Below are 138,387 nucleotides of genomic sequence, written 5' to 3' on the forward strand. Positions count from 1 at the left end.
TGGTTAACTTTGGGGGAGAGACAATTAGAAAATGTTCATGGAGAAACATCTGGCCTTTCTCTTCCTGCTCCATGTCGCCATTCAGAACTTTGAATGAAGAGTAATCCAAATGGGAAAGCATGAAACCTGCTTATGACAGATGCTAATGATTCCTTATGGCTGTCTCTGCAATGCAATCCACAGTTTCAAGAATAAATGGCACTGCTGTGATTCTGTAGCACCAACTCCACAAAACAACCCTACCAGGCAGGGAAACCAGCCACAGATGGGCTGATGCTTGTGATTTAAGGCGCTCAGCTCCAAATCCAGCCACTTATCACTCCTTCCAGAATCTGAGGTCCTCAGTAGCACAGCTCTTGTTGGGCTAGTGTTTACCAAGAGCTGGCTAATGGGTCCAAAATTGACTTTTGGGTTAAATTAAGGAAAAAAAAATGTGTAAAAAGAGAAAGGGAGTTTTGTTTGTGTAAAATGAGCAGAAGTCTGATCAGAATCTGACCCTGCATCTCTTGCTATGTGTGCATGGATGTATGGGTGCAGGGAGGCAGAGAAGTCATAAAAGCTCCTAAATAATGCCTCTAAAGTATTTCTGAGCCATTGCACAAGTAACAATATACAGAGACTTAAATTCAGACACAAGGGATCTGTCTTCTGTGGACAGAAGAATACTCATGTGGAATACGCTTACAAAGAAGCTTCTTTAGGCAAAACAAACAAACAAACACTAGAGTCATTTATCTCCTTGCCCTCTTTTTGTGCTGGAATACAGGAACTTCACAGTGTTACAGTCTAAAACCATGGCAGGGGCCTCCCGCTGTCCCTGCCGAGTTCATCTGCAGAATTCCACTTCAGCACATTCAGCTGGTCAGGAGTAGAGGGCCCATTTCATGGGAGGACAAGGTAGGGTCTATGGAAAAGCAGTCTGTGAGACCAGAATTTTTCCAAGCCAGTGGGAACTGCCAAAGCAGCAATCTCCAAGCCAAAACAGGAAGGAACACCGTAGATTTCAGTAACTATACTGGTAAAGCTTCTTCTCTAAATACTTTTCTTACAAAAAGGAACTACTCTGTGTTTGCCCAAGCGTAATTTCAGTATGAAATTGGTCTTTAAAAACTGGTTAAGTAACCCAAGAGCTAAAATCTTTCTCGATATCGCTGAACAGGACCCACAGCTTTTACCCTATATTCAACTTGGTAAGGTTGGATTAATTGAATGGGGAGATGCAGATTCAGCAGCAGAATTAACAGATTGTAACTCCCGGACAAGAAATGGAACCACAGCTTCTCGACACAGTGACTGCAGCCAGCACCTATCCGTGCCAGACATGCGTACGGTCTTTTCCTGTGCAGCCCTGACAGCATCGATCTCACACCAAGAGGGTCTTTGGCTTCTGCCAGAGAGGAAAGCAAATTGGACGCTGTCATCCTAAACCACAACTTGTTAGTGCCTACATCCACATGTAGAGGAAGGGTCCCCTTTACAAGCTGCTTGGAACGGCAGCTAGATGGCATTGGGATAAAGGAGAGATTTTCAGGTAGGTAAACCCCCAAATACTGCAGGAAGTTGAAATTACAATTAAAGTAGCTCCCACTACTACATGCATTAATAAAATCATTATTGGATTTTTTAGTCTTGGTAAAGGAAAGCAAAGACTTCAGACAAAGCTTCTATCTTTGCGCTAAGAACCTTGCTCATCATCACTACAAACTGCTCTTTATTTTTGCTTTTTCCAGAAGCAGTGAGGCAGTTATCAGGGATTCTCCTCTGCTCTGCGAAGGAGCTTTGCACAGAATAAAGTTATCATGACTGAATTCTTTGAAAACTGATCTTTCAAAAGAAGCCACCTTTGAGTTGTTAGAAAGAAAAACATCTAAGCAGTGTTGAGTTACTAAGAAATACATTCACGCTTAGATAACTGAAAAATTATTCTGTATTCTCAAATTTCCCATAAGTACTCACTTCTAGGCAGGGATCAATCAGAAGGATTTTTAGATCATTACATAGATTTGAGGAGTCATCTAAGAGTCTTCGAAAAATGTCTTCAGTCAGATGCGCGGCTCTGTTAGCATAATACTGTAACTCTCCACAATGGTGTTTTATCTCAACACCACTTGGAACAATACAATATTCATAAAAAGCCACTGCTGGAATATATTATCTCATCAGCACATGATGATAAGATTAAATTGTTTAGTGTTAGAAGTGATAAGGATTAACATATCAATGTTTAGCTTGTTGGAATTGTATTACTTAGTGCCATTGACAGTAATCACATCAAAATTTTGGATAATTTCAAATGATTCAGTAATAATTACCAGATTGCACTGTAGGCAAAGGGAAATGCTGGAATCTGCACAGTCAGTGCAGCATTTGTACAATGACTCAGTGTGATGGGATTTGTACCTTAAGAAAATGGACTGAGCTGATTTACCTTAATCTTCTCTTTGGGAAATGTACTGCTCCAAATTAGAGCAGCAAAAGAGAGATACAAGTAAAAAGAACTATTTTAAAAATTAGCCAGCTGCTCTACAGATCCTGCAACAAATTCTGGACCAGATTTGGGCTCTTTGAGGCAGGGAGTAGCCTACTGCCGTCTCTGTTTAGCTGCTGTTACTGCAGGCTCCTAGACATGGTGGCAATACAAATAAATAGCTAGTGATGACAGCGTTAGGTGTTTGCACATGCAGTGAGCACTTAAGCACAGAACATCTCAGTTTAGCTGAACGGATGCAGCTTTTACACACTGTGTTTAGGCAGTCACTTTCACAAAATTGGCCTAAGAGCTTAACTTTTATTTACCATTACTTGTTTACTATCTTCAGTGTGCTCAACCTACCAGACACACACACATATACACATAAATACAGTAACCTCAGAGAGAGCTTCTGCTTGATGGAAAGCCATAGAATAAATAAGTAGATACATAAACACTGAAAAGACAAGAGATGGTGAGAACAGACTTTCATATCCCTATTTTGACCCCAGTAATAACTAAAATTTGGATGGGAATATGTATGCTAAGGCAACACATAAGCGTTATTCTATGAAATGAGAACAGGATTACAGACAGGAAAGGAGCGGACCTGTTTCCACATGTATTACATGTGCATGTTCTTTCTCACTTTATTCCCTTCTGTGGAAATTGGTCTCCTGTTCTTACAAAACTATTATACAGCAAAGAATGATCTAAGATACGGAACTGGTGTCATGCACTGGAGCATCAACCTTTTTTGCCAGCTACCCAAGGTAGCCACATGATCATGGTGGCTTCCCTTGAACTCATTTATCTTTTGTCACTGCTCACTATGCTCTATCTAAATTTAGAAGGCAGCAATACAATCCTTGCATTGAATAATACTTGTTCTGAATAGTCCCCAAACCCACAAGCAGGAATTGTAGAATCACAGAAACACAGAGCTGGAAGAGACCTCAAGAGGTCACAAGTCCCTCCTCCTGCCCTCTGATCAGACCTTTCTGGGCCGACGCTCATCCAGCCACAGATCCCCCATGCTGGAGCTTTATCATTTCCCCATCAATCTATCCCACTATGCAATAATGTTTTCCTTAAAATGAAACGTTAAACGTCCCTGATTAAAATCAAGTCTATTGTCTTTTATTCTCTCTGCTTCAGACAAAGAAAGCAGATTATGACCCTTCATTTGTCTCTTCTTTAGACTAAAAAAAAAAAAGTCCCAATTCTTTAACTTTCCTTATTCATCTTCTCATTATTTTTGTTGACTTCCTCTAGATCTTCCCCAATAGTCTCGCTGATACCTTACCATGGCTGAGCTGAGCGGACAACTGCTGTCTGTCCCCAAGGCTACCCTTCTGTTCCTGCTCTCAGGCAGGGCACTTCCCTTTGCACAATACCATGGCACTCTTGACTCAGCTTGTGACATCCCAAATTATTTTCTGCTCTATCTGCTATATAGCAAGCTGTTCTCCATCTTGTCTTTCTGCAATTAATTTTTCCTGTCTAAATTTTTTATCTTGCATCAGTCCCAATTTCTCCTCATTTTCCCCTGGACTGTATTTCTAACTTTCAAGATAATTTTGAATTCTAAGCTTGTCCTCTAACATATCAGCAATTCTTACAAATATTATAGGGATGCTTTCCATTCCATCACCCAGGTAATTAATAAACATACTGGACCAAGCTTGGCTTGATTCTGTATCTCTTACATTAAGCAATATGGTCTGATAACTTTACATCTAAGGAATTATTCACCCAGATAAATACCAGTCAACTGGAGCCAAGACGGAGAAATTAGGTCCTTAGAGTATAGATGTATTAGTAGCACAGATTGTTGCAGGTACTTGTCCCAGCAGGAGAGTAATAAACAAGAATGTGCAGTTAAAGCCTATTTGGAAGGAGGGTTGGACAGCTACAGTAGTTTTCATGCCGCCAATTTTCTTTCCATCAGCCATGGCAGTTACATTCACCACAGGAAACCCACTATAATCTGTCACAATATATGCCTTACATTTTTGGATTTAGAACATTTTGAAATACTTTTTCAACATTTTTGAAAATCTTATGCACGGATATAAATATATAGATACATCTAATTTCCCTGGTTTCTTGTTTTAGCTCTTACTCAGCAAGACTCCGACATAAATGAAGCTGAAGACACATGAACATTTTACTGTTGGATACTTCAATGATCAAAGCAATTAGGATCTGTAGGCTCACAGAAAATCTGGGGGCTGTTTTTTTGAACTGGAATATAAAAACCATTATACCAGAGTTCAGACTAAGTCTGGTCAAGCACAACATCTAATACTGTGTAACACTGGATACTTTGGGAATCAGGGTAAGAAATAGATTAATAGGTGGGTGCTTCTTCCTCTAACACCCTCCCCTGGGCCTACCAATGGCTTAAGTATTTTCTGAGCTAGCTTTTTTGTTGTTGTTGTTGTTCAGCTACTATTATTTCAACTAATTTTGGTATTTCTTAAACTGAAATGGACAGTTTAAAACCCCTGGAATCTCAAATTGCATGCAGTGCCAAGGGTCTATTGATTTTCATCTCATAATGCCAATATGCACCCATCGGTGATTTGGCCTGAAACATTTCTGAAAGATTTGTCAGAAACTATCACATGACAACTAAAAGGACAGAAGAAATGACTGTCAAATTAAATTATTTACTTTTCCACAGGGACAATGGAAAAAAAGGACAGTCTTTAAAGGATTAGAATAAATCAGCTACTGCAATCAAATCCGCAAATGCTGCAAAATTGAAAGATGATTGCAAGTGCCGCTGAAGCCACGCAAGGTCAAAATTTTAATGAAGTTCCACTAAAAATGCATAAGTAGTAATTGCGTGAGAGAGCTGAAAAAAAAAAAAATCTGAGAAACGAGGTTAGACAAGAAATAAGATGGAAGTTACAGCTACAATTGCTGAAACATTAGCTCAAATATTCCTAAACTGCTCATCAGAGAAAAAGATAACACATTTTCCACATTGGGGCAGATTTTCTCAGCTCAGTTCCTGTATGCCTAAAGATAAAAGATATGCATATCAAGCAGTATGTATATGTATGGAGAGCAGGAAGGGACAATGCCCCACTTCTACCTCAAGAGTCCTTTTATCTCTCATGAATTTGTATGTGCTTGGCCTTTTTAAGTGTTCACCCTCCACAGTCCCACCACAAATATCCTGAGTGTGCAACACTGGGTTTATTTCCCTTCCTGCTCAGAGCATCTTCTACTCTGGAGCTTTGCATGTGCAGACTATCAGATGAGTTAAATTTCAAGCGCTGAGGCCACTTGTACATGTGTCTGTTGAAATGGAAAGAACAGAAAATACCACATAATTTGAAAATCACCATTCCATTTGTAAGTGTTCCCTTCAGCAGAGCGATTCCTCCCATGCCAGTTGTCTCATTTTCCTCAGAGGAACAAAAACGGATAAATAGACACCGACCCTTTTTATTGCACAGTGTGTTAAAGAAATTCTGTAAGTTAAGGAAAATATAGGTAACCTAATCAAAATTCAAAGGCACCCCAAAACACTCATGAGAAATTTATTTTTACAGATATGGAAAATACAGCCTCATAACTATACATTACTTATGGAGCTTGTAAAAAAATAAATTACATTCTATCCAGTATTTTGACCATTTTTTTGTACCACATGTATTGTACTTTATGCTGTAGAGAATCAATATAAACAATTTTGGTGATATTTTCTGATAGTTGTTGATGAAAAGATGGAAGAAGATGTGGATACAGAATAAGGAGTCAAGAAATCTGGGCTGGGTTTTTTTGCTGTGCTGCTTTGTTCATGACATAACTAGAGACTTTGACTTCAGTGACTCAGTTTTCTCATCTGTAAAAGGAGGATAACATCTGAATGTCTCTCAGTGGAATGGTGAAATTTAATTTCAGCATGTGTATAAAGCACATTGAGATTGCAAAGTGGCAAGGTATTATTACTACACATTATAAACACAAACTCAGGAAATTTGGCACAGAATGCTTCGGGGTTTTTTCCCCTTTAGCTGCCCTTTTCTTTTAAATAATAATAATAATTGGCATTCTATTAACACTGAGAGGAAACAACAGACAAAGGATTCTCTGTGCACACATGCTAAAGTAGGGAAAGCCAATATAACAAACAAAAAACAAAGAACAGGGCAAGCTTGTGGTCCGAATATTCAAGTTAAAAAGGGGCTCTGCTCTGAATTTTTTAAGGTTCCTTTTTTACTCTCTTGAAATACTACATGACCTTACTGCTACTTTTTCCGCATTCTTCCCATTTATGGGCTAATTCTGTGGCCCTCTGACAGGTAAACTTCCCATTTATGATTTCAAAGGGAGTTTTCTGCACAAGGCCCAAAGAACCTTCCCTTTAATATGGCCACAGGTGCTGTTTTATCCTCACTCTTCCCAGGTCATAAATGCAGAGGCAAAATGAGAAGAGACGATTCCAGAATTCATTGATAACCAAATAGGCAGCAAAATAACAACTAGGTGACAAATTTAAGCTAACATAGAAGAATGTCTGGGAATTCATTCAATGGGGTTTGGGCAATTTTTTTCCTGACTGGCAGGACGGCCTCATCCTTATCCCACTCTTGGAAACATGGACAAAAACAGTGGTGCTTCAAGCATGGGACTTAAACCCCAGCCCTGTCGCAAACCAGTGAGTGCTCAGTTGCACAGCAGGAATGACTCAACTCATACACTTGTGGCTGTTTTCCTTTGAATCCAGTGAACCTAAATTTCCATAGGACCGATCCCAGGACTTGCTTCACCTTTAGACCATGGGCCACTCAAGCCTAGCAAATGGTGTGTAGCACCCAGCAGCTACAACCCTCGTGAGCTTGTCCAGTTGTACGTATTTTCCATCGCTTCAGGCCAATGCTGCATTTGCTAGAGCAAGGTATCTCCAACTCTCATCCATCCAAGTCAAGACTAAAACTTGGTGCACCATCTGAAAATTTAGCCTGCTTCCTCTTTGCTTCAGCTTCTCTGTTGGGAAAGTGAGTTTACAGACAGACCGTTTATAATGGCTCATTATAATGACTCCGGACAGCTGGCTGAGAGGTTTCTCTTTCAGAGCTCCCTATCGCAATGCGATTTATCATCATTAATGGCGGGATAACATTTGTGGGGCTATAAATTACCGCCCACACGCTGGCCTGGGGGTAGCTGAGAGCTGGCACTGCCCACCGCGGGTGCAGGCCACGTCCCGCTCTGAGGGGCCCTGGGGTGCTGGGCCCCCCTTCAGGACCAAGCCCACGAGCGACCATGACGGCTCCCGTGGACAGACCGTTCCCAACAGCTTCGGCGCCCCTTATCGGCGGCGTTCACCATCCGCCGCCCCAGGTGGGCTCCGGGCGGGATGGAGCAATGGGAAGGAAAACGCCTTTCGTGCCACCGCTGCCCGAGGTCCGCGACGCTGCAGAAGCCGGAGGCAGCCCCGGGGTTCGCAACGCCCCGGCGCGGCAGGCCCCGCCCGCCACCGCCCTGCCCGGCCCCGGCGAGCAGCCGGGCAGATCGGGCGCTGTGAGGGGCCGGCGCCGGGCGGTCGGCGCGGCGCGGCGCTGCCCTGCCCTGCCCTCCCCCGCGGCGGCGCTGCCGGGCGGTGCGGAGCCTGCGCACTGCGCTCCCGCGTCCCCCTTCTGCCCGGCTCGCAGTCGCGCGTCCCGGCGCTGAAGATGGCGGAGGGCGGCGCGGCCCCCCCCTCCTGCTCTTCCTCCTCCTCTTCCTCCTTGAAGGGGCTGCGGGAGCAGATGGGTGAGAGCGGGCAGCGCGGCCCCGAGCCGGGAGGGGAAGGAAAGGGGAGTGGGAGTGGGGGCGGGGGGGGGGGCGTCTGTCCCGGCGGGGGCGGCGCGGGGACCCCCGCGCTGCGGCGGCCCAAGGGCACGGCCCGCTGTTGGAGCCGGGTGTCCGCCCCCCCCACCCGGTCGCCTTCCGCCCCACAGTACGCCCGGCCTCCTTCCCGGGACGGGGGAAGGGGCACCGGGAGCGGGATGAGGGGGCCGCTGCAGGCCGCCGGGCTTTGTGTCCGGCTGGCGGCGGGCTGAGGGAGAGGCGCTCCGCCCGCCTCCCGCCGCCGGGGCTGCCCAGCCCCAGCCCCTCTCCCCGCCCGCCGGCCCGGACGGGTCTGTGAGGCTGCGGAGCGTCTTTTCCCTCTCCTCGAGGCGTTAATTGCTGACTTGGGACCTCTCGCAGCGTGTAGGCAGCGGCAGAGGCGGCTGCAGGACTGCTTCGTTACATGAATCGCCCATTTTTCACCACTTCTTGACGGTCTGAATTCGGTTTTTCTGGTGGCTCAGACGTTCAGGCCGGCAGCTATTGCAGATGATTTGTCCCAGTGATGTGTCCGATGACTGCACCAAGCCCCAGATGCAGGAGGCGGGGGCAGTCTGTGGCATTGATTCCTAATCAAAGATTTGATAATGCCTTAATTTTTCTAATTTTTATTTTTACTTTTTTGAACTGGTGTCTTAAGAGGGCTAAAGAAATTCTGCTTTGGTTTTGTCCTCGGAAGTGTTTGTGTGCCTATTTATACTTAAAGTCCTTAATAATATACTCTGAAATGAGTATTGTGCATGCATGATGTATGTTCCAAGCATAATTTCATGGCATATCTCCACATGTTAGCTTTGTGGGCGAGCCATTAGAAAAGGTAAACATTTTCTTACCCCAGACTAAAAAAAAAAGGAAAGAGAATTGTGGTTTGATCTAAACTAACTAACCTGGACTGGGTACTAAAACTACTCTGGCTTGATTGTTTTCAGTGTACCTGTGTAATTACATAAAGAGGAGTGCTGGCAAAAGGTCCTGAATGCACAACACTCAGCTGGCAACCTTTCTTCTTCAGTGTGTTGTGTGTCAGAAATATTATTTAATTACTTCTTATTTCTCTTTCAAAATTAAGACAATCTAGTGCTCCAGAAAGATAATGATCTGCCCGAAAATAGCACTTTTCACCTGCACAGACCAGTCTGATCTTTATCCTTGCTGCTAGAACTGCTGAATTTTCTTTTGTGTGTTGGATGCACTTATACTGTGGCACCTAAGTTTTTCTAAGGATGGGCACCCACGTTTGCTGACAGCTGTCATGACCTAGATTTAGTCCCAAAACCAGAGGCAAAATGTTCCTTGAACCAGGCAGCTCCATCTCCCTTTAGATATGCACATGTTCTAATATGCACGTCATGTTAAAAAAAACCAAAACCCTTGCTAGATCCTGGAAAGGCTAGACTTTGAATTTTTTTTCCCTGAAGGGGTAGAAGTCACTGAGCCAGAATCCAAACTTCACTTTACATAGAATGCATTTCTAGCAGTTACGTGCTAGAAAATGAACTCACTGCTAACGTGAATTGAAGCAATACTGTCTGTGAGTGCACAGGCCACTGCAGTTCTGCTCCTGACTTCTTGTCAGTAGCCCTCCCTCACTCTCTGGGGAAAGCAAATGATGTTTAGAAATCATTCTTGCAATCCAGTGGTTAACAGTGGAATTTGCAAGATAATTGCCACTGTTAGGAGAAGTTGTGAGCAGCAACCAAGTCTGATACTGCAGCTGTTTGGAGATGTAGAAAAAATACAGCAGGAGGAACCTCCTTTGGTCCCATGCTGCTGTTAGGCGTATTCAGAGAGGTGTGGAGAGGGATGTCACTTTTTGCCTTTCTAAGCTCAGTTGGCTGCGTGGGGAGCTTCTCAGTTCCAAAATACCTGATAACTAGAATACTTGCATCCAGTTTCTGCTGGCCTGTGGGCAATTCTGTACTTCGCTGTCTTAATCTGGAGAAGAAACCTCTGTGCAAAACAAATATAGTGCAGTGCACCTTCAGTCATTTGCCAGTGATCTTCACGTTGGGAATCTCATGTTTAAAGACAATAAATATAAATTTGCAGTGTCTTGCTGAGAAACCACAACTCTTTCTGGTAGTTTGACTAGGCGGTGTACATGTACCTTTTGTGTAGGTACCTTTTGTGATCTTTTTTACAAGATACTGCTGGGTCCTTGTTTCCTGCTTCCACTCTCTGTTACCAGCCTCTTGATACTGTTTTGATCTGTGGCTTATTAGTGCTTGTTAATTATTATAGGCCTTGAAAGTGTAGAGTCCCATGGTACCACTTGTTACTAGCTTCCGTACCAACGTGGTAAGTTTAAAGAGAATCTTTTTCTTGCCAATTCGATCTAGTATTGAGGTAAGGAAAAGGTGTTTCTCTTTCTTTGAGTATCAACTGTAATTAAGATTTTGCAGGCCAAATCATGCCTGCTATGTCAGTTCTGTGATTCCTTGCAATAACTTTCTGCCCTTACACACTTGCCCAATCTTACTTACTTTAGGTGAGTGACAAAAAGCAGAATTTGCTGCTACAACTAGAAGCCAGTTAACATTTCTGTCGGTGATGCATGAACATCACTTAATATTAGAAATTAATTGTGATTGTACACTGTGAAACAGCAGTGCATAAATGGCACTTACTCCATGCTTGTGATCCATGCTGCTGTCATCCTTCAGGGGTGAAGAGGAATTTTTGCTCATAAATTAATACCATAAGCACTGCTGAGCTTGTTAAGATTTGAGAAGAGAGGAATAGTTGATTACTTGTGGTTTACCCAGTGAGATTTTTCTTGAGTGGTATGGATAATCAGAATAAAAATACATGTAACTTAATCTATTGTAGCCTAAATTTATTGTTTTATCTTCGTTTTCACTGAAATACTAAAATATCCTGTCTTTTGTAGTATCAGCGGTAGAGAATGTCTATTTGCTTTTGCCAGAGCTAGGCTTCACTGTTGCTAGGATTTCCACTAGTGCATTGAATCGGTGCTGTGAAGGTTGTTCAAAACAGTATATTAAAACGCTATACGTACATTTTCCTTTCCAAGATCTAGATGATCTTTTGGGAAACCTGCCACAAGACCTGGGACAAAAACGAAGTGCCTTTTTCAATAAATCTAGCTGCAGGCATAATTCCCGTTACCTGCATGGCCAAGCCCAATTTGGTAGGAAGTTGTCTAATAAAATAACATCTTCAGTCTGTCTGATCAGTTGTTTCTTCCTGTGTAAGTGACACTGTCTGGCTTTGTCTTGCCTGGAGCACAGTTCCTGGTTACTTCTTTACCAAGCATATATATACACAATTGGCGTGAAAAGAAGGCTGGATGGATAACTACTAGTGAAGCTTCATTGCTCAAGCAAGTAGTCAGGAACATGCGCAGATTTGTCTGGTCCCTAGGTAATAGTTATAAAATGTAACTTAAGAACACGAGTTCATACCAATACCTATGGAAGTACGCCTCGGCAGAGTCTTGGTGTCAGAGTCCAACAACAGAAGCTGGTGAGCACTGTCTGGAGAAAATTATTTGGGATCCAGAAGCATCTGTCAGTCAGACAACTGATGAATTGACCTCTTCATCAGAGCTGCTTGCTGGAAGAAAGAAAGAATTTACTTTTGAATTTGGATCCTTAAAAGCCTTTGGGTTTTACAGAGTGGTTTGAGTAGAGGTGGGCTTCAAAACTTGTCCGGGAAGCTGCAAGACAAGTAAACTTCCTTTGCCGGGTTTCTGGTAGCATGGGGGTGCTGCAGTAAAAGCATCTTCAGCATTCAGTTGTTGTCTGATGCGGTGGTGTTTGTACAAATGACTCGTATGTGTTCCATCTGCAGAGCAAAGGTGGCCCAGTGACTGGAGCATTGAACTGGTGTTCACTAGGTCTGGCTTCAGTTTCTTGTTGTCAACCTCCTAATAACATTGAAGAAGGTCTTTAAGGTTTTTCTGTGCTTCATCTTTTTTCTCCACACAAAGTAGTAGTTACACTGCTTTGCAGAGTGCCACGGTGCTGATGCAAAGAACTGCACAGAAATTGGGATTTCGCATAGATCCCAGTGGTGAGATAGAACATTCCAAGTCAGGCTGAGAAGTTAGTGTAATTGTAATGGCTATGAGCCTTAATTTCATTTTCTTCTTGTTCATGGAAATGTAATAGTACAAAGTAGGGATAATTTCACGCTGATTCATAAAGATGTATGCTATGTATTACGTGCTTAACGTTTTGAAGATTACTTCCAGTTGTAAGTGGTTTATAAAAAAGGTTTTATTCTAATTTAAAACTCAAAATTCTTGAGATTTCTCCACAGACATTCAAGACAGACATCCTCCTTGCTGTAAAGGAAACACAAAAAAATCTCAAAATCATATGCATATACAGCATATTTTTGGGAGTTTCTTATACAGAAAGTTCCATTCTTTACATATTTCTTCATGTGTTAAAATTACAAAAATAAATTTGGATTCCATGCCTCAATTCAGATGGAAGTATTAAATAATGACTTGCAAGGATCACAACTCTAATGGCGAGAGCCCAGAGATGCTGTGGCTTGTACTATCCCTAACTGTGCACAGCCTTAAAATGTGACTGGAATTAAGGACTGCTGCTTCTTTATACACTTGTGTTTTTCCAAAAGAAAACAGATAGGAATATTTAAAGTACTGATATGCTATTATTAATTTTCAGTTCTTTAAAAGTGGGTTACTATGAGATAAATGGAAGAAATAGTCTGAGTTAGTCATAATCATAGGGGTATCAAATGCTGCTGTCTGTCTCTCAACTTGATTAAATAATTGGAGATGCTTGCAGTCCTTTGGTGAAAGGATAGCCTGACAGATAAAATTCTGAGCATGCAATTTTATTGACTTCTGTGAACTTATCAGATGACTTGCGATATTTTAAAAGCAAACTGATGACTTCAAATTCCTGGTCTGCCACAAATAAATTAGCGCCATTTAGCTTCCAATAACACAGCTTACAACCAGGTAATTCTTAATTGATGATATGCTTTTGATGTGTTTGCATATGCCTGTCCTGTAATTAAAGTGGTTCTAGATGCTGATGATTAACTTGTTTGGAGCATGGGATTGAGGGGAGAAAAATCAAATGTTGCTCGATGTGTTTCCGTTTGAAAGAGAAGCCCCAGCTGCCCTGCATAATGCCTCAGCCATCCGCCCTGTATACCTCTGGTGTTCACAGCGTATGTAAATGGACACGGCGTTTGCTTTAAAGGAAGGCCGGCCTAGTTGCTTGACACTTCTTTTCTTCTAAATTATTGTTATTTTCCAGTCAGTTTGGAACTTCTGCTTTCTAGGTGAAGGATCCACAGCAGAAGGTGCCTTTGAAGAAAATAGTTACCACTAGCTGTGCTCAGAATACCTCTGTCTTTCCTCATAGTGGTTTTTGCCATCGTAATTCACAGGGAACTTTTAAAATACTGTTTCATGAGTATTTAACTGGCTGCTGATAGGACACTCTCTGCTGTTTCAGTGCACTGACCTGAATCTTGGAAGGGAGCAGAGATACTGTAGTGGCCCATGAATCGCCTTCTCTCGGCAAGTGTTTTGGAGCTTCCAAGTGTTCAAATTCCTTTCCCAAGTCTGGGAGGGATTAGCTACGAGAATATAGAAATCCTGTAGAGATCCTTATGCTTAAAGAACATAAATTTGTTCTATTAAATTGAAAGTTTATCCTCTGCTTAGTTTTGCCAAGAGAATTTCTTAAAGGAACATAATTTTGCAGTGCTGTGTAGGTCAATGATATATAAGTTGTGTTCTGGACATTCAAAACCGATGACAGTTGTCTCCAGACCAGATCAGCAAGTGTTACCTTACTCACTTTCACCTTTCTCTGAAAGACTTTCTGCCAATATGTAATGAATTAAGCAAAAACATTGTGTCTTTATTGGTCTCTTTTGCCCTTCTCTCCTTGGGTTTTTTTACGCTTACCCATTCTGTAAGCTTTGGGGCAGGGACTAATTTGTGATTACTTTCCTGAGGTCTTATGTTACTAGTTGTAGTGGAATGCCTCAGCTTTCTTTTTTTTTTAGGTTAAGCATACAGTTTTGAGAAAACTTGCATTTTAATTCCCTTTAAGTTTTGCACCACTGTGTTCTGCTTTAGAGAGTGGGTTTGCTGCATTGAACACGCTGTGGACCTGTCAGTGTCTTACAGCACTCACTGTTCTGGTGCACGGCTGTGTTGAGTGATTTGATTTGAGTCTGGAGGCTTGTTTCTTGGGGGTAAATGCCAACACAGTCCCTCTTCTTCTGAAGCAGACACAGTATTCGAATGAGCTGTAAAGTTAACATAAGAAATTCATCAAGTGTAAAAGGCAAAAGTAGTAGTTTTCACTGCTGTCATAGAAAGGAGCTATTATCCTTCCATCTAAAGAAAGCTCAAAATGCTGCTTTCACAGGGTTTGTCTCAAGTTAGTTGTGACTTGTAGTGCTAGGCTGTGTTCTTTGCTGGCATTGTGTGGGCTGGGTATATTAAACAATAGCCAGCCTGCAAACAAGAGGACAAAAACATTTACAAGAACATGCTTTGAGCAAGCAAAAGAAAGCAGACTGCTCAGGAAAGGGGGAAGTAACAGATAGAAATTAGCTGATTTCCAGTGTTAGGGATAGTGCAATATAAAAGAAATAAATAATATAATGGGGAAAACAGATGTGAAAGAGAAGAGAGCAGAAGTTTGTCTTGAAGTTACTTTTTGCAGTGGCTGGGCAGGAGCGTGAACAGAAATTAATTTAAGGCAGCCTCCGGAGTTGGAGGAGTAAAGCAGAGCTATCTCATTTGTGTCTGTCTAGGTTTTGCTGACTCTTGAGCTAGAACTACAGTGGGAACTAAACTGCTCTGCGCAGGTTAGAAGTGGGACTGCTCTGACATCTGTTAAGCCAGTCCAGCGTGAGGGGCGTTTTTTTTCTCTAATGTACTCCAGGAGCCTGAGGCATTGGAAAGTGTTAGTAAAGAAAGAAAATGATCTGTACAGCAGAGTGGGTACTAGTAATCTTCCACTGTGTGTCTAAAACTCCACCACTTTACCTTTTTTGTCCTATAGCTGTAAAACCTGTGTCTAATTCTGTCAGGTTTGGACCATTTAGTCTGTATACGCCTATATATAAGCATTTAAGTTACATCATGTAACTACTGTATTTCACAGTGAATCCACTTGAAATGATGTAAGGACATATTTATTATATAAACTGCTTTCATTTGAGTCCAGTGTATTTGGATATTTTGGAATTTCCACTATGCAGAAACAGGTAAATACTGATTTCTGTTACACTTGGGAAGGATCACTAGGGACTTTTAGTCATAGTTTATTGCATCAGCATTGCAATCAGTGTCTAATATATCTCTAAAAGAAACCACTCAAGGTAGGTGAAAGCAATTTCTGTTTGTTTTGCAGTTGGTGAGACGAGTTTGTAGTTGCCAACCCACAGAAACTTTGCACAGAAATAGTCTCTTTACATCTAAAATGCAGCCTTAATGTAGTCTAGTGGAGAATTTTAGAGAGTACAAATACCTTAGTGCCTTGCTCTTTCACTGAGAAACATAATGAGTGTTCCAGCCTTTCCAAACCTCTGGCTTCCCTGTGGCTGGCTCTGTCTTATTAAGACTGTGCTGCTAGTCAGCAAAGAAACAGCAGCAATGCGTGGCCATTTGCTAAGGAGCACAGTTGGGACAATAAAGCTTGTATCTCCTTTATGCAGGAAGCATCAGCCCTGGAGACAGGTCATTGTGCAGATAAGCTTGGTAAGCACAATGCAATAAACAGATTAATAACTAATGCCAGGTAGAGCGGGGTAATGATCTGACTTGCATTAAACCTTGCAGAGAATTGGCAATATGTGAATTGGAGAAGTGCCCCCTTCGGAGGGCCTTTTTGTACAAATCATGTTCTCATACCAAAAGAGATGGTAAAAGATTGTGTTCTTTAAAAAAAAAAAAAAAAAGTGACAAGTGGATCATGTAGAATGCAAAGCCTTTTCATGTTCCTTTGGGAAGGCGAGGAAGAACCAGGGGGGAAGAAGATAGTGGCAAAGGGGAAAGTGAAGGCAGCAGAAAGCCAGCAGTGAGTGAGAGTAGAGCATCTGCTGTGCTTCAGTTTACTTTCTTTTAGGTGGTAATAACTTACCTTACTAGTAAACAACCCAAATTGTGAAGCCGAGTGTCTTTTCCAGAGAACAGGGAGGATTTACCTTGTCAGCCCTTTATACACAGTACAGGCAGTGCTTTTTACCAACCTTATGATGGCTTCTGCAAGAGTTGGTGACATCTCTTCTTCTTCAAGCATTGTGCTGGCAGTTGCTTTTCCCATTAAGAAGAGAGAAGCATAATTCTTGGCTGAGCAGTGTGAGCAAGGTTAAAATAAGAGAATATAAGAAACAGCAGGAATCAGTGAGGCCTCCATAGGAGATACATTCACAGTACATATTGTTAGCGTTTGGGCTAAGGATGGTACTCACCTGATGTGGCTGTCAGACAATGGTGTAGCATCTCTGACTGTTGCAAGTTTTTGGAGGTGGCTGCCAGTTCTTTTAAGGACAAATTTTGATTCCTTGATCTGTGCTTGTATTACATTCAAGTTTGATTTAGATTGTGTGCTTCCCCTAGAGAAAAGTGTACAGAGATCAACTCACAAATTATCTAGCAACCTTCCTGGTGCCTCTCTGAGCGTGCCCTAGGCTGAACAAATACGGTAACATGTCCTTGAGAATGCTTCAGCCCTATCTTTGTAGGTTTCCTTACAAGAAATAAGTAGTGTTTTGTTAGTGATGTGAATTTATTAATTTTTTTTATGTTTCCAGCTCGTAATCTGAGTATGGATTTTTATGGATAAGTAAAAACTTAGATTATTGCAAATACGTCTCAGAACCAGGACAAATACTTGAGGAGCTGCTAATTCATATACTACAAAAGAATGCGGCAAGCATTTTTCCAGTGGGATCAATACTTGTGATGAATTGAAGAAATCATCGTAAACTGACTTGAACACTGGGAAGAAAACCAAATTGTTGAATTAGCTGCAGAAATGAACTTAAGGGGAGGAAAGCACACGAAGGTAATAAAATAGGTATCTCATGCAGGGAATAAATACAGAATGAAAGTTATGTAAATAGAACCTGGAATATGGATAAGACAACAGGAAGCTCTTTGGGCCTGCTGAAGCTGAGAGACAGTGCGCACTGCTTTCTGGAGATCTGTGTGCTTCCCATCTGGTGACTGCCCAGACAAAACAGGAGAACCATCTGCCTTCCAGCTGGTCCGTTAGAAGGTGCCTACTGGGAGGCTCACGTGTTTGGTTGTGGAGCCTGTCAGTCCTTGCAGCCCAAAGATGGGATGTGAGGATCGATGAGGAAAGACAGAAAGAAGGGAGGAAGCAGGGAAAAGAGAAATGCATACAGAGAGGGCTTTTCTGTTCATTAGAAACTTCTGTGTTGTCCGCCTGTTTGCGTGAGGATGATGTCCTTTAAACAAGGAGTAATGGTGTAAAACCAATACCTGATTTTCAAAGCATCTAACATGTGATCTTGCATCCATTTGTCTTAACCTGTGTTAATTAATGAGTGGCAATCAGCTTAAAAGACAGTGTGCAGAAATCTCAATGACTGTCTTGAATGCTGACTTCCCCTGGCTTTCCTGAAAGCATATATAAAAATTATTAAAAGAAAAAGGATCTTAACAGTGTTACTGAAAAGAATTACTATCTGCTAGACAAACAGTAGCTGCCTATAGAGGAGCAAGACAAAGATGGCATCTTGCAGATTTGGCACAGTTTGCTATAAAACCAGAGATATTTGGTGGGACGTTCAAATTTCTTTTGTTTTATGCATTGCTTGTTACCTGCTTTAAACTTATATGAAAACAGTTCATAACAATGTTTAAAATTCAGGAGACCTCCTAACTTTTGTTTCAAAGGCTTAGACTGGCATTTTTTTGTTTAGTTCCTTTGCATAGTGAATCATTAAATCATAAGAACCAGAAGGTTTTCTGTGAAAGTTGACACTGTCCACTCTTTTCTGGTTCGGCATGGGAAGGGCAGCGTCTGGCTGGTTCAAAAACAGCAGGAGAGACGATGGGATGGAAGCTCTGAACCTGGCGGGTAAAGGGAAGGCGCTGGTTCAGTCCCTAATGAGGTTTACTAAGAACAGCAACTGTGTGGGTCCTTTGACAGTCTTGGCAAGGGCCAAGGGTATTAACTCAGTGCAAGGATTGAAATAGAAATAAAGTTTTATTTTTAGCACCGGTCTCTTCAGGGCATATCAGAAACCTGATCAGCAAAGGGAAGTGCCGTCGTGCTTGGCGCAAGGGAGGCGCCACCATACCTGCGCAGTGAGCTTGATCGTGAGCTGGAAGGTGAAAAGGGAGGGTCTGCTTTATCTGGCACGTTGCCTCCTGTAGCGGCCGGCTCCTGGTTGCTCCCGTTGGTTTGGTTTATCCATGGTACGCTTGGCCAGACACATAGTGCTAAATGGTGATGAGGGTGCAGAAGGAAAACTGCTTCCCAAATCACCTAACCATTTTATGTTTCAAATAGCCCTATTTTATTATGTGTGAATGCAAATACTGTTATTGGCCACAAGTGTGGCCTGTACTTTTATCAATTTTAGCTAGAGTATTTAAAGGTAGACTACTGTAAAATAAGCACACACGTTGTGCTGATCACAAATTGTAGTTGTGAAAGCCTTTCCTGACTAGTGTGGGAGGGGAAGCTCAGGATAGAGATGAGATTTAATTTGCTTCTCAGAGAACTTTTCTTCTCCAGGAAGTTTGCTGAATATGTCCGTGAAGGCACCCCCCAGTAATGCAGCATGTGACACAGGTTATAGTGAAACGGTTGTTAACTGGGTTCCTGTTCTGGGTATCCCGATTAATTACAGAAGTATTAGGCTTATTTTACAGAGATAGTAAGATTTTGTGGAAAATTCTTTTCAGTGAAGCTTCGCTCCATAGCAGACTGCTACATTCATTGTTGAAAACTAGGCTAAAAAAGAATATTTAAATGTATTAAAAATTAAGGTTTCTTTTATCATATTAAAGCAAAATAAAATCTGTAGTTTTTTTAAAGGTTGCAGAGTACAACAGTATGCAATTCATTTTCTCTTACTGTAGCAGAATTTGGATTTTGAAAATCACAGTTTCTTATTGTAAATTTACCATAAAATTAACAAAGGCTGTAAAACCTGTCTGTTGACCTGAGACTTGGTGAAGTTAAGCTCGCACATCTTGGGGATACATCCAATGTGATGGCTTTTCCTCTTTTACTAATCTTTTGTTCAAATCCCCAGTCACTTTTAATTCTAACTTCTGTTAGTTGAATGGATTGCCTCTGTGTAACATGAAGGTGCACTCCTGGTGCCTTTAAATCTGCTACTCTCAAATTTGTAAGCACATTGTTTCTATGCAAATAATGAAGCATTGAAGCAGTGAACATAAAGATTTTCACTGACATACAAAAAATCCATGACATATAAAATCCTTTGGCTAAGTATTTCTAGACTTTTTTCACCTCTGTGTCCTTTGCAAGTTGTACTGTTTCCATAACCCACTTTCCTGTTCTGTTGAACCTCAAGTAATTTTTTGCAACTTTAATTAATTAAGATGAACTAATTGCTTTGCAGATATGACACATTTTTTATAATAGATGCCTTCTAATCATGAACATTATTCAAATGTTTGTTTATTATTTTAGATGAATAAATACATAATCCCCTACATCCATTATGACTGGTTTGTTCAGCAAGATTTCTAATTATAAAATACTTCTGCAATTAAAATAAGATTAAAATTGTACCTGTTTAAATTGCAGCATGCTTCTTATTATAACTTTGTTACAGAAATTTGGATGTTTAAAGCTTCTGAGCATTGAGGCAAAATTCCAGTGTTGCTGTTATCTAAACCTGCTGGTGCTAGGTGTAGGGTGAATTTGTTCTGTTGGGCTCATTTCCCAGCTGGACTGGGCTGAATTGGTTCACGCTGCCTGTATGCCTCCTGTCCTCTCCTCCCTTGCTGGTGGAGACTGAAGACAAGACACAACTGGGTTTCTGTATTTGTCTTAATTTTAAATCGTATTTGAAGCCGTTAGGGTCTTTCAGCCTTTGTGATCTACAAAGGTGTCATTGGATGTAAATGCCCTGACTGTACATTTTTGCTCTCAGAAAAAAGTGCAGTAGGCTGTTTTTCCTTAGACTGTTTCCACATCTAGTTGTGTTGAGACTATATAATTTTGTTGTACTCTGCTTTACAAATTTTTGAGCTAGAATCCCATCTGCATGACGTGCAACAGTGTACAAAATCAGCTTTTTGACTGACACTTGGTCTGCATAGTGAAGTTACAGTGAGCTCTTTTTTAACTGTTCTCTTCACCAATTGGTAATCTTACCGTGTCGCAGTATATCTGGTCTCTGACTTGTTTGAAAAGAGCCTCAGAGATGTATGGGATGGAACTGAGGAAGACTTTTGTTTGGTGCTGCAATGAAAAATTAATTCAAGACATGGCAACAGCTGCGGGTGACAATTTAGAGTTGCTGAATAAGTATTGTAATCTGCATTTATCACTGACATCACATGGGATTAAACACTTTGAGGTGATTGTTCTTGGGCACAGCCTTAGGGAGGGTTATTACCATGACACAACTAGTTGTCATGGCAATGCATGGAGAAGAGGGAGACTCTTCCTTCCTCCTTTGCATTCTGCACTACTCAGTTAAAGGGAAGCCTGAGATCATTGGCAAAGCTGTCGTCTTATTTTAAACGTAACACCAAATTCTACTATTCGTCCTTCACATTATGTTTGAAATCACGGCACATCATGCATTACTTTTGTGGATCACCTTTTCTGTTTAAAAGAGGCATCAACTTCTGCTTTCTCATGTTTGGTTTATTGTGTGGTGTGTTCTCTTGCTACCCCCGTAGTTGGACTTTTCTGTAAGAGCCAAGTTGATGTCCCTGTATCTGTCAGCCGAGGTGAGAACAAGGTGTCACTGCTGTAAGGACACTCCTGTTCCAAGCTATGCAGGAAAATGGGGTAATGCTGTCTTACAGGTCACCCTGTCTGCTTTCCCTGTAATGCTTCACCTTCCCATCCTAAAAGGTGATTAGTTAAATGCGAAAGTTGATACCAAAATAAAATCTATGGAAAGCGATACAGTAAATTAGTCTTCCTGACGACTTAATGGATTTCATTATTTAGCAAAATTAATATTGCTAGCGTTTCCTTTCTATATGATTAACTGGGAGTCGTAGCCCTGCAGTTCACTGTACTCACCTTGGCGAAACTCGAATAAGGTAAATGGGTCTCTGCACAAGTGCTCAAATTACTGTTTTGGAGTCTAATTTATAATTAAAATTTATTTTTGAAGATCCAGTTTTAGAAGTACATTGTAAGCATCCATTAATGGTTTACTTTATGCAGCTAATCCACTTTCTGTTTCATGTCATGAAATAATGAAAGGTCTTCATAAACCTTTCCCTGCTTGGGTCTCGTCAGAATATGATTCTACGAGTGCTAATTGACTACTGCATCTGTGTGTTCAGCCTGCAAACAGAGGTGCAGTAGGAAGGAGTTTTTATTATTAAGTGTAAGTCAGACTCATAACTTTGGTAAATACTGGTTTTGTTCTTAGAAAAGTTATTAAATAAGCTTTGGGGTTTTTTTGGAAACTACAGTCCTTTGCTACACATTTTATAATGCCAGGTTTTGTAACCGTTGTTTTCGGAAAGAAAAGCTATGCCAGGTCTGAAGTCTCATTTGACAAGTTTTTTCTTCTTAGAAGAAGAGCAATCCCAAGTTAGTTGTTTAATGTAAGGATCTGCAACCTCAGATAGATTTATTTTTTTTTTAATGTTTATTTTAGATATTTATTTCATGAGTTTTGGTTGTAGAGCTTTTCTTAACATGGAATGATTCTTTCTCACAGTTGCTGCAGCCCAAGCCATAGCAGAAGAAAGAAGAAGCCAAAGCGGCATTAGTCCTATTGCAGTCCAGACCTCAATAAATATAAAAACAGCAACTAAACCAGGTATAATTATTGGTCATTGTTCTTAATGAAGTAATGGGTTCACAAGGGAGAGTTAGTAGGGAATGAATAAAACATCTTTTAAAAAAGAAGTTTGATCAGAGCATAAAGCACCTGGTAGATGGTTTGTAGATTCATTGAAGGTCTGGTTTTGATGACAGACTTTTGCTCTTGATTCACTCAGAGTTCAGTTGCTGAAGTTGCCTATCTTTTCAGTGGGGCATAACAACAAAGATAAATGATTTTTTTTTGTGTGCTCTGGTGAGGTTACCAGCTCACTTCTTGCTGAAATTCAAGTTTTTATACCTGCAAAGATTTAAGGAGTCTTGGTTCTACTTAGCCTGCAAACACATTGTCCTATGGCACTTAGAATTTGTCATGACGGGTGAACTATCTGTTCTCTGATTAAGTTTACCTAGATTCCTGTAATTCTTGATCATAGGAATTAATATGTACAAGAATGAAAATCAGAGCTGAATTTGGAATAAGGGTATATTGTTACACATGTCTGACTTCTGCTCAGGGTTTCTTCTGACAGTATGCATTGGGCCTTTTAATATTCTGTCTGCTTTCTGCTGCACCTATTAAAAATAGTGGATTGGTTGTTGTGAGGGAATGGAAAGGGGAAAAGGAGGGTATTCAGATTCTTATAAATTTTTCAGATGACATTTTTAATCTCTATATAGTGTGTGCAGTGCTTTGTCCTATGTGTATTTCTCAGGAGGTTCCATTATTCTTTTGATAGTAAAGACTTTTGACTTTTTTATTTAAATTTGAATGTTCAAAATAACTGACAATTATGTGTCTTCAATTTTTCTTTTGACAGTGATAGATGGTTCCACACTAAGAACAGAAGAAAGACAAAGACTGGCCAGGGAGCGTAGAGAAGAACGGGAAAAGCAACATGGTATTTTGGTGTTTCATTTAAAATATAATTTCCTAAAATGTTTGTGATAAAGAATAACTTACTCTCTTACTCCGTGTTCAGTCACTTTTTTCAGCTTGCAGACCTTGTCTCTTGTCCCCAGCTCTTGGTCTTGCATCAGTGACCACCTGTGAACCTGAAAGGAGAAGTATTAGATTTGAGAGGAGAACACTCCAGAGATTTTTAGCTTCTTGAAGCTGTATGTCACTTCTCACCTTCCGTTTCTTAGTGACCACCAAGCAAATTTAGCCAATTTCTTATTGTAAACCTTAACAACAACACTTCTGAAAGTAAAACTTTTAGCTTAGAACTGCTTCCTGTAGCCCTGAAGACTGAGGTTTGGGGAATGCTGATTCAGAGAAAACAAAAAAAGATTTAGCTAGTTGAATGGCTCGATTGCCTTGAACACTGCTTCCCTTGTTTCCTAGCACACTGAAATGATTCCTGAATTGAAGTGTCAGCAGTATTTGCTTTATCTTAGCAAAGAATCAGAGACCTAGAGAAGAGCATAAAACTCTTGCCCAGCTTTATGCTGTTTGTGATGTGAATCAGTGCACGTATGTGCTGCAAGAGACGAAAGGCTTGCAGTACTTGCAGTATGCCCTGAAGTCCTGGTTCTTGGTCTCCCAGCTTGCAAGGAGTGGTGTGTCTCTGGCCAGTATGTTTGTTTCTTAACATAAAAACAAAGGCACACAGCGACGGGAATCATCGTGCTATCTTAATGTGGAGAGAGGATAGGACTAGGATGCATATATGTTCAGAAGTATTTTGGAGGCCTTGTATGTTGATACTGCCTGTGCATTGTTGGTGTAATTATCTGGTCTCTCAGTTCATTTCATCTGTCTAGCCACAGAAAATATTTCTGCTGTGTATTCAACCACTAGCTTTTTGTCACAGGACTTGAAGCTTCCTGTTAAACTGCACACAGCTGTTCCTAGGTGGAGGCAGCGGAGAATAGTGACATAACTATTTTGAATTCGGATGCAGTAACTCTGGGCTTTTCCCATCTTGTCACTCGGTGCTTTAAATCTTCTCATTATATCTTGTTCTAAAAAAAAAATTAAAATCACAACATAGAAAATGCCACCTTTTGATACTCAGCTTACTACTTACTTATTAAGACTTCACTGTTACGATGGCAAGAGAGGTATATGTTTAACATAGGGTATGTGCATATCCTGACATTCCTGTCTAGACAGTAAAGTCTAATGGCAGGAAAGGTTCTAATTTCTGGGGACAGAATTAAAGATGACTCTGTCATCATGTGCAGTGTCATCCCGCGCTGCAGGCTAATCTTGCTGTATGTTTGTCGTGGTTTAATCCCAGCTGGCAACTGAGCACCACCCAGCCGCTCGCTCACCCCCTGCCCTGCCCCGGTGGGGTGAGGGAGAGAATCAGAAGGGTAAAAGGGAGAAAACTCAGGGGTTGCGATAAGAACAGTTTAATAATTGAAATAAAATAAAGCATAATATAATAAATTGTAATTAAAAGGAAAATAACAAAAAGAGGAATAAAACCCAAGAAAAACAAGCAATGCAAATGAAAAACAATTGCTCACCACCTGCTGACCGATGCCCAGGCAGTCCCTGAGCAGCAGCCGCCCCCCTTTACTGCCCCCAGTTTATATGCTGAGCATGACATCATATGGTATGGAATATCCCTTTGGCCAGTTAGGGTCAGCTGTGCTGGCTGTGTGCCTCCCAGCTTCTTGTGCACCCCCAGCCTCCTTGCTGTCAGGGCAGTATTAGAAGCTGAAAAGTCCTTGACTTAGCGTAAACACTGCTCAGCAGCAATCAAAACATTAGTGTGTTATCAACATCATTCTCATCCTAAATCCAAAGCACAGCACTGTACCAGCCACTAGGAAGAAAATTAACTCTATCCCAGCTGAAACCAGGACACTGTTTTAGCTTTAAGTGATGATAATTTTGCTTGGTAGTCTCTTGCCTGTAAGTTGTGTTGTAGTATCAATGAATAGTTAAGTTTGATTTTAACTTTTTCTTAAAAATTTACAGCTGCCAAAGAGACACAAATCCTTGAAAAGGAGAGAAAAGCAAAACTCCAGTATGAAAAACAGTTAGAAGAAAGGCAGCGAAAGCTAAAAGAACAGAAGCAGAAGGAGGAACAACGGAGGGCAGCAGTAGAAGAAAAGAGAAAACAAAAAATAGAGGAGGAAAAGGTACTACGTGTCAAAGTTCTATAGTTTTAAAGAAACTCCTACATTGTTTTCCTACGTTACCGTGCTCTGGAGTGGAGTAAAATAAAAAGTTACAGAAACGGTGAATGTATTAGAACATAAAAATATTTTCCACATCTGTACAGTGGGGTATATAGACACATGTCCTCCTTCCCCATCCTAGCTTTAGCTATACCCAAGCCACTCAGGATTTCAGGAGCTGTGGATGCTGTTTGGCCACTGGTTATTTTTCACATGAGCAATAACCCCACCCCATATTCCTAGATTTCTAGATTCCTTTTGGTGCACTTTGTAGATTCTGTTTGTAAATGAGCGTGGGTGAGAGGTCTTAGACTTTTCTTAATTCTGTGTCTTGCTTCTTGGGAGCCCCACTGTGGCCCAGGAGGCTCACGTTCTTTCAGTTCTTCGAAGTTACAGTTTGTTACGATATGTTGAGCAGTTGATAATGTTATCTGTGTAGTTACCATTTGCTGCTTTGAACTGTATTTTGACTGTTCTTACTTGTCTCTTTGCCTTTGCTTTGACTGCACGTGGACCAGCAGAGCAGTAGTTGAGTTGCAGAACTTGTTGCAAATTGATAGAAGCCAAAAGTAGAAATACATGAAGTTATGCCATGCCTTTTGAAGAGTAGGTCTGCTAGTGCGTATTAAATGTGATGCAAGTTCTGAAAAGGCATGACGCGCGTGTGCTTTCATAAGGTAGTTGTGAGAACTTGCTGTGGATCATTGATGAAGAGCCTGCAGGCCTAGCTGGCTGTTCCCTTGGAGTACAGCCATTGTTACATTGTTCAAGTAATACATCTTTTTTTTTTTGACTGGCACTGTTCTACACTGATGTCTGGTTATCTGTAATTGGCTTCTGGGTGTGTTCAGATTGATATTCCATTTGAACTTCATGGAATAGTTTACATTGCTGGAGAACAAGCAGAAATGTTTGGGTGGGCCTTGACTGCAGTCCAGTGCAGTATCATGTCTTTAAACAACTACTTTACGCAAAAAGCATCCCTAGTGCTTCAAGAGGTTTTATGCCTAAGTACATTTATTCATATAATTTTGAGGATGGTGGATATGTTTTAAGTGGCCAGCAAGGTGAATAATCAAGGAAGACAAGGACTAGCCAATGAGTGATTGGTGTTAACCTTGTCTTTTACTTGTTCCCTGGAGGAAGATCACAGAATCACAGAATGGCAGGGGTTGGAAGGGGCCTCTGGAGATCATCCAGTCCAATCCTGCTGCTAAAGCAGGATCACCTGGAGCAGGTTGCACAGGACTGTGTCCAGGCAGATTTTAAATATCTCCAGAGAAGGAGATTCCACAACCTCCCTGGCCAGCCTGTTCCAGAGCTTTGTCACCCTCAAAGTGAGGACATTTTTCCTCATATTGAGATGGAACTTCCTGTGTTCCAGTTTGTGCCCATTGCCCCTTGTCCTGCCACTGGGCACCACTGAAGAGAGTCTGGCCTGATCCTCTTGACACCTGCCCTTTAGATATTTGTAAGTATTGATGAAATCCCCTCTCAGTCTTCTCTTCTCCAGGCTAAACAGACCCAGCTCTCTCAGCCTTTCCTCATAAGAGAGATGATACAGTCCCCTAATCATCTTCAGAGTTTGTACATGGAGAGTTATACATGAAGAATCTGGCAGGTGGGAAAACAGCATGCGCTTGAGCTGTAAACCTTGCTTTCCACCAGAAAGTAAAAACAGATCTTGACTTTGGTACTCTGACATTAGAAAATAATCACTTTTAAAGAAGCTAAGCTATCTTAAGGCAGTATTTGCCAGCAAGATACCATATACAATTGTAAATTTAGTAGATAGAAGTGCATCAAAAAATACATAGTCTCCAACATTCTTGTTTGGTACTTCAGCCAAGTCTCATTCAGTTCATAATCTTCTTTAAATAAAGTAGAAGCAGCAGCACAATAGCAAATACTGTGGAAAAAGAAGTGGTTCTCTGCCGAGGAGAGTCCTGAAGATAGCTTGCCATGGCTAGGGTTGAGATACCTGTCCTCTCACAGTTACTCAATTATTCTCTACAGCTATGCAGCTTACTGTGTTGATATCTTGAGCTGATAATTGATTTTCTGTTGTTTGTAAAGTGAATCCTATGTCTTTAACTATAACTTTGAAGAATTATCGTACTGCAGATACCTCCATTGAAATATCATCTACAGATTACATAATGTCTGGGTACTTTGACACCTTAGGTAAACTCTAGTTCAGATTTAACAGGGGAAACTAAGCTTTATATTTCAAACAAAAACTTCTAATTTTATCTTTTGTCAGTGAGTGGAATCCTTCCTCCCTTCCTTCCAAGTTTATTGTGTCTATTATACACTGCAACTTTTTTAGTTTGTGTTGTGAAATTGTGTTGAAAGAAGGTGAAAGTCTTGTGTCCTCATGAGGGAGAAATGGTTGGATAATGAGTCCCCTTGGCATCTTACTGCAATGTATCAGCGGTAAATACTGCTTCAAAAGATCACTTGGGATAAAACTATTTCAGAAGAGAAAGAAATCTGTTGTCAACACATGTATGGAAACCTGACTGAGAAGAAACAGTCTAGGATGGTTACAGTTCATCTTTATGCACAAAAGCTAAAGTTCCCACATTAGCAGTTACTAGTCAGAAGAGAAAGCTTCTTTCAGTCCTCTTTGTCTTGTCAGCAGTGGTTGTTGCTGAGGTCTGGAGTTGGTTAGTCGTTTTTTGCAGATTTGCCTTCATGTCTTGCTATTTCTGGTTTCATCATATCTCTATTAATGCCAGTATCTGTTAAGATTTGGGTCAGTGTTTGTGTAGTTCTCTGAAAATACAAATAACCTTATGCATGGTATTTTATAAAGGAGAATTTTTAGAAATAACTTCAGAATATAAATAGTTTAAAGGGTAAACAATTATTTTTGCTCGGTTTGGGGTTCACCCCTATTTGGAAAATAAGTAGCGCTGTTTACTGAATAGGAAATCTGGTGGCTATTTTAAGTAAAGAGTAGAATAGATTATCTGTGCTTTAGCTCAACCTAATCATGTTTGCAGTGCATTGAACCATTAATTGTCTTTAACATTCTTTGGATGATAGTTTTTGTAACAAAAGCTTGTTGTCAGGCAGTATAGGTAAAACACACTTTAAATCATGCTGGGGGAAAAAAATATATTGTCTTCTGTCATAGCTGTGCTTTATAGTTACATAACTTCATAGGGGTGTTGTTTGATGATAGGAGCGAAACGAAGCACTTATGCATCGTACCTTGGAACGGAATCAGCGTCTGGAAACACGACAGAAGAGATGGTCATGGGGAGGGTCTGTAACTCCAGATTCAGAGAGCAAAACCGGTAAGTGGCACCTTTCCTAGCATGGCTAAAATCACAGAATATTATGTGTGAGCACTGGCAGGTGCAGCACTGTTCACAGGGACCTGGGCATCCTTTCCTGTCTTGGATGTCCCAGCAGGATCTATGGGTAGCTCTTGGGAAAAGATTCCCATCTGTCCTTGCCCTGAAATGCTGCTCAGACTTAAAGCTATTTTTGACTTTGGGAAGAGCTAGAGAGAAGCCACATGGCAAATATACCACCTGGCAGCATTGCATTGCCAGCCCCCAACCGTCAGATAAGGGGAATTGTAATGTATAATTTTAAAATAATTCTGAGACCTTCAAATGCAGTGCATGTAATGGTGTGCTAAGACTAATGATAAACAGAAAAAAAGCCCCACAGTTGCACTGTAATATTACATCTAAAATGTTTTAAACACACCCTTAGAGTTATAGAATGCTAACTGATTCTTTGAAAGACCAGTAATGCGTAAGGAGATGCAGTGGGTAGTGTCCAAGCTCCTCAGATAATAGGTTCTGTTCTAGATTAGGTAATGCATTTTAACACTCTTTTTAATTTGAGCTCAGATGTTTTCCTATTTCACACAATTTCTGCTTGTAAACATTCTGAAATCAGACCAGCAAATCAGGATTGCAATGGAAGGGATTTTTTCACGCACTACCTAACTGGAAGACTCCACCAATAAATAAGTTATTGTCCAGGAATAAAATAAAAATTGCTTCAATGCAGCCTGTCTTTTGAATTGGTGGAATTGTACTGAGTGTGTTTTAGTAGTATCTTCTTTTATCAGCTTGAGCGTTGACTTTTCAGTGTTTATTTAGAACATGTTTGAAAGTGCTTTGATATAAATTATCTTTATGATACCCAGGTTCCCTATTTTTTTTGTTAACTTGCATTGTTTGCTATTTTACCTTGTGACTTAGCTTACAAACCTTCTTCTTCTACAGAACAACAGACTGCAGATGAAGGTGGAACTGGTGGTATTGATTTCTAAAATGTTCTTTTTCCATTGTTTCACACTCACTACTAACCTTTTAAACTTGAGGTTTTGTTTCTTTGAAACTGAGGAAAACCATCTTCTTGTAGAACTTTTCCTGGATCTTGGCCAGCTGTGCAACAAATGTGATCCCTAAGTAGAAAGCAGTTCCCTATGTTTTTAACTATCCCTCCCAGCTGATTAAACTACAGCTTAAGTCATGGAATCCTGAGGGAATTTTCAGGGAAAGGCTATGTGCGTTTGGGTTTTTAAAGATGACTGGATACAGCATGGGGGACGGAAAGAGAAATTCTTAGTAGCGTGTATTTGAATGTAAGTTCAGTAGTCTAAGCATTTTTTTTTTTTTTTTTAAGGGCAATTTTGAACCCTTTCATTGTTTCCTAATTTGCAAAAAGTACATGGTATGGTTAGGTTTGTTTTCTTTTTGCTTTGTTTTACCAGCAATTGAAGTAACATTCGCAAAATCAAATTATATTTTGCTGAAACTTTGTGAAAGGGAATGGGTCCTTTGTGCATTTTGATACTTTTATCCATGAAGGGTTGTGCAAAATCAGATCTGTCCAATTATCTAAACATAATTCTATATATTAAATGTTTTAATTGGAATTCTGGCACTTTCCAGTGCACAGCCAGCCATTCATAGACATGCTTTGGCTCACTGATACATTTGTCAAGGCTATATGTTTAATAAGCAAAATTATTTCTTGTAGCTAGTTTAAGATGATAGCTCTCAGCTGAGACCCAGCTAAATCTGAATTCTGAAAATCTGTGCATGCTCACAGCATTACTAATTCAATACAGCTGTCTCGTAATGCTGACAATATGAGACTTGAAAATGCAATGAAAGTCTGGCTGAGTGTGATTTAACTACTGTGGCTTATTCTGGCAACACACCAGAAGCATGTGTATTTTATTTAACTTCTCTCTTCCCTTTCTCTGCACAGTATGAATTCCTAATTTTCTCCAAAATTAGCCAGTTTGACTGGATTGTTTTACCTGTTTAACAAGTGTTCCTTGGATACATACATAAATCCAATTACTGTATTCCACATTACCAAATGTCATTTAACCTTGAAACTATGAAATCACATTCGCCTATAATGTTTAGGAAAGCACTATTATTTTTTTTTCTCCTCTATTCTTTTCTACCTTATCTAATTTTAAAGCTAAACTTTATAACAAACATAAAATAACGTCCTTTGCTCTCTCCTCGTTTATATGAGGAAAAAAATCTTGTCTGTCCTGGAGGAAGACTTGAACCACAGTTAAAAATAAAATGTCTTCCAATAAACATGCTCCTGATGTAAAAATAGGCATTTAAGCTGTACCTTATGAATCATAAAGTAACAACAGGAGGAGTAGATCGGTTCAGCTACTGTTGATCAATTAGAATAATCTGGCACCAATTTTGAAAAAAATGACTGTGGAGATAAACGGATAAGGCAGTGTTTGACTAAGACACTTGTGTATCCACGCTGTTTTAAATTTGTGTTCGTCTTTACGTTGAGGTTTCAAACATACAACTGTCTTACCTGGGCTGGATAATGTGGAATGATGATTGGATTCATGCTTCTCGTATTTATTCCCATTTCAGGATCATCCTTAGCTTTTTAACTTCCTGGAAGCTCCTTGCTTAATTGTTATTTAAAATCTACCCAGACCATGTAGGATGCCGAAGTCTAGACAGCTTTCTAAAAAAGTCTTTATTTGGTCCCTTTCACCTTATATTTGCATAATTGCTGGCAAGACAACAATTACATATGAGCTCTGCTACATTATGTGATTGTGGCCTAGTAGTGCACCTTCTCTAACAGCACGTTTAGAGCAAGTTTCAATACAATGTTATTTTTCTACCGTCGGTTTCTGTGGTGGATTTGGGATTAAAGGCTCCATTTCTTAAAATGAAAACCATTGGGGAAACAGATTTCAAATGGTCTTTACATTATTTTAGGACTAAAGGCTTTCTTTTCTGTTGTATTGCTGTGGGGAAAAAAAATCAGACACGTTCTTCCATGAACTGGCTGTGTCGACAGTAATATTTAGGAACATTGACTGGTAAAGCAGCATTTGTGGGTGATGAAGGTAGTGTGTGCTGGAAAGTAAACCCCGTGTAATTGAACATTTCACCAACCATCAGCCGTTCTGCATTGTGTACAGAATGTGATTCATTGAGACTACACCAAGTACCCTGCTGATGGCCTGAAATTTAAAAATTGATGAAAGCTCTGAGTCAAACGTTACAATAATGGCATTGCTGTCAGTACCAAGATGAAACATGCGGGGTGTGGGTCTGCCAAGTGAAATGCAAGGCTGTATGATAAAGCATCCTTGACAGTCCTTGTAAATGAGGGAGGTTTAGTTATGACTGCTGAGCAAAACTAGACGTTCAGGTGCATCTGTAGTGGAGACGTGCTATTAGAATAGAAATTGGGCTGCCAGAGTCTCTCCTTTCTAAATAAAGAGCTTCCTTGTCCTAGTAGAAATTCATAAGGAACCAAGAGACAGATAACCTTATTTTATTTAGCCTGATTTTATCCAGCCTCAGACAGGCAGTGCTCCAGCACCCTCTCTCAGTGAAACTCAGAAGCTAGGTTGAGAGCTGCTCTCTCTAATGATGATTTTCTTAAGATACTCTGTTTCCCAGCTCCTTACCCAATTGCAAGCCTTGCTGCGTGGCAGTCATATGCTTTATTTGGCTTTGCTGCTTCAGTTTGTTTTCCATTAAAAACAACACAGTCGTTTGGTGTTGTGTGGGACTATGCTACGTGTTTCTTCCATTTAGAATCCCTTAATGTAAGTAATTAACTTCCCCCCCAAAATACAAAAGAGTATAACTTACATATATAACCAGACTACCTTACTTGAGAATATCTTCTCTGTCTTTTAAAGCTTTTTTCCTAGTGAATTGTCCAAAGCTTTCAGGTTTGCAGAAGCTGTCTTATGGTTGAGGTAGGGAAAAAGTTGCAGCCGTCTAATCGTATATTTGCAAATGTATTGATCAAAAAAGCATTGCCTTCTTAAAATCTTAAGATTTTCTGGGAGGAAAGAAAACTCAACTATCTGTATGAAAAGCCTTCACCAATTGGATTTTTTCAGTCAAGGCATCAATTGGGTTATTAGCTCATGCCCTCACCACTGCTTTCTGTTTCCTTGTAAAATAGAAACTGATATTGGGGGTTTTTTTGTCTGAACAGTCATATATAGATTGTCATTTTTTCTTTTGAATCTTCTAGTAGAAGTTTCATCCCTTTTGTCTTTACTGAACTGCACAGCCCACCTCCAGAACTTGTAAACCTGCTGGAAAAGAATTGCTTTGCTCATTGTAGTTTTCCTCAAGGCAAGATTTAATTTTCTGCCTTCTGGGTCTTAGTGGGTGATAGACCAAATCTCAGATTTCGTGCAAGTGCTAATTTGAACCAAGAGAAATCTGTGTGGAGCACCTCCACGACGATTGAAGGCCTTTGACTTGCATGCTTGAGCTTCTGCAGGAGCCAGGCTTTCTTTTTAAGAGTAGACACTAGAGGGTAGTCTTTCCCTTTGAAAATGCCCAAATACATGAATAATGAGTTTCCTGATTTTCATGTATAAAACCTCTCAAGGCTGTTTTAGTTATCCCAGTACTCAGGCTTCATTCATAAAATGCTTTTTTGTTTTGTTCTGTGTTTTTTGTTATGTTGGGAAAGTATCCACTAAGCTCAGATCTTAATTTCTTACCTAGATTCAGTAGATTGCCCCTTTCTCCCTCTTACCCCATGGGGACCTTGCTCTTGTTCACGGTGACAAGAACTTTGCCTTTTCATAGCTTCAGCTCCAAAATCTGGTTTTGCGGGAGGCCCCTAGCTCAGGACGCCTGGGTTGGGTACATGCGTCAAAAGTATGATGCAGAGGCAGTCCATAGGAATGCTTGTGCCCTGGCTCTTGCTATAAGACACTGCTATAGCATGCTGGCCAAAGGGAAAAGATGCTGCTTCCTGGGTGAGTAGTGCTGCTTTTTCCTTTGGTACTTATGCACTAATGAGTTCACATTAATTATCTTTGCTGTCCAGTATGCCAGCAAAATTGATTACTTGTGTTTGATGTATACAATTTCTTGTGTTTATTATGCTAGTCTGCACTACTTTGTGTGCATTGCCGTTTTCTGCTTATTGAGTTTCCATAGCAACAGCCACATGCTTTTCCAAGGCTTTCACACTGTGGAATAGTGTTCATCCTGAAAGTACCTTATTTGAAATTAAAAACCAGGTATTTATCTGGCTTGTGGTAAACTTGAAATTAAGTGTGTATACGTGTGTGTGTGTGTGTATGTATACAAAAAAAAAATGCTTCTTGTGGCAGTTTTGTTCAGAAGAGATAGAAGACTGATAGGAAGCATGAATGTAAGGAATAGCTTTTTGAAAAAAATTGGAAATTTCTAAAATAGAGCAGTCCTTGGGAAGTAATTTGAAATAGGAATGCTTTCTTGCCTTTCCTCAGGACTTGCTTTTATCCCTCCAAAAGTATTTGTTTTGGTTTGGTTTTGTTAACTAGTGATTGAAAGCCTGTTTTGACATACCGGTGTGAAAGGAATGAAGAAAGAAATTACTGTTATTCACATTTCGTTGTTACTTTCTCTGTCTTGCCAGTCTGGTAGCAGCACACAACTTCAGTAGCTTTTGTCTTTACATGTTAGGAGCACAGGGTTTAAAAATCACCTGTTTGCATACATATGCCTAAAATTTTGGCATCGCTCCACTAAAACTAAATGCCTTTTCTGTGCAGGTTACAACTGGTGCTAATTGTATGAAGTCTGTTCAAAGGGGAAAAAAAAAAAAAAAGCTCTGTTTCTCATTAAGCAAAACTGGAAATAGCTTTCAGGATGTAACACTTCCAAAGTTAGCTCACAGCAGTGTGTGAAAAGTTCTTCCTCAGGTATGAAGATGAATTCTAAAGTAAGCACTTTTTTACACAGCCAGCAAGCGGTCCACCTCCACAGCAAACCTCAAACAGACAGAAACTGTCATGAATAAACGGTTGTCATCATCTGCAGCGCTTTTAAATGCTTCTGATCGAAGTAAGTGTTTGTGTGTCTGCTGGTAGCAGGTGTACTGCTTACCTGGTATTTGGGGAGGAGACAGGAGGTGGAATGATACTCCTCTTCCTCCCTTGCAGGGTAACTCACTTCATATTTTGATCTCAAATGCATTTCATGCAGTATTTTAATCCAGCTTGACTGTTCAGGGCTTTGACCCAGTTGATGTGATCTCTGTTAGAGGAGAAGAGTAACGGTAAAAATTGCTGGCTTTTTATTTTTTATTTCTGTAATTGTTTTACTAAAATCAGATCTTGGTGAATGATTGATTCACAAATCATTTCACATCATCTTTACGGGTTTGCATGTCTTAAATCACACCCTAAAATTTCAGCAAAATGGAAATAGCACAAAAATAAAGTTTGGCTTGTTCTGTTAGACAGCTTCAGTTGTTTGATTGCCTGTGGGAAGGAAAAAATCAACTTAGTTGTGACATCTCTCTGTTGTGCCAGTCCTGTACTCTATAGACACACACTTTCTTTTTAATATTAGAATTCTGCTTTAACCAAATAGAGAAGGATCCATGAAAAACTCCCCTTCTGGGAGTTTTTTGGGTGGGCCTGGAATTCTAGCATGATTGTAGTCATAGCGTGTGGCTCTGACACCATTTCCTAGCCCAATAAATTAGTGTAATCTTCATACTGATACTCAAATTATAAATTTCATAAACTGTTAGTGCACACCACTGCTTGCAAACATTCTGGGTTACTTACTGTGCCAATGACTCCTGAGGAACAGAAATGGCCTGGAAGCCAACTATTTCTTTAATTTTATTTTTTTAAGGGTTTCTGAATGTTTGCACTGTAGAGATTGTCTACCAATTTCTGTGGCTTCCAGTCTCATTTTGAATTGCATCTTTGGGGTGGATGAAGCTCCTGACTGCAGCATGTCACATTTAAAATGTGCACCATGCAACTAGTCTTAACAGGGATGTAGAGAATGAGATAGATCTCTGGTTTTCTCACTCTCTGGTAAACCTGTACACGTGAGACTCCTCTCTGCCTCCTCCCCTCTGCCCCATCCTGACACATTCTGTAAATCATGGCAATCTGCCTTCTCCAAATAAAAAAACCCAAATATTGAAACACAAGGAATTGTCCTAAGCTACTTGTTAAGAAAAATAAAAATTATTTGCATGAGCACATATCAACTTGTTTTAGCCTGAGATTTTCTTGTGGGGAATCTTCCCATTGTTTCATAAGAGCCTGCCTGTATTCCAAATGTTGATTTTTCCCAAAAATTATGAAAAGCATTAATAAGCTAAGAGCCGTTTTATATGCAAACAAGTTCAACTAGATCTATGCTGCATTGTTCTGTCGATCTGTAACCTTTGATCAAACAAGCTGTGCTAGAAGAATCCGTAACATGGACACAGCTAACAGTGATTTTGCTGGTTCATGTTGGAAGGTGATGCAGCAGGAAAACTTGTACACTGTATGCCTGGTAGGGGAATCAGTGAATATATCTATAGTGGCATAGCTGTAGGGGCTCTGAGTCATTGGAGACTGCTTGTGACTTAAAATTATATTTATATACAATGTGTCTGTAGGGTTCAGCTCTGAGGATGAGTCAGAAACAGGGCTGTAAAGTACAAATTAAGCCTCTAACAAAGGAAGTCACTAATTATCAACTAATTGGGATTGCTTTCAAACTTACTGTCATACCTTGAAATCCTTTGTGAATCCTTGTTCACTTGGGAGGAAAAATTATCAGGTGGCCTGAAATACAAGAAATTTGGACAGGACTCCAACTGATGCACACAGTCGGGATGCAGAGGTCGACTGACTGGTTTAGATTACCACAACAAGTCGGAGTGATTCTGTGCTCTTGATCTGGCACTCAAGAAGAAATGGCTGTTGGCTAAAAGATGGCTAAATTCAGATGACAGAAAATACAGTCGCAGAATTAACCAGATTGTTTCTGTTGTGCCTGGGAAGGTGGAGGTGCAGAATGTGAAAATGAGAGGAAGATGCTTGTCCCTGGATCAGTGAAGTATTTAATCATCTGTGTTCTGTGTTAATTCTCTTACTCATACAGAATGTGAGCAATGGCCTTTTTAAATTATTTGTTTATTTTAAAAGGCATACGAGGATGGCCTTGGCAGGTCAAACAAGAAGTCTGTTGAGACTGACATTCTGCTGCTATGATCAGTAACATACAGGAATATAAGAAATAATGCTTTTTATAGAGTAATTCTTCCCTGATCCAGTTTTCCTGCTTCTGAAGGATTCATCCTATAAAGTGACTTAATTACTCTTCTGTATCTTAGGGAAGTGGGGCAGGTGTTGGAGGGGACTTCTAGGCTTTTCAACGTAATTAATCCATGCGCTTTCACTTCCAGGTACCACAAAGAGAAGTGCCTCATTAAACAGACTGAATAACAAAGTTCCTCTACATTCTCAGCAGTCAGCACTCAAAGGTTCACAGGTGGAACAGAAAGGTGCTAGAAACCAGTTTGTTTTGAGAAGTGGGAGGCAGTAAATGGGATATTTGAAGTTGACTTTAAACCATGTCCCAGTTTCATTATAAATGTTTTTACTCAGGCTTTCGCTGCTGTGCATGTGGTCTATGCACTGTGGCATAAATATCATTATGCACATTGCAGTGCCAGATATTGGGTAACTGTGTCTGTAAACCAGCTTTATTCCTCTGAAAAGTGAAAGGGTGGGGGGAGAGTAGACAAATGGTAGCCCAAACCATTTAGCTCATGAGAAAATAGTGCTTCATAATGATAGATCGGTGGTTTTAGCAGATTGGCAAAAGCAAAGCATGGGAATGGCAATTTAGAAAATCATATATATAAAATCTTGTTAAAAATAATCTTCCTTACGCTTGGTCTCTAGGAGGAACAGAAAAGAAGAGGAGCACATCTTTGAATAGAATGAGTAGTAAACCCCAGTCCTCTCCAGAACTAGAAAAAGTGAAAAAGGAAGAAAAACCAGGTGGTTGTTTAATAAAGCTGAATATTTCTGTTTAGATAGGCTTACTTTCATGAGTTTCCTTGGTTCTTAAATTTTTAGGACTTTTTAATGGCTTTTTAGTTATCCAGTGGTAAAGATAAAATTGTAAATGGTAAAGGTTAAGTTTCTCCCTTTGGACAAAAAAGAAACACAGTAAGAAGGACTTTGTTAAGTGGCACTGTAAGTAGATAGCACAGTCTCTCTCTGCTTGAGATACATATTTGAAAGCTGGTAGCTTTAAACGTAAGATATAGTAAAAATGTCACTGATATGTTCACTTCTTAGTTAAATCTTTCCTTTGCTTTTTAAACTCTCTTTCATTATTCAATTTAAAAGTGATTTCTCTGTTCCTGCTGCTGGCCTAAACCTTGTGCATGCAAATGAAGAAAGAAACCTGTTCTCACTTCAGTCTCTTGTGGTCTGTGTATTCCCCACTTGGTTACAAATAACCTCTTTTCTAGGAACTCTTCCTAAAGCTGAAGACTAGCAACTTTTCTAGCATGTTTTTTCCTTTTGAGTTAACAATTCTGAAACTTTCCTTTTTAGGAGCTATTGCCAACAGTGGAAATTATCTTCTGCTTCAGAATCTTTCCTGTATGGGAGGATGATGGGTGCTGTCCATGTGAATTTGTATGTGCAAATGATGCCTGACGATAACCATTCGTTTTGACTTGGAAGTCTTCTGTTTATTATGTCAGAACAGCCTTTCCTACAATCTAGAGAACATAGCTCTGCAAGAGCTGGGTCAAAGACTTTTCATACTTTGCCTGACTTCAACATTCATCTCTGTTGTATGCGTGCCAGTCTTTGCACATTAAAATGATTAGTGTTAAGCAAGCTGAGGACAAGAAATGCAACATAAGAGATTGGAGCATTTAACCCTTATGTGCTTTTAGTTGGGATTTCCCTCTCCATGACTTCAGTATTTTTCTTCCAAAACTGTTATGATTTGCAACGATGCTCACAGTCTTCCTTTTCTTTGTACTGCTTGTCTTTTTCATTATATGGTTTCATGTTGGATCCTTTTTGATTTGTTCCCATCATTTAGCTCGTCGCTCCCAGCTCAGTCCTCTGGACAGTAGCGTAATCAGTCGCCTCCTCGCCCCCACACAGGCCTCCTTAGCTAGGAGTAAAAGTGCTGCTACATTATCGGCTGATGGACAAGATCCCTCAGGTAACAGGAGGGCAGCAAAGCCTGAAAGTTTTATGCAGTTGCTCTTCAAGCAAGAATTTACATGATAGTCACTAACTGTGCTACACTTCAGTATGAATCAGACAGTTAATATATGATTATGTATAATATTACTTATCCAGTATTGTTTTGGGTCAGTAGTAACCAATTCATATGCAGTGTTGCATGTTTACTTGACAAAACCATAGAATAATACTGGCTTTTAAACTCCAGTGCCAGTTTACTTGTTCTGCAGAGAAACAGATGCTGGTGTTCGTTTTGGATTTTGTGCTTTGTTGGTTTTTTTTTTAACTGACAGAGATCTGCATTTGGGTGTACCCTCAAATGAATCTGAGACTTACTGGTCAGAGAACAGTGCTAGGAAATGAAAGGGAAAATACCCAAACAAATATATAATTTCAAAGGAGGCTGAAAGGAATAAGTGCAAAGCCTAAATTTCTTTAGGGGGAGAAACTCTTGTAGGAACATGACAAAGGGGTTATCTTAATATTAAGTGCAGGGTGCCCTGAGCTGGCTTCCCTCAGGCTGATTGTAGAGAAGATATTGTAGAGAAACCCTGGCTGGCTCAAGCAAATTCATATTTGTCCAGACTGAGCTGATAAGCCCATGCTGTGGCCTAACTTAGTACTAGCACGGGAATCTGTATCATGGGCAAGCCCTAGCTGCTTCCCGCATGTCTTATAATTGTTACTGGTTATAAGAATGGCCCAGTAAATGCATATCTGGAACCAATGTGGAGTCCTTTCTCCTCTCTTACCTTACAACCTGCATTCCCAGTTTTGCTTGTTTCCTCTTAAGTATGTTCTTCCATCTTTTTTTTTTTTTTTTAATGCCACTTAACTTGGTCCTTGTTGGTAATGGTGACATTTCTACAGTTCTCCCCCTGTGTAATGATCAGTTTTTACTTTTTTGGTTTGTAGTCAGCAGTCATATTTTTGCACACCTATCTATGTGCCACTTTTATTTTACCATGAGTATTTCAGTTAATGTCATGTGGGGAAATACCATCTTTTTCACTGTCACTGACAGCATGTGACTTACTATTGCTGAAATAAAGGCAACTTTTACATTTTTATCAGTTTACTTATAGGTACTTGCTTCATTTCAGTAGAAACATTACCTGTGCTTTAGCACAAACTATGCACAAACAGAATGCAGTTCTCCTTGCACAAATGCTGTAAATATAAAAATAAAATGTATTTTCCATAAAGTTACAAAATTAAGTGCTGCCATCTGTCACAATTTATTCAGACTATAGAAAAATCCAATATCTAGTCTCAGAAGTAGATTTTTACATCTATGTATGCTTATCCATCTATTATTACGTTAGTGAAAAAAGTAATTAGAAGATACAATTTCTTTCTATCTTATATGTGAAGAGGATGACACTTCAGGTAGGAAAGGTATTTTAGTTTAACAGTTGACCTTTTTCTCTTGATGGGTTTCTTTTACACCACCTATTTTGCTTTGTTAATGTGGATAAAGGGCACACATAGATAGTAATAAAGGAGTCAGAGAGGGAAAGTAGAATAAAATAATGTTGCACAAGTGCTTATTTCACAAAAAAAATTTATAAAGTAATGCTCAGATTCCTAATGTAATGCTGCTTTATAACTACTCTTTAAAAAGAAGAAAGATTTCCTCCTTGAATATGGGGGAAACACACTTAAAATTTGAACCTGTCATGGAGAACTTGTAAAGAAAGATGCTAAGCCATTAAACCTGAAGTATTTGTGATTAGATGCAGCTTGACTAAAATTAAAGTAACACTGGTGTATTGGAAATTTAGATGTCATTTGGAAAAACATTTTATTTTTATCTATTCCAGACTGCTGCTTTCAAAATGGTTTTATTCTTGGTGCTGTTGCTTCCAAAGTACTAATCGTGTGGTGGTGGTGTCTGTGTCCGTGACCCATTGCAATGTGCACTGCCTGTGGTGTTTCTCTGTACGGTTTCTAACACACAACAATCTTTCTTTCTCTCCTTTCTCCCTCTTCTTTTTTTTTCCTATTCTTATGCTGTGCACTTGGTTCTCGTTTTGTCTTGTCAAATTCCTAACTTTTATAGACTCTCACCTCTGTCCTCGTTCAGCTTCAGCCAGTTCCATCAATTCCCCAGTCCCAACTCCTAAAGTGCCCGTGCGCAGTCGTAGCATCGACAGGTTGAAGTCCTCTGTATCTTCATCTGATGCAAGTTCACCAGATTCAACCCAGGTTTGTTGAAGATCCACAGGAGTTAGGTTTGTATTAATCGGGGGGGTTGGAACAGCTCGGGATAGGATCCTGTTTCAACAGTTCACTTGCTTATTGAAACGTTCAGTAGCATTTGCTTGAAAAACACAGCATTGAAATCAAATTGGGATTTTTATGGTCCTTGATCTCTCTGGTATCTTAAAGGCATGCTGTTTGCTGCTTATGGTTCCCAAAGTTTAATTTAGGTAACATACTGACTGGGTCTATATTTTGGAACATAAAGGAAATATAAATTACATCATATTCAGAAGTTGTACGTTTGTTGTGGTAGCAGCTCCTTTGTCTGTAAAGTATTCTAGAGAGTGAGCATTACTTTGTTTTTATGTATCTTAGAAGTTAGAAACAGAAAAACAGTCCCCAGGTTCCGGTTTAAGACGCCCTCCCTCGCCATCTGTGTCTGCCCGTAGAAGATCCCCTTCTCCTGCTAATTTGGTGAAGCGTCCTCCATCACCTTCTACCATTAGGTATGTGTCTAGGTTAAATACCTTCTTTTATTCAGAAGAAAATGAAGGCTGCTTCCAGCCTCAGACAACCGTGCTGTTAGCACATGGATGACCTACGCTATGCCATGTTGATACACATAAGCACTTCGCTTTTGATCCGATTTCTCTTTTCCACACTAGGGCTGCAGCCCTTACTTGAACCTTTATCTCTTTTGTGTAGACAAAATGCAACCTGGTTTTCTGTACAGTCTGTGCACTAAAACAGACAGGAAGCGTGCAAGCTTCTGAATAAGATGATCTGCCTGTATTTTCGTAGTTTCTTGGATTGGAATCACAGGGTTCATCCTTGATGTGGAGTAAATGGAGGTCTGGGCTAGCAGACCTGTTTTGATATTAGCCCACAAGTAGCAAGTCCAGGTGCCCAGGGTATTTTGGAATCATGTATTTGAGTTTTATGAGGAAGGCACCAGTAGTTTGTGTGTGGATTTATTTTTAAAAGTGAGGTACATAATGTAAACTAAACAAAGTAGACTGCTGTCCTCAGTTTTGCATGTTTGAGGGTTTTGGTGTTAGCCCTGAAAAATATTTTTTTTTATTTCAACAGACAAAAGACTCGTCCACCTTCGCCTAGTGTGTCAAAACAAAGACCACCATCTCCTACTCCAGTCTCTAAACCAGCACCCATCCAACGTCCACCTCTCACACCAGGTGTTATAAACATCACCAAAAAGAAAACTGAAGCAGAGAGCAAACCAAAGGATAAGAGCACAGAAGGAATAGGACAAGAACAAGGTGCTTCACCAGCCTTGGACAGGGATGCGGTAGCAGCTAGCACAAAGACCAAAGAAGGTGAGTATTTCTCAGTGGCTGACGCGCTCTTATTCAGGACATCTCCAGTGTGTGCTAGGACTGGTGAAATAATTCATCCGTGAGGCAGACCACTGGAGAGTAGGGCGCTGTGAAGCAGATGATGTTCATTGCTGATTATTTATACAAGAATTTTACGTTGTGTGACTTTTGGGTATGGATTTTAGTGCAGTAGTCCGTTTATTTGACTCGAAGGTTTAAGTCCAGAGCTTTCAATATTATTGTTTGTACTATAATTTTAGGAAAAGCAAAAATCCTGTTTGCCTTTTGGACTTCAGGCATGCTGGTTGAGATATCTACTAGTTTAGGTTTGCAAAGTCAATAGTTAAACTATGCAAAGGTCTTTCAGTCCAGCTGGTAGTTCTTAAAATCACTTGTGTAGGGACCTGCTTGGAGGAAGAAATCAGCTATTAGTGCATCACAGTCTGAGCACCAGCTTTCGCAAAGCTGGAAAGCTGCGTCAGTCTTGATTCCAGTGAATGTATAATCATTGCTGCCTCAGGAAAAAGCAGTCAGTTCACGGGTCACACTGAGACGTTACCTTGGTAGATTAAGGAGAGCCATATACCAGATAAGCAATTAGTCTTCCAGTCCTTTTCATCGTGCTAAGTAAGCACAGCCTCTGTCCCTCTTACTGGAAGAAAGCCATTTGCCATCTCCAGAACAGAATCTGGGAGAGCCTTCTGATGAGGTCTGGCAGGCGCTTCTCTGTGGAGAAGGACTTAGGAGAGACTTAACAGGGAAAGGAGGGATCTCTGGAGTTTAAACTGCAGCCAATGGGCAGTACTGAGGGTGAAAATCTTTCAGATGCAAGGTGAGTGGGATCATATGCTTGATGCCCGTTACTGCATGTACAGTTCCTGTTGTGCATTCCTCAGCTGGCTCAGTTGTCTGTGATTTCTGAGGCTCTTCCTGATCCTACCCAATGTTGGATGTGAAATAGTCGGCTGAAGAAGTCATTTATGGTACGGTTCTTTCGGCATATATTCCTGTAGAAGGAAATCTGGATGTTGTAGTCCAGTGTGGATGTCTCTATGAAGTTGCACGTCCATCTTCAGTGTCATGTCATTCGTCTTTGCAGTCAGAATGTGCATCCCTCGATGTGCTACATTACTGCAATAAATGCCTTGCATGCCTTAGAAGGGGCGTAATCAATTGTAATCAATGTCATCACTTGGTTGAAACCTCCATAACAACATGTCCTATTTCTGTATCTTCCAGTTGTTCTGGAACAAGAACACTTGTCCTTGTTCCTTGGATGCCCCACCTGTCTCCTCTCCACACTGACTTCTGGAACTGTATTAACCCAGTTTATCTGTTTCCATTTTAGTTTATTGCTAATGTCCAATCTAGTTGTCTTTGGAGCAGATCACAGTGGCTGCGGGTGAAGCTCCTTTTCTTTGACATGGACAAGATAAGGAAATAGTGGCCATGTTCTTCAGCCTAGAGATGGTCTTATTTATCTCTGTGAATGCTGTGGTACGCTGCAATATTGCCAAGGCAAAATCTTTGTTCTTAAAAAGTTGATTTCAGTTTTCAAGGCAACTTTGATTTTACACGTCTGTTCACCCTGTGGGTTGGGGCAGTGCTGTATTCCAGACAGCTTCTGAAGTCAAAGTGCACCAGTGAACGGCACGTGGCAAATCAGTCTCTAGGTCTTGTAGGTTCAACCTAATTTCGGCTTTGTGCACTTGCATCTTTATACCATCTCTTCTCCCTCAAACTAAACTTGATTGCCTGTTGCTGACAAACAGCAATCAAGTTTTTGTCTTGTTTTTTGTGTTTTCCTGCTAAAATATATTGTTCTGCAGTAAAACACTTTCTATTTTTCAGTGACTTGGAGCAGTTGTCATTTCTGGCAGCAGCATTTCGCAGCTTCTCTGAGAATTAAAAGGCTTGTTTCAACTTAAAGCATAAGAAGTGCTCCTTCATGAGCTCTCACCTTATGCATGATGATAGATGATGTCAACCAATTTTGATACGACTGAAATTCCAATCTGCTGCATTGTTCACTGTGCAAGTGCTTAATAGAAGATGGCCTCTGCTGTAAAAAGTGACTAGTCTAAACGGGCCAGACGCTCAAGTGGTAGAGGAGAAGAGAGGCATTTTGATTTTTTTCATGATTGTATACTGGCAACAGTGAATAAAACCTCCCGCCTTTTCTTTATAAAAAAATTGCAGAATATAGGAAAAAAAGCATTTCGTACATGCAAGTCTCAAGTAGGCGGATCCTGCTGATGGTTCTTACAACTGCAAAGGACTGATCTTTCCTGCTCAGGGAAGAGGAGGAGGAAGAGGAGAACCACTTTTGACTGAGTTCAAGTTTGGAAGTGTTGTGGCTGATTCTTGTATCACCATGACTGCATTTTTGCCTAAATCAGAAGCAGTGTGTGTCCTGGGGAGGTGCTGCTTTTTCAGCATTGGATATATCTAAGTTTTAGAAAGTTTTTCTGTGAGTGCACTCCATGTTTTTCCTGGGACTGCAAGAACAATTTCTATGCACAAAATGCTGCCATGATTCAGCTGCTATGGGTGTACTCTGTGTAATTATGCCCTACAGCTGCAGGTAGTGATTATGTGTCCATGGGGCTTAAGCAGCTTTTCAGGTATTAAAGTTCCTAATGACAGCTTTGTGTTTTGAATTAATTTGTCTTTAGGTCAGAAGCAAAATAACTGATGAAACCCTGATGTCATTGTTCATTAAAATTACCTTGGCTTGAAGGTTAATTTATAATAGTTAAGCAAACATATATGTGTTGATTTGTGAAATACTAAAAAGAAGAAAGGTCCTCACTTACATTAGGCTACTATTTGCTCTGCTGACACCAACAGCTAATTCTCTGAATATTCAGATGATCTCTAGCCACATTCAAACAGTAATATTTCTAGAGAGTGGGCATAACTGATAAAAATCAGAATTCTTTCAATATATATTGAGAGCAACTAGACAGCAAAGGTGTTTTTTCCCTAATGTTAATTCATAATTTATATAAATAATAATTTAAATATATATAAAATTGACAATATTTAATTTATAGTATCTCTGATCATAACACCAGGCAGGACGTGAAGAAACAAACTGCAAGACTCTACAAATATCCACTAACCTGGTGGCTGGAGCTGTTTCGATTGCCATGAAAATTGGGAAATTTATTTGTTGCTGAAATGTGTAGAAATATGGTATTACTGAAGTCATTAGTATGTGCCTTCAGGGCCAGATAACATGGTGATTATTTGCACCCTAAGATGCTCTATAAATATAAAGGCATGAATGTTAATGTTATGAAATAAGAGAAATAAAAAAAAATTACTGTTTCCTCGTTAGGGTCATGTGCATTCAGTTGTATCAGAAGGAAGTGAAGTGTATTTCCTAAAGCAGTATCTTTTTCAATTTTCTTTTAAATGTTTTTAAATGTTAAAGAATAAATGTGTCTTTTTAGAAATATGTTAAAGAATAAATGTGTCTTTTTAGAAATATGTTTTTAAGTACTATGGTAATTGGTGAATACCTTTAACTGTATCATCTGGAATATGGCTGGATCAGTGTAGTTTAAATGAGTTGTTACTACTTCGGTGTCAGTGAGATATCGTGATTCTGCATCTCTTTAGCACTCCCCTTTGGCTCTTGTGGGCCTTTAGATACAGGGTATACTTCCTGAGTGATGAAGCACTGATGAAAAGATAGTGGGTCAGTTGGCCTAAAGAAAAATCTCATCTCACAGTGATAATGTCTTTCTTAATTTTAGGTTACTGGGAGTTTTTAACAGCAATTTCTTTTAACCTTTGCAGAATCAGGTAGCAAAACAGTAGCAGGGACCACCACAGCTGAAGAAGCTGCTAAAATCTTGGCAGAGAAACGACGTCTAGCACGGGAGCAAAGAGAGCGTGAAGACCAAGAAAGAATTCAGAGACAGGAAGAGGAAAGGTAACAATTTGGGAGAAGGAAGGGATGCTTTCAGTGGTGGGGTGTGGTTATCGTGAAATAGTCAACTTCTGTATATTAAAATTCCCTTTGATGAACTCAGGCAGTGGTTTGATGGTACATTAGGTCTCACATTAGTGATCCTAAATCTGGATCAGAAATGTTGCAGCCAAGTAATTCAAAGTGATAAATCACTATACATTTGCTTCACTGCGTAGAAGTTGTTAAAAATAATTAACTTTGTGCTGACTAACTTTATTCCAGGTTAAGGCTCACTTGTCTGTGCCATCAGATTTGTTGTGTACGTCCACATGATTTGACAGCATACACCTCCAGAATACCTGGAAGTTGGACTATAGAAGAAATAGGCTTTTCGAAAATCCAACTAAATTTATGTTTGACAGTGACTGAAAGCTTCATTCATGTCATGGATGCAGGTGGCATTTATTAAATAGTTGTCACTTAATCCAGTTCTCAATCAAACATTCCACTATTGCAGCAACCTGCCTTGGCCTTGACTTAATCAGCAAAGAACATTTATGTACTCATAGATAGTTTCTTCCAAGTTACTCTGCTTTTTCCTTTGATGGGTCTGGATGGTGGCATTTGTAAATCCACACCAGAAATTAGCTTTAAGCAGTTATTCTGTGATTGGATAACTTTAGAATTTTCTTGCTTTCCTAGTCTGTCTTGTGCATGCACAGGTTTAAAGAAATAAATATTCAGTTGGTAATCTGTATCTTGGAAACACTAGAATCAGAGAAGAAGAAATGGCCAAGAGAGCAATTGAGGAAAAAGCACGACGGGAGGAGGAGCTCCGCAAACAGGAGGAAGAAAAGAGACTGGCTTATGAAGAACAACAACGACAAGCTGAAGAGGAGAGGATCCGCAGAGAACAGGAAGAGCAGGAAAAACTTGTAGAGCTTCAACACCAGGTCTGTTTATCTGTAGGCTCCAACTGTGTTTTTGAGGGGGTTGTCTTTGATTTTCTTTCACAGAACATTCCTGACAAATCAGGAATGAGGCAAAGCAGAGTTCATCCTATCTGAGATGGATTTGAGAATGTCTTGAAGTCCTTTCCTTGCCCTAGTCTATGTGGGAAATTTTTGTTTTGTTTTATTTTGGGTTGGTTTTTTTTTTTTCAGCATCTGATAAATTCAAGTGTGGGGCAGAAGCAGATTTTTTTTTTTTGAGCCACCTGGGATGCTATTGTGGATATGTAAAATACTTGTACTGAGCCCATTTTACCAGCTTACTGCTGTGGATTATAAGGAGGTGGTCTGTCTGGAAGGCCATCTGGCTTGCTCTGATTCCTTTAAAAGAAAGATTGGTCGTGGTTCCCAGTCTGCTTTTCCGGTTGCTAAATAGCCTTCCACAGCTAATACATGTACCTTTACAAAGGCATCCTTCTAACTGCAGGGAGCTGTTTTTCAGAAAGTGGACTTTCTTTAAATGAAATTAATTTTGAAAATTAAAGCAGTTTTACAATGAACTTCTTTGTGTTTGAAGAGCTGTATCTTACGGATAGCATTCACATGTCTGAGCGTTTCTTTTGAGGCTTGTTTATAACAATTATTCAGAGTGTTAACTATGCTTCTGTCTTCTTTCCAGTCATACTGGAAAAGATTTTCCAGTGTAGAAGGAACGGAAGATGCTCAGTACCAAGTATCTTGGTAGTAATACTTGACTGCCAAGATTTTTAAGTTAACCCTGCTGCATTTAGAATTTAATTGCTGTCTTGTTACTTTATAAATTATCCTTCCTAGACAAATCTTCAACCTGAAGTATAGTTTGAACCCTGAGCAGCTCAACAACATCCAGAACATTGGCATAATGACAATATAGCCGCAGACACAATTTTTCTTTTCAGATCAGTTTCTGAATGTCATAGTAATACATATTTCATGTCAGTAGCTGGGTAATTGGCATTTAGCTGCAATGTATGGTAATATTAAATAGTGACTGTCTAATGTTCCTGTCTGTGTTGTATCAGAATCTCTGTAACAGCTCTGCTTTTAACTCTGGGGAATGAGTTGTGCACTGGGTGCTCTCTACTTTCTTTGTTTTATTTTCAGAGAGAAGAAGCTGAAGCAAAAGCTCAAGAAGAGGCTGAAAGACAGCGACTGGAAAGAGAGAGAATTATGCAGCAAAATATGCAGGAAAGGCTTGAAAGAAAAAAGGTATGCTGTTTTGAAAGCAGAGAAGTTTCTCAGCCTAAAGTAGTGGTGGAGGTGTTAAACCGAATGGGCAAACTGTCTCGGATGTATTTAAATAGTACTGTGTTCTTTCAAAAAAGCCAACTCTGTCTTGTGAGCTTTAAAAATGGTGAAAAACGTAGTAAATGTATGAAATAAGAAAAATATATTATGATTGATTAAAATATAAAATAAAATTAAATAAAATGAAAATTTAAAGCTCTGTATGTCATTGCAAATATTTTCCCTGTTTTAACAGAGAATTGAGGAAATAATGAAAAGAACACGAAAATCGGATCAAAATGAATCCAAGGTACTTGTTTGGATCTGTGTAACAACAGAATAGGCCTTTCCCAGAGAAGGCTTTGCCTTGTATCTCCTCTTCTGTTACCCTTACACAAACTGGCTTCCACATGAAGTGCGAAGGTCTGGTGCACCAGAATAATTTTCAGTAGCTTCCCATTGCACACATTCTTCTGCTTTGCTTGTTCTGACCAGAAGTCTTTGATGCATTTTTGTTCAAGGCATATAGAAATAATGTGATCTGGTGTTATTGCTTGCAGATTGGTTAAAAAAACCCTGGTTAGTAATGGATTTTATTTTTTTTTTAACTACACATTCTGCTGGGGCTATTTTTCCACAGAAAACTTAAATTCCTGGCTTTATCTGTTTGCTTAAAGCAAATCTTGGATGCCTCTTGGATCACTACAGTAAACGGGATGTATTTTTCTTAATGTAGTGACCTAAAGTTTGTGGTAAATTATGCATATTATATTGAGGAGTAGTCTTTCTTCTCTGAACATCCAAAGACCCAAGTCTTCATATAGCTGAAAAATCAATCAGTATTTAGCACACACCTTGGAAAAATGAGGGGGAAGGAACTGCAGAATAGTTCATAGGAAGGAGATGGAAGTGGGTCCCCACATTCCTTTCCAGGCTCTGGCTCAGCAGAGCATGTGTTGCTGGGTGACCCAATTGTCTATTAGCCTCTGGACTAGTGTGGCCTTACCTGCTGGGCACAGAGTAGTCCCGCGTGGGAGCTGTGATTGAACAATTTGCAAAACGCTAGACAGTAGCAAGTTATTCTGAATAACACTCCAGCAATTCAGTTGCAGAATGAAGGGAAGTCTGTCTCCGAGGCTATCGAGGGAGAGGATATTGAAGAGGAGGAAGAGTTGGGTCTTGAGAAGACTGATCAGCCAGGTAAGGAAACTTGATGACTCAGGTCTAAGTGACAGTCAGTGTCTCAGTGAGGTTTAAGCATTGTTAAAAATGTTACTCACTTAACACTGGGATGGTGTGAGACACGATTCCAGAACGGCCAGGGAGGCTCCCTGCTTGAACAGAGTGGATCGTTGCCTGTTCCATACCGCAGGAGACAGGCATAATGATTAAATGCAAAAATTATTTGAGTGTGAAATGCAGGCAGCAGGCTTTCACTTTACAGGTGTATTTTTAAAGATGGAAAACAAATTTCATGTTGTTATAGGCAGCTTGTCTATTGAGAAATTATTCTATCAAAGCCAAGTGCCTTGAGTTTTGGCTAGGAAAGGTCATTTTGGCACTTGTATTTTATTCATTTAGAATAACAGTTCTGTTGCTGAAGCTCTCTTTCTTTCTTTTTTCCCCCCACATTCAGGAAAGCTAAATGGCATTGACTTACCCCAGGAAGTCAAGGCAGAGGGTTGTTTAGAGACTGCGCAGAGCTTGATCTCTGCAGAGTCTGAGGAACAAGATGTGTCAGCATTGAAGGCCAGTGAAGTATTTATGAATGGAGGCGATTTGAAAAGTAACGAGGGGTCTCTGCTTGTTACTGAATTAAAGGATTCCAGGTGAGTGTGTGTAGGTGGCTGCTTTACTGTCAGAGCAGTTATCCATCACAGGAGAAATCCCTCTCTGTGTTTAAATTAAATTTAGTGCTGTATGTAGCATTGCATCAAATTTTGCACCCCGCTAGCTTTGTGGTATTTCTCTGGCTTGCTCCAGGCATGTGGTGTGTGCATGCTGTCAGTTTACCGCTTCATGCAGAGGCAGTTAGTTCAGGATAATTGTTTGTTTAGATGGCACCATGTTAACAGTACTGGCTTTGCTAAGTGAGACACATAGCCAGCAACTAGTGTTACTCATAAAGAACAGCATGAGCTTGAAATCTTTTCTCTTGAAATGGCTAGTGGTTCTTTTCCTTAACAGAACATTAAACGAGGGAGGGGGACAACACTGAAAAGGAAGAATAACCTCCAGAAAGCTCTAGAACAGTTTCAGTTGCGCTGAAACACCAGATACAACACAAAAGCCTCTCTTAATGGGAATTTTTTTTTAGTATTTCAAATTTTATCTTTTTGAACATAAAGCATTTCCATCTACTACTGGAAAATCTGTCCTCTCATGCTTGTTCCATGTGCTCATCTAAATGCTAATGATTTAGATATGACATTGTGAACTCTTTTTTCAAAGTGATGATAAATTCTTCTCATTCTTCCAGTGATGGAATATAAAGACATTTTCATGATTTTCTTAAGAATGAATGAAGATTGATCAGTCTGATTTGGGTTTAGATTTTTGAATCTGTTTTAAATAGTGCTAGTCCTCTGTGGCTCAATTTTATGTTTTGAAAGTCTTAACTGGAAAGAAAAAAGGAAAAATGCACACTACTAGAATAAGATTTTAATCATAGAATCTTTAAGGTTGGAAAAGACCTCTAAGATCATCAAGTCCAACCACCAACCCAACACCACCATGTCTACTAAACCATGTCCCAAATTGCCATGTCTACATGTTTTTTGAACACTTCCAGGGATTGTGACTCCACCACCTCTCTGGGCAGCCTGTTCCAATGCCTAACCACTCTTTCGGTGAAGAAATGGTTCAGGCTTTAAACTTGTTGCTTTCTTATATCAAATCTCTGGAGCCAGACCTTACCTGAGAGCTGTTAGTGTGGTAAAAAGTTGGTATATGTTGGTGAGTCATTCTTCCCCATTGGCTCTTAGAGGGGAGATCCTGCGTGGCAGCTGGAGGGGCTTGTCTGGGAATGCCCTTCAGGATACTCAGTGCTTTGCAAAGTACCCAGACTGCTAATAGGCTCTCCTGTAATGAATCTAAAGGTTAAACATCCAGAAATTGTAATGCAAGTATCCATTCTTCTTTGTCTAGCCATCCTGCAAAAGAAATGGTTGTCGATGACTCGGTGAAGTTGGGTGTTAATGAAGCTGATCATACAATTGGACTTACTCAGAATCTTAATGGAAAATCTGATTCATGGACTTTAGAGGAGTTTATCGACATTGGAGTACATTCCAAGTCAACCAAACTGAGCTTAGACAGCATCTCTGCTGGTAACTGTAATCAAAACTTGAATGATGCTGCTACAATACCTTCTAGTCCCAAATTGGCTTTTGAGGAAGACGGTGCAGTGAATTCATTGACCAAACCTATAGACGCTTCGTCAGGTAATCCCAGCTGATTTCCCTATCTGTCTCTTCCTCTGGCTAGATAATTAACTTCCTTGCATTTTACTCTCCTTGCCTTAACTTCAGCTTCTTTCTTTGAAGGCACTTTTTCCAATGTGTAGATGAGAGGGAAAGCTTTCTTTATTGCTTGTAACTTGCGTTCTGTCAAAAGGACTCGCCAAGTGATGCCTTTGTAGGGACTTACTCTAGACAGCATCTAAGGCCCAACATTAAGGCTCTTCCAAAGACACAGCTGAGCCCCTGTGAAGCTCCTGTATCTCCTACCAGCACAGAATGCCATCCGTTGCATTTTTGGGCTTCTGAGATGTCTTAAATGCACATGTTACTTTTGAAGATACTAACAGTTTCAAAGGTGTCTGATGTAACTCTACAGACAAGACCTTTCCACTCCTAGGCATGTTCTGTAACTTTTTGATGCTGACCTGCATGGTCTTACAACGTCTCTTCAGGCTCTGGCAAGGTATTAGCTGCCCTCTCTACTTACTGTAGCATAGTCTTTCACTTCACTGAGGGGAGTAACACCAACCTTCATAGATGGTTGTGTTACATTTTGGGAGGAGTAATAAAGCTGCACACACAATATTCTGAATTTTCTGAAAGAAGCAGGGCTGCATCTGAACCCACGTGTACTTGAGAAGCCAAACGCTGATGCAGTACACATAGTGTGTCAGAGGGGCTTCAGTAAGCTAGTTTAGATTAAACTCAGACTAAACTTCTCTGATTTTGGAGCTAAACCCCAAATGGACATACTCATAGCAGGAGATCTCTTTCCATGAGATAAATGACTGCGTGAACAGTTGAAATGAATGGTAGTGGAAAAAACAAGACTTGCTCTCCACATTTTCTTTAAGAAGTGATGTGTAGCACTTTTTTTGATTAAAGTGTAGCACTTTTCTAGACTGAACTGTTTCCTAAGTCTCCTCTGTCACTCTGCGTCTTGTGAATTTTAGTCCCATGGACAAATAGCCTTACTGAGACCTTCCTTGAGGCCATGACTAAGTGAGCCATGGGAATAGAAGGATTCAATGTGATACTGCTAATCACATTTTGTTCTGATCAAAAGCATTAACTTTGCAGTGAATAAAGTGTTGCCTTTTACTTTTGAATTTGAAAATGGTTAAATATGCTTTAAGAATTACATATATAACTTTGAAAACTGATATTTGTGTATAAAAAAAGAAAAGCTACTGCGCTGATTTTGGACTGTAAGTAACCAAGTGGCTCTGTGCTCACTCCCTGGATGTAGACTCTGACAGTGGTGATAGACATACGTGGCCTGCACGCAGTTATGATGGTTAAATGTTTTCTTCTCTTTGCTCTTTGGACAGAACTGTGAACTCTAGAGACCTGGAAATAATCTGATTGCACTTCAGTAATCCAGTGTTTTATCAAGTACCGAAGGCCTTGTTTTGAAAAGCTGCTTGTTTACCTTTATCCATCTTCAAGTTTGCAAAAAAACACGAGGGGAGGGATGACAAACTTCTAGATTTGCACCTTGAAACGTTTCAGGGAAACTATTGTGCAGATGTTCCTTTTACATTCTTTTAGCTAATTGTTAGATAAGATTTCCTTGTTCAAATATCACTTGTTTCCGTTTTACAGACTTTACAGTAACCTATTTGAGTCTTTTTTTTTTTTAATTTTTTTTTTTTATTTTCACATCAGTATCTTGTACAGCAGTTTGCCACTGGAGGCTCACCAGTTAGCTACTGGACAGATTCTGCATATTCCTAAAATGGCACTTGATGACTTGAAAGACTCATTCAGTGTGTGTTAAAGCTGAACTCCCTTTGTAATGTTCTAGACAAATGCTGTTACTGTTGGTTCATGGGCTGTTTAAAAACGCAAAATTGAAATATCTTCGATTTTGAATGGAGAAGGAAAAATTCCTTGTTTTCTAACGTGAAAATATTGGCAGTTTCAAAATGCAGTGTTGTACCATCACTAATATGTTTTAATCTATTGGCAAACATCAAAACATTTTACAGCAAATGCACTAATATATTACAAAAATGTTGAGTACCTAGATATGTCTGATGTAGTGCAGTTTAACATGTCATGCTTTTAAAAATGTTTTCCTTTTGAATTACTTATTTATCTACACTCATGGAAGTATTATTTTATTGTGTACATAACAGTATTAGACCACTGAAGTCATGTTTTGTTCATGTTAATTATTCTAAGTGTTCCTGTTCTAGCTTTATAACAGTGGCTGCAAGCTGCATATATATATTTCCCTTCCCCTAAAACCTGCATTAAGTGATCTATTTAACCTAAACTCGCCTGCTTTTTACAGCATGAAAAGATTAACTAAGCATCTTCTGAAAATTGCTACTACAAGTAACAATGCAGTCTTGGTCTTACGTCTTCTGTAACAGATATACTGGATAAGTGAGTACTGTAAAGCATAGCTGTCTCAAATCCTGCTATAAACCATTGGCTGATACTTCAACTCAAGTGAATCACCCAAATGGCAGCTGCCTTTTCAGTGGTTAAATGCAAATGGTTTTGCTGGAACTAAATGTGTTCTTTCCTCGACATCGCAGCTACAATAGGAAACCCTCAGCCTTCTTTCTTACTCTCACTGTTTGCTGTTCAGACTACAGTAGAACTGTTTTAGACTTTAGAGCAGTGCCTTAGGTAAAAAGAAAAATGTATTTTTGTATGATAGCTGTTTAATTCTGGCACAGACAATCATTCTAACAAAAAAGATGCCGGTATTTTTTTTCTGTCCTGATATTATTTGTAGAATGCTCTGTTACAGCTCTCTGTAAATATGTGCGCACTGTTAAATAAACTTTGCAGTTGAACAATGCTTTATTTCTGTAATGCTAAACATTACCTTGCTAGGAGTTTGCAGCCCCTTGCCATGCTGACCTGCCTTGAGATGCGCTCTGGTACTGCTCTAACTTCTCCACACTGCAGATTCCCAAAACTAGCAGCCTCTTTGGCAATTTCAGTTGTGTGGTTGGGAGGTATTTGAACTAACACCTTTGGACCTTGCCGTGTTTGTACATGCCGATGATATGTTCCTAACTGTTGAATTCTTTAACTTGCTTTTCACTGTGGGCCTTTGCTTTTTACTTGTAGCACCAGCATCTTTCTGGTCTAACAGTGAGTGTGACAGTGTTCTGTGGCCGCAGTAGAATGGTGACTGTCAAGAACACAGCAGGACACTGCCTTTGTTTTTCTTGCGAGGTTTCTTTGTTTCTGGTAGGTGCTTGTGAACAAAAAGGAATGACCAGAGCAGTATGCAGGTGATAAATATTTCTGTATGGTATCGAACACTGCTGTGAAAAACAACTTTAAACTAGCATTCCGGTTGCTGAAGGGCAGTAGTAGGTCTGTACATGGACAGTGGCTATACACCTGTTCTCCAAAGGGCTTTTTCACACAGGCTGTTCTTGGCAGATGGTGCAGTGTCAGTTATATATTAAAAAAAATGAATTAGTTTATGGAAATTGTTGCTTTGGTCCTCAGATATTTAAGGGTGCAATGGCAGAACAGCTGGCTCTTGACTGTGCCAGTATCAATGTATCAGATGATTTCAGTAGCTGAGCCATAAAAGGTGTCAATCGTGTGAGATGGCAAAATGAAAAAAATAATTTTCGAGACTGTAGGACTCCAAGCCGGCACTAGGCTCACTTTTATTAAATCATAAAACATACACTGACATGATAGGAGAACTATTGTTGTCTGAGCTATTTTTAAGGCACTTCTAAAGGCATGTGCCTTTTTTGTTGTAGTTGAAAGATTTACTTCTTGTTAATGGATTAATAATTGTATATAGACAGTCTCATTTAAACAGTGATGTAAAAAAGCTGATGAGCAAAACTTTTGGGCAAACCATGCAGAAATCAAGACTAAAGTTTATGAAAGCTTAACTAAAGCTAAATCATACTGCTAAAACATTGTTATATGTAAGATGAAGCCATTCCATACAACGTGCTGCAGTTTGGTGTGGTAGGTACTTATTATTGAGCTGCTATTTATGGTGTGATGTATATAATGTACCTGTAGTTGTAAAAGCATAATAATGGATCTCTCTGATCCCGGGTGCAATCTTTGCATCTCTGTTTTGGAGGTGCATGCCTTGTCAAACCCACTTTATTTAAGTAAGTGCCAAGCTTAAATGTATACCAGACAAGTTTAAAACTAGCTTTGTTTTAGTTTAAGCCACACGCAGATTATGTAGTATGTGGATCTCTAATGCTAAGTCTAATGGCATTTCAGGCCTTTACACTAAGAGTTACTTGGAAGCAAAGTTAGATTTTTATTTTTTTTTTGCAACACTACGTGCTTTTTGTGCTGCAGGAGCTTCAAAAGTCAAACCCAGTATATTGAGGCTACTTTAGTTTTTATACTAAAATGGAAAAAGTTAAAGTTCTTAACATGCAAAAACCTGCTCCTTTACCAGGACTGTTTTGGAAAGCAAGGCTCTCAAATCCATTTTACAGCAGCTGCTGTCTGCTCCTTACAGTCGCTTGGGACACTCAGCACAGTAAATTTTTCCATTATGGCAAACAAAGCGCTTGTTGGCCAGACCACGGGCACACTTTGTGCATTTGAAACAATAATCGTGCCAGGATTCATCTTCGTAGTTAACCACACTGGTTCCTCTTCCAAATCCTGCTAGGAGAGAAAACAATTATAGGACGGCGATAGTAGCTTTTCCCTTGGCTGGGTTAGTCCACCAAACAGCAGATCCCATTCTTACTGCCTCCTGTGCTGCTGTAGTCCAGCAGAACAGCTTTGTACACCCATAATCCTAGCCCAAATTGCAACTGAACCACATTGCTGCTCAGGGTTACTGCTTGTAGAGAAGGAGGCAGCTTAGCATAAGGCTCATGTGGCTTGTCTCTGCAATAAGCTTTTTCCCTTGGGATCCTTTTTCCAGGAAACAGTCAAGCTGAAGGAAAGATCAAGATGTAGAGCAAGGAGAGCTTGGGCTAAATGCTCTCCCTGGTTGTTACAGGCTCGGATTCATGCTCTGAAGTGCAGAACAGAATGCAAGTTTCATGGGAGGGCAGGATAATGCCCATGGTTCTGGGCTGAACTTTGTGATCCAGTAACTGTCACATGTAAATACATCAGAAGTTCAAGCAAAATGTCACTTTGGGGCAATAAAACATTGGTCTTTTTAGACACAACGTTCCCAGACTAAGATATAGGTGGGAACAGTTCTAGTTGGGGAAGTTTTGAAGGAGGTAAATTTGAGGCCTGCAAAGGGGGAAGAGCTCAGGTACTAACTCTGACTCTGTCCAGCAAGAGCATGTGGCTTATAGTTGGATCACATGTAAATTGCTGGGATTGGGCTTGGGATACTAGGGACCTGCTTCTGGTGTTAGCAACCTCTGAGCTGCACGTCTTTGGGGATCGCTGTTCTGACCTTAAGCACCTGCTGCCCCCAAGCTGCATTTAATCCAACATACCTGTAATAGGATTCTTGCAGCCAGCACACTTCTTGGCAACGCACTCCTTGTAGCATTCAACGCAGTAAAATTGATCCTCTACAGCTGTGAAGCGCTTCCCACCCAGTTGCTTCTTGCAGTTGGAGCAAATGAAACACTCGGAATGCCAAGGCTGTTCCTGGTAAGTGAGGCCTCCAGAAGTGATGGGCTAGGAGGCAAAGAGCAGAGATGTGTTTCAGAATGGGTAGGGAGGAAAAGGGGTGATGCAGGCATGGGAAGATCTCTGGAAAGATCTTTCTTGTCATGGAGATGATCTCTGGGAAGTTTTCATTAAAACAGTGCAGCACTTGAGTTCCTCTAGCCTGAAATCCTGCAAGCCTGGAGCTTTCATAATAGCTTATTTTACCTGCGGTGACTCTGCCAGTCTGACTTTTGCAACTGATTAGTGTAAGAAAGACAGCTGTTGTGTTATAAAACATTGTGTTACTCCTTGAACACACAATACCTACTGGAGAGCTTAAACTATCCCCAAAGCAAGTGCAAAGCTGGTGCCCACTTGGTTTCAGCAGAGCTCAGGTAACCCTACAGCCCCTGCTCAGATATTGTAACGTGCCGGAACCATTAGCTCCCACATTATTATACCACCAGCTGCTTGCACCAGTATCTCAAGGAAGAAAAATAAGCATTGATACAGCTCCAGCACAATCTGTCAACTGGTTTACTCTCCCAGCTTCTGAAAGACATGTGATGGCCAGTTCTGGCAGCTGCCTTTGCAAAGTGGAAGGACTTACATTCTTGCATTTAGCACAGGTCTTGGCAAACTTATGCTCGTGGCAGGAGACGCAGTAGAAGTCATCGCCCTTGGGGAAGAAGCTCCCAGATCCAATCACTTGCTTGCACTGGCTGCAAGTGAAACAGTCCTTATGCCAGACCATCTTCTTGTACTCAACGTTTTGGTCTCCTACAACAGACAGAAATAACTCGTTATGGGGGATTTCAAGCTTGTGACAAACTCCCACCCTGTGCAGTGTAACATACCTGTAGGCAAGACTTGTCTATACTTATGGCCAGGATTCAATTGTAACATAGACAAGGGAAAAGCTGTTAATTTCTGTATTTGACCTTAGCCAGGGCCTTCTAGATTTTCTTAAAATATTTGTCAGACAGGTGCCCAAGTCTTTCTGAGAAGAGGACCTTGATATACAGAGCAAAGCTTTTGGTAGGAATGGTTTAGGACTAACTACTAGGGTGAACTATCCACATGAGGGTTGACTGCAAAGCAGCCTTTCAACACCTGCATAAAATGGACAGGCAAGAGCAACAGTCAAAACCTGCACCTTTTTCTGGTGCTCCAGCCTTCCACCCCTAACTGCTGCCTCCACAGTTTGCTAAACCCCCGCAGTTTCGCCCTAGAGCAGAACTTGGGAGTTGTAGCTGTATCACTGGCACCAGTACCTGCAATAATAGGCTTGAAGCAGCCCTTACACCTGGGCGCATCCTCAGTGGCAGTGCAGTTGCTACACCAAACCTTGTTGTTCTCCCGCAGCATGAAGGGCTCGTTGACCAAGGACGTATAGCACTTGAAGCAGCGGAAGCAGTTGTCATGCCAGTAACGGTTCTTGAAATGCAACTCCTGGAATGAACAGAAATGGAGTGAGCAATAAGCCCCTCTGTCTTGCTGAGCACCCTAAAACCCAGCTACTGTCTCATCAGCCTTGGCAGTAGAGTCCTTAGTTCCTAAGCCTGTCTGCATTCAGTGGTTGGAGGTGCAGCTCAGCTGCAAGCGGTTACGGGAAGGACATTTAACCAAACTCACTGACACAATCACATTCACTTTGGACTTTCAGGGTAGCAGAAGCTGCTTCAAACCAACAGCTTTGAGATTTGAAGTTCTGTAAGCGTGGGCTTCTCTGGCTGTCAAGTTCCCTCTAGTTCAGGTGTATGTTAACTGCCATAAACATGAAGCAATAAATGTTTGACAAACTGACAACAAGCCCTGTGCAGGCTGGAGCACCTGCAGTGCTCTCTGCAGGACAATTAAGCATTTGCAGCAGTTCATGTGGCTGAATCTATATCCTGAAAATAGCTCTTGTGCGAAAGCAGCCCATCATGACCAGCCCTTCTGCAGTCCCCAGGGCCTCTGGCTCTTTGCCCAAGGAGCACATGGCCCATCAGCCAGAGCACTCACAGGAGAACTTGTTTTCACACAAACTCCCAGACAGACCACAGCCAGGAAAACAAGTGGGAGGGTTATCAGCATCCACCTGTCTTCTCATCACCCATTTAACTGCTCAGCGCTCACCTTGGAGTCAGCTCCAATGGGTTTCTTGCACTCAGTGCAGGTGTTGGCACAGAACTTCTCGAAGCACTTGACGCAGCAGTGGCGGCCCTCCTTCTGCACGTACTTCTTCCCTTGCAGAGGGTCACGGCAGTAGTGGCAGTCAAAGCGTTCCGACATGGTGCCTACAGTGTAACTGCCAGGCCCTGCAAGAGGAAAGAGGGTGAAGTTACAGCACGGAAGCCCTGATAGCTGCTCCAGCTTCTTGGGGCTGTGCAAATGAGAAGTATCAGGAAGATGGCTCAGCGACGAGCATCTGGTGGCGTCACGCTCCTCGAGGGCTTGTTGGTGGAGAATGTGGCTTCAGTGCCAGCACTGTTGGGGCAATTTTTCTATCGGGCAGCTCAGTGGTCTATAAAACATGACAGCTCTCTACCAACTGCACTGGCATTTTCCAGGTGCCTCCAGTTTTGCCTTTAGAGTCTAGGTCAGGCTAACGAACCATCACCCTCAGGAGGCTGGGTGCAGTAGACAGCCTGGCTTTGGCTGCAGCAGTCACAACAGGCAGCTCAGATGTCCCCTTCCAGGTCAGGAATTGCTGTTTGCAGAGACAGAAATACCATGAAGTCTCAGAGAAGTGCTGGCCCCAGAGTAAGCCCATGTGGGCCATCTCCTGCCTGTGCTCTGGAGCTCAGCAAGGGCAGCGGCCGCCTCTGCTGGCCCCTGCTGTTAGCATAAGCAATGTGTTAGTAACAAATGTTTTCAGTTCCCTTAATAGCCTTCCAAGATACAAATGCTAGATTTCTGCCTACAGAGCAGCAGGACGGGCTCTGGCCAAACACAAGAACGCAGCTCTCACCTCCTGGGGTCCAGCGAGCACAGTTGCTGGTGAGGAGAGCAGAGTCCCGCACCAGGCTTTCCCCATCACCTTCTTACAAGGAAGGATACTAGACTGGTTCATTTCCATATGTCACATCAAGCAAGGATAACGATACCTGATCACTGAGAGGGGTGAACCTGCTTAGTTCATGATGGCCAGGCCCACTGCAGGCCTCAGCAAGGTCCTGGCTGCAGCACCACATAATTTGTGCACAGAAATCACCGCCAACCCCGAGCAGAGCAGAATAGTTTCCATGTTTCCAGGCTAAGCCCACAGCCAGCTGCAGCCCTCTGAGGTCTTTTGTGCTGGATAGTTGTGCAGCTTCCAGCTGCATCTTTTCACTGGGCTTTCAGATATAAAGCCATGAGGAAACCAGGAAAAGATCTCCCTACACATAAAGAAACTTCTTCGGTTCATGCCAGCAGGGCTCTGCCAAGGCATGATGTTCCACCATGGCCAGGGAGCCAGCACATCAGTGGGTGTGGGGGCTCTTGACCAGAGGATTTTCCACTTTGGCCGGAGGTGCACGCTCATGCTTTCTCCCCAGACACCCGCCCCCAGCCTGCACGCCCAGTCCCAGCCTCCCAGACCATTTCTACTAATGGCTCCCTCCATTTCCCTCCGCCCTTCCTCAGAGGAAGCCAGCAAACGCTCCTGCAAGGGCTGCAAAAGCTCCATCAGGGTTATGCAAGCCCGAGCAGTCCCAGAAACGCAGCTCCATCTCCGCTCATGCCCCCGCAGCCCCCAGCACCACGAAGCCCCGTCTCCCCTGCGTGGCCAACAACCCAGGACACAGCCTTGAACTTTCTGCACCATCAGCAACCTGGCGGGAGACACATCTGGCAATGGAGGACGCCAAGAGGAAATTTAATTATTTTTTTCCTGATAGAGCTGTAGTGCCAGCAGGAAAGGGAGAAGGATGCGGTCAGGCAATATAAATTACTGCTGCTTCCTGCTGCGAGGTTGGGGAGGCCGTTAGCACCTCCATTGCAAAGACTCACCTCAGACCACCCCCACCCCGTCCTGGAGTTTAGGGGCTGCTTTGCTGCCTGCTCCTGACGGAGCTCAGCAGCACAATGGCTGCTCCTTCCAGCCATGTTGCTCCAAGTCCCAGCACTGAACCTTTATAAACTGGAACAGGGCTTGGGAGTTTTGGGCTGTAGAGAGGGTACGTTGTTCCCAGCTGTGCCCTCGTGGCGAGGAAGGGTCAGTGGGACCCTGTGGGACTCACCCTTGGCCACAGGATGCCGTACAGGCAGGACTACCATGTTTACGGCCCGAGGACCTGTTTACACAGCTTTTTCTTGGACACTTGCCCACCCCAGTAATTTGAGATATACTGTCAACTGTGCGGCCCAAGCTGTCAGCATGAGAAATGCCCACGCTGGCAGGGGAGCCACCCGGGGCTGAGGGATCCTTGCTGCCACCCTTGTGAGGAGTGGGGCTTTGCAGCAGAGGCACCAGCACAAGTGCACCTCGCCAGACAAGCACACATCCAACCCGACAGGTCCTGACCAGGGCACAGCCCTGCCCGGCAAGCCCAGGCACTGCAGCAAGACGTGAGGGTGGCTGCTGCCTTCACCATCTCCCTTGCTGACCCAATTATTTTGTTTTTCTTTGAGAGTAACACGCTGTTGGCAGCACCCAATACAGCCAGGTGCAAAGCCTGGGGAGTTGCCTGCCTGCAAGTGAACATTTTGCCATTATTTCAGAAATCATTTTCTGCCTCATCTCTGGGCTCAGGAAGCTGCTGGACAGGCAGTGGAAGATGCTGGGGCAGAAGACAGGACCCACAGTGTTACTTCGCAGATTTTAAAATCCAAGAGTCATCTTACTGTCTCCTCTTTGTCACCCTTTCAGTAACGCCAGGCCAGAACAAGTTGGAGCATTTCTCTTCCAGAAAGCAGAACAGATAGTCCTGGAGAGGAGCATCACACAGGGAGGCTGCAGCAGAGGTGGGGACCGGCTTCACACCCTTCCTCTTCCCCTAAAACTTAGAGGAGCAGGCTGGAGGCTGGGCTGGCAGGAGCTGCACTCTATGGGGACCGAGGTCTGGAAACGCCGCCTTGCCAAGGTCAGGAGACGGCCATGTCCTGCTGACAACTACGCCAAGGGTTGCGTTTGTACCGGTTCAAGTAAATGAAACAAATAAACAGCTGGGAAATGTGGAAACTATGTGAGCCACGGCCAGCTCTGCAGAGCTTTATCAAGCAAGTGGGTTTTATTTAGAAGAAATGCAATTGCACAGGGTCCAGGGCAAATGGTATCGAAACGTTCTTGATCTCGGGTTTAGGGTTGCTTTCAACCAGAACACGTAATCGTGAACATATGGCTCAAGGAGTAACATAATCCTGTGTTCCCATGTAATGCATCATGCACTAACGTGAGACGCACATTTATCACAGCAGCTTTGGAGCTCCACAGACAAATTAACACTGTGCCAGGCAGCCCCGGGAGCTGGGCTGTGCAGGCAGACAGGCCAGCTTCTGCCTGCCTCATGCCATCTCAAGGACCAAAATGCCTCCCTCATACATAGGCTGGGCCATGAATTTTCTTCCAGCTCTTACAGGAGCTTTCTGCCCTTGGTGCTGTCATCCCTACTCTGATCTAGACCCCAGAAAGGCACCTCTATCCCCTTGCCTGCAGTGAGGATGCAAACACCAACCATGCTGTCCCAAACAGCATGCTGGCTGTTCACGATCTCTGCTCACCCGTGCCATGCCAAGAGCCCACGTCAGTCAGACCATCTCCTACAACCCTCACACGGGAGCAGCCCGCCCAGGGGCTGGCACACAACCGCCCCAAAAGCTGCTGCTCTGTGGCACAGCGGGGCCCCACACCGGTAGCAGCTGTGGTGGAACCACCAGATCATTTTCCCAGAGTGGATCAAATGTCCATGGAGACTTCAGAGCTCTGCTGCCCTGGGACAGAAGCATTTAGTATCCTACTGCTGCTCCCCTAAGTGGTCCTGTCCCCTCTCACGGAAGGCAGACAGAACAGATACTTGTTGTGCTTTGTAAAAAAAAAAAAAAAAAAAAAAGAGTAAATCTTCTAAAGCCAGGTTGGCAGCAGATCATGGCTTTGGAGATGGTTATCTCCTTAATAACCTGTTCACCCTCCAGCTGCACCACATCCCCACAGCTTCACTTTCCAGAGCTTCCAAGTATATCAACCATGACCTGTCTTTGCTGTCTGGAAAATAGGCACATCATGAAACTAAGGACACACTGGGTATATGGAAAAACCATGACTCCTCCTCACTCTTCCCTGGGGCCTTTATTTTTGTGCACGCTGCATAGCTTCCCCATGCAAGCTGTGCAACAGCTGTTGAGCGCTCAGTAGGGATTCACACCAGCTACCACCATGCTGCAGCAACACAAAACTCAGCGCTCAGGGTAAGCGCTCGTCAAACTAACCACTAAAACCCTAAGCGCTGTACCTTTGTGCTTCATTTCACAGTGGTGTGCTTAAAACGACAGCAGTACGCTCAGGTGTTTTAGCTTGGAAGTTATTTGAACAGTTTCTTTGGCTGTACCTTTACACCAGACTACAGCGTCTCTGAGCTGACAGCCTGGTCAAGTGTCTCCTGTTTAACCCCGGGAGAAGCACATACCCTGAGGACATGCACTGATCCAAACCCCATTTCAGCTTTACTCTGGGGCCACAGGAGGGGATTTAGGAAACAGAGAAAAAGGACAGACTGGAACTACTCTCTGGCCCAGGCTGATGTCCACGCACAGATGATGTTCTGCTGGAGAGAAGCACGTGAGAAGAGAGCATGCAGGCTACTGGGGAGAGGGGTAAGTGCAATATGTGCCCATCCTTAAATAGCCTAGAGGACCCTCAATAAAAATAAGAGGTCAAGGAAAATCCAGCAATACTTCCAGAAACTAATCCCCCTTTAAAGCAAGGTGTCCCTCTCCCACCAGCCCTGGCAGGGTGCTGTCTAAATGTAGCTCCCTGATGGATTTGGCTACAGCTCGAGGGCGGCTGGCCAGACCAGTGGCCTTCTCAAGTATCAGGGTGTTTGTCATGAAGACCCACTGGAATTCAACTCTAACATTTACCTGACCACAGAGGTGCCAGTTAGCCACTTGTCCCCCAAGACTATTTGCTGCTTTTCGAAAGCAGCCCCTCAGCCCTGGACAACCAGGCCTTCCACCTTTCAAATACAGATCTTAAATGCTTGGGCTCGGCCAGCTTCTGCACACCTCGAGTCATGCTGACACCATGTTGCAGAGCAGTCACAGGGCTGTCCCAGCTAGTGGTCACCATCAGGGCTGTGTCTGCACCCTGCAGCATGGCAAGCTTTAGGATGGAGAGGAGGGTACAGACCTAAGAAGTGCACCCCACAAAAGCTGTTGCATTAACACAACCCCATGGATCTCCCTCTCCCACAGCCCCTGGGCTAGTTCCTCCCAGTTCAGGTGACCACAACCCAGCGTCACAGTGGTGTGCACAACAAATGAAACCAAAGCGCTCTGCAAAGGGAGCTGAAGCATAGCTGATAAGCAAAGCACTTAGCACAGGATATGTGTTAATGTCTCTGGGGAATATGTTTAAATGTGATAAACCACCAACGAAGAATTTCAAGTGTGGTCTCTAAAAACAACCGGGAAAGCTGTACTTAAACCTTACAGACTATTCTGACACTTAGAAAAGAAGATGAGGCTGAAGGTGTTAACCCTCTGCCCTAAGCACAGCTGCATTCTCTCTGGCAATATAGAAGGAAAAGAGCAATTGCTTTTTGACTCCATCAGTTTTATTTTTCTCAGCAGACCGAGTACGCACAGCCCCTGTACTGCCAGGCATTGGCTACACCTGCCTATTTCGGCTCAGAACCTGGCATCCCCTGGTCTGTCACCTGAGTTACTATTCTCAGCATTTCTCAATGCAACGCCACGTGGTTTGCTATAAATACTAGGGAATACCCTTAAAAGAAGGGTCCCGTTAATCCAAAATGCGAAGCGATGCTCAGGACTGCACCTCAAGGTCACTGGCACGCTGCCCTGGACAACAAGGAAAGAAAAAAATCACTTGCAGGTCATATTTGCTGGGAGAGCTGGCAGGAACGAGCGGAGAGCTGTGCTCTCCCATTGCCAGGCTGGGGCACGTGCGAGTCTCATACTCTATAATTCAAAAATTAGTCTGTTGATAAAATGGAAGCTTCTTTATTTAGAACAAGAACGGCTCCAAGTTCCTCAGGCGGTTGCCAAAAAGATTCCCTGCGGTCCTATCGCCACCATGTCTGAGCACATCCTCATCATTATTAAATCTTCACAGTTCCCCAGGGAAGTAGAGACGTGCTATTAAAAAACACACTGCTCCAGCCCTGCAAACGCTCCCCCCAGGGCTTGCTTTTGCACTTAATACAGAGCTCGGCTAAGGCTAACAAGGGTCCCAGCGTGCATAGATAGCACCACTTTAGGCAAAGTCCAAACCTTGCAAAACAGCCCAAATCAGCTAAAGCAAAGAAGTCCTGCTCAGTAACTAACTCACTCTGTGGCTGCCTTAAGCTTTGACCTTTGAGAGTCTTCAGTTACGTTCCCAGCTACGCATGGATCTGCCCCCACCTCGGTGCCTGGACGCCCTTCTCATGCCCAGGTCCCCCCAAGAGATGAACCTGAACCTTTCTGCTGCTGCAGGGGAGTCACCTCCCGAGACAGGCACTACAGCACTCCCTGCACAGGGAAGTGCTCCCTACAAGGTGCAGGAACGGACACTGCGCTATAACTCGTTGGTGGCAGCACTCCAACTGCAGCATCTGCTCAGAAGACACTTCAGCATTTTGTATTACAGCACATCATCAAATCCGTGGGTCCTCTTGCCCTAGAGAACGCCCCCCTGAAGAATATGAGAAAGAAAAGAAAGATATAGCTGGGAGTATAATGAAAGGATGCTACAGCATCGGTCAGTCTTGTGGGCCGAAGTTACAAAATAAATGTCTTCTTACATTTTAATTGAATGGATTGCTCTTTTAAACACCTGAAAGGCATTTAAAAATGATACCACGGAAGTCAGATTTTTCTCAGAAAGGTACCTTGCATAATGTATATCTGCATCACACAAGCAAATCCTAAAGTAGTTACATGCCATGCAAGAAGCCTCATGGTTGTGCCCTGTCCTGGGAGACCGAGTGTGAAGCTGAACAGCCTGCAGTGACTTTCCTCCCCAGTTTTGAAGAGGCTTCATGTTCCCAACCAAGTCTCGTGAGCACCACTGTCCCCTGGATCCTGGCATGCAGCAGCTCAGTTTGATGCCCCTGGGAGCTGTGCCCCAAACTTAACACCCTCTCCCCAGGCACATCCACCCCTTGGGCTACATTTTGTCAAGAGATGCAATGGCACTGCCATTGTACGTTGTGATATAGAGCTGTAAATATGTGCTGGACACACACACAAATATGGTTAGCTTCTGAGAATCAGACAAGCTTTTAAAAATCCCAAAGAGCTTTCAATTGTAATTGGAGGGCTGGAGGAGTTTAGTCGCAGATGGGAAGACACAACACATCTGCATGCCACGGGGGGCGTGCAAAACATGCTCTGAAGATTCCTGTCAGTGTTAATGGGAAGGAAAAGTTAACATTTTCCTGTCACTGGTGAGAGTCAGCCAGTTTGATCTACAAGACAAACACAGAGAAGAGGGAGTAACCACAAGCTTCCCACCAGAGCAGAGCAAACCATCTGCGTTTAGATGCTGGGCTTCTGCATGCTCCCCTCTGCTACAGATTTCCCCTGCTCACGGCAACAACTGCCATAGCAAGCTTGCTGCAAGGAGGAGCATCACCCCCCATTTTCACCTACTCTTCTTCAAAGAACAGCCGAGTCCCAGCCTTTCCACAGCAGCGGATACGAAAGCGCTTTCCATCCAATGCATTTTACAAACTAGATGAGGCCGCCACCACTGCCACGCTCCCAGCGCCAGTCCCACGCACTGGTTATAAGCCCAGTTGCCATCATTAATTACAGCTGCAGATTGCTGAGGCTTAAGACTGCATTCAGAAGAGTTATTTTGCTGGTGCAGAAACCTGTTAGCAAAACCTTCCTCCCCATTTACCAGGCACTGCACACACAGGGTTTCTCCCATCACACCCGGCAGCACGTCCGCTTTACCTGTGTGCCTGTGGAAAGCCATGGTTAACAGCCCAAAGTCACCGGCAGCCCCTTAGGTAACAGAATTCACAGTGTCTTGGCCGATTAGGAGCTGCCCTGTTTGATAACATACATTTAAACGGAGGCTATTAATATGGACGGGACTCCTACCAGATGTCCACTCCCCTCCCCAGAGATCACAACCTTAATCCCCCTTGAAAATTCTTACCATTTTAGGTGATCCAAGGGAGAAGAATAGGATCCAGAGACCTCTAGGTCTCTGTAGGCAACATGTAAATACCTGCTCGGCTACTCAGCACCCAAATTAGTCCCAAAGGCAGAGTGTGCCTCAGGAACTTGACCCCATGCTAGTACTATTTCGCCTTGGCTTTAGAGCTAGATTGTGTCTCATAACAGTCCTGAGCTAAATTACAGACTCAACGTTAATTCTGCACTGCCATTGCTGAAGGGAAGAGGTGGATCGCAGCCTCACGGGGGCCAGAGGGGCTGCGGTCCCAGGAACCGGCAAGGGGCTGTCCCCTGGCTGTAGGGCCTAGAAAGGGCCTGGGTTGTAACCCTGGGAACCCAGCTGACAGCCCACAGAAGTACCAGGAGATATGTTCATGGGTGGGTTAGCCTTGCCTTCAACATGAGGGTCACGCTGAAGTTTTACTGCCAGTAAAACTACCGTACCTGGTGGTCCTCCAGCTTTTACACTAAGGAAGCTCAAGGCATGAACTGTTCAAAGCGAGCAAGTCCCTGAACAGCAGCACTTGGAAAGCTGGGTTTCATGATTACGAGGCTTCTCTAGCATCTAACAGCACGGCTGGGCTCACTCCCCAGCACGTGGCTTACGGAGAGCACTGGCTTTTTACTCAGGTGTCCACAAAACTCCCTGGAAGACTCCAGCTCCGCAGCTCCAACTGACCTATTTCCACCCAAGTCACAACAGGGAGCGGAGGGAGCTGTGGCTCAGGGCTTGCTCCCACGGGGACATGCAGGCTGCCGCAGCTCCCGGCCACAGGCTCGCTCTGGGTTATGCAATTGCGGGGGTGCACGGTCAGGGCCGGGGGCCAGGGACACCCAGCTGCTAATCCTGCCTTGACACTGACTCACTCCATGGCCGTGGGAAAGTCAGTTAACCTCCCTGACAGCCGCTGGGAAGAGCCAATGTTTATCATTCCTTCCACAGAGCCCATTGCAGTGGTGTCTGGCCTCCGAACAGCAATCGGGATATTCAGCCTGAGTGGCTCTGCTACAGCCAGGAACCGGGAATGTCTCCGCTTCCACTTGCAAAGGTCCCGAGAGCTCCTCAACCGCACACACGTGTGGGTGTGCACAGCCTCCAGCCCTGGGCTCGGTGACCCCCTGGGCCTTTGTACCCATCTTAGGACCCCCAGGCAGCACACCTGCAAGGTCAGCACCTCACCAGTAACCTGACATCTCTGAGTTTCCAATGTGACCTGGAAAAGGCCACACTTGACAGCATGCCGTCCAAAGGAGCGCAGCGTGGATCCGCTTGTGTAGCGGATTGAGGCTGGGAAATGTGCTAAAATACTAGCGCACTGAAACACTTTGGCTAGGAAAAGCCCAACATTATTCTGCCCCAGCTCATCTATAAACTCAAGCAAATTGTTTGCATAATTCAGATGGTAACAGGAACCCTAACAACTGGTATTTTCCTGTGCTAATCTTGCTGTGCGCAGTGTAATATTTACAGACATGAGTTCATTTTTGGCAATGCACGTAGAGTTTGCACCATTAACCATTGTCATTCCTTTCTAGTTCCCTGCACAAAGCACTGGCACCCTCCCGCTCAGCAGTCATTTCCTGCTTCCTCCAGAATACCCTCGTATTTCAATTAGAAACGGTAACCTTTGCACAGCAACGCTATTCCGCCTTTTAGGACAGGGAGCAATCTCAGCAGCTGCCACATCCCACCCCAAAGGCAGCTGCAATTCAGCAGCGGTTTGACAGCATTGCAGAGGCATGCGGAGAGTAGGGATGGACACTTGGCCATCAAAGCGTTTCACGTGCACAAATGCACGTGTTTTTGCAGCATGACAACAGGCATGGGCTGGAGGAGGTGGGAGGAGAAAGCTTGGCCAAAAAACAGGAGGAAGACCCAGCCCTGCTGGTGGCCATGAAACTTTACCATGAAACTCCCTGGAGAGGCATTTCATGGCACAGCTCACTCTGCGACGCCTCTGGTGATTCCCCAGAGCAATCTGTAATAAAACAACCGTTTTGTTTGAATTTGTGGCCTCCTGGGCCAGCACAGTGAGGACGGGCCGAGGAACAACCCTTATTGAGAGGACAGGGCTGCTCTTGGTTTCTTGGCTGGTTTTAGCCACGTGACCTTGGACAATTCCCATCTGTCCGCACAAGCCCAGGTGATTAAACACACCGGTGGTGCAAGGTGTAGCACAAGTGTCAAGGAGGGACATCGTTGCCGTGTGAAACCCAGCAGGGAGCAGAAACCCCCAGGAAGGGGGGGGTGCACCATAAGGGAGGTACACCAGCCCTGTCCGAGCCCTTCTCTACCAGCCAGGTACCATGCACCTGCAGAGGAAAAAGTGCTACAAATGTGTCAGCAAGCACACAGCAGAACATGCAGGTTTGGGTTTTCATGATTTTAACATGAAACCTGTCCTGTAGGTTTTTGCGACTCCAGGGAGCAGGTCTGGACACACTGACCCCACCGCACAGGTCTGACTGCAAAGCAGCATGGCTGGGGCATAGTGTCATCCACTTGGATAGACAAATGATTCACATTGTGGTTTCCAGAGTATTTTCTTGCCCTAACAATCCTGCCAGAAAAGGTCTGGGTGTCTCAGCTTGCTCACACATCCTGCTGTCACTCAACGGGCAGAAAGTCCTAAATAGAGCCGGTATAACCCAGGCATTGATGAACTATTAGTCACCGTCATCAAAGAAAGAAGCAGGCAGCGGTAAATATGAGGAGGGAAGCACCTGTCCACCTCTTAGGTTAATGCTGTACCTTCTGCTTCCACACATACTGCTTACCAACACACAGTAACCTGCATAGAAAAGCACACGAGCCATTCACCCGGCTCCACATGAAAATGAGGGCCTCATACTGCTCCCTACTCTTCCTCTCGTGCAGGCAGGCGCTGGACTCGCTCCGTGCTCACTCTGGCCGGAGGCTGCTACTTCGATAGCACAGGACTGGCACCGTCCCAGCGGCCAGCGGGGTTAGCACTCCACATCCAGGTTTGCTCCCACCTGCCATTTGCACAAACACTTCTTTCTTTTCAAGTAACAGCACAGCAGATTGAGGGTTTATTTTAAATCTATCTTAGGTTGCATGCAATGCGTGTTGTCCCACAGCAGAGAGCACTCCTTCTGTCCAACCTATTGCAGACCCCAGTTAAAGTCCCCTTGGCTCTTCTGAGGCAAAACCTAAACAAAATAATTTTAAAAAACTTATATATATATGTGTGTGTGTGTGTGTAAAGACAGAGTTTGCAGGAAGCCAACGAATAAAGGAGCTGGGCTTAAGAGGAGAAAGGACACCAGAGCGAGCCCGCCTTTGCACTTGCAGCTGGTCCGTCAGCGGGAGGGAGGAGGCAGCAGCCCCACTGCCACAGAAACGCCGGGCAGGTTTGGGATCCAGGACTGACACCTGAGGCTGATCCAGCTCTCCAAGTGTGCTTCCTGCTCCCAGCACTGGCTCCATGCTCCTGAAAGGCACTGCAGAACAGTGTTTGCAGACCATGTGGAGAGGGCTGCCAGGGGATGGCCCCTGCTTCCCCACACCCCCACCCAGCCAGGGACCCTGCGTGCAACCCATGATCCATGAACCAAAATGGGAAGTTTCCACCTAGTCTTTTCAAAGAGCGGAAAAAAGCCATTTCAGTTTAAAAGCAAACACTTTCTCTTTGAAGTATCCCAAAAATGCTTCAGAAGACGCAAAACCTGGCTCATTTTCCCCATTCTGCACACAAGGATGCACCTCCACACCCCTGAAGCATCCTGCAGGCACTCAAGTGAACACAAGACAGAGGCACCCTGGTTCCCACGGGATGTACCCGCATCCAGGGCAAAGCCAGCACGAACATCGTGGCAGTGACAGAGGGGACAAACCTACCTGCCATCAGGCAAGCCCCGTGACCTCAGGCACCAGCTCAGAGGGGACAGTGGTGAAGGAAACGGGCAGCACGTGGTGAAGGCACACAGGGTGGTTTCCTTTCTTCCGTGCTGAACTCCAGCCCACAGCTGGGTCAGATCTGTGTGCGGAGCCTTTCAGTGCCAGGGAAAGCTTGTAGGATCAGCTATGGAGGTAGAGATAGAGGAACTGGGAATAAATTTGTAAGGAGGCAGATGCAGACTGGGTAACCCTCCATGAGCTCAGATAGATACAATGTAAGTAGAAACAAAAGGGAGAAAAGAAGGAAGGATAAGAAGATAGAAAAAAATAAGGATGAGGGTGCAGTAACAGACAGGAAAGAATGGCCCAGACATAATAGAGCTGGAAATAAAGGCATCTGAAAAATAGCAAAATTGAGAAGAGATCTAAACCAGGTTTTTCCCATCTGCCTCCATTGACAGGCTGGACTGTTTCCAGGACTATTCCCATGGCAGCTCCAAATTTATTTCCCTGCAGCCATCTGCTCTGCGGCTCCTCCCCACACACGCTCCCGACTGGCACTTCTTCCCGTCACCTGTTGCTGACATGGCAGACCTCTGGCTGCTGCTGAAAGCCAAGTGACACCAAGGCCTGGGGGGACCGTCTGCACATAAATCAAGAGCTGCTTTATAGACCCAAGGCTTTGTTCAGCTCCTGTCCCCCCTCCTGGCTATGTCAGTGTTGGAGAACAGAAGCCACAGCATGGTGGGGCACAGGCACCGTGCAGACCCACAGCAGCAGCCCCATGACGGGCTCCAGAGAGGACCGGGGCCAGAAGAGGCTGCAGCAGTGTTAGTTGCTGCACAGGGTTGGCTTTGAACCAACTGCACCAAGAAAGTCCATTTCCTCCTATCTCTGCTCCCTCCTCCCTGTGGCTCTTGGCTATATTATAGATAAGATGCCAAGACTATATCTTCCAGCAGCAAGGAGGCTGAGTGCCTGCTGTGGTCCCAACAGTTAGACCTTTAGTACAAGCTCAAAAAGGAACAGCCCCAAAAGGCTAAAGATTCTTTTTAAATCTCTTAGAAAGACAAATGTATTAGTCATAAATGCACTAGGTTAAACCTGGGGTGTGTTTCTCTTTCCAGCTGTCTCCTGTATCCTTCTGCTTCCATTCAGTCTGCGGAGGGGAGCTGTGAATGTGCAGGCAGCCGGCTGGGAGGCTCGGCAGGCTGCCCGCAACCCCCTTGTACGAACTGCAAGGTGGAAACACAGGTCTGAATGTGCCTGGGCATTGGCTACCCCTAAGGGGACACAAAGACTTCCTTTGCTCCTCCTGGGAGAAAGCTCCCCTTGTACAGCCAAGACTGGTCTGATTCAGATGCTTTGTAAGAGCATCAAGCCCATAACTGGGCTAGAAAGCCTCAAACACAGCTTTCACCTCTTCCTTCCCACAGACCCACCCAGCGGCACTGCACGGTTTGAGCAAAGCAGCCCAGGCTGCAGGAGTAACGCGAGAAACGTTTACCAGGGAGGATGAGCCAGCAGGCACGGGGGAAGCAGCCTGGTCACACAGGAGCAGTGGGGACGGTCTCCAGGTCAGCACCTCGGAGCCACAGCATTGTCACGCTCTCACCCACGCTGGCCAGGCCCCTGCATCCAAAGCTCCCGTGAAGAGCTCTGGGGTTTCTGCTTACTGCAAAGCCCAGAGCTTTGGCTGCAGAGCTCCAGCTACACAGCACTGTGCCCGCAGCAGTGGCGTGATGCCTCTCGGTTACCAACAGCGCTTCTACCAGGGCTGATAAGATCCTCAGAGGAGCCGTCCTGGGCCAAGCAAGCTGCACCACAACTCGGTTATTCCCCAGGTTATTACCCCAAAGCTTCACGCTTAGCACAGCGGAGCTCCTTAGGGTGATCTTGGCCAACTGCAGGGATCTGTTCAAGTTTAGATGCAGTCACATGGAGAAGGAATGACTGTTGGAGTCAAACACGAGGCCAAGGTTTGCCAGTCACAGCTTTCCCCTCATGGCTTAGCCCTGACTTCAAAGATGAGAAAAGTAACTTAAGTCTCTGTCAAATAAATACCACACTGATCCCAGCCAGGCAGCATGGCAGCCTTTTCCAGAAAAGATGAGGTCTGATGAACACTCGTAGTGATATAATCCTACCATACCTACACAATAAATGCTCATGTCAGGGCTTCACCAAGTTGTTAGTGAGCCATCACTGAAATAATATTTTACAACCTCCATTACGCTCTCTGCACTTCTAATTGCTTTCAATTACTTCTCATAGGCTCGGCAGCTGGCTGAGTGATGCTCTCCACCAGTGAAGTTAAACAGCTCACTGTGGAGAGCATGGAAGGAAGTTCAACTATTAGTTTGCATCACTGCTTGAAAGCCGGGTCATTCACCTTCCCTGGAAATCTATGCACTATGAGTCAGAAATTAGCAGCTACCCAGACATCATCTGCAACATGCACATTCTCCAGCATCCCTCGCGGGTCTCCAGTAGCCCTGCCATCCGCCTGTGGTCATGCAACAGGACCTGGCAGCAGGAAGGACTTTCAGGGCAGGCACTGCAGGCTATGCCTGAGCTCTTCCTCCAAAGGCTGGGAACGTTTTCAGTGTGATATTTTCTAGCAAAACCTCACATTCCCAGGAAGCTGCTCGGCAGACAGTTCTGCAGACCTCCTTCTCTGCTCCCACAGCACAGTGGGCCAAGCCAAACCCCCACACAAGCGGTGCTCCGCAAGATCAAGGAGCCTTGATGTTTCCCCTTAAAGAGCTTTTTTTGGGGGGGGGGGGGCTGCGGGGAGGAGAAGAAAGGGCTGTTTGTGGGTGGACTGCGATTCTGGCAAAACATCCTCTAGAAATTCAGCACATGGGAGACCCTGAGGATAAAAAACTTCAGCTCTGGTGGTCAAAGATGGGCGAAGAAAATGCTTCTCAGAAGAGGGCTGGGCAGAAGCACACTGCCTGGCTAAGGGTGAAGAAAAGCCACTGCTTCAATGAGAAGGACATGTCCTTCCGAGCACTGGCACACTGGTTGGGAAGACTCCATGGCATCCAGCACGCCATCAAAGCACTGCCCGAACTTGGCACAGGCCCCAGGGCCATGCCCTGAGTGCTGATGTAGAGCTGCCAGGAGCCGGCCCTGGCGTACGTGTTTAGCAGGACAACCAGCCCATTACCCTGGACACAGGACAGTCGCCTCGAGCAAGATTAGCTTTTGGCTATCTACACCTTCTCTTGTTAGACAGCACTGGTGGCTGAAAGGACCAAATCACCCTTGTTATGTGGCCATTTTAAAAATAACCTTTCCCAAAGCCGCACAGTGCGTAACCCCGTGTCTGTCTCGGCTCCAAGAGCCGAAGGAGATCAGCTTGCAGGGCTGACGGGTATTTTTGGGCACTCTGACTAATTGTCAGGACATATGCTGGGCATTCTTTACAAAGAAAAACAAAGCTGTAAAGTCCCCTCCAGTGAGGCCTGTGGGGTTGGATTAGTCACAAAAGTTATTCTCAGAAACCTCTGCTTTGGGAGGGCTCGATTCATTTCCAACTTCAGATAAGTGCATTTTAAAATGGAGGAACTGGTCAACTTCATCACACCCTGATACTTAAAATGAAGGCTCAGCCAGGCTGGGCCACATGGCACCACCACCACCAAGGGCAGGAGAACTGAAAACCCTTCACCTTGGAGTGCCTTCAAATTCGCAACTGCTTTTTTGGCACCACATCACATGGGCACTCACTGGCCGTGCCAGGGGACGTGCTCCAGGACAGTCTGGGGACGTGCTCCAGGACAGGCCAAGGAGAAGACACCCACCAGAGGGGGGTGAGGAGGGCCACAGGCACCTGCTCACTTGTAAGATGGAGACATGGTGCAGCCTTTCTAAGACACCTTGCTTTGGTCCTGCATTATCACACATTTCCTCTGCTGAAACAGATGCCATTTAACTTTCCCCCTTGCCCAGGCTTAGTTTGTGGCCAGAGTTGACTCCAGCCACCATTCATATTAATATTTTGCAAATCAGCTCATGAGGTCTCTCATTAAAGCCCTGTTCATTTAACAGCCACACATGACCCTGCTCAGGCAGGCTCCTTGCCCCTCTGCTTTTACAAGGCAGTTGGAGCCCTTGCCAGACTAGGCGATCGCTCACACCGATCCCACTGAACTTGCCTTGGCTGCTCTTTCCTAAACTGACCTCCAAGAGACTAAGGACTCATGCAAAACCAGAGAAGTCATCCAGATGTCCAGAAGAGCTTGGAGCCCTGATGAAGCAGTATTTTGCCAGCCATGACCCTCTTCCTGCCTCCACATGCAGGAGCGAGGGACTCCCAGCTCAGCAACTCCAGAGCCTCGATGCATTGCAGCCAAATGTGAAGTCCTCCTTAGAGGCCATTTTACCTGAGAGGAGCAGAGATCGGCTGGTTCTTTCAAGTTAATTTACCATGGGGAAAAAAAAAGAATTTATTTTAAAAGGAACCTGATTGGGGGGGGGGGGGGTGGGGTGTTGTAGTTCCTTGATGCTTCTCCTCCCAAGGGCATCTTTCACCAATCTCAGTGCCTCAACAGCATCTCTTATGCCAATTTAAACCAGCACTCATCCAGCTCGATTTCTCTGCACTTATTAAGACAAAAAATAAAGCACCTGTGTGCAACATCTCCACAACACTCTGGGACACGCAAGCCCAGTGTGCAAGGCCTGGGTGCGCTCTGCCTTTCAGTCCAGAAGCTGTTTTGATGCTTTGAGGCCCCACTACTGTCTCACCCGCTCGTGCTTTCCCCTTTCTCTGGAATATATCAAACCTTGCTCTTTTCATTCAGCAGAAACACTGCACCAAAAGCACACACATGTCAGGGTGACGAGAGCTCTCTGAAGTCCTCACTCGTGCTTTCTGCATATTTTTCCCCCTGAGCTGCACAGCAATTTCCACTGAGGATAAAGTGTTGTCAATTCAATTTCTAATAACAGCATTAAAATGTATGAGCCATTTCTCTGGAGTCAGGGATAATATTTTCAAAGTGCCTGTGTGATAACAGGAATGTAAATCTCATTTTTCATAAAGTGATAAGGATCCCAGGTCTCCCTGGAAATCATGTCAGATCAGAGCTGGGCAAGGACTACACTAAAAAGCATTCTCCATGGGGTCAGTTAGAAAACATTGATTCTCATTCTGTTAAAAAAAAAGGAACAAATACCTTTAAATCCTTCATCAGGGTTAGGATTCAATATCAGCCACAACTAGAGAGACCCAGCCCAGAACGGCTTTCAGCCCTGGTCTGCAGCATCCCAGCCGAGTGTCCTCATCTGCAGGATGGAGGCTGTTTTGGAGGCCGGGACAGGGGAATTCTCCTCCCCACAACACCCTCCCACTCTAGTTTTTGGGTAACCTAGCAAAATTTCAGTTGCTTTTGTGTCTTTGGAACTATTAAGATCAGTAGACTAACACTTGGCAGGAGACAATTTGGCCCAAAGCAGTATGGAGAGGCAAGGTTATTTGAGCTGCTAAATTTAATTTGCCTCCCATTTGCTGAAACAGCAAATATCTTCACACACACACACACACACACACACACCCCCATCTCCCCAGGGACAGGCCAGGATGCTTGGAAGCAAGAGAAGGTCCCCTCTCCTCTCCCATTGAGGGTCTCATAGCAGCACTGCACGTTACAGCATTTCTATCAGTGCTCACTCCTGGAGCAATGAGCAAAGTCTACGGGCTGTTACATTTATTAAACATAAACCTTGGAATAAGAAAAATAAGATACTTAAAAGAGTGCTTGATTTTAAGCATAGAAATAAACCAACTGGAGTTGGTACAGGCACTTATGTGTTTGATTAAGCCATCCTCTCTTCTGTGGCTGGATCCAGGCCCAAAAATGATTTTGTTTTCTTTTTCAAGTAGCAGCGAGACAATAAATTCAGGGACAACGAGTAACACAGTCCGCAAAGAGAAACAGCCCTTCTCAATACAATTACTGCTAGCTGTCAAACTACTGTCCAAATCAAACTATTAGAGAATTGGCTCCATGTGACAAAAAAGCAGTGCTAATTGCACACGAGTGCCAGAGAAAACTGTCAAAAAGCTAAAGCAGATGTGAAACAGTGGCTTGCTTTCTTTTAAAACCAGCTTATTCGGCCGCGTTGCATGAGAGCCCACAAGCACCAGTGTCCCATTGGGAATGCTGCAGGACAATGGGGACAGGGTGAGGTTTCCAAATTGTTGAGAACTTTTCCTGCAATAGGACTCTACTGTCCTTTGCTAAAGTTACACCTATTGGGCCAAATTCTCTTCTCAGCTATGCTAGAGCAAGCCTGGTAGCAAGCCTTGCCTGCTTTATGCCAGTGTTGAGCAAAGTTAGACTCCGTCCTGGCCGAGTCCAGGATCTGCGCAGTACAGCAGTGGTTTTAGCTGCCCAGAGACAGCCAAAAAGCAAACACGCCTTGATACCAAGTAGGTGAAACGTTGGGGTGGGGACATGCTGCTGGAGGAGGACATGGGGAAGAGACATTGCAGACCTGCAGGGATGCCTGTCCCACTCCCAAACACTAACGCCCACTGCTCCGCCCCACAGAAAAGAGGTGACAAAGGAATATCCAACACCACATGCAGATAATTCACACACATGTTAGACATGCCGTGCCTCATCTCCAAACAGCTCCTGAAAGCAAAAGATAAGATGCCATGGATTGTTAGCTGCCTGCCAGCTCAGTTATGGACAGTATGGGGGACGTGGTGGCCAGGACACAGGGCTGCAGAGTCACACGGACTCAAACCCAGCTGTCGGGATGGCCCAGGCACACCGCGGAGAGCGCTGCCAAGTCTGCCAGCTATAAAAGGCAGATGCGTGCGGGTGAACTCATGCCTCTTTCACCCAAATCTCACTCAGTTATACTCCTCACGTTAAAATCACCTTCGTTCAGAAGCCAACCTACTCCAACTATTAGGGTTTCAGGAAGCCCTTCCCTAGAGCTGACGCCTGAACGCACTGGTGGCTGCAACAGAGCCACCCGTGAGACTGAGGAACTCGGTCATATCACCAAAGCATTTCCCACATGGCTCCAGAAAGGAACTGGAAGATATCCACCCACGGGCCTGGAAGGGACACAGAGACAGATCACTCCATGCTTGTAAAATTATAATTAAAGACTTCCAGAACACAGAAATACCCCTGCTGAAACCAATGCCCTTTTTATAGATGCAGCCTTCATGCCTTGCTGCAGAAAGCCATGGGGTTAATCCCCATGAGGTTTTGCATCATGTGATAGGTTCATGGATTACGTTTCAGGGACTCAGCTTTTGTCTGCATTTGTGTTGTTGATAATTGTTATCTGCTTTCAGTCACTGGTAACTATGTCTTAAAAGGTTCAGTGAAATCCATCAGTGAGCCTCTGGTTAAGTGCCTTATGCATTGCTTCATCAAGACAGCTGCCAGGCAGTATGCTGATGTATTTCTACATCATTTCACGTATTTGGTAACTCAGCAATAGAGAGCAAAAACCAGGAAAAGGGAGCAGCAGAGACCACTGCCACACCTTTGGCAGCCCCTACCCCCCACCCCCGCAGCATCCTAGTGCAGAGGGACAGGCGCTGCTTCCTCCTACAGATAGACTTTTGTAGTTAAAAAATGCATTTCTTCAGAAAACATGAATCCGTTGAATGCAAGTGCAGCTGGAAACTCTCCACCTTAGCAGAGAAAGGCACAGGACATGATCAGAGCTCTGCCTGGACTCTGGCTAGGATACCAAAGAGACCAAGTGCAGCACAGCCTCCTTGTCCTGCCTTCCCAACCGCCCAGCCAGCAGCCCTGCGAGAGCCCTCTCCACCCCCAGCCTCCATCACCCAGGCCTCGGCTCTGCAGCAGAGAGCAAGAAATCCACCTCTGCTTGGAGCGGCTGCTCCCACACTGCCTGCTGTGCCCTGGCGGGAGGTGACCCCAGTGCTGTCCAAGTGCAGGTCCTCCTGACACCTACTGTCGCCTGCAGGCTTATTCCTTGGAGCAACTGCAGGGACAGACCGACACAGAAACCTGCCAGACCCTGCCATTAGCATCAGCCCTTCAAAATCAAGTCCTGCTCTCTGAAGTGGGGACACTTCAGGGTGAAATAATGGCAGAGCCCAAATTTTCAAGCTCCTGCCCCAGGTATGTTGCAGAGGGGGATGAGGTTTTTCCAAGTCCTTGCAGTGCCTGGAGCAGCAGCAGGGGAGAGGCTCTGTCAGATACACGTATCCAACCAGCTGTTTAAAACTCACCCTTGTCTACAAGTCAAGCGTCTCTGTTTTCCCCACAATCCTTGCACAGGGAGTGGTTTCCAAGATAGGGGAGATGGCAAAGGAGGCCACCTCTGCAGCACCTTAACCCACCGCCGGGGCTCTCCAGCCCACGGTCCTACCAGGAACACCATCGCCACACCTCCAGGAATTGTAAAAGCCCAGGCTCAGCAAACAGCCTCACACACCATCCCCTGCTTGATCTTGTTTACAAGGCAAAAGCTCTCTGGCAAAACAGCTCGTGCAGCATCCAAATGTCGGTGGAGCAGACAGCATTACTGGCGCTGGCTCCCTTTCCGGCTGCTCCAGCTCAGGCACCGACGCTGCTCAGAGGATGAGCTCATCGCTATTTCAGGTTAAATTTGCACTCAGCAATCTCCCTGGTAACCAAAACAAATTACTCATTGGTTTATAACAGATTTATTGGTTGATTGTTTCAGTGTCTAGTGAAGTACACAGAGAGTTTCACCACATTATAGCACCAACACAGCCTGGGGTATGAGAGCGCAGAGGGTGGTATTTACAGCCATTGCTATGGAGATGGGCTGCCTTAGCGCTGGAGGTCAGAGAGAAAGCTGACTTCAGGCCTGACCCCGGAGATAGGAAGTTGCAAAAAGGAGATGTGAGGCACGGTCTTCGCTCACGTGTACCATGGGTGCACTTCCATGGCAGCCTCCTGCCATCCCAGACACCAGATGGGTGTTAGCCTTCCCAAGCACATCAGAGTCACCAGGGAGATGCTGCTTGCAATCCTCGCCAGCCAGAAATCAAACAGTCTTTCCCTGAAACAGGTATTGGGAGGGTCTGACACTAGCATATCCGCTAACACCAGTCACCATCAGCTTTGTTTCGCGTGTCAGGACTATGAGGACATGGCCACTTATAGGTCTTCCTGCCTGTTTATGCTCTTGGGCAAGAATTTCCTCCAGTTCATCATCACATGCATCAGCACAAAAGACACTAAGAAGCAGGACTAACCCCAGGGTATTTGCTCTGATCTGCAATGTAGAGTGCTTGAAAGAGGTCACCTAGACCTGAGTCAAGATACAGCTCAGAAGTTGCTCAAAATGCCTCTAATGTTTAACAGAGGGATTGGGGTTTTTTTTCTGAACGTATTTTTGCAAGAAAGAGAAACTCTACCCTGACCAGCTCAATCCAGCAAACTGAAGTGTTGGTCAAGATACGTAAACCATGGCTAAGCCTCCAGTCCAGCCTTCTGAAATGAAGAGAGGCAGGTTGTGTCCCCTACCCACTGCAAGAAACCCATCCCACTACAGAGACGAACCCAGAGTCAAAGTTTCCACCTTCAGCTAAAAATCATTACAGTGATAGTGGTATAAAAGAGATAGAAAAATTACGGTGAGAGGTGGACAACATGCTCACGCATCCAACAAAGCAAATCCGGACAGAACTAAACAGATTTGCATCCCCACCGAGTGCCTTTGTGCTGCTGCAGGGTGGACGCAGGCTGCTCTCCCGTCCTGCTCCAATGCTGCTGCCTGGGCCATTTCCAGAGGCGGCACTGAAATACGTTATACATCAAGTGGCATTTACCTGGCAGGCTGTCCCAGACGGGAAGCGTGACCGGCCTTCAGTCGGCAGAGCAGGGGTAGATAGGAAACAGTATTTGCATGTGTTGAGTGAAATATATAGCGCTGTGTATTTTTAAAGTGAGATGAGAGAGAGAGAGAGAGAGAGAGAGATATTCTTGCACCTGGACTGCTCGTCACTGCCTCTCCTACGGTATTGTCAGAAGCAAGACCAGGTCAAGATAATGCTTAGAGACCACCAGGGAGTTTTAAAGTGGAAGCAAATCAGTAGGAATTACCAGATTTCTGAATGAGGACCACGCACCCCTGTGCTTCTGCATTTGCATTCCCTCAAACCACCGACTGCCCTGTGGTTAACGTTGTACTAAAGAGCAGGACGTGGTGCCAGGCCCCCAGGATGCTTTCAGGATCCTAACACTGCCTCCACGGGCTGTTCATCTGAACAGACATCAGCCAGAACAACTCATCCAGCCCATCTGCTGGATGAGGTAAATCACACTAGAAAAAGCCCTATAGTACCCAACAGCAGCATGAGCGCACACAGCTATCCCAGGGCGGCACGTCTTCTGGGATGCAGGCAGTCCTGGGGATGACACACCTGTGGGGTATTTTAAAGAGCTCTTTGCTATGTCAGTGCAACGAGAAAAGGGGCAAACCAAGAGGCACAGAACAAAGTGGAAAAGGCTCCAGAGTCCAAAAATGAGATAAGACAGAAGCTGGAAAGGCAGGCAGGGCCTCAGAAGTGACTAATTCCAAACCTCTGCTCTAGTGTTTATTATAGAAAAGAGCAGATAAGAAATGCGGCTGATGGTAACAACTGCCAGGGGCAGCCAGTCCCAAGTTAAACAAATAGCAAATGCCTTGCAAGTAGCCTGCCAAGTCAGAATGGTTCCCACAACTTGGGGCATTTCTTTAAAAGAAAGTACATTATTTTCTCCCACCCCAGCATCCTATCAGCAATGGGGGAGCTATATTTAGGGTGGTTTCATAGTTATTCATAAGAGGATCTTTGGTCAGAGACCACTGGAAGCACACAAAAACTGAATATTCCCAAATGAAGGCATTGGGGAAGAGTTGGGAGCCAATTCCCTACAGAAAAGTCAACTAGCAACCACTGTGGGCTGGACCAGCCATGGGTTTAGTGTGATGAACCACTTCTATTTTTCTTAGCAAAGGAAGAAAGGCACGTCCAGCACACTGGTTCATAAGACAGAGTTTTGGAGGACTGAGTGGATTTTTCGCTGCCTCAGGCCAAGCAAAACAATAGAGAACAATTCTTGTTCTGCCAGAAGCTCTGAAGTCCTCTGCTGCTTAGACACTGGTGTAACACAGGAACCCTCACATACTGCGGCAGCCGCTTCAGCATTAAAGCTAGCTTGAAGCACAATAGGTGGGTCATAGATCTCTGTACCAACCATGCCTCCCAACAGGAATCCCTGGCCATATCTAGCATATGCAATTGCTCGTTAACAGTGCTCTCTTAAACCCATCATTTCAGTAGACAGACACCACTGGAGTCAGCCACCGTTTGATTTGAAGCTCCCCTATTTCAAAGCATCATAGAGCATGAAGCTCTCTGATGCCTTGAGGACACGTGGGAGGATTTTCCAGGAGGGAAAAGGGTTTTTGTGGGGTTTGGGGGGGGTTTTTTTAGCTATGTCTCCTGTTCTTCCTCCCCATCTACATCACAGCAGAGACATCAGAACAGATTCATTTCACTGTAGCTCTGCAGTTCAACAAGTAAACTGTTTCTGAAACATGTTTGTCCAAATTATTAAACCTCAAGCTATACCTGTGAGGCAGCCTTCTGCGGGTAAATTTGAGTCACTTCTTTGCCACTCTGGTTTGGTTTCCCCTTTCCAGGAGTGGAAAAATATTAGAAACAAGGAAGGCAAAAAGCCTTGCAGTGCTTGTTCCCAGCAGGAATAGTTTTTTCCGGTTCTTCATTAGAGGTCTGGGTGACAACTGGTATTCTGCATTTGATCCCAACAGATCCCAAATGCAGTCCTATTCCACTGCTTTTAATCCCTCACAGTTACTAGCTGTTGACCGCCTACTCGCCTGCCAAACAGCCAGCTCTACCAAGCAGGAGGAAGAGAGTGTTGCATCTCAAACTACATCAATCACTGGATTCACCTCAAGAAACAAAGAAAGATCAGGCATATTTGTGGCATTTCTGACAACAGCAATCTGAAGCCAAGAGGGTTTGGATTTCCTGTTTGCAAAAATAATGCAATTCCATAACACCATCCAAACCAAAACTGTAACTTTGCCTTAAAGTTTCCAGTCAGGCACACAGCAAAATACCACCCCTTCCACCCTGGGCTGCAGCTCCCCCACTGTCAGAAGCCCTGTCCTGGCTCTCCAGCCTTCTCTCAGTGCACTCCATAATTTGCCCTTTTTGAAAGAACGCTCCCTCAAGATCCTGTCTGTCCCATTCTTGCTCTGCTTTTGAATAGCTCCAAACCCCTAAATGTCAGTTTAGCCCTGTCCTGCCACAGGACATGAGCCATATTTACCAGGAGGGAAAGAGCTGTTTCCTCAGAGGGAGATGAAGGAGCTGGAGAAGCACAAGAGCATCCATCCATCCGTCCCCCAGATGACACTGCTCTCTCTTTCTCAGACAGCAGAAATTTGTTCTGGCAGCATTCTTGGCACCATACATGCCTGAAAGCATCGAGGGCCAAACCCTGCTTCAGTATGTGCTGCAGGGACACGCGGGAGGGTGAACACTGCCCTGCTGAGGCGGCTTTTTTTGTGGCTTTCCACACACCAGCTTGGAGCAGAGCAAAAGCCTTTGTGGGAAATACTTTGAGCATCAAAATGAGTCAATCTCTAGTAGGAGAGAGATTTTTGGCTACGGGCCTGGTGAGGGTGAGCACATGGTATGCACAGCACCTGCATCCTCTGGGACGGAGGGTAAGAAGCTGGGACAGGGCTCTGTTTTCCTGACCCCCATCCCCTCTTTGCACCCTGTTTTGCAGGGCTCCGCAGCACCCAGGCTCAGCACGCAGACCTCATTTTAGCCCAACTTTGTGACTGCCTCTAGACACCACAGGACTACTTCCCTGTGCCAAGAAACTCATAATCCTTCTTTAAGGGACTTTATTCCACCAATTTACACACTGTTTCAGAGCCCAATTTCTGCAATATTTTTGCTCAGCCTGCAGGCTCCCTTTGGATACAGGCAGAGGGTTAGCAGGGAGAGACGCTCATCACAGACCAGCCTTGGCCTCTCGGCTCCAATTCATCCCCACAGAAGCCAGGTGGGGTGACATCCCCAGAGTTGGCCCGGCATGCCCCAATCAAAGCACATCAGGGAGTCGAAACATGCTGGGCTACATCCTGTCCTGAACCCCAAGGAAGCCCCAGTGCCTTTGCTCCTACACCCGGCCAAGTGGCTGCAAACAGGATTTTAACTGGACCCAGGGATAAAAAGAACCGAAACCAGAATATATGCCACAGTCCTTCTAAAACCATACTGCAGAAGTAGAAGCATGCGTTTATCTAAATAGCATGTAATCCTTTTGAGTCCTAGTGTCTCAAGAGCCATCTGCTTAAAACTCCTCTCCAAATCAGGGTATCTAAATGAAACATGAGGTCTCTCTCTTCCTCCCACACTCCCTCTGCCAAAATCAGACATGAAACGACTGATCTCAGACATTTCTGCTTTGTTACTCTCCCTGCCTGCATCATCCATAATAGAGAAATAAAAAAAAAAAAAATTAAAAAAAGAGATACCAATGAATCAAGCTGAAGTATTTTGACTTACAATGCATTTTTTATTATAAAATCACAGGTCAGGAAAGGTTTATTGTATAGACATTATTTCCATTACCTTTTCAAGCAAAAGTGATTCCACATGGCTAAAGTTACAGAATCGCATCTGAAATCTCAGCTTTGCTACTTTGCATGCAGAGCGCAAGGTGACGATGGTCTCACAAGGGTGAGAGGTGGGCACGGGCTGCATGGCTCAGCCCCACACACATCTTCACCTCAGTGTGACCCCAGAGAAAACCTGGCATCAGGCAGCCAGAACTTGTCCAGTGCTCTCCATGAAGCTGCTCTGATTTAGGACCGTACCCAAAGCCTGAGCAAACTTTGCACATTGCTGATGGTGAGGTTCTCCTTGCTGCATTTAATGCCACTGGGACTTCACGTCTAAGCAGCACCACAAAAAGGGAAAGTGCTGAACACAGGCTGGCCTGGATCACCTCATCAGCAAAGATCAGAGGAATTTTTCCAAGGTTCTTTAAGGAATTGACACCTAAATCCCCTCAGTGCATCCCCCGGAAGGGAATAAACTTAAAAGGACACCATTCACACAGGCTACTGCTGAGGGGACGATACTGTTCCTGGCTCACATCATTAGTTTTCTCCACTGGTAGTTTCAGGCATGGCCCAGCTCCCACCCAGTGCTAGGAGCTGTACGTACTGACAGCGAGTACATGTTTCCAAGACGGAGATGGGAAGGCGATGGCAGCTGTGGTACCCAAACCGCCCCAAAGGAACACAAGTTTCCACGCACATGGAAAGGGCCATGGGATATCCGATAACACAGACCTACCCTCCTTTCACATAGGTATTACACAAAAGGAAGTAAACTGCTTCTTGGGGATAAGGCAGGCAGTTACTTAAAGCTTTTGTTATATCCTAGCGCAAAGGGTGTGGACTGTAAGTCATATTCACAGGATATGGGTTAGATCAGAGCTAAAGCACATCCTACAGCATCATTCCTCTATTCATGGATACTAACAGGGACCTGACAGGGCTCCCACCAGCTGCTTCGCACCATATGTCTGGATTTTCCATTCATGGTACAGTTCGATGGAAAGGCTGCTTCCGAAATAAAGGCCAGCCAAGACAGGCTGGAGAGTGTTTATTTTCAAGTGTTTGAGTACCCTAAACGTTGCCTCCTTCTGAACTGCTGCCATTATTTACATCCAGGCAAAGAATTATACCAGCATATGTGGAGGTAGGTCATCGTTCACAGCAGGGAATAACTTCTCCTGTCAGAAACACTTCTGGAGCCCAATCCTACAGACCTCCCCCAGCCAAAACCGCCCGAGAGCAGTGCAAGTCAGAAACCAGCTGTAAACCCCCAGCCCTGAACTGGTTCCTCAGAGCCACAATCCAAAATCTGAGCAATTAACTTTCTTTTGCACTGAGCTCACGGGGGGGGGGGGGGGGGGGGGGGGGAAGGTTTGCACTTGCGGTGTTAGCTCTGAAACACCTAACTCACATTTTTCCAGCAGGGATTAGTCAAGAATGAATTTTTATATACTGAGCTCTTTAAGGAGAAATTAAGAACTGGTTTGTATTCAAGAATGCTGTACTTGGGGGGAAAAAAAAGAAAATAAGAGGGTGTTGTCACTGAAGTATGTGCGTGCTTTTATCATTAAAAAAGAGTTTAAATTTTAAAGCCATATTTGGTTGCTTGATCCGTTATTTGCTTTATACATCACAGCTTAAGAATTTAATCTGTTTCCTTTCAGAAGTTTTTTGTTGTTGTTTTTTAAAAAAATGCTCTTCCTCTCAAAACAAGGTAAGAGACTAATTGGTAGGTAGATTGTTTTAATCATTTTTCAGTGATTTAAAAAGCAGTCACATCCATTTCTAAACCACAGACTAGCCCCTGCTTACACACAATACAAACTGGACCAGTCTCACACACATTAACTTATCTTTTGCCTAGTTGCTAAAGGAAAGATTAATGACAGAAACACCCATCTTGCAAACACATGCGCAAGTAGTTTCGCTCAAGCAAGTGATTCCACAAACCCAGATAGATACAGGGGTGCAGTATTTGCATAAAGATAAAGGTGTTTGCATTCACATGGGGACAGCTGCAAGTGTGGCTCGTCAGAAACTCTGCAACTGCCTGATACACCATAATATAGAAAGAAGGAGGAAGATGCGATAATTATTAGGTAAAACTTTGCATTTCCATATTCCCCAATTTTGTTACTGCCAGCCTGCTCCCACGATTCAGAGGGTATCAGTCCTCACTTTCTGAGAGCATCACATCACCTGAGAGCCCATGAAACAGCCACTGCTTTCGCTATTTCCTCCCCAGCTGTCATTAAAAGCTTTAAATGGGCACATCTGATCATCTGCCTGGGAAAACAAACTGCTGACAGCTCCTACACAGCTCTGTACCATTACAAACACTCCCTACAGAGCCACTTGATTGGGGTGCAAAGAGAAAAGCTATATTTGTACCCCAGTGGCTGCCTGTACTTTCAAAGCCACCACCTTCCAGGAGGGAATACGTGTATCAGAAAAAGAGGATGCAAGAGAAATCAGAAGCAAGAATTTAGATGAATTCCACCCCCAAACCACCCTCTAAAACAGAGGCAGTTTCTGAGGTTGACTCTGTGATCCATAAAGAAACTGCTTGCTGAAGAGTGGTTTAGAAGTACATTATACACTCGCAGACTTCCCGTTTCCCCCAACCCTGCTCTCAAAACCCTTCCCCAGCAGAGAAAAGACCCAGCACAAGCCCTGAAATCCAAAGATCTGCGAAGTATGGGATGCTGAAACGCTCCCTGCCCCGCTCAGCGAGATGATGCTCGAGAGGGAGAGAGACAGAGGCATGTGCTTACTGGCTGCCGGAGAGCCTGGGAGCTGCTGCGAGGCGGCTGCTGCCTGGAGGAGGGAAGGGATGGACTGAACTCTGCGTGCGGCTGTGCACAATGCCTCGGCAGTGGCACGGACGTGGGAGAGCTTCAGTCCAGGGCCGTGCCTCCAGCCTCGCGGAGGCAACGCGGCTGGGCTGCGGTGTCCAGCTGGCAGGACAGCGGCTGCTTTGCCACTTATAGCAGGGAGGTGTGTTGCAAAAAAAATCAGTCCAGCCAATAGCACTGTTCCTGCCTGGGGAGCAGCTGGAAGGGGGGAACAGCCTGCTCCTCCCAGGGCCTCTCACGGTCCATGGCGGGGAAAACCCCAACCAGCAGCAGCACTTTGCCAGCATAGCTGTTTCCCTGCTTCCCCACAACAGCAAAGTGCCATTACTGGAACCCACGGGATTCACCACACCGAGCAAAGCCCTGCTACCCCCAAAGTGCTAGGAGTCACGCTCCAGACTGTTTCACACAAAGAAAATGTGTCACAAAAACTTTGCGGGAGGATTTGTCGCCAGCGTCCCATCCTGTCCAAGCTACCCTCTCCCAAAGCTAAAGCTTTTTCTGGCAGCTCTGTTACAATGTGTGTCACCTTCAGGTTCATAGACAGAGTTTCCAGGATAGAAAACAAACAGAAGGGATGTGTTTCAAGTCAGCAACCTGCAGGGAGGGAAGGACCCAGCTGAAGAGAGCACACCAAAAATGATGCCAGAAGAAGAGTATTTTCTTCAAAGCAGACATGAGAAAAAGTACTACCAGGTAGCAAGTCATTCCTATTTTTAAACAAATCTGCCTGTTTGTGCTGCACCACACTAGAGAAATCTGACAACATTCACATCTCTTCTTTTCCCCCTCCTTTTTCCATCCCTTATCCCTTTTTTTCCTGCTCTTATGTCTTCTAAATTTGTCCTACTTTCTTCCATGCTTCTGCTATTGGATATGTGGTCCAGCAAGTAAGTAAGTTTGTTTTTTAACAGGAGGTGCTAGGGTTGGAGCTCTTGCACTACAAATAAGCTTTTGTGGTGCCTACAAGAGCCACAGAGCTTCTGGCTTTTGGCAGGAGAGGCTGGGCATCCTGGTGGGTGTGCTGGATGCACCACTGGTATCCCTGGAAACCAGATCATTATACTTGGGCCAAGGAATTTCTGTTGGTTTAGTAAAATGAAACAAACATTGCATAAGAGCAAACACACTTTCTTTACAAAAGCATTTGTATTTCTGTGTGTCTCTGTTCAACAGGTAAGTCCCACAGATTCTTCCGACACCGCATCATCCATATGAACAGTGTTCCTAGTAGGGACAAGAATATTGGGTTGCCCTGAGGTTGAAGGCTCAGACTGTCACCACTTGCCAAGAGCAACTTCAGGCATGCATAAAACACAGATGTGAAACACCAACATTATTTATCATTATGGACTGAAGTTTACATTTGATTTTCAAAGGAATCCAAATACCCATTTCTAGCTCTTTTTTCCAACAGCTCTCCCAACAAGCATAAAACTTTTTTACCATCAGCAAGAGCTTTTCTCTAGTGGCTGGCTGTAGCCAACCATCAGACCAACAAGAACATTAGCAAAAGCCCCTTGCCCCCGAGGTACGGTGGTGCTTATGTGATTGCAGCTGCAGAGCTCTGGGACTCATAAGAAAAACGCAGAGTCTACGACCCCTCAAGGATGGGGCAATTCAGACAGAACGTTCCCAATTATATTGAGCTCCAGGAGACACCAGAGTTGTAGAGTGCAGGGATATAAAGACAAACTAGGTGTCGCACAGCTGTAGGGAAATGTCACCAGGAGCAAGTTACTCTGCAGCCTCCTCCTGCAGGGTTTCTGCCTTCAAAGGAAGGAGCCTTCATGCTTCTGGCCATATGCAGAAGCAAGAGGACACAAGAGTAGCAAGGGCCCCATTCCAGGAGCACCTGTACCAGTGGAGCTTCGTTAATGCCCCTTCAGCAGAGACCGGTCATGGCCCCTGCCACCATAGGAACATTTGGGGACTGACCCTGCACCTTGGCAGATCACAACCACTTTCTACATCCTGGAGAAGCACAAGTGCACTAGTAAGCAAGCAAGCCTGACAGCAGGTACCTGCAGCCCACCAGCAGCGTAACAAGCATCCCATATCTGCAGAAAACATCATCAGGCTGCTATCAGGATCCTCTGCCTCTTTTTTTAAATATTAGATGCCTTCCACATGCAACACAAACTAGAGATTTCACTGCCAAATCCCAAACACCAGCTACATCAAAAAGAACTCTAAGGCAGCACGTCTGTCAGCCTGATAGAGTAGTAGCTAAATACCAAATTGATCTATTTAACATGCCTCTCCCTGATTACAGCTGAGCAAGTTGCTATTTGAGTAACTCATTGCGCTCATTGGATTACAGCTCAAGACCTGATCCTACAGATCCCCTTTGGCTTCGCCGGCCAGCCCCATGGGCAGAATCCAGAAAAAAGCAGCAGAATAAAGATCTGCAAAGGCGCGTGGCACAGAGTAACTACTTTACTCCACCTTCAATACTGCTGCTCCTGACAGCCAGTGAGTGTTTGCAGGATCAGACCTTAAATCTGCAGACTTAAAATGACCAGTATACCTGACAGAGAAGAATTTAAGCACTCTTAACCTCATGCATATCACAACAGCAGCTTTATTCTGTTTGGAAAAGAACAGAAGATGATTTAGAGAGCAAGGATAGCAAGCAACTGGAGTCAAGGAAAGGCACTTGGACATTGCTGTATTACAGATACAGTATAGCACTATAAAAAATCTCTGCCAAAGCATTGGATTAAACAAGAATAAACTGCAAGAATGACAACTCATTTCGAAGGATTGAGACAACTCTGAGTCAACCCCATGCTGTCACCATTCCTTGCTAAGGAATATAATCAGTTACCATGCGCATTGATTTTTGGCAAACACAATAAATAAAATAAATTTTAAAAAGACTCCAATGCTCCAATATGTCCTTGACTAGTTATCCAAACAAAATGAACTATGAGCAGAAGCACTTAAAACCGAGTCAGTTGAATTACTCACTCAAATCTAACTGCTAGAAAACTTTATTTGGAAATGGTGGAGCTCATAGAGCCGTGCAGGGAGGCTGCTCTACAGCCAAGCACTCTGCAAGAATCCCCATGGAGCAGGACGCTACCCCGAAGCGAAGGGCTCACCTCAGAGCACGGGCTTGTCCATATCGGTGAAGAAAGATAGGTTTTGCATCAGCCTTTGGGTCTCCATGCTGTTTTCATTAAACCACTCTGCAGCCACAGAGGGAAGGAAACTCTTCCTCACAATGGGGCCCATTTTTGCAAGTTGATGCTCTGTGGAAGGAACTACATACATTTTGGGGTGAACCCATGCAGAATGATGTTCACACACCCAGGCTGGGACTCGGGGTGACATACCCCAGACATGGCATCCCTTGGCCAGGGCCAACAGTCGTATCAACCACCCCACATGAGAGGACAGGGCTGCCCCACTCACCTGTTCTCTGTGGGACACCAGGACCACGCAGAGCCACAGCGACTCACCATGCCAACAGGGATGACCTCCCATCCTCTTCTCCCAGCATGCAGGGCTGGTACCTCAACCCTTCCTTCCCACCTCAGCTGCCCCTGCTCCTCAGCTCCAGATGAAGGCAGTTACCACTGCCTCTCATTAACCCTCTCCAAACAGGCCTCCTTTCTCACAAGCAACATTGCCCTTTCATCCAAAACAGCCAGGAAGAACTCCTTTTTCCCCTTCCAGCATTGCAGCCTGAGGGATGCAGCCATTTTGGGGACAAGGCACCATCACAAACCCTCTCACCTCCCCACTCGCACTAGCTCCCCAGGGTCACTGCCCCATTATTTACCTGACAGAGTTTGTCTGTATAAACACCACCACCTCCTCTCACCAGCCTCTGAGAGTGGGAAACCTTCCTGGCAGAGGCATCCACACATGCTGGGTGCTCCCATGCTGCTTCTGCACCATCTGCATGACTGTCCATGACTCCATGTGGAAGCCAGAGTCATGCCCTGTTTTGGGCTGGCTGTTCTCCCACTGGTGTATAAAGCACCTGTGACGCACACAGGGCTCCTGGACAAAAAGCTGGAAGAAGAGTTGTGTCAGAAAGCTGATCCCTCAAGGCCTCGGTGATGGCTCACTCCTCAAGCTGTCCTCCAACTTCTCCAAAGACTGTTTTTAGCCCCAGATGCACAGAGGCACACACAGTGCCCTGCAGTGAGGCGAGTCAAGAGATCCAAGAGAAAAGGAGGGGTGGGCAAAAAAAAAAAAAAAAAAAAAGAAACACAAGGAAAGAAATACAGCAGCCTCTGAACCGTCCCACCATTTTGTTGCCATGAGAGATAACTTGTGGCCAAATTGAACCCTGGCCCTGCAGGCAGCTGGGGCTCACCTGCCGGTGGCTAATTACCTCACAGGTCATTAGCAAAGAGTCTCCAGGCAGGCGAGGTAATGGAAAAGCTGAAACATTTCAGAATCATTCCTCTCGGGGAGTAAGGAAGGGTGGGGCTGTGGGGGTTTTTATAGCAGTGTGGTTAAAACATCAGTGATGTAAACTCTTTTTCCACAGAGTTTAAACACATCATGTGCTGCTTTCCAAGTCGATGCAAACAAAAGCATTGCAACCTGTCGGCCACGTACCTCAGGGGTGCTGCGAACCTTGGTGGGGAGCAGCCAGGCTGCCAAGTGCACCTCTGCAAAAAAATCAGGCGTCAGTCAGCTCTCTGTCCTTGCACCCGCTGTAATTCTTCCTATCTGTGCAGTTTGGAAATCACATACGTGCATGAGGGTGAGGGGTTAAATTGCAGCTGAGCGGCATCAACGGATTCATCTTCATCAGTGGTTGTGCAAACCAGCAGAGGATGGAGTAGGAAGTTCTGAATTTAGTGGATGAAACAGCAAGACACAAAAAAAGGATTGTGGTTGTATTGGGTGACATGCATAAAACTACTCAGCTTTCCACCATTTAGTGTCAAAATACGCCTGTGGCATAGCCCTACAATACCATCAGCAAACCTGGATCAACAGATCAAAAGAGATTTTAGAAAGCTGGACAATCACCTGCTGAAAGACCACTATCAAATAAGCCTGTGAGTAATTACAGTGACCGCGTTATTCAAGGCATCGCCGCTACTCAGATTTTCCTGAGTGACACCAGAATCTGCACATTGAGAGAGGCTCTAGCTGGAGATTGTTCCCACCTTTAAAAAGCAACTGCAGGGATGGCTCAGCTATCAGATTAAGAGGAGCAGCCGTGTCAGCTCGCTTGGTGTCCTTTGGCAGAGGCCAAAATGCTTCTCCCAGTACAAGTTGCTCCTCTTGTGCATGGAAAATTACAAAGGTGACTCCCATTTATAAAAGATGATGTACCGGGGCCCCACAAAAATGGACCCATCTGTTGACTCTCCAGCCCAGCAAGGCTACAGTTTGACCAGGCAACAGAAACGATGGTTTCAAACCGTCTTTCCAGCAACAATATAAGTTTTCAAGGAATGTTGGCAGCGGTCACAGCTATTTATCTGCAGTCTGCAGGGGGCCATTCAAACACACCAGGTTTTCTGCCAAGGGTAGGCCTTGAGGTTTTCTGCTCCACGGTCATTTGAACCTCAGCATTTCCGTCCACATTCGTGCGCTGGATCCTGGTGTCATTTCCTCTGCCTGCTGGATCACAGGCAGGGATGTGGGAGCAGCAGGCAGGTTGCGGCCACGGGCATCACTCCACCTGGGCATGCACCCATGCGACATGGTAGCCCTGCGAGCATGCACAACTCTGCCTCTTCATCCCCATACGCCAACCTCATCTGGTCTCGTGGTTTGTGTAGACCCTATCTCACCCTGAGCAGAGCTGACAGACTGAAGCACAGGGAGTAGTCTGGGGAAACAAACAACTTTGCTCCTGCAGAACTACTGCTATGGCTAAAATTTTTCAGCCACGGTCTGCTGAAGTCAAGTAAGTTTCCATTGACTTCAACAACTGCTGGGTCACAATTTGCTTAAGTGTTTCCAGACTTTGGCCCTTCCAGCAAACACCATGGCCAGCTGTTAAACAATAACTGAAATCCATCAAATATTTGAGTATTTTCGTAAGCAAAACAGATAAAATTTGAGACGAGGTTTGGTTGTTAGTCAGCTTGGTCTTTATCGATTATGAGTTGCCGGGTGGATACATATCCAGGGAGATTTAACAAAGGATACTAATAGCAATGGGATTTGTGATGATATGTGTTATGGACACCTTAAACATGTTTATCTTTTTCTTACTATACATAATTACCCTAACAGTGGTCTTTTTTTTGGTGTCAGGCTCACGTTCCAGATTTGAAAAGATGGCTTCCAGGCATCAGATTGAAATTAGGCCCCTTTATTAATTTTAGCTTTAGATTTTAGTCTCAGAAAAAAATTAATTCAAGGTACCCACAGGCTAACATAAGCAAAATAAATGTTTTAATAGCAGAGGAGGTTTTTGAAGCATGACAAATTTCACTTTGCTTGAGTCTGCAGCTAAAATCAAATCAATTAGAAAGCTGAGGACCATGAAGAAACACATACAACTGGGTTAGATGATGGCAACGAACATGAGAAGCAATAGATGCAGCATGGGCTGGGACTTACAGCTCAAGGGACCAAAATTAAATTCCTTGTTGTATTACAAACTTCTTGCTTGACTTTGGCTGAGTCACATAACATCTGTCCCTCAAGCGCTACCTGCCCAGCTCCAGGGCTGCTGGCTGTGTGATGGACGTACTCCAGAAAGTGCCTGCAGCCCCTTGCTTGGCTAGTTTGGTGTCTTTTGCCCTGTCTGCATCACCAGGCTGGAGGGGTTCACCTTGTCTCACTATTCCTCAGGTTCCCGTGTCTACAAAAAGACATAACAGCAATTTTTGCTTCCCATATCTTTCCTAGGGAGGTGTGTTATCAAAGACTGTGAGTGGCTTGGCTTCTATTTAAAATGCAAGCTTTGCAGTGACAACAGACAGGTAGAAAGAAGGCAAGCTGTCAGACATAAAAGCACCCCGTGGAGAAGATTCAGGTTCAGAAAGCAGAGCTAGAGACATGGCATCACTGCAAGAGACTCCCACAACCCTCCTCTGCTACCACAGCCTCTTCCACTCCGCTCTGCTCAGACGTGGGACGGGACGCAAGAGTCGCACCCCAGCCCCTTCCACCACCCGCTGTCAGTGTGTCCACGTCTTCTGAAAACAAAGCATCAAGCTGGGGAGTCTTAATCAACAGTCTGCTGGCTCTTTGCACAGCGATTTTGTGTGACCCACAATTAATGCCAGTGAAAGTCTTATTTAGTAAGATAGTTAATGGCAGCTGAAGCTATGCAGAGGCTTCAGTTTGGTGTGCTCCAGGGTACCAACCTAAACTGCCCAGGTGGTGCCCATGGCTACACCGGCACAAAGTGGAGCAAGAAGTTGCTTGTCCAAGGACGTGGATGTGATCTGTCCCAGCTCACCAGACCCAAGTGCCTCTGCCTGAATGAGTTGAGTCTTTTTCTTGTATATAAATGTGCTGGGAATCATACTTACTACTCAGGCCTGCGCTGATGATAACACAGAGTCACACCTTCCTGCTTGTTCCTTGTGTCCGACAGCACAAGCTACATGAGCATTTTTACTTTTTCTGTCAGATCAATTTTCCCTTTGCTAAAAAACCTTGTATTAAAATTACAAGGCTATTTACTGAAGGCTTAGTCACAAATAAGGTTGGGGGGTTTTATTCCTTATGCCAAATATTTTTTTTTTATTCCCTATGTCAAACAAATCAAGTATCCCCTTAAACTATACGCTTCATGTTAGCTTCATAGTTAGGCAAAAAGTAAATCTCTGTGTGCTTTTCAAAGGTTTTGTTTCACAAACAACAAAAAAAAAGGAATAGTCATGGGAAAATTACAAACCGTTTGGCACTAAGGAAATTATGAATGCAATTTCCTGAGCTCAGTATGCTGAAGGAGCTGCAGTAAATAGCTGTCAGGCAGCTTTCTCTACCAAAAGATTTTAGACACGATACCCGGCTGTGAAGGAGATTTATCTGTGCTGGACTTTTGCTCTCCTTCCAATACAGATGGGATTTTCAACTGATTTAGTTCAGTTGGCACAAAGGGAGCACGAGTGTGTTTTCTTTGGTTTAAACCAAGTTTTCTGGGAATCATCTCTTATGCGAAAATGAGAGCTCACTTCTTTGCTGAATTCTGCTAAAGAAAAGTGATTTAAAGATGGTTTGAAGTTAAAGCTGAAAGAGACCCAAAAGAAAGATCTCAGATACAGGCATGGATATAGAGAAGCTGTCTTCCTGCCACTTCCAAACTGAAATAAGTATCTTCAGCAAAAACAGATTGTGTTTTTTTTTCCCTCAGCAGCTCAAGCGAAGGTTGGGAACAGAAGAAGAAACTGAACCAACAGCAGGGAAAAATATTTTACATAAAAGACTCTGGATCTGAGGAAGAGCATGAGAGTTATGCGGAGACTGTTTAGATTTTGATGAACGAGCCTCTCTCAGGAGAGCAACACACTACAGCGAGGGGTGACCGAGCCGTCCCCCAAGAGGAAAAGGGCACCGGGTGCTGTGCATTCACTTCCCACCTGCTTCCCGCACACCTGAGCTGGTCAGTGAAAAATGCTGCTAGAACAACTTTTGGGGGCTCATCAGTGCCTCGTGCGCCCCTTCCCAGAGCTGCTGGCTGGGATGCAGGTGCTGGGTGGGTGCAGTGGGTGCTGCTGCGATGTGGCACCGCAGCCAGAACCAGCTCTCGCTGCTGAAACAAGTCAGCCGGAGCCCTGGGTGCTGCCAGGCTGGCCCTGCTGCCTCGGAGAAGTGCCGCAGCAATGCCCCCGGCTCCCTTCAGAGAGGTTTCTGCCCCTCGAGCAACCCTGCGAGTGTCCTTGGCAACTCAGAGCCACAAACATCAAGTGGTAGGAGCCAAGCCCGACCGGCCAAACATGAAACCTGGTAACTGGGCTATAAATATTTACACACTGTGCCTCGGCTTTACTCATTCTGCTGCATCAGGAGCACGGCCAGCCACAGAAGTCCAGGTATTAACTGTCCTGCTTGTTGTGGTCCAGGACTTTCAGCCAGACCATAATCCCCACTGTCTCGGTGTCCTGGGTCAGATCCACTCCCGGGGTGGCCAACGGATGCTCCTCTTCCCAAGTGAAGGTGCTAATGCATCCTGCTCTGACTTGGGGGTATCATCTGCAGCATTAGATTTGCCCAGCACCCCCCAGATGAGCGGATCCTTGCAGCCCAGCCAGCTCTGTGCTGCTGCAAACACAGCGGCTGCAATGCCGTCCGGGCACGACTGCCTGACCCCCAGCTGGGCTCTCCTCCTTAGGGCAATGAAATTCAGTCTTGCCAGCATTGCTGAGGCCCGATGCTGGCTACGAAATCTCACATTAAATACCTGTAAAGCCAGGATGATCCATTTTTTCCAAGGAATTTTTTACTCAACCCCTACACCCTTGTCATGAGTGCCATCAGTCTATTATCAGCTCTGTCACTGGAGCACAGACAGATTCCAGCTGAAGCAACAAGTCGCTGATGGGAGCTGAGTTTAGGCACGTAACTGTGCCAAATGGCACTGGCTTCTCTCTAGCAGGACAATAGCATTCAACCCTGTAAGGCAACTGACCCAGAGCTAAGGCATTTTATCGACAGCAAATATCTCAGCAGCAAAGCTCCAGCTGGTGAACCAGCCCATACAGAGCAGAAATGAAGTCACGAGGGAAATTCATTTGCCTTTTGTAACAATTTGGGCAGTCTCATGCGAGCAGCGGGACAGCTCTGAAGTCCCAGGGTGCAAAACATAACCCGGACATACCTTGTGCATTTGCAGCGTTGTATCGCTCTACCTGCCTCATTGGAGGCATTCTTGATTTTGCACCTTGAAAAATGGACACCAGTGCAAATAGTGACCTCAGACCACTCAGCCAGACATAATTTAGCTACAGAGCTTTAGGATATTCATGTCTATTCCAAGGCTAAAAAATATGACAGAGTATCTGGTGAAGGAAAGAAGTTTGTATTAAATCTGGCCCTTCTGTCACTGAGATTCAGACACATTTCCAATTCTCTCTTATTACAGATCTCAAAAGCTTCAGAGGCTGGGAGAATTCACACAACGGATCCGAAAGCACCGGTGATTAATATTAACTGCCTGGGAAAAGGGAAAAGCAAGCAAAGCCGCATCTGTTGTTCCCCTTCCTCTTGCACCTCTGGGAGTTTTAGGAGGGAGCCGTATCACAGAAGAGCAGATTTAGCTTTCCATCATCAAAGGGTGCAGAGCAGATACTTCAAGGCGCTGCAGAGAATGAGGATGATGTGGGAAACATACTGCCCTTAGCTGTCTTCAGGGTTACGCCCAAGGAGCTGCTAAGCAGAAAAGGTGCATTTTGGTACAGGCCAGTGCCGCAGGAGGGGTGAGAGAGATGCTGTAGATGGGATACAGGTGCAGAGTATGCCTACTGTGCCCCACCTCTGATTTTCTGTGATTGGCCCATCCTAAATCAGACAAATGGGCTGCAGCCAGCATGGAGGAGAGGAGGAGGTCAGTGGGTTGCAGGATGTTTTCTGTCCCTAACACTGAAGGGGACAATAGCTCCCCTTGCTGTGTTTGAAGAATGAACAGAGCAGGAGCTGGCCATGGGCTGTGGACACCAGGTGACAGAAACAGGGAGGAGGGGGAAGATGTCCCTGGCAGAAGGATCAGGCAGAATTCAGGATACAGAGCTCCCTTATGAACAGAAAGGGTTCAGGGGTAGCTGCTGGGTACCTGCAGCTCCTGGCTGTAGTTTAGCTTTGCTTGCAGGAGGAGGAAGGGCAAGGGAAAATATTTCTGCTGCTGTCTCAGCCTAGGCACATTTACATTGTGAAATGCTTTGATGTTCGGCCGGTTGGTATTTTCCTATTCACAAAGCATCCTTTGCACTGTGGTGCCTTCCCAGCGCAGCGCCCATGTGGGTAGGCTAGAATAACTAACCTTGCTGCTGCAGGTAGAAGAGCTGACATGCTGCATAAAGCTGACAGCTTTAATTTATATACTTTTTCTCTTTGTCCGCATTCCTGTGAGCTTATGCGTGCAGGAAAGGGAGCAACGTTCACACATAACCTTAAAAGTAGTTATGACCACACTATTCTGCGAAACATGCAGGGTTAGGAGATTGCAACCATATATGGACTCCTCGGGGCTGGAGCATCGCTGGCACCCCTTGGAGGAGGACAGCTGGTGGAATTTCCTATGAAAGGCCAATTAATAAAGACCAAATCCTTTTGTATATACGCATGTCTAAATATTGTACAACAAAATCAAGGCTCTGCTACCCCGGAGTCCTGAACCTTAGAGAGTCTCCTGCAGCCACTAAGGGATCTTGTAGCCTCTGACCCAGGCCATAAGTGCCCAGTGTGGACTGTAAGGATGGGAGTAAGGAAAAGCACCGAGATGGCTTGTGCGAGGGCTGCATGTCCCAAAGTAACACACTCCAGAGCCCCTGGTTCCCAAACTCTGTCCTGAGAGCAGACCTTTGCACACCTTTGGTACCATCCTGCAATGCCAGCAGTGACAGGCTTCAATTCTGCTTTCCCCAGCTTGGGGCTCTCCAGTCACAGCCTCACCCCCAACATCTCACCTCTCCAGCCACCAACCCACCAAGACTTTGCCTTGCTTGTTATCAGACCTGTTCCAGGACCAGGAGCCTTCAGGGACATCGGACCCACTGCGCTGCTGTGCTGCTCTCCCTTAAGCCAAATTATAACGGTAGAGAGATCAGGGCACCAGCAGCCAGGCTGTCCCCCGTGCTGCTCCTGCCAGGTGCAAGGTACAAAGCAGCTTCTGATGTTAACATGGTTGAAGGCACCAGGTGAGTTGCAAATGCCTGTATATTAAGTGACACCCAGATTGCCCCCAGCGCAGCAGAGGAGATGGAAAGCAGCGGGCACAGACGGCGTTTGCGCTGGGCTGTGTTGCTACGCTTGCACTGGACACAGAGAGTACACAAATACTCCCACGGCCTCTGGGTTCTCTCATCGGCTTGGCAGATTTTGTTATGATTGTCAGCAAGGACACCATTTCTTCTTTTCCCCTCCACTTGTCTCATCTTCCAATTATCCTCAGATCACAGACACATGTGGCTAAAAGATTTTTTTGCAATGTAGTATTATAAGAATATATTTGGGCCCACTAGCATCCGAGAGACACTTCCCACAGGTCCTCTCTTATCTTGCCAAGCTATTTGCTCCAGAATGCTCCCCACATCTGGTGACAGACACTGTTTTGGGACTGTGATGAGCAGGAGCCAAGCAGAGAGAAGTCTTCTTGCAGCAGTGCAAACAGCCATCATGACCACAAATTTGCTGCAGGTGACAGCAACGTCTAGTGCTAGAAGTGTTTAAAGCCCAGGTGATGACCTACCTGTGAGAGCTGGGGAGCCTGGAGGGAGAAGCACCACGGAGGAAGGTGCCCTTGCAGGCTCGATGTTGTGTGTGGGGTGTGAACCAGCTGAGACTTGTCAGCAGCTCAGGCAAGGGCTGCCTCTCATCTCCGAGGGGCTAAAACCCATCCTGCAACCAGCTTGTGACATAAGCATTAACTCCTGGTTCTAAAAGCCTAATGGAGGGAAAAAAAAGTCAACAAGCAGCTGGTCTTAAAGAAGAAAGCAAGAGGTACAGTCTTTGAGCACAAGGTCACCTCAACCGTCTCCAGACTCCTGGGTGTTGATGCCTACCCACAGGTATCCCACTGAGACAGCCAGATCCAGGCCGTGTTAGCAAATTCCGCCCTTTCTTCAGTGCAAAGGCAGCAACGGGGCCGTCACTAAACCAAACACCTCCTTTGAGAAGGTGGTCGCTTCAGCAAAGGGGCTCAGAGTGTAAGAGCAGCCGGTGTTGCAACGGGGTCTCTTCTCCTTTCTGCAGACCAAAGCTGGGTGGTGCATAAAGCATGGCGGCCGTGGCAGGGGATGGAGAGGGTGTCTGGAGGTGGATGGTGGGCTGGCAGTCTCTGCACTGCCTGGACCTGCAGGGAGACGGTGGTGATGGACAATTACTGTCCTTTCCAATGTTGCCATCTAGAGGACCCAGCAAGGACAAGAGCTCCTTGCAGGCCATGATGAGATAAGGAGGAGGAATCAAAAGCTTGGTTTTTTAAAGTTTTACCTCATGTGAATGCTTCTCCAGCATGACACGGAGAGCCAAGTGCACAGGACTGTCTGTGCCTTGGGCATGAGAATACAGGACTGCTCTAAAAACAGCCCTGTGATTTTTTTTTGAGGCTGTAGATACCTGGTGTGGGCCCATTTCCCAGCACTTTACTGATCCCCATACTGGCCAGGTGGTGCGATGGCTTGACTGAAAGCTGTCCCTCATCAGCTCAAATCGAACTGAACTAGTAAAACGGGGACTATTCAGCAAGTGGCGGCTGCACGCACCTACCTGCGGTGCAAGTCTCCCTCCCCGGACTATGCAGGGATGTGTCTCATCCCTTCTTGCAGTGCCTCTGAACAGCACCTATCCACAATCTTTTTGCATAGCTGAAAGGAGATGCCAGTCCCAGAGGACGCCTGCCTGCAGCCGCCTGCGCTGGGGAGGGTGGATGCACACCGGCTGGCCCCGGCTGTGTTTTGGGCACTGGAGATACCGCTCACCATTGGTGAGCCCAAGGGCCTGAATCGGATGTCATTTCAACAAAACAATTCAGTTGTAAGGGGCGTGCTGCACTTCTTTTTGAGGGTTTGCGAGGATAAAGAGCTGCCAAAAGGCATTTGTTAAATTTCTAAACTACGTCCTTGTTTGCTTTAGTTACGTGCCAGAGTATGACCCAAGCCTGGGCTGGATGGCGTATATACAGCGGGATTAGTGGAGTTTATTCTGATTGTCCGGATTTTGAGGTGTGAGAGTGCACGGTGGAATTAGCATCATTTCATAGCAATAAAATAAACACCATTGTCTCCTGTCCCGCTCGTGTGACTTCCAGTAGCACAGGCCACCCATGACCAGCGTGACGCTGGAGAAGCCCATCTCGCTTCCAGACTCACAGAACTCTTGTGAGGTGCCGTCAAGGCTTCGGCAAGGCCCAGCGTGAGAGCTCAGGGCTCGCCACCCCACGCAAGGACCGCGGTCCCTTCAGAAAGCAGAACAGACGTCCCCTCAGCTGCCCGCTGCTACAGATGGGAGACAAGTGGGTTTAACTAGGTTTCAGGGGCTATCCTCCCGCAGCGATACAGAGCTACAAACTATGTATTTTTATACCATTCAAAAGATTAAGGTTGTTCTTTGTGAATCAAAGCCCTCAAAACCTAATTCCTGAAGTTCCTGAGGTGCCCCCTATGTTAAAGGATTGTAAAGCATTTGAACAACAAACCTCTTCAGCTGCTCCGACAATACATAGCACCAAAAAAATGGTACAGACAGGAGACACAGGCCAGAATCACCTGCCACGAGCCCAACTGCAAATTCAATAAAACCAGGGGACATAAAAGCCCAGGAAAGTTCAGGAAGCTCAGTTTTGCAAACACCTCGTAGTGATGCCTCTCACGCAGGTCCACCCACCGCCCCAGGGCTACCCCAGCTGGGTTTTGCTGCCCGTGGAGGAGCCTGGGAACTGCAGCGGCTTTTAGCAGACATCGGCATCCCTCCGCTCCCTGGCGCCTGTTCCTGCACGGGAGGATGGCCCCTCCAGCCCACGGCCTTCAGCATCTGCATCCACGGCTGCTGCCTTACCCGCTGGCCAAAGGCCACGAACAAACTAGTCTGAGAAGGTCAAGCGGCACATCGTCACTTTGCTACAGATTTATTTCCGTGTGAATTAATGAAACGGTACACGCAATTCCAGAAAAAAAAAAAATCTTTTATAGGCCCATAATCGTTCTTTCACAGTACAACGCAACAGTAAAGGATTTAGTCAGTGTAAACAGAAGGTCCAATAGTGATCATCAGCTATCACAGATCAGCTGCACAAACACCACAGCTACGGAGTTAATGCCATTACCACACAAATCGACAGTACTAGTACAAATCATAACTTTACCTACAATGCTTTTTCATGTGCAAAACCCATGAAAATTCAATTTACAGAAGAAGGGCACCTTCTCTAAATCTTTGTGGGAGCTGTAAACTGCCACCTCGGGGCTGTCTTGTCTATTTGGTGAAAGGTCTCGGGGCCTGATTCTCCAAGGTACCCTTAACTTCATCTGCAGCACACAAGCCATCAGGGCTCTGCATCTGAAAACCAGGCACTCGTGTATTCTCTGCTGCAGCAGGACAAAGAAAATCATCAGCTGAGGATGAATCCGAGTCATTTATTAAATCACTCTTGAATTTCAGCTTAGATTCATTCATTCACAAGACTACTCAAAACAGTCCTGGTTATATTACGTATGGATCATAACAGTTCACCCATAAAATCATCATCTGTTAACTTTTTTTTTTCTTTAATGTCCTAACTGAACTGTCACTGGTGTCAAAAGCTGAGGCTTATGGTAATGTGTTGGCAAGCTTAAAGAGAGTGGATAAATTATTGAAGTCGAAGGGTCAGAGGAAGAGGGGAATGCTACCAAGGCTACGGTAAAACGTTACCCTGTGGCCACCTCGCAGCGCTCGGCTGCGAATTTGCACCTCAGCTGGGGATTGCCTGGGAGGGAGCCCTGCGCTGCCCTGATGCTGCGCCGGTGCACAGGGCCTGCGATGGAACCCCGGGGGCTTTTGGGGGGAGCAGAACCGTTCTGCATCTCCGGCTGCACCAACGCCAGCTTTGTAAATTGAATTCATAGTCAGATTATACAGGAAAAAACAAGAGGTAGTTATTTATCATACCTCTTCAAAAAGGCAAAACAAACAAAAAACAGGATGTATAAATGATGCAGTAAACCTAGAGTCAACGGGTACCTACTTTTTTTTTTTTTAACTTTTTGGTTTTTTTTAAACACATGACATTAAATTACAGACATCATATAAAATGCACACTTTATGGAATTCCTGCATAGCAGGAAACAAAGAGGCTAGCGCTAATCCAACAGCTACGTTAACAGCGAGACTGCCATTTACTGGTGCAAGGAAGATGCCCTATCTAAATATAAACAGAGCATTACCCCCCTTCTAGAGGAGTCCTATGGCAACACTTTTATATTTTGTTCAGAAGGAAAAAGAAAGCATTTTCTTGGGGATAAACTGCCAAAATAATTACTTTCACATCTGTAAATTTAAGGCAATGTTACTTAGACCTGAGAAAATGAAAATTAAAAAAAAAAAAAAGGTGTAAATTTATTTTCTCAACTATACAATATAAAGTCGAAATATCAGTATTTCCTGTCTCCTCCAGCTCTCAGGTGGAGCTGGACAACAGCCGTGGGGACGCTGCTCTGAGGTCTCAGGGTCAGATCCTGAGAGGGGCAGAGTTTGTTCCAAGGAAAGCTAATGGGAGCTGTGAGTGCTCGGACTCACCTGGCTCTTTTTCGTATATTCTCTTTTTGAACACCTCTGTTTAAGCCCTCTGGAGAGGGTTAACTCCAGAATGGGCCTGTAGTGCACTGGTAACCCTGAAAGGTTTGTATAGCAAAAATGCAGCTAAAATAGACAATAAAATTACATACAGTAAATTTCTGTGATTCTCCCTTTTCAGGAGAAAAAGAAGGATGTCAGGGTTAACAATTTCACTGCACCTTTAGCCATTCCCATAACTACAGAGTAAATCCTTTAACACTAGTGTGAAATCACAAATTGTTCTGTGCTCTTCCTTGGAAAATAAAAATTAAAATTTAAAAAAAAAAAAGCAACAACAACAACAAAAAAAATCAACTCGCAAACATTTCTCATTAAATGGTAAGAGACACGAGAGAGGGCGGGTGGGGATTACAGACACACAGCATGCTAAGGAGTTATTAAACAAAGTGCAATGATTTTTGACTATACAGGAGGACGGATGGACGACTCCCCTTCAGTACCACCTAGATGCTCAATACCTCTGGAGAGGTCCGGAGGTACCGTGTCAATCCGTAGCCGTAAAGCTTGTGTTCAAGTTTGGGGCTCTGTGGCCCCACGTGCAACTGCGGTAGCTCTGCACATCTTAGCTACGTCCGTGACTGCAGGAGAACAGATTCGCTCGCACAAAGACACGGTCGCTTTCCCAAACATGAAATTTAGTTGCCAATTGAGGATTTGATGGCCGGTTCTAGAAAGCTGCTTGAGCCACAACTGAAAGATGGACTCAGCCCTAAAATCTGTGCACGCCTGGTGTAGCTTCTGTGGGATCACCTCCTCTTAAACATGACTACAGACACAAACTACCCCTCCCTCCTGCTCCCATCCGAGAAGCCAGACACCCGCAGTCCTCGCTATTGGCTTTGGCCGGTGCCTGCCGTTAGCCCGCTTGGGCACAGGGTCACTAAAAAGCAGAAAAGTCTCCAGGTCCCAACTCTGGTTCCCACAAAGCGAACAAGTTTATCACCGGCCGCTGCCTGACGAGAGGGTCTGTGGGCAGATTTTTCACTTATATTTCAAACGTGACTATCCAAAAATCAGAGACAAAAAAAAAAAAAAACCCAAACCCCACAATCCTCATCTGAATAGAAAGCGATTTCCCAATGCTTGCTAGCACCTCCCTACCCTCCTCTCCCAGGCTCAAAGGATGAACAGGGAGTCAGCTCCTTTACTTTTCCCGCTGGGAACTAAACCCTTCGTCAAATCACACATTAAAGAAGCTCACCGTGTGCAAAAGACTCTTACGCTAAAACAGTTCCACCCTACACAGTGCAGTCAACACAGTTTTTAACTTAAATTTGCAGCTTGTTCTTTACAAGTGCTTGGCAGAGAATATTTATATTCTTCTGACACCATATAAATAATATTTATACAGCTTAGACATTTTGAGACATGCATTAGACTTTAGGTAGTACATATTTCTTGATCATATATGCAAATACTACTGTCAATTAAACCGAGCAACCTTATGCTGGACCATGTCTTGCGTTATCCAGGACGTTTGATGGTGGCTCTGAATCGTCCATGGGAAGGACCAGGCGTGTTCCCCGGATTACGAGTTCATGGTCCCCAAAAGCAAGCTCCCGATCGAGCGCATCTTCAGAGTTGTTTCCCACGAACCGCCGCGACGTGCCGCTGGATGCAACAGAGTCGGTGTTGACGGTGGAATCCCCGTAGGTCAGACTGATGTCCCCGTCGTTCAAAATGAGGTCAGAGTCATCATCCTTCAGCTGCTCTTGATTCTGAGCAACACACAGGAGGAAAGGGTTGTTTAACTCTTCCTCAATAGCTATGTTTGAAATCGCACAGCGGCAGCGAACGAGCAGATAGAAGCACCGAACAACAGACTCTCCTGCACCATGACCATAACCAGATGTGCCACACACACATCTGTGTGGGCAGAAGACTCGCACAACACACCAACTTCTCTGCAGACTGCCAAAAAGGGTGCTCTGGGCTCTTCTTTCTCATGCCATAGCCAGATACACGGGGAACGCACTTTTGAGTGGCTGTGACAGGACTCAAATACCCACAACCACAGGAATCGCACGGCCGACCCATCAGAGCCATCTCAGTTTTGTGCAGGGAACTCGACTGTGTGGGCAGGGCAAGAAAACTCCTGCCACAGAGAGCTGTCGTTGCAAGGGGCTCCTGGGCCCGGCAATGCCCCGAGTGCCGCGGCGCTGCCAGAGAGCCGTGCTGGCACCAGCAACCCACAGAGCCACAGGACACCAAACCTGAGCAGCAAACCCAGCGCCACAAAGAGCGTGGGTGCACAAAGGCTCTGCTGCGATGGTGGAAGAGGGCACTGCCTATGGGCTCTCCAAAGCTGCTTGTCATCTCCCTGCCCCTCTGAGCTGCTCAAACAAGGACTCTACCATTTCAGGAGAAAACCAGCCCTGATTCAGGTGCTGGAACCTTTTTGGTTGCGAGTGATGCAGCTGAAGGGTGCAGGAACAGCTCAGCTGCAAGGCTGGAAGAAAGCAAGAGATGGGGAAATCATGTGTCCTCCCAACTGGGCCTGGGGAAGGACACCCATGACAGCTTCCCCGTGACAGCTTCACTGAGCCAGTCACTGAGGAACCACCATGAATACACCATGAGTCCCTTCAGGACCAGTCAGCTGGAAAAGCAAAATACTCACGGGAATCAGCTCATCCATCAGCCCCAGTATCTGACCTCCCCCCAGGCTCCCAGCTCAGCGCTGCAGAGCAGCATCCAAAAGCTACATAGAAACTTAAACACATCAGACTCCACCATCACCGCGACAGAAAGGAGACCAATGGACTCACTTCGTACGCCTGTGGACTCGTCAGGCACCGGGCAATAGGCCCACAGCACCCCGGGAGCGTGGTTGTCAGAGGAGGACCGCTGTGTGTCAGCAGAGGCTTTAGATAGCTAGAGAGAGGGTTAAGGAAGAAAAAGGAATAGGGCCGTGTGGATAAGTCAAGGGGTGGGATGCAGAGGCAGTGGTGTGGGACTTGGCATCTCAAGGAAATCATGGGAAGGAAAGAAACACAAGTCCCTGGAAGCACAAAAATTATAGGGATGAGCAATGTGAGTGCAAGCAAACAGCAGGACATGAGCAGACCAGGACTCAGTCCCGCTAGGAAAAGGCTTAGCAGCATCACCCGTGCCACCATCTTGTGCCTCTCCTGGCAAATTGTTCTTTCACTAATTCATGGCAAAGCATTTGCAAGGAAGGAGGGGCACGGATCTAGCAAGAGGGCTACAAACGAGAAGACCCCCTGCCCTTCCTGCGCGCCTGCCACAGGGACCAAGGATCTCCTGGGCTTCCAGCCCTGCAGAGCCCAGCTTTGAACTGAGCTACTGCTGTGTTCCCACTGGCGGCGGGTGGAAATGGTCATTTCTCACAGCCACAGACACAAGGAGGTGCAAATCAAAAACCAGCAGTGTGATGGGAAAGCAAACGCTGGCTCCTCTGCTAAGCAGGGGCGAGTCCAGGCTCCGAGTCAACGGAGCTCCTCGGGCAGATGGGATTGGGCACAGCACGTGCCAACTACCATTCAAGGATACTTGTGATCAAAGTTGTACCACATACGGAACAGCCAGGCGCTTTCTGCCTTCGTGCTCCTCCTCTCGCTCTCCGGGATACCCTGCAGGAGAGCAAAACATTAAACAGCAGCAGGGCAACAGGCCAAGACCTTCACCAGGGCCAGGAGCCCCCACGGGGCACCCAGTTATCCCCACGGGGACGTAAGAAGACTCACACCTTCCCACTGCCTCTTCAGAAGAAACTTTTGGGGTGCAGCAAGCATAAGGACATTCGCACCACGCCAGGCTGACGGTGCTTCCAGCACCACGCTCTGCATTTAGTGGCGTACAACAGACTTAGGGAGGTGGTATCAAAGCACAGAGAGACCATTTTTCTGCTAGAGCCTTCCAGTTTCTGGCCCCAAGGTTTAAAGTGCCTCGGAGCCAGCTGCTGCATCCAAACATCACATTTAATAGTGACTGACAGGTCCAACCTCCATCAAATCTCGCCGGAGACTTTTGTATGCAAATAATTGTGTGTTATGAGGACTCTTGGCTTCCTTTTAGTCAGAGAAAAAATCTAAAACTGTTTGGAGGGGACTATGAATACAATTACATATTTCACAGAAATCTGGCTTTCAAATTGATGGCTCTGGGCTGCCTTTAGCATTTGATGCTTTCTCTCCAGGAGGTGAACAGCCCAATAAATGGCTCTGAATACAATGAACCTCCAAGGTGCAGAACCCACGCTGAAATCAATTAGAGCTGCAGCCACAGCACGACTGGGCTGCAGATGCATGAGCGAGACAGCTCGGTGCTACCAGGCAGGAAAACTCCCGGTGCCACAGGGCTCCAGCATTTATCTCAGCGCGGTTGGTGGTTCCTGGGCTGCCACATAACTACCCACGGGAAACTGGGGGGCAAAAGAGAGGCTGAGGGTACCTGTGGATAAAAGTGGGATGGAAGATGCTACATAAAATGGGCCAGTAAATGGCATTTCTGTACTGCCCTGGACGCTGGGATGAGGCAGAAAGCCTCCATGTCACACACATTTTGATATTTATTTCAGACCAGCAAGGGAGAGACTGAATCTACGGTGGCAGTAGTGTGGACTGACTAAACAGTCCAGTGTTACTTCTACGCCCTTCTTTCAAAGTGAATAAAAGCAAGCCTCACGATAAGCACAGAGGGCATAGAAAAGCCATGGCTCCCACTGACTGCAGACTCTTTCACCAGAGGAGCTAAAAACCCTCCTATGGCTGGAAGGGAGCAGAGCACAGACAGGCAGCGTAACCCCTGCACAGCGCAAATTCCTCTAGAGATGCTGCCCGACGGTGCCGCACTCACCACGTTCTCCTGATCCGCATCCACACCGACTCTGCAGAGGAGAAAACGAGCACAGGGTTAGGACAAGCAACGCCAGGTGGGCAGGCACTGTGGTTCAAGGCTGTCTTGTAAAACCGAGTGCCTTAATGTAAGGGTGGGAGGAGGGAGATGTGCTGTGCCAGGAGAGCTCCACGCACACCGCACTCACCGGATATTCAGGCAGGACAGCATGGCCGTGGTGCCCCCGCCAAAAACCCACACTGTAAAGAAGACAATGAGGAGCGTCGTGCTGAACATCATCTGCCGGGCGTAGGTGGCCGTGTCACGGATGGCCAAGGCAAACGCCATGGCTCCTCGCAGCCCTGCCGGGGAAGGGAAGGCAGAAAAGCTGTGTTAGCCCACGGCACAGGCAGCCACCCCCACCGCAGGCTTCCCCACCCGGCATTCACATCACACTGCCCCACACGTGGTCCTGTCCTCCTGACGGGACATCTGCCACCGGGGGAGACCACAGAGATGACTTCACAGCCTATGCTGTGAAAGCCTGGGTTATCACCGCTCTTTGCCAGCCCCAAAAGGCAAACCCTCCTCCTGCCCCACACCGCGCGCTCACCAGACATTGCTCATAAGAGATTAAGAGTTGAATAATGAATATTTCCAGGCGCTCGAGAGGGAGGACGTGCAAATGGGCCACACGGTCAGAAGCAAGGATGTGATAACATACCAGCAAACATCATCATATGCTGTAAATTTGTTCCAATCTTATTTCTTCTCCCCAAATTCAGTAAAAATGACAGTGGGTAAATATTGGCAGCTCTTCCTAGGAAGATAGCAAGCTGTATTTGCACACGTTAAGGAAATTGCTCTTCCTATGTTGCCCATCGCATCCCACCTCTGCACACAGAGCCAGTTTCTGCTGCCTGATGGAAATGCCGGGGAGTCTCAGAAACACCGGTCCTCTGGATGCAAAGATAATAACCCAGCTCCAAGTGCTACAGCAGTGGAGGAAAAGCATGTTACTGCCTCGCTGCAAAATACAGATTGCAATTCAGGAATATCATACAGAGACAAGCACAAATAAACAAGGGAAATGATGAGAGGGCAGGTTAGATGAGTGAGAGCAGAGAAAAGCACCATTTCCCACTGTATGCTCTCCCCTGCCGGGTCCGTTTGCCACCCCAAGAATTATTTGTCCTCTGAGAAGCTCAAGTTATCACAGCTACCACAACCCCTCTGACATTCCCCGGCATGCCACACTTCACAGCTGGGTTTGAAGCTTTAAGCCAAGTCCCGTTCTCACAGATTATTCAGCAAAATGAAAGCAGCAGCAGCAGAGAAGGAAAAAAAAAAAACCTAATACTCTTTCTGTTTTCATAGCCTGCGAGATACAAGAATCACCAGCCCCTTCATGTTGCTTTTTATCTTTGAAGCTGTGTCTTTTAATACCAGCACCCAGATGGCAAAAATAATCTTGGAGCCAGTATTCAGCACAGCCTTGAATAATATGGAAAATGCTTCCAGCTTTTATGTTCTTTCCTGAACATCATGAATTTGCATAAAAGAGACGTATTTCATGATCTCTCTCATGAATGAGCTATTTCATCAGCGAGTTCGCCACTTCCTACTGAAGAGGCACAGCACAAAATTTCAATCTCACCACCCAAATGGCATTTCCCTGCTCTTCACTCCCTCAACCCCACTGCGACCCCGCAAAAGCTCATCGGGGAAATTCAGCAGACCCCGCTGCAAACCCACATGCCAGCATTGGCAAAGACAACAACGTTTTATTTATTAGTATAAACCTGCTTCAGTGCAAAGGGTGAAAATAATTCTGCACATCTGAACTGGCTTCCCTGTGATATGAAAAAAATTCCTTCAAAATCCTTGTTTTGCTGAGACATACTAGGGCTGATAGCTTGTTTCCTGCCTGCAGAAGGGGAAATCCTTTCTTATGACATCATTCAGAGGCATCTACTGTAGCTTTAACTGTGCTATTTAACAAAAAAAAAAAAAAAAAAAAAAGCTTTTTTTCAGGGTCAACAAAATGGAATAGCAGAGAAAGAGGAAATAGCTATACTGGGCGGTCTCCATTTGCAAGGCCACTCCTGGTGCCACGCTGCCATGTGATGAAGCCTTGCGCTTCGGCACCACATTCACATCGAACACCGAGTCCCTGCAGCAGCTAATTCAAATGCCCATGAAAGGAAACAAGACGGGGGAAAAAAAACCCAAACAGAAAAGCTGGAAAAGAATCTCCATCTTCTTAAAATAACTAGCAAAGACACCGCTACACAGGAGAAATTCCCATTTAAAAATAAAGCTAGACTGGCTGAAAAAAGCCCCACACATTTGAATGAAATTCCACAACTCCGGAATGAGGCACCTCTCCCTTTCTTGTTTTATAAAATGGGCTCCAAAGGATACGAAAGCCCCCACCACGAAGGTAGGGTTAAAGACGTGGTTCTGGAAGGTGAACAGTGCAAGTCCCATGTAGGAGAAGATGAAGTTTTCTGCCAAGAAATTCAGAAGCTCAAACAACTGAAAGAGAAAAACAAATTAAAAGCGAGTTAGATATAACACAGATTTAACAGAAAAAACATGTTCGCCCATCCATCACGCAATAAATACTTCTGCAGAAGCAACCCTAGTAAAATCCATCTGCAGAAAGACAGATGCACCTAATTCTGGCTAGAGGGAAGGAAAAAATATTGAACTTGAAATTCCGAGAGGCTGAAGTGGGCTGAGGAACTCTCACCTGCTTAGTTCTGTGTTGGGACTCTGTAGATAAGTTGTTATAGGTATAATGGGCCTGCGTGATCCCGCAGAAGAGTACGGCCACCACACCTGGGGAGCAGAGCATCACGTTAGACTCCTGGTCGTGGAAAGGGATCTGAGCTGCACCCCAGTAGTGTAGCTATAGCAATAACCCCAGAACCCAGAATAACTGAACTTCTGAAAGCAGAGGGAGAGCCCCAGCTGCAATCGATACTGGGAGAAGCAAAACCCAACAGGCCCGTCATCCCTGCACATCTCCGTCCCAGACGCAGGGCTGTGCTGGAGCTTGCCTGTAAAGCCACACGCTTCGGCCAGCAGGAACGTGCTCCAGGACATCAAGAAGAACAAGCCGGTCTCCAGCAACGGGAACTCCCGAAGTTTGGTGAATTTGGTGACGTTGAAGATGGTTAAGGACAATTTGGAGAGAAACTGTAGGCTGAAAGGATATCAAATCTAGTTGTGCCTCGCAGCCACGCTACACAGCCTGCTCCTAAAAAGTCTATGGCGTTGCCTTTCAGTAATTTAGGCAAAAAATCAGGAAACATTGGGTCTGGGTGAAATGCAGTGCAGAAAAAAAAAGCAGCTGTTATGCAAACACTTGGGAAAAAAAACCAACAAAAAGGATATTAAAGCTGTCACAACTCCAGTAGCTGCTCCCATTGCAAAAGATCCACTGAATATCCCCAGGAAGATCCCGATGGACTTGAACATTGCTGTGACATCAAATGTGTGGCTGTTGTCGCCCGCTGGCTGGTATGCAACGATTGAACTGAAAGAGGGAGAAAAAGCACACACAACAAAACACTCCTTAGTCTGGAGGGAGAGGCACCTCCACGGTGCTACGCGAGCTTTGCAAAGTGCTACGACCGCTGCAAAGATCGAGCCTGAGAAATCAGGGAGACAAAACCTGAGTCCCACACCACAATCCCTCTGGGATCACAGCATGCAACAGCAGCGTGCCCACCCTGTCCCGGGGAGTTTGGGATCCCCTTCGCTCCTGGTCGGCTTTCTGCTGTTCAGCCACCCCCCCAAGGCAAGGCTCTGCCTTTACTCCCAGGTGTTAGAGCATCGGATCAAAGCCCATCTCGCGCGCGATCTCCTGCAAGTACATTTGCTAGGCGACAGTCCGTCATTCATGATGGTGTTTTGGGGGGTTGGCATCAGTTCTCTATAAAGTCAGGCAGTCTGGGACCACAAAGCATTCAAATGGGAAGCCTACATTTCTCCCTCGGCTCCACAGAGGTGTCTGATGTGAAATCCCCTGGAGAACTGTAAGTTATGCCGGTTTACTGCATTTAACATGCACTACATTGACTTTGCACTACTCTGAGTTCTGAAGTGAAATATCACAGGTAGCAAGGCAAATGAAACAGTGCCGGTTCGCTACAGCAACGCTATTATCTTCATCGCAGACCTTTGTGATGAGATGGCAAATAGGTCTGCTCCCTCCTAACTCCTGAGCCTTGCACCAGCCATTCCACTGTTTCACTTGAAAAGGCTGAGATACAGGGGTCTCCTATCCATCTTCTAAATCCCATTTTAATATCAACTTCTTTTTTCTTTTTCTTTGACGTAAACTTAAAAAAACATTAACTTCCTCGTTAGCAATCCCTCAGCTGGCTCTGTTAAAACTCTTGGATGTGAACTTTAAACATTTGCAGATTAACCTCCCGAGTTAAGCTGGAACGGAAAGTTACTGCCTCGCGCACACGCCCTGCGGCTTTCTCCCCTAACTACACACTCAACATTTTTCTGCAACAGGAATGACAATCCTCACCTTTCCAACTCATCACGGGTCACTTGCTAAACTTCCCTGCTTGTAATACATTTCACTTTTCTGCATTGTCTTTTACACGGCAAGCTGCAGTTTCTCCCTGGGATGTAATTTCTTTTGTCAATCCAATCCTCTACTTCCCATTCACCAATGTGCTCTCATTCTGAGGTTTCGGGTTTGGTTTTTTTAAATCCAGACTGGTTTCGTTTCCTCTCCATAACCAACTGTTTGGATGTCGGTTTTGTGTTTTAACCCATTACAGTTTTCCTTCTGGTTTTCCTTTTTGCATCGCTGATAAGACATTATTGCCAGCTGCCCTTTGTGTGCTTTATTTCCCCTGTCCCTGCCCACGGGGCTCCCTGTGGCATTTAGCCCCTGTGAAACCTCCCTTCAGAAGAAGCAGGTAGAGACCCTGCGGCTGCATTTACCCCCCCACTCACAAACCGCAGCCCTGGCACCTCACTGCCCACTGGCTTTCGGTTCCGCATTCAATTCCTCTTCATCCTCCAACCGGTTCCCTGGCGCCAGGCGAGGCCAGGCCAGGCTAGCATGAGGAACAGAAAGGCACGGATCCTGGTCCCCAAGCATGGGAACGGACATTTGTCCGGGACTGAAGCAGGGAGAGGAACCTCGGGGGGCACCGAGCTCCTGGCAGAAACCGTGGAGGAGTCCCAGCCCCCGGCTCCTCGTCCTTCCCCGGCACGGGGATGGTGCCCACAGCGCTGGCTTTCACCACGTGCAAGGACCTGACGGTGCTTCTCGGGGCAATCACCGAACCTGCGCAATCGGCCGGAGCCCCTCTTCACCCCTTGGGACGAGGCAGCACCCACCACCAGCTGTCACCCAGGCAGCGGCTCCTCCATCAGCACAGCCCGCCCACCCAGAAACCACCCGATTCCCCATCCTCCCAACTCAGCCCTGCACCTCCTAACTGGGGAGCAGGTCTTCTGCTTGTGGGAACAGAACCGTCCCCCCACTTACGCCTCTGCTGTGAAACACGCAAATGACAAACTAAATTTAAAAAAAGGGAACCGTAAATAGGAGCTCTGGAGTGCTCTCGCAGGAGCTCTTCTCCCTGGAGCAAGAGGCCCTCACCTCCTCCTTGCACTCCACATGTGGTTGTGTCCTGGTGACTCGAGTCTTGGTGCAGATACCTGCACCAAGTGATACCCGCCATGCTGACCGGGGCTGCCTTACGCTGCTCATGGTGACCGTGAAGACAAAGACCACGGCAAGCTTTAAAAGGGGTACAGGTTAACTGCTGAGAAGCCCTCGAGAAGTCAGCATGCTGCTGGGCCTGTCTGCACAAAAGCCTTGCAGCAAAGTAACTGCTGACTGCAGCTTGGAGCTGCTGTTTTGGTGCAAATTATCTTATTTTGGGGAAGGGGGGCGGACTGAACTCAGCTTGTGGAAAGAGGAAGGCGGGAAATCGGAGGAACAGCTATGAAGCTGGTACTGAAACAACTTGAAAAACAGTGCAAGAGGCAAATCACCACGCACGGCACAGTCACCTACGCATGCAGAGATCCACCACAAATGGCATTACTCTGATGCTGAACCCATTCGTTCCCACCTGGAACCTCCCAGCAGAGGCTGGAAGATTCCGTCTCCTCCCCACTCAAGATCGCTCCTTAAACACGACCTGGCAGAGCAGCATTTACTCCCGCACCAGCGGTGACATACCCAGCATAAAAGCCAGAGCAAACAATACAAACGGTTCCAGAAATCTCAACAGAAACATTCAATTCAGTAAATACAACTCATGTGGGTGGCGATATGTAGCTCATAATACGTTACTTGCTGCCTCCACCTCAGTAAAACCCACGCAACCAGCATGCCAGAGTGACACGTATTCCAGAAATATTTTCTGCATTAGTCTTGGCTATACGTTAACCTGTCACCATTGCAGATATTATATATTTCCAAACACATTCCCATGATGACAACACAGTGAAAACGCAGATAAAATATGTCCTACATGCAGAGGACATAAAATATTGACGAATATAAAACATTTGTTAGAAAGCCAGCAAGTTTCCCATGTGTTCAGTCCAGGGTATTAAATCTGGCTGTAAGAAATACCTTCTTCTCGATGCACGGAAAGTGGGGAGAGAGAGAAAGGAAACGGCTGTTTTACCAACTATTTCCACCTAAACAAAAGCAGGTATTTGCAGATGGGAAGGAAGACAGGTAGAAGCAAAGCCATCAGCAAGGGATCCTGCGGCTGAAAAGCAGATATGATGCTTCTCCCATTTCAGAGGGACATAAAAACTTCCTTCTGGCTGGGTCAGCCGGCCATAAAAGCCAAACAAAACTATCCGTCATGCAGGGGGAGGCTGTAAGGACAACCCGCAATCCTAAGCTGCGGTCTGCAATAAGGAGATGCATGAGAAGGTCACTACAGCTTTTGGGGACATTTGAAATCTGCTTTTGCAAACACCAATGCTCCTGTTTTACAGAAGCAAGGGTGAGTGGCTCCCCCCAATGCCTGACATGTAACATACATAACAATTAAAAATAAAAACAGAACACACTTACGAAGACAGCACTATGGCAACGGCATCATTGAGGACGCTTTCGCCAAAGAGAAGGGCATACAGCTCAACATCAACCTGGAGCTCATGGAATATGGCAAGAACAGTCACTGACAAATAGAAAAATAGAGAGACATTCAAAAAGGTGCATTATTTTGGTGTAATCAAAGACAAAATGCCCCTTTTTAGCAAACTACCTTCCTGCACGTCTGTGCCACTCAGCTGCGATGATGCCAGCCTCCCCCCATGCTCACTTTGAGCACTTCCATATGCCCTTTCAGATTTGGATTTTCTTCATCATTTCCCTCCTCCTCCTCCTTTTACTAAAACAGATCCTGGGCATTAGGACTATTGAGTCTTTAGCAGGCAGACATGAGCAAACTCAAACTGAGCTTCCTGAGGCTCTGAGCTCATGAGCTGGACCATGGTACAACGCTGACAAGAGCCACCCAGCTTTTGGGATGCCATTAGCTCAGAGCATCAGGGACAGCCTTCCTCCACCTGCAGAAATCCAAGAGGATGAAGGCTGTCTTTTCCTTCGGTCCCTGAAACTCCGAGAGAAATCCTGGGATTCAACACAGGTTGACACACTGGAAATGCCAGCACAGATATGTTAACATTTCAGACCTAACTGGAAAAAGCCAGGCATCAGCTCAAACCCCATGTGGGGGTTTCTTGTGATGTACAGCCACGTGGCAGAGATCGGAGTACCCTCAAGTCCTTCCACGATCCAGTGACTACAAGAAGATAATGAAAATGCAGCAGGTTTTACATATCAGCCTTGCAAAAACATCACAACATCTAAAGCAAGCAAGATGTAGCACACGGTGCATCGTGCACAGCTCAGGCTGCTGCGGAGGGCTGAGCTAATTCCAATCAACTTCTGTGAAAGTCCTTTAAACCAGCATTCAGGGACTCATCTGTGCTCACTGAAGGGGATTTAACCCATTTACACACAGGGCAATGCTCCATTTTTACCTGTGAAATCATCTTGTTCCTCTTTCAAAGCCCGAAGATGGGATGTGACGCCAACAACTCGTTTGCAGCATTTCTAAGCTTTACTTCTACCTAAGGTCCTTGCCTGGCCTCTGCCCATCTGCCATCGGACCCACCATGCCGCCATCACGCCTGCGAGGTGCTCCCTGCTTTGCAAACACGCTCCCCCTCAACGTCGACACCCCGGATAAGTCACAGAGAGGATGCTTGACCTTGCAGCCACATGGGGACAGCTCCCCGCTAAAGGAACCAGTGGCCTGAATGAACACCCACCCAAGATATGCTTGGGGAAGCTGGGAAATAATTGTAGCTTATTTTTTAAGGGGTTTTTTTGTTTGGTTTTTGGGGGTTTTTTTACTTAAAAAAAAAAAATCAGCAGTAATAGCCACACCACTACCTGACAAATCTTAGGGAAACATAAAAAATAAATTATTAACTACTCATGGGGAATGCACATCTCGCATCTCCGCCTGGCAGACAGATGCAGCTACTGCCACATTATGCTGCAGGTTACGTTCTGCAGCATTATTCTTGCATATATGCACATACATTCAACGCTCCTCATTTTGCCTTTGAAACCAGAAATGACTCATTGTTAAGATGAGTGGGTAAAACTCCCAATTCATCTGGAAACAACAGCCACTGGCACTTGTTTCAAAAGGGCAGAAGTCTTGGCTTATCCAGGCATGCAGCCTCTCCCTTCCATGCAAAACTGACCAATATCTGCATTTAAAAAGATCCCCCAAAAACTACTGCAACATCGGGAAGGGGGCGATGCTGCCAACCCCCAGTCCCATCACGCTGGTCTCAAATGTAGCAACCAGGCTGCAAAGGAAGAAATTCAAGCCCTGTTCAGCAAAGGGCAGGAGGAAGGAGAGGCCTTTTTGTGGTCTTGTGTTTTTTAGGTGAAGCTAGAACATGCAAATAAAGAGCTACCGTGTAAAAGCAACAGTGAACTAAGTAAAATTCAGTTGGACAAGGCATGTTTGTCATAGTTTTGTTTTATAAAGTGCGTCAGTAGACCAAGATGTACTGTCCTCAGTACTGCTCATTAAGATCAATTTTCAATTAGATTCGCGCCTTCCAAAATCCCACCCAAATGGAAGCAGAAGAAAATCGCTAAACTAACTAAAAGTTTTCAGCTGAACCCTCCCCACATTACACATCTTGTTCTGCATCAGCTGGTGGCCCAGGATGGCAAAGACACAGCGGACCTGTCCCAAAACCCAACGAAGTCAAGAGAGACTGCCTAGGACTTCACTGGAACAAAGGCTCAGGAAAGCAGAGGTTTGGAAGGTATATTACACACAACTGGACGAAAATAAAAAGGCATGGAAACAAATTTGACCTCTAAGAATGTCATAAATAAACTCCAAAATTCTGAAGGAGGGAACTTACAGGGGTTTCAGACTTTCTTCTCCTCTTCACCACAACTCAAACCAGATCAAAATGTAGGTAAAATGGGGGAAAAAAATAACCATCTGAGATACCTGGGTCAGTAGCCGACACGATGGCGCCGAACAGGAGGCAGTCAGTGAAGTAGAAGTCTCCCCCAAGCTGCCCGGTGACTTTCATCAGCGCCACGCAGCCGTACACGACAGAGCTGGTGATTAGAAGAGGCAATTACTCATCTCTGCAGTGCATGAAAACGATATTCAAATGGGCTTAATTCCCCTGAATTTGCCAGATTAACCCCTAAAGTTATCCAAGCAGAGGAACACCGAAGAACTGTACCGTGCGAGCTGAGCCTGGTGAAACCCCAGGACCAGGCACACCAAAGCACCCGCTGCACCCGACCACAAACACAGTGCTGGTGAGAAACCGGGAGCGAAACTCCTCTGCGAGCAGAACACGGCTAAAGAAAAGCAGCAGCCAGGCTCGCGGGGTCTTGCAATCGCTTTGCAGTGTTTCACGTTAACATGTTTCAGTGGGATGACCTTGGCCTGACTTTGAAATGGCCAAAACTTTCAGGAACAGATAATGCGGATGCTGAGTTTGCTTGAATCCACCGGACTCTCCAGTGGAAAACACCGTGCGCCAGCCTGCGTGCTACTATTCAGAGTGGGAATCATCTAGTTCCCTCTGCACACAGGGATGAATATCTGAAACACAATCTGTGCTCACTAGGCACTTGCTTCCAGCAAGTAAGGACGGGGGATGCGTTTACGATCCTGCCCCTTCCTGTGTCATGCTTGTCAGGGCTGTGTTTTCCGGAACTTGAAGGTACTGCCTGTTTTTTCCAGACAATCTTCACAGAAGTCTGAAACTTTCCTTGCCACATATGTAACTATTCTGCACGGGAAGCTGAGAAAGCCCTAGCAATTAGGTGGCAATCATCCTGTCCACACAGTAAAAGTTTGGGCAGTAAATAGTTTTATTTGCCACTGCTGAGCGGCGGTAGCAGAGCCTGTGCGATCTTTCTGGGCTGGGATTAGCAGCCGCAGATCTGCTCACAGCGCTGCCTCCAAGCACAGCTCAAACCCTCACGGAAGAACCAGACCAGCTCCAACTACTCACCCGATCACCAGGCAGGAAATTGCAGTGCCGAGAAAAGCGTATGCTAGGATGGATCCCAAGTTTCTGAAGAAGTGCCTCTAGGAAGAGGAGGGGGAAAAAAAAAATTTTTTTTGCTAACAATTTATTTCAAGCCTGCACAGGCACCCACACAGTGTCCGTAGCAGCTTGCACCTAGCTCAAACCCCACGAGCTGGATACGTACGGCTGAATGGTGCCCGGCACAACGGTGTACGTTGCCAGACCAGCAGATGTTAATGCAGCATTAATAAACATGAAGCTATCATTTTCTTGTACCTGTGTATTTAATAAGGTGCTGTTCTGAGTCCTGGGAACGGATTTCCTAACCCAGCAGCATTCCTCCTTCCTTCTCCCGCAGCTAAACAGGATCATTTTCCTTTCCTTCCAAATCAGCATTTCAGAGAGCTGCTGCTTTCTAAAATCTTCCCACTCTCCTGTGTGTTTTGGAAGTAGGGATGGCTGAAATGGCCCAGCTGACCTCAAAATCCCCCGTGCAAACCCGTGCTGGAAATGGTCAAGTTGTTGACCCTTCCCGGAGCAGAGGGAGGGGACAAGACCGATTGGGGCACTCTCAGCCCTGCTTCCTACAATCCTGCGTGTACTGGGGAAAACCGTACCCAGCTCCGCAGCCTTGCCCTGCTGAGCAAGCATTAAAGCACTCTCAAGTATTAAAAATGCTCTGGAGGCAGAAGAACTAAAAATGTAGGCGCTGTAAAGGCACGTACCCTTTTCAAGCTGTAGCCTGCATAAAATATAATTGGAGGAAGCAAAATGTTGAAAAATACTTCAGGATCAAAAGTCACCTGTTAAGAAAAAAAAAAAAAAAAAGACAACAGTAGTTAAATGGTTTGTTAAGACTTTGCAAGACAAAACATAAATAAGAATGTCATATAAAATATATGGAGGAAACCCTGTACTCCCACCAGATGAAATGCTGTTGTGTGGACGCTAAGGATGTGTCTGAGATCTTTTGGAGACACGGACCAGAGTCTAAACAGCTTAAATTAAGATCAGCTGAAACTAGAGTTTCATTATGTGGTGTTCAACTTAAATTTTATAGCTGATCACAATCCGACTGAAGTTAAAAAAAAAGAAAATTACTTAATCCAGCAGATACAGGATCCGTTCCCATGGAGGGAGCAGGGAGCACCGCTCACCTCTCCCATTGCCGACTCCCCTACCTTTCTCAGCATCTCATTATCCTGGACGTTATTGAGCTCCTGGGCACTGATTTCCCCCTTCAGGGTGTACTCGTAGTACTTTCCACTAACGTTCACCAGCAGCGTGGCGGGACTGGTCTGCACTTGGCAGCTCAGCGTCACATTGTTGACATCGCTGGGGACGTGGATGCCGTAGCGCAGGACCACGCCAACCAGGACCCCTGGGGAGAAACATGCATTGGTGAGACAAGCAGCGGCAATCTCCCGGGACGATGTCTTTGAGCAGGGATGCAGCATCAGGCTCTCCAGGATCCTGACCCTCTGCTCAGCTGCTGAGCACAATCACCATCCAAATAATTGCCCACGTGATATTAAAACACCCGCATCCTCCCATGAGCCATACAAACGCTCCGTGCTCATGCTGACTTGCTAACACCAGACGTGGACTGGTCCTGAAGGCTTTTAATTACCCGGCAATCAGTCCGACCCTCGCCCTAGTGCAGCGAATGGCCAACATCGAGGGCACGCTGGTTTTCTTAGGGTGAGCACCCTGGCACTGCTGGCACACAGCTGGGGACCTGGGCAAGGCGCTGCTTACACGTGCCCAAAATATGTACATCGCACCTGGAAACCCGATGGCATCATGTTTCACCACTACAAAAATACATTAAACCCTTCGTTTTCATAGCAGATTAAAAAAGGTACCAAGCAACCATCACCAGCACTCTGTGGACAGCGAGCATCCTTCACAGGATGCTGCGGCACCACACAGCCTCCTCCTGCACCAGGGAGCTTTCGCAGCGCACAGCGGCGATCCCCGTTTTATAAAAAACATGAAAGTTTTGCCTTCCAGGCCGACCACCTGGGTCTGCTCCTTGCCCCCTCCAAGTTTCAGCCCTGCACCAGGAGCAGCACCCCAGGGCAGCCCTGTAAGCCAACGCTGCCTCTGGCTCGGCTGCTGCACAGGAGTATCGTGGGGTTAATTTGCAAGTCAGCAATTTATACGGCACTTTTCGTTTGCAGCACAGCTGATGAGCTGCGCTCAGAGGACTCGCATCCAGATTAATGGCATTCACACAGTGCAGGCTCCTCCGGCTCCTTCTCGCCCGCACGGTGTGCCGAGTGCTGTCCTGGCAGAGCTTTTTGACATCTGCAGGCTGGGAAGGAGGGGTGTCCCACAAGACACCTTTCCACGTAGCCTTCAGCACAAAAGGCTTTCGAAACTCCTTGATTAAGGCAGCGCTGAGCCGCCACAGAAATCCTGGATCTTAACCCCATCTCTGAACCACACATTTATGAAAAGCTTTCAGACATGTGGGAACTAAACGAAGACCGCAACACTCAGAAGGCTTCTCCATTTGCCTGCCAGGATGCTCCTGCTTCTTTACTGCTGCCTTAATTAAGATCTTACTCTGTGCTTTCCTACAGGCAGGGCACAACCCCGACCCAAGGGAATGCCAAATTCTTCCTCCGCCACCATCTCACGGGGGCAGAGCCTGGGCAGGAGTTTTGCCATGGCCCCGGCACATTCAGCATCTCCTGCAGCCACTTCCCGATCTGCTGTTTTCCAGGACAAGATTTGCTCATTTTACTGACGGCCAGAAGAAAAGCCGCCACGTCCCATCCCAGGGGATGTCGTGCACAGCAAGGCCACCCAAGCACACATCCAGGCCATGAGCAGGGGCAGAAGAACAGGCTGCAAACAGACTCGCTGCTGCTAACTCATCACACCAGTAACACAGATGGGTTCATCTCAGGGACCAGGCTGACAGACCCTGCACCCAAAACCCAAGCTCTGATCAAATTCAGCGCTTCTGCAGCACAGCTGAGCTGCTCTCCCAAAGCTACCGATGTTTTTTAGTCGTGTGCAGTCAACGGGGCTCACCATGTGCTTGGGGCTTTATCCTGCACCGCACCATCAATGCGGAATCGCCCCGACAGAAACAGACGGTGCACAACCAGGCACGGTCAGCTCCAGCAAGGAGAGCTGCTTCAGGGAACCTCACCCCGTGCAGAGCATCTGAGAGCTGCTTTTACATCGCCATCACTATAAGGGCACAGCAAAGAGGAACCCTCTTGCTTACTCTTCTGCTAGCCTCTGAGTTCCAGCGATCTTCCAGTGCTCTGGAAAGAAAAGTACGGAAACGAAGGCAAGGATGTCAAGAACACTGAGATGCCACAGCACGTATTTACACGAGCAAGTGGTGGGGAGGGCGCGCGGCACCACAGCACTGGGACAAAACACCCCGGGTCCCTTTCACCCAGAAGATGATAACCCCTGAGGTACCACAGGAGACAACCAAAACTCTTCACTGAGATAAGGTGAACTTCAGAGGGTTATTGACATCTACTTATGACTATTAAGCAGCTTTAAACAGTTACAGTGAGAATTCAAATGAAAGGGAGAAAAGCCAGACTGGAGAGCTCATTTACCCTCTACCCTTGCAACTGCTCCTCCACTCCTACAGAGCAGGTAGCGCCAGATACACTGTGCTCTGCAGCCGTCCAAAGCCAGCTGGGGCGGCTTTTAAAAAGTGTTTTTTAAAAAAAAAAAAAAAAAAAAAGTTGATTTTAGAGCATCATGCAGGAGTCAGAAACCTCCAACAACAACAGCTGCCTGGTTTTTTTCTCAGCTGGAAACCCATCCAGTGATCCCTTTAAATGCCCAGGCATTTTAAAATGCCCATCACTTTGAGATGAGAGGCAAGAGGGACAGACGGATTGCTGCTGGGAATTCACAAAGGATCCTGACTCACCCACCTCTCCACTCTTAATCCCCGTCCCAAAGCAGCGCTACATCTGATAGCACCCCTGCTCGCCCTTGCCGTCTCGCTTACCCGGGCAGCTGTTCCCGGCCCGCGTGCCAGCCACAGCCAAATTCTCACTCTGGCCAGGAATAGGATAAGGGACGTGGCGTGTATAAACCTACAATATCTGCTGTGCTTGGGGCTCCAAAAATCAGGCATTTTATCTCACCCTGTAACACGCTGCCAGGGAGGCTCCCAGAGCTCCCCAAGCCTAGGTGGGAAAAGACACCCACGTGCAAATACACATCCGCACAAAGAGCTCTTGGTGCACAAAGGGCCAGTGGCAGAGATACCATCAGAGCTGCCTCCAGGGAGAGGTGCTGCCGCTCTGCCTGAAGCCAATTACTCAGCCAACATGAGGATGACCCCACCACCAGCCCCTCCTGCCCAGCGGTGGGTCTCCAACCAACCTCCCCACCTAACAAAGCTCGCTGGGGGCACCCGGGACAAACCTGGCTCAGACACCAAGTTTTTTCAGATACCAAACCCAATCCTAGGCTCAGGCTACCTGGACCAAGCCCAGGGGACCATGTGGGTCCTCCTGGTTCTGATGGTCTCTCAGGAAATGGTTTAAACTCTCTTGGCACTCAAAGGGCCATCCAGCAGCAACCCGTGAGCCGCTCTGCCAGTATCGACATGCTTTTGCAGCCAAAAGTTTTACAAAACTGAGGCCTGGGAGGGAGCAGAGCAGAGGGAACCTGACACCGAGGAAGCTGCCAGCTGAAAGTTGCAAGGAGTAGAGAAGCTAAAGGCAAAGCCGGTAAATTAATTGAGTTCTTTTATGCAAGGGGCAAGAGATTATTTTCATTGCATTTTTCCCAACTTCATTAAAAAGAACAAAAGCCCATGGGCTTTTTTTTTTTTTTTTTTAGGTGCTGTTGAACATTTCCGAGGTAAGGTTTTAAATGAAGACTAATATATTACCGTTCAGGCACTTAACAACAATGGAAGCACACAGGATCCCCAGGCGAGCATTAATCTGGACACCAAAAGGAAAGAAAAACATAGCGAGTAACCGAAGACATCCTGACAACAAGCAATTCAGGTGTATGCAATCCAGGGGCCAAGTGGGAACAAGTACAAGGAAACTAAACTTCTGGAGAAGCTCCTGCCAGATCCACCATCAGACCCCAAGAAGAACTGAAACAAGACTGTTCAATTAATCGTCCTAAATGTTGAGTACCTCGGATGGGGGAAACTCATTTTAAACACTAAGATGAAGCTTAGGGGCTACTGAACATCTATTGTGTACCACCCTGAAATGACTCCAGCCTGTGTCCAGCTCTTGAACATCAACTCTGAGCCAACAGTGTGATTTGTAAGATACAAATCCACCCAGAGCAAAAGCTTATAACTTAGAGTACAAACACAGACACCAAGGATGCATTTCAGCAAGAAGAGATGTACACAAAAGGGTTTTTTTAGTTACTTGTTGGGGTTTTTTCTAATTAGAAAAAGACAAGGTTTTACAAATTGCTTCTCTTGCCCAGATTTCAGGGTGTGTTTTGCAGCCTGCCTGCTGCAGCACTTCCACATTTTCAGCAGACTTCCCCAGGGCTGAAAGCATCGCAGGGGCTGAAAGCATCGCAGGGGGCCGGGGACAGCAAAGCAGAAGCGGTACCTGCTTTGCTCCCTGCAGCTTTTAAGTTCTTACTGTAAAACAGCATCATCTCACCGCTCCTTGGGACATTACCCATCCCTTTTCCTATGGCAGCTGTCATAACGCGAGAAGTTAAATGCCAAAAGCCTTGACAACAGAGAAAAACTCAGGATTTTCTGCATGACCAGACGGGTGACGTTACCAATTTCACCAGCAATTCTCTAAGCACAGTCTGCAAAAGAGCAGACAGAAAAGATGCGTTTTACAGATTGGCAGGAGACCGAAACGACCTGGGTTGTCCTCTGAGAACAAGGGGAGCACTCAGGTGGGTCAGGGAGAACAGAGGACCAAGAAGAAGAAAACTCCAGGAGAAGAACAAGGTTAAGGGCAAGTCTGAAAGCATGAAAGGAACAGAAAGTCCATGTGTCGCAAACTCCAGGGCAGGAGGAGACGGAAGACCTTCCGTGCTGGAAGCACATGCTCCCACAGTGCAGCTCCCATCCCGGGGAGGTGACCACCCCTGCCCCAGGCAGGAGGCCAGCAACGCCTGCACCCGCAGAGCGGTGGCTTGCAGGAATCTGAAAAGGCAGACCAGTATTTTGTGCCTCTGGGCTGACACAAGTGTCTCCACCCCTCCGTTTGGAAGGAGACTTCCAATTAACTGAAATTTAGGATCACAAAAGCCAACGGCCCAAAAGGGTCAAGTCACAGCCTTCAGAGCAAAGCTTTCTGCTGGGCAGGGGAGTCGGCCATGTCGCTGCTCTGACCAAGCTTGGTCACACATCACCCACAACCAGCAAGGGCAAGGACAGCACAGAGACACTAACCACAGCACTCAGCAGAAGATACCTTTTCAATCCAAAACTCAACAATCTTGTCTTGATAAGGATCTGTGGCTGCGTTAATCACTCCCCCCAGCACAACTTCCAGTCCTACTTTGCTTGAACTCCAAGTCATGCTAGATAACCCAGGCAGAGCCACATATGGCATCTCCATGCATTGGTTCAGGCCACTTCACAAGGCCATGTCACCTCAGGCCACCATTAAATCCATCCAGTTATGGACCCACTCCCCCAACCCACAGTCTTACTCCACTTCTTGTGGGAACACATGTGGGCTATCTCACCAAGAGGTCCTGTCAGAGCGGGAGGAGGAACCCCAAAAGTAGAAGCTCGTGCGTGCAGGTCCCCGAGCAGCCAGACGTGAGGCTGCTGGCCCTCTGGGTCCCTGAGCACAGCAAAGGATGAGAGCATCTTCCCAAATGGCCTCTCCACTCTTCTTGGACAGCTTCTGGAAATTCAGGTGCTCTAAACATAGGGTAGAAACACAACCTCTGGCCCCAGCGTGTGGGACACAAGGCTCCTGACCAGCGCAAAGCCTGTCTACATAGATCAGTGTCCCCACGCTCAGCCCTGGAGCGGGCAAGCAGGACTTGCTGGTGCTCAGTGGCATGGTTTCAAGCCCACTTGGCACGTGGTAGCCTCCAAACCCACCAGCTTCACCGATGCTGCAGCCACCCTGCGAGGCTGCCTGGGAAAACCGCTGGAGCCACCCTGCGAGGCCACCTGGGAAAACCCAACCAGTTCCTCACCGCCAGAGATTTTGGAGTAACACTGCCCTCGAGAACCCTCGATATCTGGGGTTTGGAAACCAACCAACCTTCCCTCCAGCACCACCCAGATAACACTCAGCACAGGGCGAGCCGGGACGGGGCGCGCAGCCCAGCCATGCCAGCGAGATGGGGCTGCGGCCGGGAGGGCATGTGGCGTGTCCCCCCGGATCCCCGCGCCCCTTCGCCCACACGGACGTCCACGAAACGAGCCCTGCCAGAGCCCCTCTGCAAGGGGCCACCGGGCACTGAAGGAGGGAATGGCGGGCTGCTGGTCCCCACCGGTGATGCCATCAAAGTGGGCGGCCGGGCACCAACCCGGGTGCACCAGTTAGCCCAGTACAGAGCCGGGACGGGTTTGGATGGGGCTCCCAGTGCTCAGGGCAGGGAGGGCGGCACTCGCAGCCGCTCCCACTCTTCCCTGGCCGCACGGGTTTCCCATGGGGGGGGGGGGGGGGGGGGGGGGTGCCGGCGCCCCTCACCGTAGATCATGGCGAGGCCGGTCTCGTGGAGGAAGCGGGCGCGGCGGTGCTTGAAGAGCCAGATGGTGAGGATGGTGAGCGTGAGCAGCAGGATGAAGACGAGCAGGTTGGCGCTGTCCTGCCGGTGGCTTTCCTCCGCCGCCTTCTCCGACACGATCTCCTCCTCCAGCGCCCCGGGACGCGCCGCCACCACCTCCCCGCCCGCTGCCCCCCGCGCCCACAGCCCCGCCGCCACCGCCAGCACCGGCCCTGGCCCCGCCATCGCCCCGGTACCGGCCCGGGCCCGCCGCCACCAGGAAGCGGCGCTGGGCGCAGGCGCTGCGGGGCGGGGACAGCGCTGCCGGGAGCCCGGATAGGGACGGGGCTGGGGCGGGAGAGAGAGCGGGGCCGCCGGGCTGGGGCGGGGGGTTGCCAGGGAGAAAAGGGGTTTGGGTTTTTAAGTCAGCAAAGGAGACGGGGTGGGGGACGGGGAAGACGACTCGTAGAAGCGAGCGGAGAAAGGTTTGCAAGAGGAAAGGTTGCTTGGTTGTGAAGGAGGCTGCACGCTCGCAAAGGCAGGGCAGTGAGGCTGCAGGGGTGGGAGGGACAGGGGGGTGCAAGGGGGAGCTTGCAGGAGTGCTGGGAGAGGGGTTGCAAGGGAGCGAGCAGGTTGCAAGAGTGCAAAAAGGGGTTTGCGAGAGGGGAGGTGGCCAGAGCGCAAGGTTTGCAAGAGGGAAAAAAAAAATCCCCAAACTTGCTACAAGGAAGAAGATTGCACGGGCCTTGGCTTTGTGCAGCCACGCACAGGAGCGGCTGGTGCGGATGAGGGTGCTGTGCGTGGGGTGCTCTGGAGGGGTGTGCTACAGGCCGCTCCTGTCCCGGGCTGCTGGGGGACAGGGCCCTGCGTGTGGGGACAGCAGCAGCCGGTGCTGCACCCCAGAGCCGGGGCTGGGGGGATCCTGGAGGGCGGTGGTGTGTTCCCACCCTGCCGGGGGGTGCCGACGGTGCCAGGAGCCGCAGTCAGCCCCGAGGTCAGATGGGGTAAACTTCCCACCCTGTTTAACAAGAAATTGGGGGAATTTGTGCAGCCAGCGGGAGGGAAGGCCGCAATACATGCCACGGTGATCAGCTTAAAGGTGATTTACAGAAAACACCCTCAAATCATTGCTTTTGCGCCCCTTGTCTTTGTGCCTTGGGGCACGGAAGACCCGGGGTGCAGGGGGGAGGTTTGGCCGTACAGGACAGTCAGGTTTTTTCCTTGCTCTGCCCCAGGCCTCGCTCGGCGTGAGGCTGGGGCCTCTGCTCCTGCACGCGCTGTGGATCCCTCGACACTGTTTTTTCTTGCGTGAGTCCCTCAAGCTTTTGAGGTTAAACACGTGGAAAGTGGGAATTACCCCAGGACCCTGATGGCCCCACGCTCTGCTTTCAGCAGGGAGGGAACCGGCCTGGCGCCAGTGGCTCGCTCCTCCCTCAGCCGTCCCCCCCCACACCCGGGGCCCACCCCGACCCTTTGGATTTTCTCGGTGGCCTCGGTCCCGCGGGGGAAAGCGGCGGCGCGGTCACGCCCCCTACGACGAAAAGCCGCGCCCCCCGTCGCGCAAGTCACGCCCCTCTCAGGCGCGGCCTGGCACCGCCCCTCTCATGACGCCATCAGCAGGCGCCGGGGGGCGGCGGGCGCCCCTGGCGGCGGCGGGACGAGCGGCGACGAGGACGATGGCGGCCGCCTCCTCGGTGTGGAAGGGGCTGGTGGGGCTCGGCCTCTTCGCCCTGGCCCACGCGGCCTTCTCGGCGGCGCAGCGTGAGTGAGCGGGCGGCGGGGAGGGGGGTCCGGGCCGGCGGCGCCGCCTGAGGGGAGCTGCGGCGCGGGGAGGCCCGCCGGGCCCCGTCACCCCCCGCCCGCCCGCCCGCTGGGGGAGCTCCGGGGCGGGAGCCGGGCCGGGCCTCCTCCTCCTCCTCCTCCTCATCATCATCATCACCATGACCCCCGCGGGGAGCCCCACGGCGCCGCCGAGCCCGCCGGCTGGGGTGGCCCTGCCCTTGCGGGCCGGGCTGCGGGCAGAGCGGAGCTGGGAACTTACCGGGGCAGCGCGGGGCTCGGCCCGTGCGGGCGCCGCAGCAGCCAGGGCAGGGAGGGCTGCCGGCCGCCGGATCCCGGCTTCATTCCTGGCATCTGCCGTCCCCGCTGCCGCCCCGCAGCCGTCCTCCCTCCTGGCAGCGAAGAGAGGAGGTGGCGGCGGAGGGCTGCTCGGGGTCAGCCCCGAGGGCGGGAGCAGCCCAGCTGCCTGGGGGGGACCGGGCTGGCACACGGCTAACACCGACAGCAAGTTCTTGTGGGGGTTTTGTGTTGCTCTTCTGCTTATTTGCTTTTACAGAGTGTCTGATGCACGTGTGTGTTTCTGTTTTGTAGATCGTTCTTATATGAGATTAACAGAAAAGGAAGATGAAACATTGCCCATAGATGTAAGTTTAAAGTTTTTGCAATGTTTGAAAGGTGCAATGCTGTGTGGATAGTTTAGTCTCTCTCAATTGCTTTTTTTTTTTTTTCATGCGATAGGCAAGAATAAAGGGTAAAGTAGATTTTAAAATGCACTTTCATTTGTGCTCCCTCTGTCAAAACCATATTTTCTGCCCCAGCTTCCTGCGGTGTGTTCTGTCCGTCAGCAAGAACGAACCCCAGGTCCCAACCTCCCTCTCCTTCTTTAGAACTACCCTGAAGCATCTCGTCCAGGAATTCCCTGAACGTAGCTCAGAGAGCTTTTGCATTCATCTCCTTCTCTGCAGCATAAACATCCTCCTCCCTCTGGCTTTTGTTGGCTGACATTTGTTTATCCAGCGTGGCTGCGTGCCTGTTTGATCCCAGTACAACCTGCTTCAGGAAGGGTTTTTTATTTATTTTATTGGCTTGTTTTTTAAATTCTACTTCAATTATTACATGTTCCGCTTCTGCTTAATCAGAAAGGTAAGGAGATGAAATACTCATGACAATCAGGCATGGCATTTGGGCCAAGCAGCAGCTGCCACCACTGCACAGCGTGTGTTGGCAGCCAACTTGTTTCTCGGAGAGAGTAGTAGATCCTTAAGTGCACAAGAACACGGTGTTTTGGTCTAAGGGTCTTGCAGAGGAGCCGTGTGAATCAATTCAATTTGTGCAACACAGAGCGGTTGTCCGGCAGCTGAAACTCTTCTCGGCTCTGCCACCATTAAATACTGCATAGTATTTAATCTTCCTGTGCCTCAGTTGCCCTACTGTTGAATTGCCCACCTCTGTAAAGCACTTCCTGTCACTGGGTGAAAAGCGCAAGAGACACTGTTTGAAAGATGAGATTTTTTGGTAAATATTAAGCATATTAAGTAATGCATGTGTTGCATTGTGCTTCCCTCTGTTACAGATAGTTCTTCAGACTCTGTTAGCCTTTGCAGTTACCTGCTATGGAATAGTACATATCGCAGGAGAATTTAAAGACATGGATGCCACTTCAGAACTAAAAAATAAGTATGTTTTTTTTCTTCTTTTCATAAACACCCGTATCTGCTGCTCTCTATACAAACTGACCGCTGAAACAGCTCGCTCTTTAGCTCGGTTCTGAAATGCGCGTTGTAGCAATAACACTGAGAGGAACAGTCGCACCTGGGAAAGCCAACAATGTCTTGAATTTCAGAGAGAGTTAGATAACCGGAACAAAATAAACTTCTTTCTTTTCCTCTTCCAAAATCCTGCTGTGCAGAGTTGGAAGAGGAATGAAATGTCTGTGTGGGAAGTAAGAGCTCAGCAGTCACAAACTGCTGTTGTGAGGTGGTCCCAAACTACAGGGCAGTATGGCTGGCTCACCCTCCGTTTGTCTTTGCTTCTTTACAAGAGTCTGAGTTATTTGAATCTCACACTGAACTATCCACGGCAGAATAGCTGAAAGACTTTAAGAAAATAAGGGATTTTGAATCGATATTTCAAAAAGGACATGAAATTGGATGGGCAGATGCGGCCTCTCTGGCCATTTCCAAAAATGCAGGGGAGTGTGGAAAGTAAACAAGTTGACAGTGTTGTACTTCATAGCGTTAACCTAAAACCTTTAGCTTCAGGCACAGAAAGGGATGGAAAGCTGACAGTAAATGGGGTACTAACACAAGTGACAGCTGAACTAAGGCTGGCATATTGGTACAGGTGCATGCAAAAATCCAGAGGGCTGACCCTAAGCTCAAGGAAGGAAGGTGAAGTTTGTCCTGGGAGGAAACCTCTGCCTATTGACCCGTTGGTATTTTTCACACTTGGCTTTGTATTTCCTCTGCGTTTTGGTTTAGGAAACTTACAAAGCGAGCAAGAGTTTTGGATTCAAAAACTTGTATTTCTGTGTAAAAGTTGGTGTACCCAAGACTGACTCTTCTAAAACCCCTGTTCTAAAAGAGTATTAATGTTGACTTCTTACATTTATTTTGAAGGACGTTTGACACGTTAAGGAACCATCCATCTTTTTATGTATTTAATCATCGTGGTAGAGTATTGTTCCAGTCCCCAGACACAGTGAATTCTTCTTCAAACCAAGATGCTTTGTCATCCAGCTCGTCACTGAAATTTCGAAAACTTGAACATCTGCGCCGCTAAGACTTTTACAGATTATAATAATAATCCAGGACACTGAGATGTAATATTCAAGTCGGGGATGTAAACACTTTTTTAATTTCTGGAGCAGTATTTATATTGATCTTCCAGACTTTATAAAGTATATATATATAAACTAAGGACCTTCTTTGTACACTGTTAATGAAAATGACTGAATTGTGAATTGGCAATGCAGTGTAAATTATTCTACAGTTATGCTGTGAAACACATCTTCAAATTTTCATATATTAAAACAAGTTGCAGCTGACTTCAGTTAAAACAAAAAGCAAGCTAGTTTTTACTGCAATTAATGTTCTTTGACAAGAGGGAATGTTTGAGTGCTATTTATTTTCTCGGTTTGCTTGCACTACAGTTTATGGAACTCCTTCAGGAATACTGTGTGCACTGCATCACTTAACAGCAGACAAAGGGGCAGCATCTCCTGTTCCTAGAACGCCTAGGAGACCTGCGTGGTGTAGGCATGGGAAGTCAAAAAGATTGGTTTCGGTTTTATTTTTTTACAATGCTGACATAGTTTTGTGAAGGGTTTCCCTCCCCCCCCCCCCCAAGTTTTTCATTATGACGTTATTTCCTCATTGCCCTCCTTTGTTTAAATGTAAATTGTCCTGTGTTGCCCCAGGTTGCCTGGGATGTGGCTGTACGTTGGGTGCCTGTGGGGGGGAGGCAGCTCACCTCTGATCAGGTAGCTAATCTACCATGCTCAGCCTGTTTACCCACTGTCTTTATGTCCTCTGTGAATACGGAATGTTCCTCAGATGGCTGAATGCTGTGTTGGCACCAGATACAAGTTCCCCAGCCATCTTTTATGAGAAGTACTTAAATATCAATAAGAAATATCCGTTTCCAGTGGCCCAGGTAGGGTCCAGCAGAGACGCCTGTTTGCTGGCACTAGTGATGAAGCGGTCATGGTATAGCTACCCCTGTTCTGCCAACAGAGCCTTTCACTTCAATTTCTTTTTTTCCAGCTGAGCCCTTCCTTGATTTAAGATTACGGTCTTGATTTCATGTATTAGGACAGATGATACAGTCTTTAACTCTTACTGACATCTAAATTCTCATCTCCCCATAGGGGCTGAATCAATGCTAAAATTCCTCTTGGTCTGGCATTTCACCTACCTGACGTAGCAAAGGGAGGGTAGTTCAAGAGGCTGATGGGGCCAACTAGAATTTTGTCTAGTCTGAGGATGTCTCACTGCCGCTGTGGAAACTCAGCCTTTTGTCCTAGCATCTGTTTGGTTTTGTTGTTTTTTTTTAAACTGTTAAGAACTGTCAAAGGCAAAAAGCTTAGCAAAAATACTGTGTAAACCGAAGCCTCTTTTTCTAGTTCTGCCCGTCCTATGGAGTGGGTGCCCCAGTGCTAGAGCAATATCTGTAGCTGCTGCTCTACAATCACTTTTAAGCATCTGGGTTTGGTTAGAAAGGGTTACTCTGCCAGCTGAAAGCATCTGAGCTGCCGAGCTACTTCAAGTGTCCTGGTTCCCCCCGAGCTGGTGTCACAAATTGGCTCTTGGCAGCTGTTGTCACCAAAGGCCTCAAAAATAGCGTCGGGTCAGCTCTATTGTGGATAGAGCTCTTCCCTTAGGGAAAGGGGCTGCTGCGTGTAGGAAAGGGCTGAGCATTGCCCAGGTGACCTTGTGAGGCACAGAGGAAAGACAGAACTAGCAGAGGGAGGGAGAAGCAAGGCAGAGGGTCAGTAACCACTGTACCAGACCAATACTGCAACTGTGGTTGGCAGTGAGCCATTTGCAGAGGGTCTCTTAGAGCAGGGCTGCTCACCCCTCGTGTCTAAGAAGCCCCGTTTGTGCTACCATAAGGCTACGAGGACCTGCCCGGGCAGGAGGTGCTGCTGTGGGACAACGAGCGGAGAACATCATCTGCTTCTTGGAGTGGGTCCTGCTAGGAACACCCCGTTAGCCACATCAGGTCTCCTCTCATGACAAGTAGCCTTACTCTTCAGCAGCGATGGTTATATCACAAAGCTGTACAAATTATTTTTTCTTATTGATCTCGCAATGTCCAATAAAAATTGATATCCCTAAAGCATTTGGGTGTTTATTTGTTTATTTCTGACCATCCCGGAGCCTGCTGCAGCAAATCCCTGATGACTATTTAAAAGTGACTGTCTAACATTGACAAGAAGTGATTGCCTTAATGACAGCAGCTCTGTGTGAGGTCCCTGGCCTGGTGTTCATTACTGTGAGATAAGATCAGTAGGGGGAATCAAAATAGCATGTTGCAAATAGCTAAACAGAACATTTAGGAGGGAAATGTTACCAGCCTGGGGATTTGAGATTCCTAGTCAACCTATCTGGCAGAGTGTCTTCCACTTAACCACAGTAGAGGCTCTTCTACCATGTGCTAATTCCTTGCCAAGGCAGGGGCCAGGCTCCTGCAAGGTCTGGTGTTGCAACAGTTGCTGGGGGAAACACTCAGCCTGCTCACGGGCTGGCGATAGTTAAAACCTTGGACTTGAGCAAGATGGCTTTTCACTCCCTGGTCTGCTTTTCCGTGGGGGAGGTTGAGAAGTTAGCAAAGAACTAGAGGAGTTTGCTTAACTACAGCATCCGTTGTGATTGCACCAGCGAGAGCAGCAGACTCACCCTTCATCTGCTTTCCGCGCTGCGGCAGCTGTCTGCATCCAGCACTGAACATGAGGGTGTAAAAAAGAACAAAAAAAAAAACCCCAAAAACCCAAAAAACAATAATCAGTGTTTTAAGGAAGGGGCACCTTAACCAACTCCCAAAGCTACTTTGTGCTTACCTTGCAATGCGCTGGCATCGCAGATGAGCTTCACTTCTTCAAAAGCAAAACAAAAGTTGTGCCAAGAGCTTCTTGGATTAGACAGAAGAAGAGCTTCCAGCCTCACCCGGTACACATTTACTGCCATCACACCTTGAATCACTTTGGCTACAGGACGTGGTGTTTCTACTACATGAAATACTAAAAAAACCCCAAATGCTGGTAACTTGCATTCATTGCTGGAGCAGCAGGTTTAATCTGCATTAATTTTGCTGGATTTTTTCTACTCTTCCTCACCAGCAAGGAGAATTCAGTGGGAAATTTTTGTTTAAAGCTAAGGAGGGCAGGAGTCGCTTAGACCCTCACAAGGTCGGGGACCACAGTCTGTGTCAGAGATCGTTCACCATCACTGCCCTTTCCATCTCGGAGGCTGGGATGGAAGCGCAGCTCGCAGAAATGTCTCTTCCTAGAGAGTTCAGTGAGTGCTGAACCGTAGCACCGCTTGCGACAATAACTCCTGACCACGCACGCCTGACAGTTGCAGAGGAGCTTTGTGCTTCCTGCAGTGCAGGAAAGCCAAGTGCAGCTGTGAGACCCGCTGGCGCTGCCTGTAAAGGGTGAGGCCGGCATGCCCTCTCCCCACTGCTGCCGAGCGCTGGATTAAAGCTGCCTCGGGAGAGCTGGTGGCTCATGGCTGCTGCCCGGTGCTCTGGAGCAACGCAGCCCCCTCCCTGGAGAAAGCAGGGAATGGAAATCACTTTCTAACTCCAAAATGATTTTTGGCTTCCTTATCACTTGCTTCCCAGGCTTTGGGTTCCCGCGCCCTTCACCATGCTGCAGCTGAGCCGCCCTTCTCTGTCTCCGAGACCTTCAGCGAGGACATCAGCTATAGGGACATCCTTCAGCTGGATCGACCCCCTGCCAAGAGCGTCACTGATTCTGCTCCTTTTTGGGGGGTTACCCACACCAAAAGACAGCAGTTTTCCACCAGCCGATTCCCAAAGGCTGAGGCTCACCCCGCAGCACCCGGGGCCACAGCGCTGCCCCCGAGCTCCCTGGGGAAGCCCCCCTTGTCCCCCAGCCTCGGTGGGGCAGGGAAGCTGCAGCTCCCTTTGCCGTTCCCTGCGCTGCGCTGGCAGGCTGCCTGCACGAGGGGAAGGGTGAAGGAAGGCTATTTTGAGTGTTAAGCAAGCAGAAAAAACTTTGGTACCAGCTTTCCACGGCCAGCACTAGCAACGAAGGTGAAACACTCCTTTGATTTGGCCTTGAGGTTCACCTTGAAGCCATAATCACCTGGGGGAGAACCATGGCGGAAAAAAATCTGGTGTTCCAGCAGGTAAAAGCCTTTTAATCAGCCCCACGTTGGTCTCAGTGATACAATGTCATTTCAAAACGCTTCAGACTGCAACAAAAGCTACATCCTTAAAATGGCAGCTAATTAATTTTCCTGTCCTGCTAACTTAATCCTTTTTCCAGCCAAGAAAGGCAAATGGAAGTTCATGCAGCAGCAAGGCAGCCAGGAGCCTGGCAGCGCGAGCAGGAACACAAGCCCCAGGGCTCTTTGGCAGGAGCCCAGGCCGTGCGGTGTCACAGCTTACCCAGCCGTTTTCAAAGGAAGGGGAAGAGAAAAAAAATTGAAAAGGTGACACTTGGATTATCAAACCACTGGTTCATCCTATGCTACTGGTCCCAGGGAACCCACAGACCCCCACACACACAAATAGAGCTATTTACTCCCAGTTTGCAGCCCCAGCGTAACCCTTGCTGCCGGGCAGAGCACTGGGCGCTGGCAGTGCCCTCCCTGCCTGCACTGGTGCTGGCTGAACCAGTTTCCCTGGGATTAGCCAGAGGCACAGCCATGCTGCAGGAGGACTTCACTTAGGATTTAAAAAAAGGAAAGAAAAAACTCCCCCCTCCTCCCCCAAGGTACTTCTGCTGTGTATTTTAGAGCAGTTCGGGGCCAGTCATACAAGGTCAGTGCTGACATCCCCCGAGCCCCAGCATCCTCCATCCCCAGGAGGTCTCTGCTGCAGCACAGGATGCAGGAAGAGCACCCAGCGTGCACGGCAAGTGCTGAAGCAGGCATTTACTCCCCTGTCCCAGACATAGAAGTGCACAAAACAAGACGCATCAAAAAGCAGTTTTGGAGGAGCCACTTTGGCAGGCACTCCCGACAGCAGCTCGCTTCCCCATGTCCACACGAAGCTGTCACTCCCTGGGATGTTACCGGAGCCTCCAAGGCACCTGCAGGCCCGGGCTCAGCCCCCAGCGAGGGCAACCCCACCATAAGGCAGCACATCCCCAGCACAACACAAAGCACTCAGAGGGGAGAGAAGGGGCCAGGTAATTCCCCCCTTCCTTCTCCAGGACCACCATGCTGCTGCTGGCTTGCAGCCCCCCCTCGCACACAGATCTCTCTGCCCAGGGACCTGGGTGACAGCCGTGCCATTCCAACATCAAAGTTGCCACCAGCACTGTGAAGCAGAAGCTGGCTGCTACTTCATACCTGTTGGAATACACCAGCCTCAGATCACAGAGGGAAAGCGGCAGCAGAGCGAGACCTGCGTTCATCTCACATGGGAGAGACCCACGTATCCTATGGGCTGCAACAGGGCTGGTTAATAAATCCAGGTCTCCTGCAAGTACAGCTGTGCTGCTGCCTTGGGCTGGCAGGAGAGGACAATCTCTGAAAGGGACAGGCTGAGATGTGTCCCCACCTGGCACGATGGGAACAGTGGTCAGGGAGGTCTGCAAGGTGCTCTCCTCTCCACCCTCGCTTCTCACGCTTAAGTGGTAACTGCAGAGCTTGAAAGGGCCAGCAATGAGGCTCGGCCCCGCCACATTCTGGAGAGCAGAGCCCTGGGACGCTCGGCAGGAATCCACTAACACACAAGTTAAGACACGAGCAATGAAAAAAAAAGAGAGGTGAGTCACATCAGAGGCAGTTCCAGGATGAGCAGAGCAGATGTCCCATCAGCACAGCACCACGACACCCCGCTCACAAGGCACCGACTCCGGCCGTGTGCTGAGCACGTGTGATGGCCTCCCCCAAGACACCGTCTCGGTGCAGGTTTCCACCTTTCTGAGGAGCTCCCCATACACACGTCCGTGCCCAGGGATGAACGGGACAAGGCTTTCACTGGCATCTTC

The 138,387-nt window shown here is 45.8% G+C and overlaps 4 protein-coding genes and 1 long non-coding RNA gene across 9 annotated transcripts; 2 read left to right on the forward strand and 3 right to left on the reverse strand.

Annotated features, from left to right (window-relative positions):
- The first annotated feature begins 8,028 nt into the window (after positions 1-8,028).
- Positions 8,029-53,037, forward strand: MAP7D3 (MAP7 domain containing 3). The gene is made up of 20 exons (XM_075763142.1): positions 8,029-8,245; positions 22,223-22,324; positions 23,148-23,228; positions 25,262-25,425; positions 28,655-28,769; positions 29,718-29,750; positions 34,716-34,817; positions 37,177-37,275; positions 37,679-37,777; positions 38,844-38,969; positions 41,055-41,200; positions 41,573-41,703; positions 42,287-42,531; positions 46,339-46,474; positions 47,226-47,406; positions 48,547-48,651; positions 48,926-48,979; positions 49,776-49,869; positions 50,306-50,498; positions 51,817-53,037. The coding sequence occupies exons 1-20, from the start codon at positions 8,167-8,169 to the stop codon at positions 52,124-52,126; spliced, it is 2,595 nt and encodes an 864-aa protein (XP_075619257.1). The 5' UTR covers positions 8,029-8,166; the 3' UTR covers positions 52,127-53,037.
- LOC142603340 (uncharacterized) lies at positions 12,547-37,178 on the reverse strand. Its single transcript, XR_012837253.1, has 4 exons — positions 36,500-37,178; positions 34,860-35,236; positions 23,299-23,382; positions 12,547-17,297 (listed from the first exon to the last, which is right to left on the reverse strand). It is a non-coding gene; the product is annotated as an uncharacterized LOC142603340 (long non-coding RNA).
- Positions 53,038-55,756: 2,719 nt separating the features above from the next.
- On the reverse strand, positions 55,757-88,522 carry FHL1 (four and a half LIM domains 1). 4 transcript variants are annotated; one of them, XM_075763143.1, is made up of 6 exons: positions 88,320-88,522; positions 59,847-60,028; positions 59,000-59,177; positions 58,336-58,505; positions 57,566-57,752; positions 55,757-56,765 (listed from the first exon to the last, which is right to left on the reverse strand). In XM_075763143.1, exons 2-6 carry the CDS (start codon positions 60,000-60,002, stop codon positions 56,608-56,610), a joined length of 849 nt encoding a protein of 282 aa, XP_075619258.1. In that variant the 5' UTR covers positions 60,003-60,028; positions 88,320-88,522; the 3' UTR covers positions 55,757-56,607. The 4 variants fall into 4 exon arrangements, with proteins under 4 accessions (XP_075619258.1, XP_075619259.1, XP_010311281.1 ...); XM_075763144.1 differs by having other exon boundaries at positions 55,757-56,762; positions 88,320-88,514; XM_010312979.2 differs by lacking the exon at positions 88,320-88,522 and adding an exon at positions 67,815-67,905 and having other exon boundaries at positions 55,757-56,762.
- A 14,579-nt stretch (positions 88,523-103,101) lies between these two features.
- On the reverse strand, positions 103,102-128,197 carry SLC9A6 (solute carrier family 9 member A6). 2 transcript variants are annotated; one of them, XM_075763146.1, is made up of 16 exons: positions 127,904-128,197; positions 121,427-121,626; positions 120,971-121,048; positions 120,228-120,304; positions 119,201-119,313; positions 116,719-116,824; positions 113,034-113,175; positions 112,697-112,802; positions 112,387-112,475; positions 112,056-112,169; positions 110,356-110,467; positions 109,840-109,993; positions 109,653-109,683; positions 108,348-108,427; positions 107,603-107,708; positions 103,102-106,552 (listed from the first exon to the last, which is right to left on the reverse strand). In XM_075763146.1, the coding sequence occupies exons 1-16, from the start codon at positions 128,163-128,165 to the stop codon at positions 106,277-106,279; spliced, it is 2,046 nt and encodes a 681-aa protein (XP_075619261.1). In that variant the 5' UTR covers positions 128,166-128,197; the 3' UTR covers positions 103,102-106,276. The 2 variants fall into 2 exon arrangements, with proteins under 2 accessions (XP_075619261.1, XP_075619260.1); XM_075763145.1 differs by having other exon boundaries at positions 112,697-112,797; positions 113,029-113,175.
- A 1,329-nt stretch (positions 128,198-129,526) lies between these two features.
- Positions 129,527-134,543, forward strand: MMGT1 (membrane magnesium transporter 1). The gene is made up of 4 exons (XM_075763147.1): positions 129,527-129,680; positions 130,290-130,342; positions 131,272-131,375; positions 132,317-134,543. Exons 1-4 carry the CDS (start codon positions 129,596-129,598, stop codon positions 132,477-132,479), a joined length of 405 nt encoding a protein of 134 aa, XP_075619262.1. The 5' UTR covers positions 129,527-129,595; the 3' UTR covers positions 132,480-134,543.
- Positions 134,544-138,387: the final 3,844 nt, after the last annotated feature.

The sequence above is a fragment of the Balearica regulorum genome, chromosome 11, assembly GCF_011004875.1.
Source record: "Balearica regulorum gibbericeps isolate bBalReg1 chromosome 11, bBalReg1.pri, whole genome shotgun sequence".
Taxonomy (NCBI): Eukaryota; Metazoa; Chordata; class Aves; order Gruiformes; family Gruidae; genus Balearica; species Balearica regulorum.

Excerpts from the sequence above, each read along its gene's own strand:
- MAP7D3 (XM_075763142.1), top strand. The coding sequence starts at position 8,167 with ATGGCGGAGGGCGGCGCGGCCCCCCCCTCCTGCTCTTCCTCCTCCTCT. Across the intron at positions 28,770-29,717 it reads AGATTCAGAGAGCAAAACCG|AACAACAGACTGCAGATGAA; the intron begins GTAAGTGGCACC and ends CTTCTTCTACAG. Across the intron at positions 49,870-50,305 it reads TGAGAAGACTGATCAGCCAG|GAAAGCTAAATGGCATTGAC; the intron begins GTAAGGAAACTT and ends CCCCACATTCAG.
- FHL1 (XM_010312976.2), bottom strand. The coding sequence starts at position 67,836 with ATGGCTTTCCACAGGCACACAG. Across the intron at positions 58,506-58,999 it reads CTTCAAGCCTATTATTGCAG|GAGACCAAAACGTTGAGTAC; the intron begins GTACTGGTGCCA and ends TGTCTGTTGTAG. Across the intron at positions 57,753-58,335 it reads CCTGTGCTAAATGCAAGAAT|CCCATCACTTCTGGAGGCCT; the intron begins GTAAGTCCTTCC and ends TTTGCCTCCTAG.
- SLC9A6 (XM_075763146.1), bottom strand. The coding sequence starts at position 128,165 with ATGGCGGGGCCAGGGCCGGTGCTGGCGGTGGCGGCGGGGCTGTGGGCG. Across the intron at positions 119,314-120,227 it reads ATTTCCTGCCTGGTGATCGG|CTCTGTCGTGTACGGCTGCG; the intron begins GTGAGTAGTTGG and ends TCTAATCACCAG. Across the intron at positions 112,476-112,696 it reads CGAAGCGTGTGGCTTTACAG|GTGTGGTGGCCGTACTCTTC; the intron begins GCAAGCTCCAGC and ends TCTGCTCCCCAG.
- MMGT1 (XM_075763147.1), top strand. The coding sequence starts at position 129,596 with ATGGCGGCCGCCTCCTCGGTGTGGAAGGGGCTGGTGGGGCTCGGCCTC. Across the intron at positions 130,343-131,271 it reads ATGAAACATTGCCCATAGAT|ATAGTTCTTCAGACTCTGTT; the intron begins GTAAGTTTAAAG and ends CCTCTGTTACAG. Across the intron at positions 131,376-132,316 it reads ACTTCAGAACTAAAAAATAA|GACGTTTGACACGTTAAGGA; the intron begins GTATGTTTTTTT and ends TTTATTTTGAAG.